The 111066-nt window shown below is 34.8% G+C and overlaps 2 protein-coding genes across 9 annotated transcripts; one reads left to right on the forward strand and one right to left on the reverse strand.

Annotated features, from left to right (window-relative positions):
• Positions 1-15421: 15421 nt before the first annotated feature.
• On the reverse strand, positions 15422-89833 carry LOC128227720 (amyloid beta precursor protein binding family B member 2-like). Of its 6 annotated transcripts, none has more exons than XM_052938502.1 (18): positions 89793-89833; positions 86359-86424; positions 69280-69311; positions 38516-39014; positions 38005-38194; positions 34433-34487; positions 32147-32265; positions 30974-31101; positions 30414-30612; positions 28337-28464; positions 27768-28012; positions 27137-27223; positions 26216-26331; positions 23695-23768; positions 22745-22853; positions 22258-22326; positions 21603-21924; positions 15422-20092 (listed from the first exon to the last, which is right to left on the reverse strand). In XM_052938502.1, exons 4-17 carry the CDS (start codon positions 39010-39012, stop codon positions 21652-21654), a joined length of 2289 nt encoding a protein of 762 aa, XP_052794462.1. In that variant the 5' UTR covers positions 39013-39014; positions 69280-69311; positions 86359-86424; positions 89793-89833; the 3' UTR covers positions 15422-20092; positions 21603-21651. The 6 variants fall into 6 exon arrangements, with proteins under 6 accessions (XP_052794462.1, XP_052794461.1, XP_052794457.1 ...); XM_052938501.1 differs by lacking the exon at positions 89793-89833 and adding an exon at positions 89569-89610; XM_052938497.1 differs by lacking the exon at positions 69280-69311.
• Positions 89834-95192: 5359 nt separating this feature from the next.
• LOC128229357 (germ cell nuclear acidic protein-like) lies at positions 95193-109816 on the forward strand. 3 transcript variants are annotated; one of them, XM_052941232.1, is made up of 13 exons: positions 95193-95257; positions 95964-96090; positions 98266-98356; positions 98607-100524; positions 101022-101074; positions 101877-101952; positions 102295-102536; positions 102961-103385; positions 103440-103687; positions 106803-106887; positions 107423-107655; positions 107817-107924; positions 109393-109816. In XM_052941232.1, exons 2-13 carry the CDS (start codon positions 95983-95985, stop codon positions 109658-109660), a joined length of 3855 nt encoding a protein of 1284 aa, XP_052797192.1. In that variant the 5' UTR covers positions 95193-95257; positions 95964-95982; the 3' UTR covers positions 109661-109816. The 3 variants fall into 3 exon arrangements, with proteins under 3 accessions (XP_052797192.1, XP_052797190.1, XP_052797191.1); XM_052941230.1 differs by having other exon boundaries at positions 102961-103687; XM_052941231.1 differs by having other exon boundaries at positions 95202-95223; positions 102961-103687.
• Positions 109817-111066: the final 1250 nt, after the last annotated feature.

Genomic DNA, 111066 nt, shown 5'->3' on the forward strand with positions numbered 1-111066 from the left:
TTTACAAATGAACAAGAAAATACTGTACTCAAAACATAAACCCAAGGTTCCTAAGTCTATAGGGGTCATAATTTGTATTTGGTATGAACTGGAGGTATGTAACCTAATCGTGTGATGGTTCTGAAGAACGCTGTTAAGTATTAACTCTGACAACAATGCTTAATCGATAATTAAATCCTTCCTTTATTCTTCGAAAGATAAAGCTAGAAACAATACAATCATTTTGCAAGACCGAATTGACAACCAATAACACTAGTATCCCCTGTACAGTGATTGTAAGCATTGTTTTATCAATATTACAATTGACCATGTATTACCGAATCATTGTTATATCATTTATTTCAAACTCAAGTTTTATACACATTGCTCACCTGCTCCTATCCAAGTATCATACGTGATATGTCATCCAAAGCTTAAAGCATGGGGCATCGATTCCAAACCGGATGGAGGGACAAACGCTGAAACATTGAACGAACGCAGTCACATATGTTAAAAAAAACACTTAAATATAATATAATTAAATCAAGTTTCATCATCCAATAAACAAATGTTAACCATATGAATTACAAAGCTTATAAAGAAATATCATTCAAATTCAATAAAACTATGCTCATTTATAAGTTTATTCATAATCATTTGTCTTAATATTTTTTAAATTGCTTTTCACTACCATTTCATGACCATTTCTTACCAGTCTATAATAAACCACAAACAAACTAATTTAAACTAAGCCCATCCAATGTGCAATATAACATTAATATATAAAAACACGAGCATATGAAATAGGCATTTTCTGCTACCCGAGTTGGGTTTAAGAAATCTTGGGAAATGATGCTGGCACCTTTAAGCATTTTCACTGTAAGATTTCTAAAACCAACAGAAAATATCTTTTCAATGTTCATTTATTTGGAAAAAAAGAATCAATAATTCGAAGAATCGTTGATATGTTTTATAAAATAATTGAATTAATAACAACCTTTAAAAATGTAATCCATGTATTTTAATTAATTCACAATAAGGCTATAAAATATAAAGTGACCTACTTAGTCAAAATATTCTTTTAAGATGAATTGTTTAAAAAAGACAATGCTGAGCCAAATAGTGCAAACATAAACGTTTTAAAAAAAAGTGAGCAAAATAATACATATCTTTGTTGATTAAGTTGTCCACATAACATTATCCAAACCTGACTGCCCCTGTTGCCGCATTACGCCTCTTCACCAACTCCACTGCAAATGTCATCTCTTCCGCTTGGCCACTTCAGGTACCGTGGACGCTGTAACATTGATATTTATATGAAAAACCGATGCAGTAACTTATTTCAATAAGTAGTTTATATATAAAATTACCAAGAATCATAATTAAATAAACAATTGTTAAACACGTAAATTAAACTAGTTATAAACAAATATCATTCGAAATCAATTAAATTATGTTCATTAAACAAATATATTCATATGAATTAAATCAGTTTTATATTGTTTTACACTCTCATTTCACGAGCATTTCCTACCAGTTTATTATAAACCACGTTTAGACTTATACACATGAAGCCCCTCCAATATGATACATTTTATTTAAAAATATAATATTTTGACATACACGAAAATGAAATAAGCATTTTCTGCTACTTGGGTTCGGTTAAAGAAATCTTGGGAAAGGATGCTGGCACCTTTTAGCATTTTCACTGTAAGATTTCTAAAACCAACAGAAAATGCCTTTTCAATTTTCGTGTATTTGGAAAAAAAGAATCATTAATTCAAAGAGTAATTGATAAGTTTAATGAAATAATTGATTTAATAAGAACCTCTAAAAATGTAACCCATATATTTTAATCAATCCATCATAAGGCTATAAAATATAAAGTGACCAATTTAGTGAAAGAAATCTTTTAAGATGAATTGTTTAAAAAAACAATGTTGAGCCAAATAGCGCAAACAAAAAATTATACAAAAAGTGAGCAAAATAATACATATCTTTGTTGATGAAATTGTCCATATAACCTTACGCAAACCTGACTGCCCCTGTTGCCGCATAACGCCTCTTCGCCAATTCCACTGCAAAGTGCATCTCTTCCTGTTGGCCACTTCAGATACCGTGGACGCTGTAACATTGATACTTTTATGAGAAACTGATACAGTAACTTATTTCAATAAGTAGTTTATATATAAAAAATCAAGTATATAATTAAATAAACAATTGTTAAACATGTGAATTTAAGTAGTTACAAACAAATATCATTCGAAATTGATTGAATTAAACAAATATATTCATGTGAATTAAATCAGTTTTATATTGTTTTGCACTCTCATTTCATGAGCCCTTCCAATCAGTTATTTTAAACCACGTTTAGACTTATACAAATGAAGCCCCTCCAATGTAAAACCTTTTATTTAAAAAAAATATATATATATTGACATACACGAAAATGAAATAAACATTTTCTGCTACTTGGGTTCGGTTTAAGAAATCTTGGGAAAGGATGCTGGCACCTTTTAGCATTTTCACTGTAAGATTTCTAAAAGCAACAGAAAATGCCTTTTCAATTTTCGTGTATTTGGAAAAAAAGAATCAGTAAATCAAAGACTCATTGATAAGTTCAATGAAATAATTGATTTAATAAGAACCTTTAAAAATGTAACCCATATATTTTAATAAATCCATCATAAGGCTATTAAATATAAAGTGACCTACTTAGTGAAAATAATCTTCTAAGATGAATTGTTTAAAATAAAATGCTGAGCCAAATAGTGCAAACAAAAACTTATACAAAAAAGTGAGCAAAATAATACATATCTTTGTTGATGAAGTTGTCCACATAACCTTACGCAAACCTGACTGCTCCTGTTGCCGCATTACGCCTCTTCGCCAACTCCACTGCAAAGGACATCTCTTCCGGTTGGCCACTTTAGGTACCGTGGACGCTGTAACATTGATACTTTTATGAGAAACTGATACAGTAACTTATTTCAATAAGTAGTTTATATATAAAAAATTAAGTATATAATTAAATAAACAATTGTTAAACATGTGAATTTAAGTAGTTATAAACAAATATCATTCGAAATGGATTGCATTAAACAAATATATTCATGTGAATTAAATCAGTTTTATATTGTTTTGCACTCTCATTTCATGAGCCTTTCCAATCAGTTATTTTAAACCACGTTTAGACTTATACAAATGAAGCCCCTCCAATGTAAAACCTTTTATTTAAAAACTATATATATATTGACATACACGAAAATGAAATAAACATTTTCTGCTACTTGGGTTCGGTTTAAGAAATCTTGGGAAAGGATGCTGGCACCTTTTAGCATTTTCACTGTAAGATTTCTAAAAGCAACAGAAAATGCCTTTTCAATTTTCGTGTATTTGGAAAAAAAGTATCAGTAAATCAAAGACTCATTGATAAGTTCAATGAAATAATTGATTTAATAAGAACCTTTAAAAATGTAACCCATATATTTTAATAAATCCATCATAAGGCTATTAAATATAAAGTGACCTACTTAGTGAAAATAATCTTCTAAGATGAATTGTTTAAAATAAAATGCTGAGCCAAATAGTGCAAACAAAAACTTGTACAAAAAAGTGAGCAAAATAATACATATCTTTGTTGATGAAGTTGTCCACATAACCTTACGCAAACCTGACTGCTCCTGTTGCCGCATTACGCCTCTTCGCCAACTCCACTGCAAAGGACATCTCTTCCGGTTGGCCACTTCAGGTACCGTGGACGCTGTAACATTGATACTTTTATGAGAAACTGATACAGTAACTTATTTCAATAAGTAGTTTATATATAAAAAATTAAGTATATAATTAAATAAACAATTGTTAAACATGTGAATTTAAGTAGTTATAAACAAATATCATTCGAAATTGATTGCATTAAACAAATATATTCATGTGAATTAAATCAGTTTTATATTGTTTTGCACTCTCATTTCATGAGCCTTTCCAATCAGTTATTTTAAACCACGTTTAGACTTATACAAATGAAGCCCCTCCAATGTAAAACCTTTTATTTAAAAACTATATATATATATTGACATACACGAAAATGAAATAAACATTTTCTGCTACTTGGGTTCGGTTTAAGAAATCTTGGGAAAGGATGCTGGCACCTTTTAGCATTTTCACTGTAAGATTTCTAAAACCAACAGAAAATGCCTTTTCAATTTTCGTGTATTTGGAAAAAAAGAATCAGTAAATCAAAGACTCATTGATAAGTTCAATGAAATAATTGATTTAATAAGAACCTTTAAAAATGTAACCCATATATTTTAATAAATCCATCATAAGGCTATTAAATATAAAGTGACCTACTTAGTGAAAATAATCTTCTAAGATGAATTGTTTAAAATAAAATGCTGAGCCAAATAGTGCAAACAAAAACTTATACAAAAAAGTGAGCAAAATAATACATATCTTTGTTGATGAAGTTGTCCACATAACCTTACGCAAACCTGACTGCTCCTGTTGCCGCATTACGCCTCTTCGCCAACTCCACTGCAAAGGACATCTCTTCCGGTTGGCCACTTCAGGTACCGTGGACGCTGTAACATTGATACTTTTATGAGAAACTGATACAGTAACCTATTTCAATAAGTAGTTTATATATAAAAAATCAAGTATATAATTAAATAAACAATTGTTAAACATGTGAATTTAAGTAGTTATAAACAAATATCATTCGAAATTGATTGCATTAAACAAATATATTCATGTGAATTAAATCAGTTTTATATTGTTTTGCACTCTCATTTCATGAGCCTTTCCAATCAGTTATTTTAAACCACGTTTAGACTTATACAAATGAAGCCCCTCCAATGTAAAACCTTTTATTTAAAAAAAATATATATATATTGACATACACGAAAATGAAATAAACATTTTCTGCTACTTGGGTTCGGTTTAAGAAATCTTGGGAAAGGATGCTGGCACCTTTTAGCATTTTCACTGTAAGATTTCTAAAAGCAACAGAAAATGCCTTTTCAATTTTCGTGTATTTGGAAAAAAAGAATCAGTAAATCAAAGACTCATTGATAAGTTCAATGAAATAATTGATTTAATAAGAACCTTTAAAAATGTAACCCATATATTTTAATAAATCCATCATAAGGCTATTAAATATAAAGTGACCTACTTAGTGAAAATAATCTTCTAAGATGAATTGTTTAAAATAAAATGCTGAGCCAAATAGTGCAAACAAAAACTTATACAAAAAAGTGAGCAAAATAATACATATCTTTGTTGATGAAGTTGTCCACATAACCTTACGCAAACCTGACTGCTCCTGTTGCCGCATTACGCCTCTTCGCCAACTCCACTGCAAAGGACATCTCTTCCGGTTGGCCACTTCAGGTACCGTGGAAGCTGTAACATTGATATTGATATGAACAACCGATGCAGTAACTTATTTCAATAAGTAGTTTATATATAAAATAAGCAAGAATCATAATTAAATAAACAACTGTTAAACATGTAAATTAAACTAATTATAAACAAATATCATTCGAAATCAATTGAATTATGTTCATTAAACACATATATTCATATGAATTAAATCAGTTTTATATTGTTTTGCACTCTCATTTCATGAGCCTTTCCTACCAGTTTATTATAAACCACGTTTAGCATATACAAATGAAGCCCCTTCAATGTGAAACATTTTATTTTAGAATATTATATGTTGATATACACGAAAATGAAATAAACATTTTCTGCTACTCGTGTTTGGTTAAAGAAATCTTGGGAAAGGATGCTGGCACCATTTAGCATTTTCACTGTAAGATTTCTAAAACCAACAGAAAATGCCTTTTCAATTTTCGTGTATTTGGAAAAAAAAAGAATCATTAATTCAAAGAGTAATTGATAAGTTTAATGAAGTAATTGATTTAATAAGAACCTTTAAAAATGTAACCCATATATTTTAATCAATCCATCATAAGGCTATAAAATATAAAGTGACCTATTTAGTGAAAGTAATCTTTTAAGATGAATTGTTTAAAAAAAAACAATGTTGAGCCAAATAACGCAAACAAAAAATTATACAAAAAGTGAGCAAAATAATACATATCTTTGTTGATGAAGTTGTCCATATTACCTTACGCAAACCTGACTGCTCCTGTTGCCGCATAACGCCTCTTCACCAACTCCACTGCAAAGGGCATCTCTTCCGCTTGGCCACTTCAGATACCGTGGACGCTGTAACATTGATACTTTTATGAGAAACTGATGCAGTAATTTATTTCAATAAGTAGTTTATATTGAAAAAAGCGAGTATATAATTAAATAAACAATTGTTAAACATGTGAATTAAAGTAGTTATAAACAAATATCATTCGAAATCAATTAAATTAAACAAATATATTCATATAAATTAAATCAGTTTTATATTGTTTTGCACTCTCATTTCATGAGCCTTTCCTATCAGTTATTATAAACCACGTTTAGACTTAAACAAATGAAGCCCCTCCAATGTAAAACCTTTTATTTAAAAAAAAATATATTGACATACACGAAAATGAAATAAACATTTTCTGCTACTTGGGTTCGGTTTAAGAAATCTTGGGAAAGGATGCTGGCACCTTTTAGCATTTTCACTGTAAGATTTCTAAAACCAACAGAAAATGCCTTTTCAATTTTCGTGTTTTGGGAAAAAAAGAATCAATAAATCAATGACTCATTGATAAGTTTAATGAAATAATTGATTTAATAACAACCTTTAAAAATGTAACACAAATATTTTAATAAATCCATCATAAGGCTATAAAATATAAAGTGACCTACTTAGTGAAAATAATCTTTTAAGATGAATTGTTTAAAAAAATAAAATGCTGAGCCAAATAGCGCAAACAAAAACTTATACAAAAAAGTGAGCAAAATAATACATATCTTTGTTGATGAAGTTGTCCACATAACCTTACGCAAACCTGACTGCTCCTGTTGCCGCATTACGCCTCTTCGCCAACTCCACTGCAAAGGGCATTTCTTCCGGTTGGCCACTTCAGGTACCGTGGACGCTGTAACATTGATATTGATATGAAAAACCGATGCAGTAACTTATTTCAATAAGTAGTTTATATATAAAATAAGCAAGAATCATAATTAAATAAACAATTGTTAAACACGTAAATTAAACTAGTTACAAACAAATATCTTTCGAAATCAATTGAATTATGTTCATTAAACAAATATATTCATATGAATTAAATCAGTTTTATACTGTTTTGCACTCTCATTTCACGAGCCTTTCCTACCAGTTTATTATAAACCACGTTTAAACATATACAAATGAAGCCCCTCCAATGTGAAACATTTTATTTTAGAATATTATATTTTGATATACACGAAAATGAAATAAACATTTTCTGCTACTCGTGTTTGGTTAAAGAAATCTTGGGAAAGGATGCTGGCACCTTTATGCATTTTCACTGTAAGGTTTCTAAAACCAACAGAAAGTGCCCTTTCAATTTTCGTGTATTTGGAAAAATATTTTTCGAAGACTCATTGATATGTTTAATACAATAATTGATTTAATAAGAACCCTAAAAAATGTTGTGCATATATTTTAATTAACTCCTCATAAGGCTATAAAATATGAAATTTCAAATATCCAAACATAAGAAGGTTCTTAGTGAAAACATTCTTTCAAGATGAATTGTTTAAATTAACAAAAACAATGCTGAGCCAAATAGCGCAAACGAAAACTAATACATGTACAAAAAAGTGAGCAAAATAATACATATCTTTGTTGATGAAGTTGTCCACATAACCTTACGCAAACCTGACTGCAACTGTAGCCGCATTACGCCTCTTCGCCAACCCCACTTCAAGGGGCATCTCCTCCAGTTGGATGGTTGGTCACTTCAGGTACCGTGGACGCTGTAACATTGATATTTATATTAAAAAAACGATGCAGTAACTTATTTTAACAAATATAATTTACAATCAAATAAATGAGTCTTTCTAATCATGTGAACATTGTCACTGATGACACGCGCACAAAGTTGTACGGTAATTAAGATAATGCTAACGTTATTGGGAAAGTGTTTATATGTCCTAAGAATTAATACATGTAGTGCAACGCAAAGACATCTGAACAAGTCATAAGTGCGTTTGTGGATTGATTAAATACATCTAGAACGTTAGTAAGTTCTTTTTCCAGAATGCTGTTTTACAAACCGCGGAAATTAAGGCTCCTATATTCAACCAAAGAAATAAAATCAACACATCCAAATTACAAGTGCATTTCTTAAAACAACAATGGAAATGTACAGACGATCATGAATGGTTAAGATACAAAAAAGTATAAAACAATATGCAAATTCTATGTGGATATTTTAAACGATTGTTAAACCTCAGTGAGTTGTCGCCCATAGCCATCTGGTCCACATAGCCAACTCCACTGCAAGGGCATCACTTCCGGCCGGTTGATTGGACAAATTCGGTACCATAGACGCTGAAAGTGCTGAACCATTGAACTAATGCAGTCACTTATTCAATAAAAAGTTTACTAAAACAAATAGTATAATGAAAAAAATCTTAATGTTTTTCTTAAACCAACAGAAAAGCCTGTTTGCAATTCTTCTAATTCTGGAATTCTATATTTTTATTAATTAATAATACAAACACTATTTTTTTCTCTGAATCAATTATTGATTTCATAATGAACATGAGAGTACTGAATTCACTTTTATCTTCATTTTATTGTAGTAAATAATAAGCTTTAGAAATATAAAGTTACCTTTTTAGAAAAAAACAACAACAGTTTAAGCTTGATATTTCATGAAAAATGATCCTAATAGTCCATAACTAAACTGTAAAAGAGATGTTTGGGGTTTAAACTCATTCTTATACACAAGAAAAAGAGCAAAATTAAACTTACCCTTCGTTGATGTTTCCATGGCAGCTGCATGGGGCGAAGGTAAATATGTCGTGGGTGTGCGTCAATGAATCGTTGAGAGACGTCAGCGACTATTTGAACTGTATAAAACTGATTTTTAATACTTCCGGAGAGAGCATGCATATATAAAATCATTCGACAGAATAAGGTAGATAAAGTTGACACTCTTGTAAATATTTCGCTATTTAACTGTTTAGCTGGTACCTTTTGAATGATCAGTCAATGTCCTGAACGATGTTTCACAACCAGCAAATGAAAGAAAAGCTAAAACTCAATGGAAACAGTTCGGCATAATCCAACACAATCTAAGCACAACCCAAAAGAAATACCTGGAAACAGACAAGAATTTCCTCACGGCAGCCACTATAAGCATTTCTTTTTTGTTTGCTTTCCCGCTTCAACTGGCCAAGGGATAGCTAAAACAGGTATATGCAAGGTTGACCACATATGACTCCGTTCACTCAAACCTAATTGTACACATGTCCAGGGGCTAGAATACTTGTTTGAATACAATATAATCCTTCCACCATCTATTTTGTTTGGATATTTAAAATTTAGAGTAGTTGCTATCCTAACACTGATTAGACCACGCTCACTCTAATCCAACCAATTGACATTCAATTGCTCCATTTCCCATATAATAAGATACAATGTATTTCATTGTATGATTGGTCAGTCCGTTATGACGTTATGGTATTGTATTGTTGACCACCCATGCTATTGTTTACGACTGTTTTTACGTAAATACGAATCACCTACAGATTAATATAAAAAAACATGTTTCTGTCAATATTTTTAACTTAATAACAAATAATAACACATATTGCAACTTTTATAACGACGCGTAACATACCTGTCTGATGGGTGTGCCGGCACGAATCATTCCGACGGCTTTAGCGCGTTCTCCAATGCTCATTCTCGCCATTTTTATTGTTTTTCATAACAGACAATCCCCGAAGAATTTATTCCCACCATATTCGACAACTACCATGCCGTGCACGAGAAACTCGAGCACACAGTCTTCTTTGCACCTACCGTTTCGCATGGACGATTTTGTACATGAATACGTGTTTTCTTTAAGTAAATCGATAGATTGGTGTGTACAATACAAGCATAACCAAAAATTAGATTTATTGATTTAAAATGTCGCATAGCATCATATTTTATATAGTGGTCAATTAGACAATCGTCGAAGTGTATATACAACTCCTAAAACACGATTTCCTCGAGGCAAAATGGATCACATTTGATGTACAGTTAAGAATGAAACTGTATTCAAAGGCCAATAAAAATGATCTGTAATTTGTCAGGCACCTCTTTTTAAAACCTTTTTAATGGTGTAATAATAATTATGGAATATACTTTAAAAGCATGTTAGTATTAGCATGATTTACATTATAGTTCGTACATGCCACATTCCTTAATTGCATTAATAATTAATTTATTTATTTTTATGCTGATAATTAAAACTTTAGACAGTTATCAAGTTTTATGGTTTGACCGTTCATCAATAGGCATCTGTTTCGTCTCAATGGAACCTTAATACTGTAAACAGCGGCTGTGTAAGATAAAGAACAACGAAAAACGATCCAACGCCTGTTGCAAATTGATTATAATGATCGTGGTGAATTCAGTCTAAATGTGTAAAATAAAAAAAAGTATTATGACACAAGTATAGTTATCTGAACCCTTACTCCAGTCGTTCACGACAAAACTATTATTTAAGAGTACGTAATGCACCTATAGAAGTTTTGCCTCACCTGATGATTGTGTAAAAATGTCTAGGCATACAGAAAGTCCAAGGATGGCGTTTTCAGCTCCGGCTGTGGTGTATCGTTCGATGAATATATATCGGGTCAACTTTGTCTCCCATACACACCCCTCCCACTGCACCAACCACTGTGCAGTATTTACGAAAAACACTGACTTTTGCATGATGCAGTTCAATTTAGATTGGGTAACTTGTTCAATGGCGATAATTATACATACAAACAACAGTTAATGATACTGAAAAAACATTACATCTTTTTCCACATGTTACAAATCAAACTTAGAGTGCATTTATTCATTATGCATTTATGCATGCAAATCACTTTTTCGGTAAGCTTTGTTCCAACACCTAAAAAAAAAATAAAAGCGTTAATAAGATAAAAACATTAACCCTTTTTATGTAAAAAAACTACAGGTGCTTTTTCATGTCGAACTCAATTTCAATTATATAAATGCATAAAGTAATGTTTAATCTAGTTTTTCGACCACCCGTTTCAAAACAATGCCGTCCTTGGGTTCTTAACGATTCCGATATGGCAATTCCAGGTTAAAATCCTTGCCTTGGAATCATTCGGAACACCTCGGCCATTTTTATCGAAAACAACGGATGTATGCCGGTACATCAGTTGAAGTAGTTCGTAAATTTTTGAATTATATCATTTATGAAATGTAGTGTTTTAGAATTGTATTTATTGATCTAAGTTTAAATTGATTGCCACTGAAGTATATTATTGCAAACATAATTAAGATTTCTAAGAGTAAAGTCATAAAGTTTAAGTGCTAAATAAAATCACTACGCGATCTTGTTTTCGATAAAAATGGCCGAGGAGCTCCGAATGCCTTGGAATGTGTTTACGGTAAACATTAATTCTTAAACCATAGAAAATTCGTGATTGAGTCAAACCAAAATAGGCATGGATCTTATGAGTCTTTAGATTGAAGAACAAAAACCAAACCTTCTCGCCTTAGTTCACGTGGACTAAGTCGGATAAACACCTCGTGGACGTATCTATGACAACTATACCCGAGCGCAGTTATCATTTTATATCCCTAATATACACAAGAATAATGCTAAAAAGAAAAAGAATCATCTGTCATGATAAAATGTCTGATTTAAAAAAAATACGATTCATGTTACGTTTTACGGTACGGGTTTCTTAGGCTACCTTTATGAATACACTACGATACTGAAGATTGCAGCAAGATGTACCACACGCATACAATTTAGAAACCACGAGAATCCATCCTTGCTTATTTTTATAGCAAAGTTTCGGACATCGACGTAGGTGGCAACGGCGTTTACAAACGTCATTTAGCGCTTGTAGAAACGTAATGGTAAGCTTTAAAGGCAGAGCCATAATTCGTCGAGATGGTCATTGTCCCCATGTCATGATTTTCGGGACGAACTTTAACGAAATCGTGAGAGTAAGAGCTATGCTAAACGAAGAACACTTTTTATTGACTGATTACTGATTTAAGTATTAGCATTACGAATGATGCCATTCTCAGTTGTTTAAGTCAGTTTTATGGTTTCTATTTGTAAGCTGGTTGAAGGTTGCCTTTGATGGAAGAAATTTGCATCAGTTCACATACGAGTCTAGTAGTAGATTAATAAATAATACTAATAATTAAACACATTTACAGTAATTTCAAAGCGGTGAAAGGTATTGAATTAATAAATGATCGCCGAGTGAACCGTAAACCACATTAAAATACGTCATATTTTTTTGTAAAATTTCCCATGAACGCGTAGACGCGGTTGCGATGCGTTGGCACTACCACGTTTACTGCGTCTGCTCGACGCACGCCTCCAGCACTGGGAGTGCTAGACGGTCATATTGAAGGGTACGTCTTCTGGTGTGGCGATGCGCGTGGACATAATTAAAGGTTCACAGTGTTGCTAGTTTTGGGTCCATTTTTTATCCATTTAATCATACTTTGTCATTTCACTAAATTACTAAAGCAGTTTCGATGTGCATTTTTTTGTATTAAAAAAATTAACGAAGAAATCGCAACTGGCCTCCAATGAATTAGCTAAAAAATAATGATGATTTGGAGAACTAATTCATTCATCATACATGCCATTTCCCCCGGTGGAGGTGGGTCCCCCGGAGTTTAAACCATCCCCCGGTTACCCGGATTGGGATGAATATCCTCCAGAATTAAATATTATGAAAATGGCGATTATGAAAATCCCCTGGTATGGGACTCAAATCCCCTTGAATTCTGAACTAAATCCCCTTGAGAGCCTTTCAAAAATATGGTATGTATGATTCATGATTAGATTTAATGACAAGTTTTTGATACAAAATCAACCTCCAGTCATCATTCGCAATACAACTAACTCTCCTAAAACGCTTTAAAATAAAAATTGGTACTTGGGGTGTGCACCTAATACCGGCATTGGCTGCATCCAAAACTCTTCGTAATATCATGTTCTTCCATCTCCTGTGTATGCTTATCGTTTGAATACCTATGTTTATCTTTAATAAATAAAATGCTGTGTTTATATTTTAAATTACCAAATTTAACCTGTAAAGACTATGTTTATCTTTAAAAACATGTTAATTTTAAGTTAAGACAAAAGTTAATTTTTTGCACAACGGGGATCCACTTTTCAATTCTGTTGGAACATTGTTAACCCAAACAGTGTGAAAAAGGTCATATGATTCTTCATATTGTTAATTAAAACAAATGAATTCAAGAACTACACAAAAATCAAATAAGCAGTATCTAATGGTTTTAGAAATTTAAAAGTGAAAATGTAGAAGGTGCCATCATCTTTCAGTAGATTTTTTTAACCGAACACGGGAAGCAGAACGTATTTAATTCATGTTCGTGTGTATTAAATTATTAATATAAATATTGGTGCACAATGATGCAGACATTTTGGAATAACGGTCGGGGACCTCGTTTGTATGGGATTTATAATGCTATCTAGAATGGGGTTGATAAATGTCTTAACAGTAGAAAAGTTCTCTGAAATGCAGTTTAAAAACTAGGTAAAGCAATACGAAATTTTGATGAATATATTTTAAACACATATTGACAGTGATATCAATTTAGGACCGCTTTTAATTATTGATGAATTTTTTTATAACCTCTGTATTCAATATAATATGCATCAGTTCTCTATTTCAGTGTCCCATTCGGAACTCCTCGGCCATTTTTTCAAAAACAACCTCGGATGTATATGGACGGTTTACATACTTAAAAAGTGGTACGTTTAAGTCCGCTGCAAATAGATCGCGTAGTAATCTTATTTAGTAGTTAAAATTTATGACTTAACTCTTGGGAATCGTAATTATGTTTGCAATAATACACTTCACTGGCAATCAATTTAAACTGAGAGCAATGAATACAACTATTAAACACTACATTTAATCAATGCTTTTATTCAAAAAAATACGGACTACTTCAACAGATGTACCGGCATACATCCGAGGTTGTTTTTGAAAAAATGGCCGAGGAGTTCCGAATGTTCAGTGTCCATGGCACTGAATGTCTCACCATGCCACCGGAAAAGATGCGCTTTGGAATACGAAGCGATGCGCAACCAGTGAGCGGCCTTTGAAGGTTTTGTTAGAAAACGTGTCTCGATAAGATTGAGAATGAAATGTGGTTAAAATATTATTAATTAAAATAACACTCCGTTTTGAATGTCATTAGTTGAGAAAAGACATTTACTATTTCTATTTAATTTTATGATTTAAATTGATGATTAAAGATGTGCTGACGAATATGATGGTACTCAGCGCTGATGTTGATGATACTTCCGTTGTTTTTTTAATGACAATGACGTTACCAACGTCCAATCCCAAGATCACTGTTTTTATCCGTACGACGTGGCCATTCTCTCTCTCTCTCTCTCTCTCTCTCTCTCTCTCTCTCTCTCTCTCTCTCTATATATATATATATATATATATATATATATATATATATATATTCGCAAGCTGTAGTCGACAAAACAACAATGACATATGTATAATATAATCTAAGATAAGGGTTAATGATTGACTTTACAGTCAAACAAGGAAACATATAATGATTCGTCTAAGCAATATAACAAACATGTTTAAGAATGCAGGTTTGATCAGTTTTGAAAGATATTGCTATATTACCCATTTTATTTTATGATGCGAAATAAATAAAACGAATAAATATTTCAGTTCTTTATATTTAATACGAGTTATCAACCCCAGCAGACTTTATATGTCATATAGTAAAAATATCTACAAGTATTTTTTTTAGCTTAAATGCTGGGCAAAAATATAAAAAGAACATGTGGTATTGCAAAACCTGTTCACTCTATAAATTCAGGTTTCATGAGACAATTATTATAACCATCGGTGATCATACATCTGATGGACCAAAGGCAAAAGCAATCACCATTCAGAAGATTAAATCTTTATAGCTGCTGCAACATCCATCAACCTTTAACATAAGATTAAAGATAAAACTATAAAACGTATATACCATAGTTCAGATTATTAACCTAAGCCCCGCAGTGAGCACTTGTCGATTTTTTTTAACATTACCTCGAAATTTATTTAATTATTACAGGCATGTGCTTATTATCTCAGGCAACATATGCATCAAATGTATCGAGTTTGACTGAATAAACAGTATTTGAAATTTTAAAAAGGTTGAAATCTTTGCCAAACAACAACGACGTCTTCTTTGATAAACCGATGAGCTAAAAACACGGAATTACTTACGAAAAAGGACACATTTTACTTCATGAATTTATTGTTCAAATAACACCAAGTGTTGTAAATATATATTACAAAATCAAATAATTGTAATAGCTTGATTCAAATCTAAGTTTTGCATACAACAGTACAACAATACAATTAGAAGAAAATCAGGCAAGTAAGTGTCTTGATAGTTTTGGTAATGTTTGTAGAAACGCTTTAAATGAATATTGCTCTGGGTTTTTTATGTAAAATGAAGCCAGCAAAACCACAAGGGGTGCCTCTAAATGGTCATGAAGGTTCGTCCAGTCACCCCACTTCAGAGAAATTTTGGGGAACATTCTTGAATGTGGGAAAATATATTGCTTTGCAGGCTGATGACATATAATGCAAAGTGAATGGCAGCAAAATCTAGAAAAATCAACTGACCATAACCATCTAAATCATGCGAATATAAACATTTTTTGTGGTTTTCCTTTATCTTTTCTAATGAAAAATAGGTTTCATCAAATGTTGTTTAGAAAAGCAAGATACAATTTGGATATTTGAAGATTAGCAATAACACCAAGTATCCACGATTACATTGAACTTAAGTTTGGTTAAACCAACTTTCCAAGAATCTGGATTAACCACTGAAATTATGAAACTATTTTATGGGTTGAATTCTACAGACACCATATTGAAGGAAGCAGTAAAAAGCAACATGATGGGGCAGAAGCCAACAGGTTGTAAAATCTCATTTGGAAACAATATTTGTTGGACAATACTCAATAGGATTAATGTCACCGAAACAGTGAAAGGTGAAACTAAACAATCAGGTACTACTGTTTGCAATGAATTAAGCATTTCAAGTCTTTAATGCATTGAAAGATTGTGGCCTTAAGTCTGTGAATCGACAAGTGAATTTCAATGTCAAAGGTAATGCAGTCATCAGTGATTCAGCATATACTTCGACTTATTACCATGAACTCACTACTAAAGAGATGTGATCATATCCTTGCAAAGCATCAGTTTGGTTTGGTTTTACATCAACCGACTTATTAAATCCTATCTTTAAATTACGTGCACAAGGACGGCACGGTAACAAATGAATCTCTTTGAAGTGCTAATACTTTGAGGGTGGTAAAATAGAAAAAAATCCACTTCATTGCAAAATAGTGAACATGATTTCATTAACTGATTGAGGAGTTGCCTTCAGTTGTACAACATAATGTATCAATCGTAATTACACTTCTATATTGTATGTATGCACCTTCTCCGTCTAAATGTTTCTATCAAGACTTCATACCAAACAATATCTGGAAATCTTTCCTGTTCTAAAAGTTGTACAAAAGACCTGTTTTTAACAATATAACTATGCATTTGTGTCCCTTTGAACTTGAGAAAATATAAATTAATTTAATAATAATGACATTTTTATCCTCAAGTAAATAAATCTACATTGTAAGAGAATAGATTGACTAGCATTCTATTATACAGTAGTAGTTTGTCATATCTCTTTTTTCACCCTAAATTCTACCATTACTTTTAAGAATATGTACACAGAAAGAAAACATTGAATAGAAAATCTGATTTCTAAAATACATGTAGGCATACTTAGAACAAGTAAAAATGGCATTTATCAAAACCTATTTGGCACAAAAACAGAACAAAATACACAGAATAAAACAGGTAAACAACTAAACATGTTATTAGTAATGAATGATTATTAATCATAGGCAATAAACTAAACAATGTTTTCAAAACTATGGAACAAAATATCTTCTATCAAATAAAATGCCCTTTGGTAAAATATTTTATCGTTTCTGAACTAGTCTAAGAACACATAACCATAATTTAACATGTTGATTTAAAATGTACAAATTTTCAGGAATAATATTTTATCGAACTGTAAAGATTCAAAATATACTTTTTTTTTAGTTTCTTTTTTAATAAGATATTTTAGCTTTATTTTAGAAATCGATCAGCAACCAATTTTTGTGATGGCAAGAGAACCGGTGACTGGTGGGGCTTGAACTCTTGACCTCATGGGTGAAAGGCCAACAGCTATAAGCTATACCACTATAATCTTCTAAATTGATCATGTAATTGACAATTGACCTAACAGATCCCTGTTTATAGTATTCATTTTATTGCCATGAATCTTGGTTTGCAACAAGATTACTCTTATCGAACTGAAATAAAAATAAGTCACCATATAATTATGTTAATTTTATGAGGTTATTATCTTTCATCCCACACGCCCTTTCATGCTGTTTCAAACAAAGTCACGAATAGCCACTGGTCAATAAATTGGAGTAAATAACTACTTATTTTGAAGGCAAATAAAATTGGTTAACTCAAATATGCTGAACAACTTATGTTATAGTTTTAAGGTGAAAGGGACAAAACTCCTACTTGATTCGTTTAGAAAACTACGTGAATGAATTAAAAAAAAATATAGTGATACATACACTTTTATATCATAAGAAAGGAGATTCTTTTTTCAGATCTATGGTAAGTGGTTTTACCAAAAAATAAAATAAAACACATTGGCAGAAAAAATTACCTCAGTAAAATGACCATCCTTCACTTGGTAAAATGACCATACTTTACTTGGTAAAATGACATCCTTCACTTGGTAAAATGACCATACTTTTCTTGGTAAAATAACCATACCTCACTTGGTAAAATGACCAAACTTAACTTTGTACCTCTCTTGGTAAAATGACCATACTTCACATGTCAAAATGACCATGACTCACTTGATGAAATGAACATACTTAAGTTGTCAAAATGACCATATTGCTAAAAATGACCAAACCTCATTTGGTATAATGACCATACCTCATTTGGTATAATGACCAAACCTCATTTGATATAATGACCAAACCTCATTTGGTATAATGACCATACCTCATTTGGTATAATGACCAAACCTCATTTGGTATAATGACCATACTGGCACTGATAAATATGTAAAGCTAAATTCACTAACAAATCAATATATTGCACTTATTGTAAGTACCATTTAGTAAAATTTGAGGGTTAGTTTAAAATACATGTTTCGATTAAATTACAAAAATGCAACCAAAAATTTGCATAATTGATATCAACTAAGACACAAGTATAGAAGTATGTATCTATAAAATATAAGTTAAACAATCTACTTTGTACTTGTAAATACCATTTTTAAGTTCATATTTTTTTAAATGGTTAGATCCATATAAGATATTAAGGTATCCTTTGTACATTAAGATTGTTAATTTGGTGGTAGTTTTAAAATTTGATACCTGCTGACCCAATATAACTTCATCAATCATTTAAAGGGTATTGCTTACTTAAACACAATTATATGACCAAAATACACAACAGTTAAAATCAAGGCATTTTGCATTTCTGTTTTCTATTTGAACTGAAATCAGATGTGGAATTACCTATTTTGCAATCTTTAAAGGCCATAAATGTGTGTTGGTAATAATTGTTTCGGTATACTTTTTACACAATAATTCTCCATGTGTCAAACCCTTCACATTATTGTACATTGAATACCTTCAACTCATATCTTTTTTGGTGTAGTTCTACAATATCTCGTAAAAAGATAAATAAAAAATACTCAAAAGAGCCCTAATATATGGAATAACTCTTTACATGTCACTAAAATAATATAACTGGCATATCAGTAGATTAAAAATAGATGCATGATAATATTTTAGAATAAAAATATTCATAGTTATGATGGAAATATACTGTACAGAATTTTTGAATCTAAATTATCATTAACATTTCAAAAACAAAAATGAAAAACAAAATAACAACCTTGTTTCACACAGACATTCAAACATTTCTAGATTTATAGAAAATCACAACATTTGAGTACATAATCTATCTAATACACAATAATTTATCACATCACAGTGAATGCATGTTTTACTAGGTAAAATAACTGATGCAGAAAAAGATAAAAACATAACTAATATTTCAAGTTGAAATTTCTCAAATGCTAGTTCCAAAGTGATTTAAAGCCAAAGCCCCAAAATGACAAAGCCTGAAACATATGTATAATGAAAATCAAACAACCTTAAAAATATGTCTTAAGCTTTTCAGTAATGTACATGTATCTTTAAACAACATGTATACGCAATGATATTACAACATTAAATCATTGCAACATTAATTGCGTTGAGAATGTTTTGGCTGTCAACAAGCACACACATCACGTCATTACCACTATTTCAACTTTCAAACATCTGCCAATTTGACTAATTTGCCAATCAAGGATAACATTAAAGCTTAACAATAAAAGACAAGAACACATAATCATAGACATTTAACAATGTTCACAAAGAATGTACTTGAAAGAATGTTCATAATCTCAAACTTTATCAATGTTTCACTCAAAAAATCTAAAATTTCAATTATCATCACTGGAGCAAAACAGGAAAAAAAGTCAGTCAATAACTCAAAGCAGTCTAAAAAGACTGAAACCAGTCAACATGTGACTTGAAACCAGTCCACCAGATACTGAAACTAGTACAACAGTAATTGAAACCAGTCCAAAAAGACTGAAACCAGTCAGAAATGAGAAACCAGTCAGCAAGAGACTGGTAACATCTAGTTGCCATGTAAATTACTATTTATCGTCACCGGTACACACACGGTCAGTAAATATTTTCTGGATGATGGTCGGAGATTTCAGCGTTGACATCACACACTTCAGACCTGCCTTGACACCCTGAAGTTTAAATACAAAATGTAAATTATTATAAAGCAAAATGATATAAAATAATTAGGGATGCAAACGAATGGCAAAATAGATATTCGAATATTTGGTAATTCTTTCGAACGAATATTCGATTACCAAAATACATCTTTTTAAAGTTGTAGTAAACTTTTATAATATTCTCTAAAGTAATAGCCGGGGCATTTTAGCTCTACTTTGTTGTAACAACTACGCGTGGCGGACCCTGAATTTCACCAAATGAGCCTCTGAAATTCTTCATTTCAGAAAGACAAAAGTAATACTTTATGAACAAAGAAAAATAAACAAAAACTTTTAATTATTATTCCTCTGCCTTCATATTTGTAAACAACATGAACCTAGATGGATTTCTGGTTAATTGGCGTTATGCGCCAATGGAGAGTCTCCGTAGGACGAGCAGCCTCGTTCTGGGATTAACCTCTACTATATAAACCACGGAAAAACTAAACCAACTTGGAAACTAGTTTATTTCAGTAATTCTTAATTGGTAGAAGTAATTTACCTAAAATAATTGGATTTTTTCTGTCACTTGTCATTTTCTGTCACTCCCCGTGTTTTTACAATAAGCAAGTTATTGTAAAAACACGGGGACTTTTTAAGAGTACCCGACGATATGTCCCTAAATGACACATGACGCGTGTTTAGCGTATTGTCATCACATTCACACCTCTGGCATTATGGGCCAGTCGTTGTTAAAACAAGATAAACGAATCTTAAACACAATAACATAGTTGTTATAATTATTATTATAATTATTCAACAAAAAAACGCATCGAATATTCGAATACCGATTTTGACATTCGAATACAAACGTTTGATCGAATATTCGAATATTCGTTTGCATCCCTAAAAATAATACTTATGTTGCAAATAGTTAACACAATATTTGTTAAGCCATAATAGTTTTTCAGTTCATGAACTTATAGGCTTGAAATTGAATGTACATGTACACCCTTAACCTTTTTTAACCATAATTTTGATTAACAACAACACCCCAAAACTTGTCTACTTTTCTCAGTTAATTACAGGGCATAACTAAGTGAATTTTATGCCAATGCGATTAGTATTGCTACATAATCATAATATTATGCATATTGTTGCTGTACAAATGTGTACTAAGCTTTATGGGAATAGCTATGATGGATTCAGATATATGGTAGACATTAGAGTTTTCACAAAACACCAATGACTACAATGAAGGCAAGAACGGTCAATGACAATGCCCTGATTATTCTCCCTTCCAAAAACAGACAAGTTTATAAATCTGTTTATTTGTACTTGTCCAAAACCTAATAAATTCTGCATTCCAATGTATTCATTCTAAAATGACACGAGTTTCAAGTAGTGACCCCTAACGGATCTGTTTGCTATAAGAAATATTCATTTTTTACTTTGGTGTGGTAAAGTCACAATACAGATGAGATAAAGATTGTTGCAAAAAAATGTTACGGCAAAATATCCAAACAAAAAAACAACAAAATACCTATCACAACATTGAAAACTAAAGACTGTCTCCTAGGATGAAACCAGTGTTAGGATGGTTCAATATTCTCTTCATCGTTAGACTGGTCCACCGCTTTCCTGCTTCTGAATGCACTCCACATGCTCGAGACTGTTTGAACCCCAGATTTCACACTCGCAACTCCGGTTTTCAGCCCTGTGCTCACTGAGTGGACCCCAGTTTTGACCCCTGATTGTACATGTTGCAGGACAGGCTTGACTTTTGTCCCCACAACATCAACCCCGTGTTTGACCTCTTCTTTTAGGGTTCTGTTCTCAGTTGGTGTGCTGTCAGAGTCCTCGTCCTATTTGCAGGGGTTTACAACAAGTTTTTACAACAGTTATGAATGTAAGAACAACAAATTACAGTACTTCATATTGGATTTTTGGATCACTCATGTGTACATATATTAATTAAAACAAGGAAATAAGAAACATAAAGAAATTCATAGAAGGAACAACCACTTGAGTATGTGCATAAAACATAAACCAAAGAGATTGAATACAAAAACACTCCTTGAATAAAGTTACAACATCTTCCAATGCTTTACTGCACAATAAATAACAATATATATTCCAAATAAATCATCCCTAAGTAAACTAAAGATACAACTCCTGATTTCACTGTTATACTAGACCTTGGTTCTCCTCTCCCGTGTCTTGCCCAGGTATCGGTGCTGAGCATCCAAACACTTCTGGTAGCGTAACTGTATAGAGAATCACACAACTCATGTTTTGAAATGTTAACATTGTGTTCAAATAATGAACAACTGCCAAATTTCAATGAAATTACCCATATTTGTGTATGCACAGAATTACATCAATTTTTTTCCATCAGCTCTTTTCATACAGAAGTATTACATTGGCACAAAACACACACAAGAGTACATCAGGCAGAGGCTGACACCCTTCTATTTCATTCACACATATCATCAGTAATATGACTGTGCTTCATGCTTTATGTTCATATTTTGAACAGTTATTAAGTCTACCAAATGTTAAGGTATTTGTACATCAATCGTCGATGAAAGTGCCACAAAAGTCATGATAACAATTAAATTTTTGTTTTTAATAAGCACCCAGCTAATCTTCTAAACATGAACACTAGAGTAAAGGGTTACCTACCTTGCATGCTGCCTCTATAGTTTTACACAGTGGTCCAGCGTTTGGGTCATTGTGGAAAACATGGGCCTGGAATTTGTCCTCCGCCTTGTGGACAATAAATGCACACAATCTGAAACAAGGATGTGTTCTTGATACAAAGGTGTATATAATATGATGCTTAAAGCAAATAAAAAAATATTTTCTCTTTCCATCAAAATTCACAAATTTAAATCAATTCTAAATATAATTTATTTAATAAAAAAGAAATAATTAGTAGGAACTTTGAAATAACATTATAATCATTTATCAAACTACATACTGGCACCATCTTATCAACGTATGACTAAATATTGTGACATCAAGAATTTAAGCTAAAGAATTAAATGCGTTGTTTTCAAATTAAATCAAGCTGTGTCTTGCGAGACCAATGACTAAATTTGTTTGGAAATTAATAATATATTGTATTACTACTTTAAGAAATATCCCTGAATGCTGCCCTCATAGGAAATGGCAGTGAAATATTAAAAAATGGCATCTAAAATTGACAATGCTGTGAGTACAGTTATAGTCCTAGTACACTGCACTCCCTTTCATTGTGCTTTACCACTGAATGAAGTTTAACTGAATTCCAACAAGTAGATTTCAAGTTATGCTCCAGACTTGGAAATTTGAAATGGACAGACAGACCGACAACAACAGGGCGACTCCAGCATATCCCGCAAACTTTGTATGTGAGGCTATTATAACCAATTCCATAAAGTGACTGTAACATTTGATCATTGATATGAGGGTCACATGTCTCATAAATATTGAAATCTCATTAGATAATGACACCGTATAAATCTCAACCATTGAAAGTGTCGGCTAACCAGACAGCATTTATTTTGCATATGATGGAAGATTTTCAATAATTGGTTATGAATGCAGACTATCGGTTATGAATGCAGAATTTCAAATGAAAGTTAACTTACTTGACATTGCTGATGCTGATTCCCATGAAAGATAGATAGCGCACTCTGCATTCATCAATTTTGTTGTCCGGGTTCTGAAATATAACAAGCACTCGTTACTCATTTAGTAATAAGATGAAACGGGCTGTGCATTTTTAAATGAAAATGGCCAAAATTGATTCCATACCGCATAAGAGGACAGAAAGACGGATTTTGGCCATATTTGGCTGTAATTTTCAGAGTTTTCACAATGCAGAGAGGAAAACAAGGCAAGGTATGAATAGATGTAACCATATTCCTTAATGCAAAAAATAAAAGATTTCTCACAGTGCAATTGCACATTAAAAACTTCTAAAGCACAAAAAACAAAAGCTGCCTCAGGACAGCATAATCGACTATATGACGCTTAAATAAAAAATAATTGTATTTATGATGCTATATGTGCCTATCAGAACAAGAGCCGTCGTTAGACAGCGCGCTCGACTACGCCGCTTTAACTTAGAATACAATAAGGATGTAATAATACCAAGTTTGGTCTCTTTATGTCAAACCTAACTAAAATTATTCGATACATAAGGTGACTTTGATGCTGCTCTCCCACCAGCCCGCCCAAACAATTATGCAAGTCATTCAAATAACTTGATTTCCCATTATGAAAATGTGGTTTAGAATATACAAATATGCCTTTCAAAGGAAAAAAAAAAAAAAAAAAAAAAAAAAATTCAAGGGCCATAATTTGCATTTAGGCTTAAAACAGAGTTATGTTTCTTGTTGTAAGTTGGTCGCAAATAATTTTGAATGTAATTAAGTGCATTTAATGAATGGTATAGAAGTTTTTTTTATTAAAATCCCAACTTGCCCTTAACTTTTACTAGCCTAAACCTTTAACCTAAGTCAATCAGGGGCCATAACTTGTATTAAAGATATGGAGTTATGTAACCTTATTGGGTGATGGTCCTGAACAATTGTGTGAAGTATTAAGTCAATTGAATGAAGGGTATAGAAGTTATTAAACAATATCCCAACCTGCCCTAAAACTTTAACCTAAGTTCCATAGTCAATCAGGGGCCATAATTTGTATAAAAGATAATATGGAGTTATCTAACCTCATTATGTGATGGCTCTGAACATCTGTGTGAAGTATTAAGTCAATTGAATGAATGGTATTGGAGTTTTAAGTGAAAATCCCAACTTGCCCTAAAACTTTAACCTGCCCTAAAACTTTAACTTAAGTCAATCAGGGGCCATAACTTGTATTTAGGATAATATGGAGTTATGTAACCTCATTGTGTGATGGTCCTGAACAACTGTGTGAAGTATTAAGTCAATTGAACAAAGGATATAGAAGTTATTAATAAATATTCCAACTTGCCCTAAAACTTTAACCTTAGTTCCATAGTCAATCAGTGGGCCATAATCTGTGTAAAGAATAATATGGAGTTATCTAACCTCATCATGTGATGGCCCTGAACAACTGTGTGAAGTATTAAGTCAATTGAATGTAGGGTATTGGACTTATAAGTGAAAATCCCAACTTGCCCTAAAACTTTAACCAGACGGCGACGCCGACGCTGACGCTGGGGCGAGTAGTATAGCCCACCTATTCTTCGAATAGTCGAGCTAAAAATAAAATCAAATCAATGTAAATAAAAAAGTCAATCAAGGGCATCAGATGAACGGTAGTTGAGATCTGAGTTAAAACCCAAAGTTGCCTTAAAACTTGAGCCAAACTTTCTATGTCTATCAAGGGCCATAATTTGCATATAAGATAATATGGAGTTATGAAACCTAATTGTGCGATGGTTGTAAACAACTGTGTGAAGTATGAAATCTGTTGAATGAACAGTATTTTAGATCTGAATCAAAACCCAAAGTTGCCCTAAAACTCTTGGCAAACTTTTAAGTCGGTCAACAGCCATAATATGTATTTTAGGATTCCATGTAGTCTAATTGTATGATGGCCATCAACAATTGTGTGAAGTATGAAGTCAACTGAATAAAAGGTACCGGTATAAAGTTTTTTGTGAAAATCCTAAAACTTCGACAAGACACGATGTGCCCTAAAACTTGAACCTTAGTTCCGAAGTCAATCAAGGGCCATAATTTGTATGAGGATAATATGGCGTTATATTACCTATTTGTTTGATGCTCCTGAGCAACTATGTGAAGTATGAAGTGAATTGAATTAAGGGGTTTGAGTTATAAGTGAAAATGCCATATAGTCCTTAAACTTGAACCGGGTGCCAACAGCGGGGCAAGTAGGATAGCTCTCCTTATTCTTCTATTAGGCGAGTCAAAACCAGTTTTGCATAGTCAGCCTTGCCAGTATCATTCATTACATTTAAAATGGTATTTAAATCTTTATATGGAACTGTGCAATGCTTAGAAATCAGAACAATTTACTTTGACAGATTCTCTACATATCGATTGATGCAATTGACACAAACATTTCCATTCCTCAACTTGTAAAGGCTGTTACAATTGTTATGTCATGTAAAGGCTGTTACAATTGTTATGTCAATGTCATACTCATAACACCCACCCCATGTTCAGTAATAGTAATCGTTGAGGGGGCAACAGCCACACCCACATACTGCCACTTCTCCGGCGGGACAGTCTCTAACATCTTGTCTATAGTAGAGTTCAACACCTCCATACCTATAAGATAACATAAAGGTATCATAATGTATAGACACCACCCCATGCCATCTGAAAATATGAACCAACAATTCTAGAGTTATGTCTATAGCAGAGTTTAGCATATCAATACCTGTAATAGGATTGGAGTTTTAGCTTAAGAGTTATGGAAGGGTGCTGCACCCTGTCCTCTTGGTAGACTATTGTACCCTCATGGAGACCAGCATGGGCACTCTTCTGGCTTTATAGAATAAATTCCTTCTTATAATGAAATATTTGTTTTGTTTTGATTAAAACGTATAATGTGTTTATTAATGCATAAAGGCTTTCCATATCTTGCAGTTGAAGCCTAATATCACTTCATCTAAACACAATCTTCACAATTTCCAGTCAAATTCCTAATGTTCAAGTTTTTCACAGCCCGATTCAATGTGTGCTTTTCTCCCTTAGCACCCTGTTCCTTTTCTGCAGGACCCTGACCTTCATAAAACTAGCTAAACCCCTAAAGATGATTAATGAATAGTTCAAGATCAGCATTTGTCTTTTGAAAGGCATGATAATAAATCATTTGCGGTATGGTAGATGATTTAAACTGCAAATGAACACACATTTAAGAATTTATTGAACAAGTTTGAATTCCTTATTGTAATAAATCATACAGCAGTAAAGCAGGCACCAATCTGACCAACTGCCTTAACAAACTTCAATCTCTAATGCTTCATGTTTTACATGTAAAGAATTTAAACAGTATATCTCCTTCGACTTTGAATTATCTTTTCAAATCAGGCTATTTAAATGCTAATCTTTTCGCATCTTATGTACCTACCAGTAGGTTTGTTGACCAACGTGGAGCCCAGGTAGTGACATCGCAGGACCTTCTTGGGCTCTTCCATGGGGGTCGGGAATGATGCATCTGACAGAGAATACAAACATTATTTCTATACCTATTTGTTGCTTCATGTTCTGTTTGTCAATACTTTGGTATTTAAATGACATGACAATAAGTACAATGTTGGTCTGTAGTGGTTATTGATGGTCACACATTTTTCAGTTTCAAAAATCGGCAAAAGTCATACTTTCAAGTGTGAATGAGCTGTGAATATTCAACTTCTCTAAAATTTCAGACTTATCACAGAAAATAATACTTAAGTATAAAACTTGGCATAAAGTAAGCAACAAGAGCATGCAAGCAGATGCCAACACTCGTCTGTGATGGTGTTTTTTCGGTTAAGTAAGAAAGGGGCATAACTCATCAATAACTTAAGCTGGAGTTATTGGCCTTGCAAAATATTGGCGTCATATCACTTGTAACATGTGTACTAAGTTTTATGTGAATATGTTGAACAGCTTTTTGACTCATATCCAAAGTTTGCATGTTCACTCTTGCGACACCAAGGCAAATCACATTCGTCTGACTGTTTTTTTGCTTAAAAACAATACTCAAATGAAACCCTTACTTGAGTACAGTGACTTGAATGTCATTTTCTCTCCAGGAGATGGGGTCGTTACGGGCTCTAGATTAGGTAGATCATTCGGGCGTGCGAGTCGACTAAGGGCCTTCTGCTGTAAGGTGCGTTCCATCATGATCTTCTTGCAGATATCGCGTAGCGTGTTTGCGATGTGGCGGGCTGGCGTGTCGCAACGGAATACGTGACACATGTAGTTTTGGGAAAGGTTTTCTCTCGCCACATATGCAAAATCCCTAAAATTGTTTAAAGAAAACTATGTTTACTAATAAGCTTTTTACTTTCCTTATCTGTGATCTTAAAGAAACAAAAACAACCAAAATTGAATAACATCTAATCAACCTTTTAAACTATATTAAACAGAAACTCTGTTTCTTCTTTCAGCAACAACAGAACATACTAATTTTGATTGAAGGCAAAATTATATTCCTTCTTATACATGTGAGAGTATGTAGTTGAGAACAGTCAGTTCTTGGATATCAATGAGTTGCAGACTATAGAAAAATGTCCATGTACAACAGCAATGCCTTAGAGGATGGGGAAACTAAGCACTATCATACCTATTGTTTTCCCGCCCGACCCCCCAAACACGGATAGTATGTATGGGTTGGAAGTTGAGAACCGTCAGGTCATGGGTGTCTATCAGCCGAAGACTCTCTATGTCAACGTCCATGTACAACTCCTTACCCTGACAAGGTAAGAAAACATTTTTAGCAAGAATCAAGACTTAGGTAAAGGTAGACTACAAGAATAACTGCTCTCACAACCAGAGCACTGCAATGGGACCTTCTCATCTATTTAACCTCAGTCAATCAAGGGGATAACTATAATATCTTAGCCAGGGTTATGGATCTTGATACACAAATATGTATTTTCCCATTGCAACATGAGTACCAAGTTCATAATACAACCTTGAATGGATTCTTTAATATGGCCAGCATGAACATTTTGCCTGATGCCAACATTAATCATTGAATATCCTTAAAATAAATATCATCTCATACTTGATACATATTTGATAAAAAATTTAATCTAAAAACGATTTAAAGAAAAGGAAATGTCATAAACTCCAATGACCTACAAACAACAAAATATCGTAAGATAAAGCAGCAATGTTAACACCCCAAACTACCATTAACTTAAAAATATCCAACAATCAAGTGTATCTGCTTACAGCAGAACTGCCATAAACTGCCATAAACTTCAAAAATATTTAAATATCAAGCAGATCTGCTTTCCACCAATTTAAACTTAAATTTGTTATGCAAGGCAAGCAGATTTCATATTGGGATTAAGGTGACATTTTCAGTGCCCTTTTATGTTACAATTCTATGGAAAGTATAGTTATATTATGATTTTTGTAAGGATAAATGTCACAAACTATATACACCAGTGAATAATAACTGCCATTTTTGTTAAATATTAAATGAAATCCGAATATTGCTTTATTTTGATGTAAGAATACAAGAATGATCAGAAACAGATGATAATTTCTAGGCTATGAACTATACAGAGAATATCGATACTGTAACAATAATTGGGGTAGCATATATATATATCGATATCAGCATGGCATATGAAGAAACATGGATATATTGTTGCTGTGGTGCGATATGTTATGTCTGTCATAACAGGGGTTTTCTTAAGCGGACGCCCGCTTGGCCGCGCCGGGTTTAAATCGCCGCGGGCAAGAGATTTTTCAAAGCAGGTAGCCCGCTGGGCAAGTGAGCTTTCGTAGTGAACGCTTTCCGGTAGTTTTATTTTATTTTTCTTTGGGTTAAAATATTTGCTAATAAGCATAAGTTAAACCAATTTTGATTGGTTATTGGATTTTAAAACGCCAATCAAATGAATCGTAACGTATAGCGTTCGTCAGCCTTGGCAAGATGGAGGACGGAGACGAACTGGGCGAAACTGAACACTTTTTTCTCAATTTTCTCTAAAAGTAAACCAAAACCTAAGCCGAAAACTACCCATAATGAAAGAAAAAGTAAATATGAAAAAGATATCTTAATCTTCCTGGTTAAACAAATTTAAATGGTTAGAATACGAAAATCATCTCATGAAATGTAAAGTTTGTACGAAATATGATGATGTTGGTTCTTTTGTTACGGGTTCAAACTTCTTTCGAAAAGACTCTTTAAAGGCTCATGAAGAATCGCAAGGTCATTGTAAAAATGAAAAGATAGAAAATGCAAAAAAACAGAAGTGACAGTGAGGCCATGGCTGGATGATGCTCGTTTGAAAACAAAATGTAGCAGTTAAGATCTGTTAAAAGTTATTCTTTGTGTTTATTAATAGATATCATTGCCTTTAATACAGATTGATTAAAATTGTATACATATAAACATTTGCAAAGATCGGGCAACCAAATTTTGCAGGGGGCAAGTAGATGTTCAAATTGACTTGCCCCTGGGGCAAGTGAAAGTCAAATCGTTAGGAAAACCCCTGCATAACATTTTTTTATGTATGCAAGTATTGATATGTTCTTATGATGACATTTGTTATCTACCTACATGTATTAATTTCATTTTACAAACATAGCTGTTCATTTAAAAAACAGTTGGTGTCAAAACTATATACCTGGCATAAAGTTCAAATATACTGAATCTCTTATAATTACAAATAAACCCTTACATCTCCCCATCTACCGACAGCGTCGTTGACATCGTTCCTCCCCAGAGTTAGATCCAGGATGCACTTGTTCACCGCCTTGTTACTGCGTTCTGGCGTTAAGTCCTCCTCTGCGATGGGGACCCAGCCAAGGGAGCTAACTGCATAACGGACTGGCTTCTCTGAAGACTCACTCAGCTTGGAGTTGCGCTGCATACTGGATCTGGGTTGTGATATAGTAAGGAAAGTTGCTTGTGATTTCACTTACACATGATGGTTTGTATAACCTCTTTCGATGAAAAGCCAACGGTCATCCATTCATAGAAGGAGATTTTGATTCTAATAGAGCTTTCAACAATTATTTTAATAGTAACAATATTTCAAGAAAATCAGGTTACCTGAGCAATGTGTGTTAAGTTGTTAACCAAATGTACACTAAATGATTTCAATTTCTTGTAAAATGAACAAGATATAAAATAATTCTGTTTCAATTTCAACAATTTGTAAGACACTGAAAACAATATTATAAACCCACCATAGATCCACATAATGAATTATATACAAAAAACCACAACAGAACTTACAAGTTTTTGAGAGACTTGACAGCATACTGCAAGGCATGGTCCTCAAACTCATGCAGATGGTCCTCGGTGCTCGCGACACTGGACGGAGTCGACGCTGTAGACCCTTGTGAATCTCCCGACACTGTGCTCTGTAAAAATAATACAAAGATCAATATATCAGGTTTCTAAGTGTATTTACAGCCTATTGCTGGGCTTGAGTCTCAAACATGCACAGCTGATTCTTCATGCTCATGTAGAGCAGAGGGACGTGATATCAGGAGCTTCTTGGCAATTGAAAGCATAAATACCATAACCTGATAGGGGAATAAATAACCATGCAATCAAAGGTCTCCCTTAGTGTTAACACTGAAAGGGAATAGAGATTGCAAACAAATTTTAAAGTCATCGAAACATGATTTTACATGAGTAGCTTATACAGGCTTCGTTATACATTACACCTGAACTCAATCAAACATCATTTGAATATTTATACGAGCAGTTTTGCCTTAAAAAATATGGATTTGGCATAGAAGCTTCAAAATCTTTCATTCAATGTTCCGTTATTATATCTTATCAACCACAAGAAAATTTAGTTGAATGCCATCTTACCAAGTTACAATTGATGGATATAGACATGAATGTCTTATGGATATCAGGAGGGACTGGTAATGGGGGCTCATGCTGAACGGTTCCACTCTGTGCCAGTAGTATACTTTATCATAATCTGTAGAGGGCTATAAATATTCCTTCTATACATGGATACTTACTGAGTCACTATTGATGGGTATTGACCTCAAAGTGTCCTGGATATCAGGAAGGGTGGGGGATGGGGGCTCTAGTTGAATAATTCCACTCATAATGTGCCAGTAGAAGGCTCTTTCCTTATCTATAGAGGATCTTTTAGTATATCTACTTACCAACTCACTATTGATAGATATAGACATCTGGGTTTCCTGGATATCAGGAGGTGCGGGAGATGGTGGCTCATGCTGAATGGTTCCAGTCTTAACGTGCAAGGGCAAAGGTGAGGGTTACATATTAAGTATATCTACTTACCCAGTCACTATTGATGGATATGGACCTCAGGGTTTCCTGGATATCAGGAGGTGCGGGGATGGTGGCTCATGCTGAATGGTTCCACTCTTAATGTGCAAGGGCAAAGGTGAGGGTTACATATTAAGTATATCTACTTACCGAGTCACTATTGATGGATATGGACCTCAGGGTTTCCCGGATATCAGGAGGTGCGGGGGATGGTGGCTCACGCTGAATGGTTCCACTCTTAATGTGCCAGAAGTAGGCTCCATCCTCATCTATACAGATCAAAAAGACATATTTCCAGTAAAAGGTTGCTCAGGACCCTACGGCATTTATACAGACTGTATCATGCATGAAACTTGATTTTGAATGCTTATACAACCTTTTAGAACTGAAGTAAATACTACACTTAGCTATTTCAGTGGTTGAAATTAACACAAGACTGCCAGGCCTGCGCTGGTAAAATGTCTTCAGGGCTTGCTTAATTCTGAATTTTATATGCAGGGCTAGTTCAAAAATTTGATAAGAAGCAATAGTGTTAAAGTTCGGCCTTGTTCATCCAAAAGTTTAATTTCGATGACTGCTATTTGTGAAATATAACTACACATGCTTGGTGAAATAAAACTCAATCTTAATCTAAAAACCATTTATTTTTATAAATTAGTTTTCCGTTCATTGACTAGCACTTTTAGCAAGTATATTTCAAATTACATGCATCTGAGATGCATTTATATCTTCTCAAATTTAATATTTTGCAGACATGTTTTTGCCCATATAAATCCCTATCAAAGCCTGGATAATCAGAACTGAAAAACTGTGTAAACGTCCTTAAATTATGCTGTGGCAAATTTGTGAATATTTCAAACATTTTAGAAGAAATAAAGTAGTCCCATTAACTAAGTAAATTTAGACTGGTAAGAAACACCCATAATGAAATAAACAATACATTTGAGACAGAAACATTACTTTACAAGAGTTTTAATTGAAAATTTGTATTCACTTTGCAAAGAAATTGTCTAGTTAAAGGAATTAAGTGAACGTTGAAGAATTCCAAAACACAATTAATTATTCATAAGAAATTGTGAACAAAGTGATTTCAGCGCAGATTGTCACAAAAAAGCCATCATGTTTTTCATTAGATAAATCATTTGCTGTAAATGTAGTTGCTAATGATGTTCTGCTCCTTCTGAGGTATTAAAGCTATCCTTTTATGGGGGAGAATCCAGGTACATATCTTCTCTCAAGTCTCATACTGTCACAGACCTGCCTTAAAAACTGGACCCTAGGTGAGAATAATTCTACAATGCTACCCACTACACCAAATCAGCCTAATTCAATTGATTAATTAAGTTTCAAGCCAGTGTGCAAATCTACAAGTATCCTTCAATGACTGCCATTAGGTCTGCTAAAATTTGTATTCAAATAGAATAATCTCATTTTTCTCTGGCCGTTCCTTGTTCTTGGATGTGTCATAGTCACACTGTTTTGCTAGCTTAAACATCCTGAAATCAATGTTTATTGCGACCCTTAACTTCAGTTCCCCTGATAGAAATCTCTATTATATCTGGAAAAAAAGTTCTGTTCACCTACCAAGCCTTTTAATCTCGTTTGTTTTCTGATTTCCATATAAAACGGATTCCGTCCATTTTAATGTCCTTTTATAGACAGCGTGCAAGTTTTATTGCAGAATTATGCCCTGTTGCTCACAAAATCTTGAAAATCGGGATTTAAAATTTTACTCTGATAATTACTGAGAACAATTCATTCCTGATTTACACTTCCCAGTGCTCTAGTTTCACATGTTAAACGAATCAGAATAATAAAAATTGCAAACATTAAACAACGGTTCCAAACATTAAACGAGCATTTTCAATACTGATTACAAATGAATGAAAAACATGCAGATTCAATTTGGTAACTATGAAGTGTTTATTCAATGAAATGAATAATGAATTTATTAAACATTACTACTTTCTCGGACATCACAAGATAAAAGAACTTTACAAGCCAAGTATAAAAATAATCGACAAAATCTACAAAGCCTGTGATACACATAAATTCCTTACATCAAGATTTTGAATTGCTATAAAAAAAATAAGTTTGTCCATATAAAGCCAGGGTTTTGAGTGTTGATATGATGATACTTCACGGCTTGCAACTGTGAGTACATTGGGTCTGATTTAATCCAGGGTTTTAGATGTAACCCTTATATTCCCAAGTCAGTAGGTTCTTCATTAATGGCAACACGTTTTTGTTTTATTTCTGTAACACTGTTAATAACTTATCTAATTAGCTGAGTTTATATAAAACTGAAATAAAAAAGGAATTAAAGATAAATTAGCTGAGATAATTTCAATTTCAGAGTAAAGTCTTAACTAAAACTAAACCCCAATTCCCCTAGTATACCAATGTGTTCTAACTACCGAGTACCACAGTACCAACCTTCACACCTCTCCCAGCCAGGTGGTAGGACCTCTGTGTGCTGGTTCTCGTCCCCCTGAAACATAACAGGGATGCTCATATGAAAAATATCTGGAAGAATGATCTTTCAAAAACTCAAAATGCATCTCAAATAAGAAACTTTCTGCATAGTTTTTTTTATAGAGAATGTTTATTGACCCTAGAAATGCTAATTGCAAATATGTCAAATATTGATATTTAAGAGATGCTTAAATCATATTCAGACAACTAACGTTAAATTTCACTATGTTTTTAATGATTCAGTGACATTGATTTTCATTTTTTATAAGTAGAAGAAAAATGCCCAACAATGACTTAAGTGCATGCATATCTTTGGAACAATATTCTTACAGAAATTTGATATCAGATGTTTTGCAGCTATTTCCCTAAACAAATCCTTACATCTGTGAAATAGATTCCTCAAAATAATATTTCTCCAGGAAAACTAAAATTGCATGTTCAGTCACCATAAATAATTTTAACCTGAAGTCCCTTTTATCTATAAACCAAATTGTTCAATTATTTCAAAAATATATAATGAGTCATTTGGTCTATTTTTTCCCTGTAGCTTAATATTTGATGTTGAGTACCATTAGGCCAGAGTTTTTATATCTTTAGATTTACGGGAGCGCCGTACCTAAATATTGCAAAACCCAAATAAAAATAAAATTCATTTTCGTAGTTTTATTTTTATTTTTTCCGACGAACGTTGCTCCAAAGTTAAGAAAAAAAATAAAATTAGTGTTCTATAACCCATATCTCAGAACCAACTGGTGTACCAATTGTCATTCATTATCGGTCTTTTTACTGCACAAACCACGTAAACCAGTCGGAAATACGCGGGGAAACAGAACAGGTACCCGTTACCATAACAACGTCCTGTCAGAAGTGAAAGTACTTTTTGTCATACCCCTTATTTCTCACAATTTCTGCAGCTATATAGAAATGTTTTACTACAAAAACGTTCCGATGTTTATGTTTCATTATTTAAATCAAACCGTGGTGAACTTAGAGCGTGTTTATTGTGATTTCTTTGTAGATTCAGTATGTTGTTCGCGTTTCGTGGAATGATTGCGAAACTTCCGGTCAAAATATGGAGACAGAAATTCGTGGGTTGTATTGTCTATTAAAAGTCGTTGGCGCACGTCGTATATTAACAAGGATGAATTGGATTACAGCCCAAAAATGTATAGCTTCTGACAAACACAAACTTCAAAATGATATCGTGTTCATCATAGTCAAAATGTAGTCCAAATAATTGTACGTTGACGGATTTTTTTTAGATTTTTGATATGGCAAATCCTTCACGTACAAATTGTTTAGTATCAAAAGTGGGTAGTTGTTCCGATCAGGATTCCGGGTTAAAGCATATAGCGTCTATAAAATATCATAAAAACAAGAAATATTACCAGATAATGTTATTGTATATTAGTTTCGTACACAAAAAAATAAATATCCAACTTATAATTATGAGTTTGACGGCTTTTTTTCATTTCATTCTGTTAAAACATAACGATATATACATGAAGGGCACCTGCAAGGCTTTAGGGCACAGTTTTAAATCGCTCGGAACATTTCGGCCATGGCCGAGTTGTTACGATTGTATAACGAGGTCTATCTCAAAGCTTTGTCGGAGGAGGCCGAGCTGTTACGATTGTATCGAGTTGTTCCCCTTCGCATAATTGTTTTCTGTGTCAGTCAACTTTCGTTTTATTTGGAAAGGTAAACAACTTGTTTTAATGCACTAAATGCTTGTTTAGTGCAAAATAACATTTCACTTACATGGTAAAATATGAATATAACTCTTTATGATCAATTTCAACCATAAAATACTTCACTCAAACAATTTCAATATTTTTAAAACACCCCCGTTTTTTGCACATTCCCGTTTAGACGTTAGGGATTGGAAGAATCCCGTATAACACGTCTATTATTTTAGACTAAGTCAAAATGGATATTTTTGTCTGAATTTGACTCTGGGGAGCATTGAACACACTGCTTCATGATCACATTTTTGAAGAGAAAAACACAAGGTATCGTGATAATCGTAATTGTTAATTAGTTTAATAATGATTTAGAATTTAAATCGTTATAGAATACTGAAAATGATGTAATAATAACATAGTATGTGTTTCCGATAAAACAGAAAAAAATCTGAACATAAGATATCTGGCAGTCAGTGCAAAAAGTCAAACTTATCCGTTGCTTATTGCCAACGGGCATAGCTGGAATTAGAAGGATATTTTTCAGGACTGATTCTAAAATCAGTTCTTAGACCTGCTTTTTTGAAACATAAAACACTTGTAAAATTTATCTTAATGCTCCCGAATTTTCTCTGGTGAAGTACATAAATGTAGATTTTGACTGTCTGTGTATCCGTAAGCCCTGTCAAACTTTGAAGTGAAGAGGAATTTCCATCAGGGCTTATACTTTTTTTGGTTATATTTTCTATATAAAAACCACATCACGGTAAATTGTCACGGTGCAATTTCGTTAAAGACAGAAAAACACATTTGACCTCCTTATTATACCGTGTCTGAAACTGTGTTCAATGTTTGATTACTTCACAATGGAAATGATATGCTTATATTGTGGGCAAAAGGTTAGAATTGGCCATTTAAACTTCTTTATTACACTGACATGTCTCATAAAATCCATGGGTTGATAATATATGCACCTCATATGCATAGATGCATTCGAACAAATATATACAATTAATTTCAATGAGCGCTTGAACTCACAGTGTCGAGGTCAATATTTTCAGTCATTAAAAGGATCTTTTAATTATGCTTTTGAAACTTTATGGTGATCTATCACCCTTTTTTCAGCCTATGAAATAGCTGACACAAGTAAGGTGTGTTTTGTCTTCATGATATAAGAAGATTTAAAAAATAAAAAAAATCGGAGAAAAATCCGTTTTATTTTTATTTATTTCTCCTTTGGGACATTTTATGTATTTTATTTTTATTTTTATTTCCTCCTCCTTACCCAAATTTTTGAAAAATCTCCCGTAAATCTAAAGATAAAAAAACTCTGGCCTTACAGAAGAAAATAAAAAGTTTAATTAAATTTAGAAATGAAAACAGTTACCGGTACCTCATTAAAAAGGTCAAGAATTTTGTAAAGTTATATGCCTGCCTGTTCTGAAGAAGTTTCGTTTTTTGTAAATTGATATGCCTGCCTGTTCTAAAGTAGTTCCTTATATGCTGAGAAAAGATACCAGACATTCTTAAAATTGAAATACCATCCTGCAGTAGACAACCATAAATGTGTTTTTTATTCAAGTAAACCCATGAAGAAAAAATGTTATTTTCATAACCCAGTAAACAAAATGAAGTAAGACTTATCAGAGAAATAATAAAAAAATATTCTTTCAAATTGAAAATTCATTCAAAAGTATGACTGTGGAAGCAGTTCCCTCCGCAAACCTTTTGCAATGGACCAACGACCAAGCGAGCGAGTGACCCAACAACCAACCAACCAATCTTATGACTCCAATATATCCCTTGTGGGTATAAAAAAGTCATTTTCACTAAAATGAAGTATGCCCTTACTTGTGTGGGTGTGACTTCCGAATCATCTCCGCTGTCGGTGCGAGGCAGGTACGACTTGTTTGTGATAGCATACAGGTCCTCACTGATGGAGCTGCTCTGGGTATGGGTTCCGTCATCCGACCTAGCATCTGACTGGATACCGCTGTCATTGGAGTCCGGGGAGTTAATGTCAAAGCCCGCATTTGCAAACCTGTGTTGAGATATAAGAGGATTGCAATACATGGTTTAATAATCTATTACATAATCATAATGCTAGCCAAAACATTTTGATGAACTAGGTTTGAGTGGAACATGTTTCTTATAGTTTGAACTGGCACATTTGTTAAACCTGTTTATTGCACAGTAGCCTTGAATACATAATACAACTAATTAATAAGCTGTTCATCATTTCAGTGACCTATTGTCCCTTAAGTTATAATTATTGCTGTCACTAACTTTTGACTAAAGATCAAACCTACAACCATAAACAGATATTGTTCAATGATTGCATTCATTTCACTCAAACAGTTACCTCTTCAGTTTGATATTCTCTGCGACAGAGGCAGGTGTAGTGTCACCACTTTCTCCCTCCTCCAACTCCCCTCCATCCCCTATCTCCCGACGTTTCCGCTCGCTTCTCTCCCGCGCACTCTGCTCTAGCATCGTTATATATGCCAGAATCCCTTTCCCCTTCTCTCCGTATGCCATATTTATACATTCCGTGTTATTAAGTTTCTCATCTGTATCCTGCTCAGCAAGAAGCTTGGTACTTGCTTCAACAAAGTCATTTTCCTCATCCGACAAAACCTCTTCACTCTTCATAGATAAATTGTCCTCCTCTTCGGAAGTATGAGACTGGATATCTTCCCTGTTAAGAAGTTTGGATTGTTCCTCTTTCTCATTGGCTAAAGACATGATGTTGATGTCGACTGGTTCACTATTGTTGTTTTCTGATATCTGACTGGCTTTGGTAGGTTTACAGCTAGGTTGGTAGTTTGGATTAGAAAAGCTCAGAAATGGTGTTTCCATATCTGAAAATAGATAAGAACATGATATAAATGAAAATTAAAAGAAAAAACCTCGTTCATAAAAGATAAGAATCAAAGCAGGCAACCAGGGTACTTTCTTCCATTACACTCCATGGTAAATATCATTAGGATATTGACTGGCAAAATCTCATTTAATTTAATGTGTGATGAGGTAGGGGAGACAACTCTTCTTCGAATGAAATTGCAAGTTACAATTAAATACTCTTCAATAACCCTTTATTGTCAGTTGTCTCCATAGGTGAGTGGTCTACGTAGTGATCTTGCAGACTAAGTTCAATTTGAGCTATTGCCAGAATATTTTTTCAGTGTCTGAGCATATTTCTGCATTGATTCCTTGCAAAACAAGTGAAACTGCCTCATTAATTATTCCTGATTACAAGATTTTCCTAGCCAAATTGCCAACGGTTCACATTTAACCCCCAAATCAAAACAATTAAGTATGAGTTAGTTTAAACATGATATATTTTAAGACAATTGTCAAGAAAGTTATGAGAACTTATACTAAGTCACTCTCATTGGCACGATGTTGAAATGTGGTCTTGTGTTGTGGGGGAAAACAAAGCACATGTAGAAAACCCACTTGTCTGGCATAGTGACCACTAATAAACTCAGTTTGATGCAAATCTAAAATGGTTATTGAATATGGTCTATGATTTCCTTCCCCAGAAGCAGACTCATGAGTGATTCAGCTGTCTTCTTTATCAAGCTAAATAAAACGTGTATGAAATAAATATTTCCAGTAGTTTTTGTTTCACTTTGCCTCGGAAAAAAAATGTACACTTCCATAACATTATACTAAAACACATTTAAAAACCTATAAAAACAATCAATATCAAACAGAATAAACGTAATTGCATCATTCAAATATCAATTCTAATAATAGCTCCAATGAGAAATGTTGATGCCAAAAGCAATAACTTTAGCAGTGGACAAGTGTCAAACAAGAAGCAGACACAGTTATTGCAATCTTGGGACCAGTAATGGATATAGTGTGACAAAATACGGATCCAGTTAAACACAGTATCACCTCTCTGTTTATTGTTCATGCTTTCTCTCACAATAGAAAATGATCATCACTCATCAGGTTACCTAATGTTAATTTTGTGTTTAATTGATATCACATCAATTGACAAAGAAATGGTATTGATTCCTTATATACAAGAGATGTTTGTAAGACATCTATGCCCCACTAATGGCAGGGAATTAGTCATTACACATTAAATATCTGTTGGGTAATTGAATATTATGGCCAACATTTGTTAGGAGGAAAATAGTTAAAGTTAATGACCATGCAGTTCTAAATGTTCTTGTTAGAGTAGACGAGTTATAGTTTCCAGTAAAACACTTATTCTTCCAGTGAATTACTTCAGTGGATAACATAAAGTTATGAATATGAGCCATGCAAGTAACACAAAAAGGTGTATATTGAAGTGGAAATCAATATGTTTACAATTATAAGACATTATGGTCAATTTCTTGCAACTTTAAAGCAAACTATTTCATTTATTAATTTCTGTATTTTGTTTTTAGAAATACCTGTTTTGAAAGATGACCATGACTGTGGGTAATTAATCTGGTAACCGTTGATCTTTGATCTTACAATCAATAGGGGTCTACCATGTGGGGTCTACAGGTCATGACCAACCTAGCCACCAAGTTTGAGGACAGTTGGTCCTAGCATTCTCTTTATGTTGATCGGACAAGGTCTTTGTGTTAAAGGCCACAGTGGCATAAAAACAGAGATACATAAAAATATTTTAATAAGAAATCCAATTTGCAAGAGACCTTAAAATCTTTCCAGAATCAATGATCACTGTTTACCTAAGTTGTTTAAGGACAGTCCAATAGTTCCGTCAGTATGTTTAAGAACATGCAAAAAACCATTCACAATATAATCAATATTATAACAGAAGAAAACTATTTGCATCCATCAAATACCAAGTCCTATGGACAAGAATGAGATATGTCTATGGCAAACACAATAACTTCAGCAGTCAACAAGTGTCAAACAAGAAACAGACACAGTTATTGCCATCTTGGGACCAGTAATGGAGGATGTTTTACAAAATACTGATCCAGTCAAACAAAATATTGCCTCTCAGTTTATTGTTCATGTTTCTGTTACAAAAGAAGATGATTATCTGGTTACTAAACGTCCATATCAAGCTTAATTGATATTGCTGGTATTCAAAAAAGGAACTGGATAAATTCCACAGTAACAAAATTGAGATATTCTAGTTGAGAAATTTAACCAGCATGAAACATAATGTACGACAATGATCATCAGTTGTTGTTGTTGTTTTAAGCATAACAGGGGCATTATAAACTCAACAATGTTATTGGCATTGATTTTAAAGTTCTATTTGTCTCTGGCAACATGTGTATCAAGTTTCATTTGAATATCTTGATGATGAACTTATTAAGTTATGGCCAAGGTTAAAAACAATTGCACTACAACAATCATGCCAAAGTTGTGGACACCGACACCAAGGCTATGTATGACAATACCTGGAGATTTTTTTTCTTCAAAGAACAGATGAGCTAAAAATACATCAGCAATATAGTAAACGAAACTATAGACGCCACATACAAACGCCAGCATAATTATAGTCATACTGATTATAAAAAGAGCTCAAAAAGTTTTTTGAACAGAGGGAAACGTTTGGCAAAGGCAATTCAATAGTATAAAAAACCTTAGAGAACCACTGAATGACAGCAACATTGGCAACTGTTTTTCTCTAAAAATGGACAAGATATATATGAAAACATTGATCTGTCTCACTAACATTTCATTTGCATGGCAAGTAACAGCAGAATATTATACTAATACCTGACCACAATGTTCGCCCATGATTTCTAATCAGAGCATATCTCAGACCAGCACATTCAATATCAATACTGAAAATTCTTTTTCCGTAACAAGTCAACAACAATCAAAACTGAAGTAATAGTTGCAGACAATCAAATCATGGCATTGCAATCAAGAAATGCATAACCAATTCTGATAACAACATTTTTTATATACAATTTCATCACAAAATAAATTCAGCAACACAAGCTTTATGTAATGAATTTGGATATTGTGTCTAATCAAGCTAGACCAACGGTCTCTAGCAGACAGAGGAAGACCATCATGTAATTTAACTTGCAAATTGGTCCAACCTCTGTTGAATGCTTGATTTGCGACTTCAGACATCCTCTCAATCTTTCTGGAGAACTTCGTTAAGCTTTTTAAATCAACTCATTTTAGCTAGAATTTAACGCAGTAAAATTCTTTCTCATTTTCTCCACAAGGCCTGATTTATGCTTAAAGTTAAAGATCGTAAGCTTCTTTACTCATTTAGAGCCGACTTCATGTTACTGAAAAAAAAATCTGTAAAGAAATGCTTTTAAACATTCAACATTAAAAAGATTGGGAGACACTATGTGGATTTGACCTGTTATGCATAGCTGCATGTATGTGTAAAAATTCCAATTGGTTTTAAAAGATGTTTGCGAAATTTTACTTTAAGCTTTTACTTTGCAAGCTTTTACAGTTGAAAAATTGAGGAGCCTAAAAATATTAGGAAAAAGGTGGAGCCTAACTAAAAAGTAGGAAACAGGAGGAGCCTTACAAAATAGTACTGCTGGAAACAGGAGGAGCCTTACAATATAGTAGGAAACAGGAGGAGCCTTACAAAATAGTAGGAAAAAGGAGGAGCCTTACAATATAGTAGGAAACAGGAGGAGCCTTACAAAATAGTAGGAAACAGGAGGAGCCTTACAAATTAGTAGGAAAAAGGAGGAGCTTTACAAAATAGTAGGAAAAAAGGAGGAGGTTTACAAAATAGTAGGAAAAAGGAGGAGCCTTACAAAAAAGTTGGAAACAGGAGGAGCCTTACAAAATAGTAGAAAAAAGGAGGAGCCTTACAAAATGGTAGGAAAAAGGAGGAGCCTAACAAAATTGTAGGAAAAGGAGGAGCCTTACAATATAGTAGGAAAAAGGAGGAGCCTTACAATATAGTAGGAAAAGGAGGAGCCTAAAAAATAGTAGGAAAAAAGGCGGAGCCTTACAAAATAGTAGGAAAAGGAGGAGCCAAACAAAATAGTAGGAAAAAGGAGGAGCCTTACAAATTAGTAAGAAAAGGGAGGAGCTTTACAAAATAATAAGAAAAGGAGGAGCTTTACAAAATAGTAGGAAAAAGGAGGAGCCTTACAAAATAGTAGGAAAAAGGAGGAGCCTTACAAAATATTAGGAAAAGGAGGAGCCTTACAAAATAGTAGAAAAAAGGAGGAGCCTTACAAAATAGTGGAAAAAGGAGGAGCCTTACAAAATATTAGGAAAAGGAGGAGCCTTACAAAATAGTAGAAAAAAGGAGGAGCCTTACAAAATAGTAGAAAAAAGGAGGAGCCTAACAAAATAGTAGGCAAAAGGTGGAGCCTTACAAATTAGCAGGAAAAAGGAGGAGCTTTACAAGATAGTAGGAAAAGGAGGAGCTTTACAAAATAGTAGGAAAAAGGAGGAGCCTTACAAAATAGTAGGAAAAAGGAGGAGCCTTACAAAATAGTAGGAAAAGGAGGAGCCTTACAAAATAGTAGAAAAAAAGGAGGAGCCTAACAAAATAGAAAGAAAAAGGAGGAGCCTAACAAAATAGTGGTAAAAAGTATAAGTCTAACAAAATCGTAGGAAAGGTAGGCTCCTTAAATAAAAGGAAAAAGAAGGAGCCTACAAAATTTATGAAAAAGTTGGAAAAGTAGGGCCCACTTGAAAGGCTGTATCCTAGGGTGACATAGTTCACACAAAGTAGTCTACACAGTTCTTTACAAGTATCATTTCACATATCTCTATTGAAAAACAATTGTTGTCCTAAAGAAATTACTCTTACAAACCTTATCTTTCACAAAAACAGAGAATTTTACCACAAGACCACAATCTTTTTCATGTATGGATGGATCATAATGATCAATAGACTGATTTCAAGAAAAATATAACCCTGGCCTGTTATTTTACTACATAAAGGCTCCATTTTCTCGGGAAAGGACTGCCTCAATTTGTCTGTATTCATACAGTAACAAGATTTGCCGAAATAATCAACCTATCTATCAAAGCAATTCTGTCCTCCGAATTTACAGTGCAACGCTTAATAATTGAGTTGTTCCTTGTATATGGTGTTTCCAATTACCGGACAAAAATCTATTGAATATTTTGACAAATTTGGATGAAAACGGTATTCACACACGATGAAATTCTTTGAAAATCTTTGAACAAGATTTTAAATTCTACAGAAGAACAAAAACCTCCATAATTCACCCATGTTCCAATAAATGTGCGGCAATTGATAAAATTGCTTGAGAGTCACATGGGTAATTTAATATACCACCTTTTCACACCTCCTTTTCAGGAGAGTTCCAAGGGGAGCCAAGTCTTAATAGAAGCAATTTACCATCTGAAAATGGGCATAATGGTCTGGAACAGGCGCGACCAACAAACCTCAGAATCGCAGAATCTTCTGTCTGAATGTTAATATGGTGACTTATCTCTGTAGATTTCTGGATGGATTTCTGGGTGGAAAAGAACAGAAAACTTTTGCTAAAGAATTCTAGGGGGACCAGAGTTTAAGACAAATATCTCGAAAATCAGAAACAGAACACTCCTTATGTAAAAAGTTGATTTTTTTCTTAGATTTTTAAACAAAGGCAATCAGACTGCATGGAATTTTGGCTTCTGATTTTGAGGAATCAATTTCAATAGGGAAATGAATCCTTTTGAAAATTTCTAATATAATTTCAGTATTTCAAGAATTGAAACCTTATCATAGCATTGTCGGAACAGTTCTACATGTTACACTTAAAAACATGTTCACTAAACTGTAGGGAATAGGCCCGCTCGTGTAATGAATACTACTATATATAATTCACATCCATATATCCTGCTTAACATATTTCAAGAATATGTAAATTTACGCACTGAATACTATGTTCTATGGGTACCTTGTTCGTGTGTGTGTGGGGGGGGGGGGGAGGAGGGGGGGGGATTAATTCAGCAAAGAATGCTTTACAACATTGCCCTGCAAGTATTTTGATCTTCTATAACTTCAATTTGTTTCCTGTTGCTTTGCGATTCTAAATGCAAATGTTTTATGGATATTTTAAGTCTTTATTTGGAAAGATAATAAAACCAGGGTATCATTTGGAAAACCTTTCGCCGAGAAATAAATCATTCCAGGATATGCTTGAGCCATGTGCTGAATTTCATTGGTTTCAATTTTCTTAAATTTTTTTTATTGCATTTTTTATTGTGATTGCTGAAGTCAACAATGGCAGGCTTTATGAAACATCATCTGATATGGCTAAACTTTAATCTACTGAAGTGTACCTTAATTTTTTGTCTTATCTAAAGAATGCATGACCTTATATGAATGATAGATTATTATAGCAACATTGTTTCATTTAGGTAGCGTGTAAATAATTAGTTAGACTTTTAATGTCTGTATTACTGGTTAAGTGCTATCGGATCATTTTATCAGGAATCCTTGAACAGTTTTCAGACGTAAATGGCTGCATGGTCTGTGTGGTTTAGTGGTATTAGACAGTTGATTGTCAACGTAGGGGTTGCAGGTTCGGTCATCTGCCTCACCACTTAAAACAAACACTAACCGTTCTCAAAAAGGGATGTTAAACAAGGGTCCCATGTAACAGTGAGCACATTATTGCTTGTTAAAGAACCAGGGTAGCTGTGACCAGGGTTACATCTTGTCTATGCACTTTGCCCCACAAACAAGACTCACTCGGGGGGCTGCTGTATGCAACGATCATCGAAATGGTCAAAATAACCCCAGTCATGGACATTAAATCCCTCATTTTACAAACAAATACTTATATAATTGTGCAATACATCAAGTGATATTTCAATGTTTTTTCTCTTTGAACCAACAGAAATGGTAATCCCAAACAATAGCTCCTATGTGAAGGAGAACATTATTGACAGCATGGTAAGAATCCATCTTAGAATAAAGATAAATATTCAAATTGTTTTCATGGCAAACAGCACTGTCAGGCATTGATTCTAAAATACTAAGAAAGGGGAGTATGAGTGAATCCCACAGAGGGCAGTAGCTTGGAAATAAGAACAAAGATAATACTTATGGGATACAATATTAAAATGGGCCGCCTTTGTCTTAACCAATGCTTAAAGTTTGATATGTACTAAATACAGTATAATGTTTCTTTGTTCCTAGCTGGTACACAAGTAATCTAGTTTTAAGGACAAAACTAGTTCTGGAAAATTTCATAGGTAAGGATGGGAAATAATGGGGAATACAATCCTCAATATATATTTGAAATATATTTAACAGTCATCACAGAAAACCGCCTGCCACCTTCAGTGATTTGGCCCATTCTTTTATGTTATAGGCTTAAGAGTCAGACTTACAGCCTTCATGTCATCCATACAAGTACAGTTCAGTAGCTTTAAATTACTCAACCAAGATCAACATAGTGACAAACGAAACTCTTTGAAGAGTGGTACAAAATTAATTCACAGTCTCTCTGTGTATAATAGCATTGTTAGTGTGCGTTATCTAACTGATTGATGAGCATGTTTTACTTAAGTTTATTTGCAGACAAGAGTAAACAATCATGAGCAAAACACTATCAACACCTCTAGCATTGGATTTCTAGCATATTGAATGATCCAATTATAAAGATAATAAATAAATACATTTTGGACAAGATATGTGTTACATTTTATAGTTATAAAAAACACATTTATTTCAACAGACCATTTCCCCTGCCAAATTAAGAACAGTATAAACTTTGCCTGACGATAAAAATCAAAATTAAAAGGGCAATAACTAAAATATACTTCAGCTAGAGTTATGGTTCCTACGCACTGTACTTCACCTCAATGAGATATCTGTATATGAAGTTTCAAGTCAATACTTTTCAAGATATGCTCTGGTTTGAAATTTAACAAAGGGCGATTACTCAAAAATTACTTCAGCTAGAGTTAAGGTTCCTGAGCACTGCACTTTTCCCTTTTCATAAAGATTTATCTGTATATGAAGTTTGAAGTGAATACATGAAAGACTTTTTAAATTATGCTCCAAAAAATATTGCCCGGACACACAATCGACAGTACCTAAATACTATATCCCCTTAAACTTTCTGTAGAGGGTATACAACAAACAAGAGCCGTCGTAAGACAGCGCGCTCTATTACGCCGCTTTGACTTAGAAGTGAATACAATAACAATGTAATATTACCAGGTTTGGTCTCTTTATGTCAAACCTAACTAAAATACCTATACTCTATATCCTTATATACATAAGGTGACTTTGATTCTGCCCTCCCACCAGCCCACCGGAACAATGATGCAAGTCATTCAAATAACTTGATTTCCCATTATGAAAATGTGATTAAGAATATACAAATATGCCTTTCAAAAGAAATAAAAACAAGAGCTGTCACAGTATGTGACGAATGCCCCCGAATGTGACATTGACCTACGAACAAGGTCAGTACATAAAAAGTTGATCTTGCCTTTACGTGTCAAATACATATGGCAAGTTATTTTAAATTGCCTCTGAACATAAAAAATACCACCCATACTTGACAACCTACACTGTTATGTCCTTATATTCAGAATTCCCTTGTGAATAAACACTTAGTGTATCTTTCACCTTAGAGGTAGGGACATGGGTCTTGCACGCGACACGTCGTCTTGGTATGTGGAACACATGTGGTAAGTTATTTTAAAATCTGTCCATACAAGGGAAAGTTACAGCCCGGACACGACAACCTATACTCTATATCCTTATATGCAGCACTCCATTGTGAATAAACACTAAGTGTGACCTTGACCTTTGAGGTAGGGACACGGGTCTTGCACGCGACACGTCGTCTTGGTATGTGGAACACATGTGGCAAGTTATTTTAAAATCTGTCCATACAAGGGAAAGTTACAGCCCGGACACGACAACCTATACTCTATGTCCTTATATGCAGCACTCCATTGTGAATAAACACTAAGTGTGACCTTGACCTTTGAGGTAGGGACACGAGTCTTGCATGCGACACGTCGTCTTGGTATGTGGAACACATGTGGCAAGTTATTTTAAAACCTGTCCATATAAGAGAAAGTTACAGCCCGGACACGACAACCTATACTCTATGTCCTTATATGCAGCACTCCATTGTGAATAAACACTAAGTGTGACCTTGACCTTTGAGGTAGGGACACAGGTTTTGCACGCGACACATTGTCTTGGTATGTGGAACACATTTGGCAAGTTAAAATCTGTCCATACAAGGGAAAGTTACAGCCCGGCCACGACAACCTACACTTTATGTCCTTATATGCAGCACTCCATTGTGAATAAACACTAAGTGTGACCTTGACCTTTGAGGTAGGGACACAGGTTTTGCACGCGACACGTTGTCTTGGTATGTGGAACACATTTGGCAAGTTATTTTAAAATCTATCCATACAAGGGAAAGTTACAGCCCGGACACGACAACCTATACTCTATGTCCTTATATGCAGCACTCCATTGTGAATAAACACTAAGTGTGACCTTGACCTTTGAGGTAGGGACACGGGTCTTGCACGCGACACGTCATCTTGGTATGTGGAACACATGTGGCAAGTTATTTTAAGATCTGTCCATACAAGAGAAAGTTACAACCCGGACACGACAACCTATACTCTATATCCTTATATGCAGCACTCCATTGTGAATAAACACTAAGTGTGACCTTGACCTTTGTGGTAGGGACACGGGTTTTGCAAGCGACACGTTGTCTTGGTATGTGGAACACATTTGGCAAGTTATTTTAAAATCTGTCCATACAAGGGAAAGTTACAGCCCGGACACGACAACCTATACTCTATGTCCTTATATGCAGCACTCCATTGTGAATAAACACTAAGTGTGACCTAGACCTTTGAGGTAGGGACACGGGTCTTGCACGCGACACGTCGTCTTGGTATGTGGTACACATGTGGCAAGTTATTTTAAAATCTGTCCATACAAGAGAAAGTTACAGCCTGGACACAACAACCTATACTCTATGTCCTTATATGCAGCACTCCATTGTGAATAAACACTAAGTGTGACCTTGACCTTTGAGGTAGGGACACGGGTCTTGCACGCGACACGTCGTCTTGGTATGTGGAACACATGTGGTAAGTTATTTTAAAATCTGTCCATACAAGGGAAAGTTACAGCCCGGACACGACAACCTATACTCTATATCCTTATATGCAGCACTCCATTGTGAATAAACACTAAGTGTGACCTTGACCTTTGAGGTAGGGACACGGGTCTTGCACGCGACACGTCGTCTTGGTATGTGGAACACATGTGGCAAGTTATTTTAAAATCTGTCCATACAAGGGAAAGTTACAGCCCGGACACGACAACCTATACTCTATGTCCTTATATGCAGCACTCCATTGTGAATAAACACTAAGTGTGACCTTGACCTTTGAGGTAGGGACACGAGTCTTGCATGCGACACGTCGTCTTGGTATGTGGAACACATGTGGCAAGTTATTTTAAAACCTGTCCATATAAGAGAAAGTTACAGCCCGGACACGACAACCTATACTCTATGTCCTTATATGCAGCACTCCATTGTGAATAAACACTAAGTGTGACCTTGACCTTTGAGGTAGGGACACAGGTTTTGCACGCGACACATTGTCTTGGTATGTGGAACACATTTGGCAAGTTATTTTAAAATCTGTCCATACAAGGGAAAGTTACAGCCCGGCCACGACAACCTACACTTTATGTCCTTATATGCAGCACTCCATTGTGAATAAACACTAAGTGTGACCTTGACCTTTGAGGTAGGGACACAGGTTTTGAACGCGACACGTTGTCTTGGTATGTGGAACACATTTGGCAAGTTATTTTAAAATCTATCCATACAAGGGAAAGTTACAGCCCGGACACGACAACCTATACTCTATGTCCTTATATGCAGCACTCCATTGTGAATAAACACTAAGTGTGACCTTGACCTTTGAGGTAGGGACACGGGTCTTGCACGCGACACGTCATCTTGGTATGTGGAACACATGTGGCAAGTTATTTTAAGATCTGTCCATACAAGAGAAAGTTACAACCCGGACACGACAACCTATACTCTATATCCTTATATGCAGCACTCCATTGTGAATAAACACTAAGTGTGACCTTGACCTTTGTGGTAGGGACACGGGTTTTGCAAGCGACACGTTGTCTTGGTATGTGGAACACATTTGGCAAGTTATTTTAAAATCTGTCCATACAAGGGAAAGTTACAGCCCGGACACGACAACCTATACTCTATGTCCTTATATGCAGCACTCCATTGTGAATAAACACTAAGTGTGACCTAGACCTTTGAGGTAGGGACACGGGTCTTGCACGCGACACGTCGTCTTGGTATGTGGTACACATGTGGCAAGTTATTTTAAAATCTGTCCATACAAGAGAAAGTTACAGCCTGGACACAACAACCTATACTCTATGTCCTTATATGCAGCACTCCATTGTGAATAAACACTAAGTGTGACCTTGACCTTTGAGGTAGGGACACGAGTCTTGCACGCGACACGTCGTCTTGGTATGTGGAACACATGTGGCAAGTTATTTTAAAATCTGCCCATACAAGGGAAAGTTACAGAGCCGGACGGACGGACGGATGTTGCGATTTTAATATGCCCACCTTCGGGGGCATAAAAATAATAATAATAATTCAAGGGCCATAATTTGTATTTAGGGTTAAAATGGAGTTATGTTTCTTGTTGTAAGATGGTCATAAATAATTTTGAATTTTATTAAGTGCATTGAATGAATGGTATAGAAGGTTTTTTTATTAAAATCCCAACTTGCCCATAACTTTTACTTGCCTAAAACTTTGACCTAAGTCAATCAGGGGCCATAACTTGTATTAAGGATAATATGGAGTTATGTAACCTCATTATGTGATGGGCCTGAACAATTGTGTGAAGTATTAAGTCAATTGAATGAAGGGTATAGAAGTTATTAATAAATATCCCAACCTGCCCTAAAACTTTAACCTAAGTTCCATAGTCAATCAGGGGCCATAATCTGTGTAAAGAATAATATGGAGTTATCTAACCTCATCATGTGATGGCCCTGAACAACTGTGTGAAGTATTAAGTCAATTGAATGAAGGGTATTGGACTTATAAGTGAAAATCCCAACTTGCCCTAAAACTTGAACCAGACGCCGACGCCGGGGCGAGTAGTATAGCCCACCTTTTCTTCGAATAGTCGAGCTAAAAACCTGTTGAATATATATATATATATTCAGCACTGATATCAGAGGAACCTGTTGACATGAGCACTCTCTAATCTGACAGCAAGGAATACTAATCCAAAATGAAACTCTGGTTTATGGGTCTAGATTTTCTAATTAATAACATAAAAACATCACTTTTAGAAACATGGCGGCATTCCACATTAACTTTGCCTTCCAATGGTTATAAATCTCAACACTAGAGGACAGTTTTATAACAGCTACCATATACAGACAAATCAGAATTATTGACAGGGGCACGAAAATCCCCACCAGTGAAACCCTGCTTTAATGTTCATATTAACACGAGTGTCAACATGAAATTCAGATTATTGTGGATTTATTAGTCCCATTGGACCAGTAAACCATTCAAAGAGAAGCCACATGATAATTACAAACAGATTCCCTAATCAACAAGCAATACCCAGCATCAACTTCAATTTCAGTTTAATGTGTATGTCACAGATAAACTAATAATTACTTGTAGAGAGAGATTCCATCCCGTTACAAACATGTTAAAGTAACATAATCTTCCATATTTTAGAAGGTTTTGGTTCTAGGTTCCATGATTAAAATGTTCTGAAGAGAGCAAAAAGCATGTTCCTCAGTCCAAGTAGGCCCATAACTTGGCAATCATTAGAGTCAGAGCTATGTGCCTTACTACTCAAAATTGTGCATATTGTCACAAGTAACATATATATATACTAAGTTTCATGGGAATATCTTGTTCCAGGTTTCCGCACACCAGTACATTGACACAGAAGATGCTGCTGAAACCAGGCTATGACAATTATACCTCAACATGGTGAAAAAGAAAGCTTTTTTATTTGTTTTTTATCTTCAACATGCGACAGCCGTAATGGATCTTCGGTGGCTGCAAGGGTGGCTGCCCTTTAGCACCCTGTCCCTTTTCTGAAGCATCCTATTCTCTTTAAAAACCCATTACATGTTTGTATATTTACAATATCTAAATAATGTGCATTATAAAACAATAAAATATGATTACAACACAGTACTAGCTTGTCACTCAGGCACTTGAAAGTGTCAGCCACATTTTCATCATGCATTGCTCCTACAACAGTTACTGTCAATACTTGTTTTCTCTTTTGTAATTGTAAAGCCAAGTTGTTCAATATACCTCATTACTTCCAATATCATTAACTTTCATTTTAAAAAAGACTCCTAGCTAGTGCAGAACTTAATTTTAATGCAAAAATTATAGTAGTTAAGACAGATTTTCAGACTGCAATGATGGCAATCATTTAATCAAGCAATCAGACTATGGCGTCCAATGCTATATGGAAGGTCCTCAATGCTTGGTGCTCATTATTCCATGGGGACTTAATTTTAACTTGTCACTGGAAAGAAGTCAGATTATATACAAATGAAGCGGTAATTCCTGATTGCAAATGTCGGAGAAAATACCTATCACGATAGATTGGACTGAATAACAATCCGCCACAACTAGAGACTGGTTTTACGCCATTTAAGTACAATGTTTTTACCGGCTGATTCCCTATAATTCCCTTTGATTGTCATTAAAACACTTGATTAGAAGAATGAAGCCTTTTTTGAAATGACAGTGTCTGATCGATGTTGTATTCTGTTTGCAAATTAAAATTTCTTTAGGCTACTTTTTTAACAGAAAATCACACGGAAGAATGTCAAATTCAGAAAATGAGCCAACTACAAAACAGATAATGAGATGTCCTTGATATCTTTTTTAATTCCTTGATGACAAACATGCTTTACACAATAAAATGGGCATGCTATCTAACATGAAAAAGGGACTGCAGCAAACAAACAAGGAGCTGGGAAGCAAACGCCAACTCCGATCTGATTTGTTTTTTCTTCAAAGTTCTAGGGCTTGCTATACATATGCATATTAACTCTGGCAACATGTCTTCATTTGGATATCTTTTATAGTTAAGGCCAAGGTTTGATTTTTGCACTTTGCTGACAAGGACAGCTATATATGACAATATTTGGAGGTTTAAAGGTCTCTGATATAATGCGTCTTGCAATAACAAAGAAGATTGTTAATGAAAACAACTTCCATATGTCTTTCGCAGAGATCTCATAAGCTCATATTTCTCTTAATTATTAAATGGACTGTTTATGTTTTATAGAGTCAGACATTGAAATATTTATTTTCTGAGAAATGTGAACAATAGGCTTGTTTTAGAGATAAAACATCAAAAGTTCAAATTAGAACTGTATATAAAAATATGAAATAAAATGTTATATTTTGCCGAAAAGCGTTATGGTAGCGCTATATAAGATTGAATGATTTTAAGCTAAGATTTAAAACATTCTGACCAAATAAGTATCTTCCAGTAACTGATTGGTGTTTGTTTATATGAGTTAGGTATTTAAGTTATATACTTAATTTCAACAAAGAATGATGCGGACATAAAATCAGTAAACCAGTCCATTCTAAGTTAATCACTGAATTTAGGTGACTGGTTCAGAGTGAGTGAGTTTTTTACAATACTAAGATATAAACTCAATATTTTCCAGAAAGTTTCTTAACAAAGTTCTTTATCAAATTGCCAGACAGTGTTAAAACATGGCTCACAAAACATCCTGTAAGACACTCAAAATAACACGACTATCTCTGAAAAAACGCCAAGGAGTGTCATTTGTATGCGCCTAGCACGCTTCTTGAACATTTACATTGTGTGATATTTCACCTGGTAATTGCGGCACCTAATCTGGTATGGTAAAACACGGTGCAATTTGTCAGTGTGAATATGTGTGTGGCATTCGGATCACTGGATGACAGCCTAATCAAATTCAGCAGTTTTGTGGGATTCATCTAATTCACTTAGGAAAAGGCTTCAAGAAAAATACACTATTTCACTAATAAAATATCAACAAGAATGAAATAGGTCGTGAACACGCAATGTTCCTGATGGGATTGAAGTATGAAATTATCAGTTTTTGAGAAAAAGTCGGGATATTGTGGCAGTGTCAGCTTGATTGTAGTGTATTTTTGTTCACCTATGCCATAAAACCATTCAAGAAATTCAAATTAAGCTGTGCACATGTTCCCAGAGACAATCTCAAAATTAAGTAGCAATGCCCACTACTCTAGTGTAACGGTCCGCTGTAGGCGGAATATGTGCATTCATAGTATAACATTCCGTTATAGACAGAAATACATTCATATTACGTATATGTTTACTTGGTTGGTAATATGCAAATTAGCAAAGCTCCGGCTCCATTTGGACTGAGAATTTACTGTATATAAAGACCAGTGGACCCTTTCAGGGTCGAGCATGCTTTTCTCACAAGGGATCTGTTGCGTCTTTGAGGTAGCACTAGCTTCAATAATAATTGAGATTTTTCTCCGGAAAAGAACCACTCCTATTTATTTATCTAGTTAGTGCATAGCTTAATAAATGAGCTGTTCTTTGAATAATTATGATGTTTCCAACTACATGAAGAAAAGTATTTTGAGAAATTGGTTGAAAACAATGAAGCTCTTCAATCAAGATATTATAGTTTAATAATCATAATAATGAAAAAGTCTATAATTCACCAATGTTCCAATCAATGTCCGGTGTCACATGGGTAATCCAAAATCTTCCACCTTTTCACACTTCCTTTTCAGGAGAGTTCCAAGGGGGACAAGTCTTAATAATAGAAGCAATTTACCATCTGAAAATGGACATAATGGTCTGGAACAGCCACAACCATCAAACCTCATACACCGTGAGCCTCTATACTGTCTGAATGTTAATATGATGACTTATAATCTCCTAAGATTTGGACAGATTTCTGGGTGGAATAGAACAGAAAACTAAAGCTGAAGAATTCTAGGGAGACCAGTGTTTAAGACAGAAATCTTCAAACTTGAAAACAGAACAGTCCCTATATGGAAAGTTGATTTCTTTTGTTACATTTTTAAACAAAGGCAATCAGACTGCAAGGAAACTATGTTCTAATAATAAGGATTCAATTTCTGTGAATAAATGAAACCCTTTGTAAAAGCTATTCAAATGATGTCAGTGTTTCACAAGTTGAAACCTTAGCATCAATTTCTTGAAACAAGCCTAGATGTAACAAGTAACAAGAGGGTCATGATGGCCCTAAATCGCTCACCTGAGTAAAAGAGTTTAACCTTTGTAATCAATATGGCTTGATATTTGTTCTCAAAGAATATTGAAAAACATACTGGTCAAACATGTTGCCTGGATAATCACTGACAGGACTTGTCACAATTGCCTGCACACTGACAGGACTTGTCACAGTTTCCTGCACACTGACATGACCTGGTGATTGACTTCACACTGACAGGATTTTGTTCAGTTGCCTGCACTCTGACAGGACTTTTTTCAGTTGCCTGCACACTGACAGGACTTTGTTCAATTGCCTGCACACACACAGGACTTCGTGCACCATCCAATAAAATCAAGAAACTCCCTTAAGCTCTAAAAATCAAATATCAGAACACATTCAGCACCTTCCACTAATATCATTGGTTCTTCCATCTAGGTCAACATCACCTTCCTTCACATGTTCAAAATAATTTTTTCTTTAAATACTTCAGGGCTTATTCACTATCCACACAGAAGATAAGATTGTAGCTTAGAATAATCTACATGAAGTTTACAATAATCTACATGAAGTTCAATGGAAAAACTGATTATTTAATTTATCATTAAGTAAAAATGAAATTTCTTCTAAAGAAAAAGAACAATAATTACTATGAAGTGACTATGTTGAAGACTAAATAAAATTTAAAATCTATTCCCTTGTTACTAAAAGTAAAAAGTAGTGGAATCTTCAACAAAAAGGGAGACCATATAGCAAGACTTGCTGCCCTTGCTTCAAGAGTAAGCTTTACATAACTATCAGATTTTAACATTTTGGCCATTTTGTTGTTGTTGTTGATCAATCATGACCCCTTGTTGTATTTTTGTAGAGGGTCACCCAAGGAAGATTTCTGTACAGTTTAATTGAATTTGGACTGGTAGTTTAAGAGGAGATGTTTTTTAAAGCAAAATAGGAAGTTGGCCATTTTGTTGTTGTTGCTGTTGTTGTTGTTGTTGATCAATCGTGACCTCTTGTTGTAATTTTGTAGAGGGTCACCCAAGGAAGCTTCCTATAAAGTTTCATTGAATTTGGAGCGGTAGTTTCAGAGGAGATGATGTTTTTTAAACCAAAACAGGAAGTCAGTCATTTTGTTATTGTTGCTGTTGTTGTGCTTGTTGATCAATCGTGACTTCATGTTGTATTTTTGTAGAGGGTCACCCAAGGAAGCTTCCTATAAAGTTTCATTGAATTTGGAGCGGTAGTTTCAGAGGAGATGTTTTTTAAAGCAAAACAGGAAGTCAGTCATTTTGTTATTGTTGCTGTTATTGTGCTTGTTGATCAATCGTGACTTCATGTTGTATTTTTGTAGATGGTCACCCAAGGAAGCTTCCTGTAAAGTTTCATGGACTGACTGACTGACTGACTGACGGATGGATGGACTGACGGACGGACGCCGGACAAAGACCGATCACAATAGCTCACCATGAATACTCATTTAATTATATACATATCCTGTGAAATATAGATTTTCACAAATATATTTGCATACAAAAAATGTTCCACGCATACCTGGTACCACCCCTTTGCATAGCAAGTACCTATCAAAGTCCCTATGAATACCACATGTCAGAAAGGGAGAGGGGGGGAGGGGGGGGATCAGCTAAGAATGCATCACAATGTTGCCCTGCAAGTATTTTGATCATCCATAACTTCAATTCGTTTCCTGTTGCTTTGCAATTTTAAATGCAAATGTTTTATGTATATTTTAAGTCTTTATTATTTTGCTAACATAATAAACCAGGGTATAATTTGGGAAACCTTATGCCCACACATAAATCGTTCCAGGATATGCCTGATCCCTTATAACTGAATTTCATTGGTTGCAATTTTCTTAGAATTGTATTTTACTGTAAATTTTATTGTGATTACTCAAGTCAACAATAGCAGGTTTTATGAAAAACCTCTGATATGGCTACATGCGCATGCACAGTAATAGCAATTTACTAGTAACAATTTTTCACAAATAAGAAACAAAACATTTGAAAAGTCTAGCACCCTTGATTGGCTGAAAATGTATGGCATGTTATTCAAGTTTTGTGCAAGAAGAAATAATCAAATTTTAAGAAATGACCAAAGTTTCCAACATCCAGCCCCCAATTTTATAAACATTAACTCACAAAATATTGTGCAATACATCAAGTGATGTTTCAATGTTTTTTTCCACTTTGGACCAGCAAAAATGGTAATCCCAAATGATACACTCGCATGTGAGCAGGAACAATATTGACAGCATGGTAATAATCCATCTGAGAATAAAGATAAATATTCAAATTGTTTTCATGGCAAACAGCATTGTCAGACATTGATTCTGAAATACTAAGAAAAGCAGGAGTGTAAGTGTATCCCATTGTGGGCATTTTGCTTGGAAACAGAAGCTAGAGCTATCAATGGATGTGATTACTACCCCCACCACATCACCTTCTTGTAATAAGAAGTATCACTGGGAATGAGTTATGCTCATTAAAAGCCCTACATCAGTGAGATTAGGCATCAATTAAGGTAATGGTTCTACTATATAGAAATAAGGCACCATATAACATCAGGGAAATAAGACATGAAATTTTATTTTAAGTTTTTAAAAACAAAGTATTAAATTGAGTTGACCAAACACAATATTATGTTTCTTTTCTACACCTGAAGTCGATTAAAAACATAAAAAATTAAGGAAGGAAAAAAAAACAAGTACAGTATAAAAATTGGCAGCCACAAATTACAATATCAGTAATAGGAGTTATGGTTCATGTGCACTGCTTCTCCTAAATGAGACCTATATGTAAATGAAGTTTGAAGTAAATAGCTCAAAGATGAAAAAAAAAACAATAACTCAAAAAAGCACTGCAGCAAGAGTTATGATTCCTTTCTTCTAAACTTCTCCTAAATGAGACTGCTTAATAAGTTTGAAGTAAATACCTCAAAGACTTTTCAAGTTACTCTCTGGACAAAAATAAGTATGAAAATTAACAAACAACAATGACTATAAAATAAGGCAGCCAGTTATGGTTCCTGTGCCCTGGACTTCTCCTCAATGAGATCTATCTGTATATGAAGTTTGATTTCAATACCTGAAAAACATATAGAGTAATGGTGAAAAATTACACATGAATACTTGTCCCGATGTCCCAGGACAGCCATACGGATGAAGGGACAGGACAAGGTGATTCCTATAACAAAGATAATTATTATGGGATACAAACTAAAATAAGATGTCTTTTTTTGGCATTGTTTTCAAGTTAGGACGGGGATCGGGCATTCAACCCCCTTACTGAACATCTGTTTGCGAAAAACAAGTGTTTGCAGGTTTTGAAGCATTGAAAAGAGGTTGTAATAACTCTGCCCAAACACAGAAAAGAGGTGCACAAAAAACCTTATACAAAGCATGTTTAGATGTGATTGGGCAAAGGTGGATTTAGCAATGGTGGAGTATGTCTTGATGTGATCAAGCTATGATGTCTTGGTGTGATTGGGCAATGGTGAAAGCATGTCTTGATGTGATTGAGCAATGGTGGAGTATGTCTTGATGTGATTGAGCAATGGTGGAGTATGTCTTGATGTGATTGAGCAATGGTGGAAGAATGTCTTGATGTGATTGAGCAATGGTGGAGTATGTCTTGATGTGATTGAGCAATGGTGAAAGCATGTCTTGATGTGATTGAGCAATGGTGGAAGTATGTCTTGATGTGAGCGAGCAATGGTAAAAGTATGTCTTGATGTGAGCGAGCAATGGTGGAAGTATGTCTTGATGTGATTGAGCAATGGTGGAGTATGTCTTGATGTGAGCGAGCAATGGTAAAAGTATGTCTTGATGTGAGCGAGCAATGGTGGAAGTATGTCTTGATGTGAGCGAGCAATGGTGGAAGTATGTCTTGATGTTAGCGAGCAATGGTGGAAGTATGTCTTGATGTGAGCGAGCAATGGTAAAAGTATGTCTTGATGTGAGCGAGCAATGGTGAAAGTATGTCTTGATGTGATTGAGCAATGGTGAAAGCATGTCTTGATGTGATTGAGCAATGGTGGAGTATGTCTTGATGTGAGCGAGCAATGGTAAAAGTATGTCTTGATGTGAGCGAGCAATGGTGAATGGTGAAAGTATGTCTTGATGTGAGCGAGCAATGGTGAAAGTATGTCTTGATGTTAGCGAGCAATGGTGGAAGTATGTCTTGATGTGAGCGAGCAATGGTGGAAGTATGTCTTGATGTGAGCGAGCAATGGTGAATGGTGAAAGTATGTCTTGATGTGAGCGAGCAATGGTGAAAGTATGTCTTGATGTGAGCGAGCAATGGTGGAAGTATGTCTTGATGTTAGCGAGCAATGGTGGATTGAGCAATGGTGGTGGTATGTTGTGATGTGATTGCGCAATGGTGGAAGTATGTCTAGATGTGAGCGAGCAATGGTGGAGTATGTCTTGATGTGATCAAGGTATGATGGAAATATGTCTAGATGTGATTAAGCAATGGTTGAAGTATGTCTTGATGTTAGTGTGCAATGGTGGAAGTATGTCTTGATGTTAGCGAGCAATTGTGGAGTATGTTTTGATGTGATTGAGCAATGGTGGAAGTATGTCTTGATGTGATTGAGCAATGGTGGAAGTATGTCTTGATGTGATAGAGCAATGGTGGAAGTATGTCTTGATGTGAGTAAGCAAGGGTGGAAATATGTCTTGATGTGATTGAGCAATGGTGGATGTATGTTTTGATGTGATTGGGCAATGGTGGATTGAGCAATGGTGGAAGTATGTCTTGATGTGATTGAGCAATGGTGGAAGTATGTCTTGATGTTAGTGAGCAATGGTGGATTGAGCAATGGTGGAAGTATGTTGTGATGTGATTGCACAATGGTGGAAGTATGTCTTGATGTTAGCAAGCAATGGTGGAAGTATGTCTTGATGTGAGCGAGCAATGGTGGAGTATGTCTTGATGTGATCAAGGTATGATGGAAATAAGTCTAGATGTGATTAAGCAATGGTGAAAGTATGTCTTGATGTTAGCGTGCAATGGTGGAAGTATGTCTTGATGTTAGCGAGCAATTGTGGAGTATGTTTTGATGTGATTGAGCAATGGTGGAAGTATGTCTTGATGTGATTGAGCAATGGTGGAAGTATGTCTTGATGTTATAGAGCAATGGTGGAAGTATGTCTTGATGTGATTGAGCAATGGTGGAAGTATGTCTTGATGTGATTGAGCAATGGTGGATGTATGTTTTGATGTGATTGGGCAATGGTGGAAGAATGTCTTGATGTGATAGAGCAATGGTGGAGTATGTCTTGATGTGATTGAGCAATGGTGGAAGTATGTCTTGATGTGATTGAGCAATGGTGGAAGTATGTATTGATGTGAGCAAGCAATGGTGGAGTATGTCTTGATGTGATCAAGGTATGATGGAAATATGTCTAGATGTGATTAAGCAATGGTGGAAGTATGTTTTGATGTGATTGGACAATGATGGAAGTATGTTTTGATGTGATTGAGCAATGGTGGAAGTATGTTTTGAAGTGATTGGGCAATGGTGGATTGAGCAATGGTGGAACTATGTCTTGATGTGATTGGACAATGGTGGATGTCTTGTTTTGGTTATGGTTGTCCGGTTAGCGCAGTGGTTAGCGCACTCGCTTCTCACCTAGGCGACCCGGGTTCGATTCCCGGCCTGGGCGCATGTGAGTTTGGTTTGTGGTCACCAAGCCGGACAAGTGGGTTTCCTCCGGGTTCTCCGGTTTCCCCCACAACACAAGACCACACTCTCGCGTAAAATCGTGCCAACGAGAGTGATTAATATAATGTTGTAATAACTTGTTTCACAATCGTTGTAAAATAAATATGTTTAAACTAGACAATGGTGGATTGAGCAATGGTGGGAGTATGTTGTGATGTGATTGAGCAATGGTGGAAGTATGTATTGATGTGATTGAGCAATGGTTCAAGTATGTCTTGATGTGATTGAGCAATGGTGGAAGTATGTTTTAATGTGATTGGGCAATGGTGGATTGAGCAATGGTGGAAGTATGTCTTGATGTGATTGAGTAATGGTGGAAGTATGTTTTAATGTGATTGGGCAATGGTGGATTGAGCAATGGTGGAAGTATGTCTTGATGTGAGCAAGCTATGGTGGAGTATATCTTGATGTGAGCGAGCAATGGTGAAAGTATGTTTTGATGTGATTGAGCAATGGTGGAAGTATGTCTTGATGTGATTGAGGTATGGTAGAAGTATGTCTTGATGTGATTGGGCAATGGTGGATTGAGCAATGGTGAAAGTATGTCTTGGTGTGATTGGGCAATGGTGGAAGTATGTCTTGATGAGATTGAGCAATGGTGGATTGAGCAATGGTGGATTGAGCAATGGTGAAAATATGTCTTGGTGTGATTGGGCAATGGTGGATTGAGCAATGGTGAAAGTATGTCTTGGTGTGATTGGGCAATGGTGGAAGTATGTCTTGATGAGATTGAGCAATGGTGAAAGTATGTCTTGGTGTGATTGGGCAATGGTGGATTGAGCAATGGTGGATTGGGCAATGGTGGAAGTATGTTTTGATGAGATTGAGCATAGGTGGAAGTATGTCTTGATGAGATTGAGCAATGGTGGATTGAGCAATGGTGGATTGAGCAATGGTGAAAGTATGTCTTGATGTGATTGGGAAATGGTGGATTGAGCAATGGTGAAAGTATGTCTTGGTGTGATTGGGCAATGGTGGAAGTATGTCTTGATGAGATTGAGCAATGGTGAAAGTATGTCTTGGTGTGATTGGGCAATGGTGGAAGTATGTCTTGATGAGATTGAGCAAAGGTGGAAGTATGTCTTGATGTGATTGAGCAATGGTGGAATATGTCTTGATGTGAGCAAGGTATGGTGGAAGTATGTCTCGATGTGATTGAGGTATGGTGGAAGTATATCTCGATGTGATTAAGGTATTGTGGAAGTATGTATTGATGTGAGCGAGCTATGGTGGAAGTATGTCTTGATGTGAGCGAGGTATGGTGGAAATATGTCTTGAAGTGAGCGAGCAATGGTGAAAGTATGTCTTTATGTGATTGAGCAATGGTGGATTGAGCAATGGTGGAAGTATGTCTTGATGTGAGCGAGCAATGGTGGAAGTATGTCTTGATGTGATTAAGGTATGGTGGATTGAGCAATGGTGAAAGTATGTCTTGATGTGATAGAGCAATGGTGGAATAATGTCTTGATGTGATTGAGCAATGGTGGATTGAGCAATGGTGGAAGTATGTCTTGATGTGATTGAGCAATGGTGGAAGTATGTCTTGATGTAAGCGAGGTATGGTGGAAGTATGTCTTGATGTGAGAGAGGTATGGTGAAAGTATGTCTTGATGTGATTGAGGTATGGTGGAAGTATGTCTTGATGTGATTGAGGTATGGTGAAAGTATGTCTTGATGTGAGTGAGCAATGGTGGAGTAATAAGTCATGGTGTGAGTGAGCAATTGTGGAGTATGTCTTGGTGTGATTAAGCTATGGTGGAATTATTTCTTGATCTGATTGAGCAACGGTGAAAGTCTGTCTTCATGTGATCTAGCAATGGTGAAATTATGTCTTGATGTGATAGAGCAATGGTGGAAGTATGTTTTGATGTGATTGGGCAATGGTGGATTGAGCAATAGTGAAAGTATGTCTTGATGTGATCGAACAATGGTGGAAGTATGTTTTGATGTGATTGGGCAATGGTGGATTGAGCAATGGTGAAAGTATGTCTTGATGTGATCGAACAATGGTGGAAGTATGTTTTGATGTGATCGAGCAATGGTGGAAGTATGTTTTGATGTGATTGGGCAATGGTGGAAGTATGTCTTGATGTGATTGGGCAATGGTGGATTGAGCAATGGTGAAAGTATGTCTTGATGTGATCAAGCAATGGTGGAAGTATGTTTTGATGTGATTGAGCAATGGTGGAAGTATATCTTGATGTGATTGGGCAATGGTGGATTGAGCAATGGTGAAAGTATGTTGTGATGTAATTGGGCAATGGTGGAAGCATGTCTTGATGTGATTGGGCAATGGTTGATTGAGCAATGGTGAAAGTATGTTTTGATATGATCGAGCAATGGTGAAAGTATGTCTTGATTTGATTGAGCAATGGTGGAAGTATGTCTTGATGTGATCGAGTAATGGAGATGAAAGTATGTCTTGATGTGATTAAGCAATGGTGGAGTATGTCTTGATGTAATCAAGCAATGGAGGTGGAGTATGCCTAGAAGTGGTTTAGCAACGGAAGAGTATGTCTTATCTTTATTGAGGATTTATGAAGATTGTCTAGGTGTGAAAGAGCAGTGGTTGAGTATGTCTCGATGTGATTTAGCAACAGTTTTATATGTCTCATTGTACTGGAGCAACAGTGTAATATGTCTTGGTGTGATTGAGCAATGGTGGAATATATCTCGGAGTGATTGAGCAACAGTGGAATATGTCTTGGTTTGTTTTAGCAGTGATAGAATATGTGTCCGTGTGATTGGGCAATGCTGGCATATGTCTTGGTGTGATTGAGCAATGGTGGCATATGTCTTGGTGTGATTGAGCAATGGTAGAGTTTGTCTCTGAGTAATTTAGCAGTGGTAGGAACAGCAATGACAACACACTAGAACTTCATTATGGCATACCAAGAAGCTTCGAAGTTACAATATGAAAACATTGACTGCCAACTGAAACCCGTTGCATACTAAACACTAAAATTACAGGAACCTGTTGACATGATTACTGTCTAATTTGAATACGAATCCCAAATAAAATTTTAATTTCTAATTAATATCATAAAACATCACTTTTAGAAATTATGGTGGCATTTCACATTAACTGCACCTTCCAATGGTTATAAATCTCACCTGTAGTGGACAATTAAATACCAGCTACCATATATAGACAAATCAGAGTTATTGACAGGGGCACGAAAATGTGACCAAGGTCCATAACTTGGCAGTTAAATAAGAGTTATGTGCCTTGCTTCAGATTGTTGTCTCATGGAATAACAATTAAATTTCTACTTCCTGACAAGTCTCGTTTAATTTTTAAATCATTTCACTTTAAGTGTTCATAATACTAAGTTTCATGTGAATATCTTGTGCCAGGTTTCTGCACACCTACATTGACACCGAAGATGATGTTGAAATCAAGGCTATGACAAAACATCAACCTTTTGTGTTTGAAAACAGGCAAGATGAAAATAAAAGCTTTTTATTTGGTTTTTAACTTCAATCCTTGGTTACCGTAGTAAGCAATAGTAATAGCATAGTAAGCATAGTTACCATAGTAACTGAGGCATTTAAGCACAGTAAGCAGAGAGGGCTGTTTTCTAATGCTGTTTATAACTTGTGGCCCTACCCAATTTGTATATCACTGTATGTTGGAATGTTGACCATCTCCTGCATATACAATGGAATATGATTTAACTTAATTTCCCCAGTACTCAGTTAGTACATTTCAAAGTGCCAACAACAATGTGTAATCTTGCATTACTCTAACTTATGTTCATACTTTTTATTCCTACTGTATAACCTTACAAGAGACCAAGTTGCTCAATGTATCTCATTACTGAGGAAAAACACTTTCCAATATCATTTACTTTCATTTTGAAAGCCTACTAACTAGTGCAGAACTTGATTTAAATGTAGAAATTATAGCCGTTAAGAGAATTTTTCAGACTGCAATGATGGCCTATTCAATCAAGCAATCAGACTACAGCATTCAATGTTATACTGAGGGTCCTCAATGCTCGGTGCTCAGTATTCCATTGGGACTTAATTTTAACTTGTCACTGGAAAGAAGTCAGATGATATACAAATGAAGCGGTAATTCCTGATTGCGAATGTCGGAGAAAATACCTATCATGATAGATTGGGCGAAAAAACAATCCAAACCGACTAGAGACTGGTTTTACGCCATTTAAGTACAATGTTTTTACCGGCTGATTCCCCATAATTCCCTTTGATTGTCATTAAAACACTTGATTAAAAGAATGAAGCCTTCTTTGAAATGACAGTGTCTGATAGATGTTGTATTCTGTTTGCAAATTTTAACATTTCTTTAGGCTAGTTTTATAGCAGAAAATTACACAGAAGAATGTCAGGAATTGAGCATTACAAAACAGATAATGAAGTTGTCTTTGATATTTTTTCAATCATTTGATGATAAACAGTCTTAACACGATGAAAAACGCTGCTATCAATCATAGAATAAAAGGGAGTGCAGCCAAAAACATTTTAGGCACAACAAAGTAAATACCAACTTGGATGTGTTTATTCAGTCAAAAATGTAGCATAACACAACACAGAGCTTCAAAAAGTTTGGAACCTTTATCAGTGCAGACCTGTCGTCATCGACCCCCATTTCCTAAAAAATGATGTAAACCGCGCTTTGCAGCTTTCAGACTCTGTAGTTAATCAAGCATGTCGATGTTGATATTAGAGCACGACAAGGTTAATTCATTTGGAACTTTAATGCTCTCGCGGATTAGCAATGACAATTTCATTAATAATATAATGATAATGGATTTTTGTAGCTAAAGTGTGACAATTCTTTCCATGAGAAAAAGACAGCAAATCTGACATATGATGTACTGAAAACAGCGAAGTCAATTAACACAGACAATAATCGCCCTCAAGGATGTCCCTTAGCTACAATAGGATGTCCCCTGGTAGTTAAGGATGTGGTAAAACAAACACTGTTAAAACAAGAGGCCCAAAAGGGCCTATGCTCTACTGGTATGGCTTTTGTGGTCATATCAATCGAGAGCATGTATGTATGAGTAAAAGGCAACAGACATATAGTTTATGTTTTGTGTTTGGGTTACCTAAAAACGTAGCACGTTCATTGTGAGCAGATTCAGATTAGCTGCGCATGAACTATTTTAATATGTGCAAAGTAAAAGTCATCCGACAAAAAAAAATGCTTTCAAAACTGTACTCATAGTAAAAATTTCTGTTGTTTTAAAAGTTAAAAAAAGTTGGTCAAAAGGTCAAAGTCAAGGGCATCCTAGGACAACATTGATCAATTTGAACAAACATTCACAATCAATTGTGCTGAGATGGATGCACGAACACACAAAAAGATTTTCAAACCTTTCCAGATTTATGTTTACCAAACCTGTGAACTCTGGGTGTGGCCAGTTCTGACATCAGGTGCATAACTTAAACATTCACAACCAATTTTGTTAAGATGAATGCGCAAACTACAGAACTTAATGCTAAAAAATGGCCTTTGGGCTTTCAACAAGAACAAGGCAGAGTAATTCACAAAATCAACTGCAGAAGCAAAAAGCAAATTGTCTCTCAAAATCCTAGGCTTGCAAATTGTCTCCCTTTACTCTAGACTTGAATTTACATGTACATGTAAACTTGGCTAAAAATAGAATTCACTCATGCAGACCTGGCTAAAAATAGAAAACATTTCTTTAAAACTTTCATGGCCCATAATCAAGGCATTCATGGGCGGATCTTGCTGGTTTTCGAAAGGAACCGATCTCTAATGGATATCTAGATACTGTACAAGTTTCATTGAGAAACAATCAAAACTGAAGACTGTATCGTGTTCACAAGCAATTGTTTACAGACGCACAAATGCACGACCGCACAGATGCACATACTACGTACACATTACCATCGTATAAGCTTTTCTGGCCTTTGGCCAGTAGAGCTAAAAATTACAATTTCTATTTTTTTACTGACTTAGCCATTTTGGACCGATTGAAAACAACAGCAACAATTTTCAGACCAATCTTTCAGTCCTGCATATGCAATCGCTCCAGCAAAGTCAAAATCGGTCCAGACCGGCAAATTGCCGGTTTTTAAAAGCCCTTATTCGACATTAAGTAAGAGTTAAGGGCCATGCCATACATGTGCATATCTTCTCTGGCAACAGGACTGTACAAAGTTTCATTTGAATTAATATCTTAGACCTAAAAAAAAAAATATGTCCGTTTCGGGTAACTCGACCCTACCTATAAAAATGCGCTGACCCTAACTATTTTTTCCCGTTTCTGAACAAAAAAAATATTCCTTAGCGAATAGAGAGTTACGAAGGGCGGATAAATGCAGATTTTAATCAGAATTATTGTTAATATGATAAAACAAAGTCAGGCAATGACAGTAATGTAGGAAAGACTACCATGTGCAAGAAAACACTCTGAACTTACGACAGATTTTGAAAAAAAAATAAAAAAATATCCCTACCTACCCTACCTAGAAATTTGGGAAAGGTTACTCTAAACAAACAATTTTTTTTTTTTGGCCTTATATTTTTTGAGTTATGGCCAAGGTTGAAGTCATTGCACAATGGCGACAATGCAGAACACACCAAGACTATGACAATTCCTCAACTTTCTTTTCTTCGACATCCAGATGAGCTAAAAAAGCCTCTGACCTTATGAGTTTGGCAATAAAAAAAGTTGTTACTTCTCTTCAGTTTTAAAACTCATCACTAAAAGGTAACTGTTCCAATTCTAGATATATAAGATAGAAACTCAATATTTTCCTATTGTGTAAAATAATATTGTTGATTCCCATACATGATAACTAGAAAGTTTCTTAACAAAGTTCTTTATCAAATTGCCAGACAGTGTAAAAACATAATAAACTTGGCTCACAAAACTTCCTGTAAGACACCCAGAATAACACGACTATCTCTGAAAATTCTGCCAATGAGTGTCATTTGTATGCGCCTAGCACGCTTCTTGAACATTACATTGTGTGATATTTCGCCTGGTAATTGCCGCACCTAATCTGGTATGGTAAAACACGGTGCAATTTGTCAATGTAAATATGAGTGTGGCATTCAGATCAGAGGAGCACAGCCTAATCAAATTGAGCAGTTTTTTTGGGAATCATCTAATTCACTTAAGAAAAGGCTTCAAGAAAAATACACTATTTCACTAATAAAATATCAATAAGAAAATAACAAGTCGTAAACAAGAAATGTTTGTGATGGGATTGCAGTAAAAAACTATCTAAATGTTAAGCTCATCTGTTTATTGTTTAGAGAAAATGTTGTGGTTACAGGTGGTGACCTTGGTGTTCTTGGCATTATCGGAATCACCATCATGGAAGTGCAGTATTTTTTTAACCTATGCCATAATGCAAAATTGTTCATGATATTCAAATGAAATTGTCCACATGCTGCTAGAGACAATACCCACATGTTCTGCAAGGCCCATAACTCTGGCTTGTATAATTACCTAGTTTGACTGAAAAATATAAAGACGAGTGTTGGTCAAGTGTTGGTGTTTGCTCTGCCACGCTCTTGTTATTTATTATAATAGTCTCATTTAGATAGTGTTCTGGGAAAATTATTGGCCAATAATTAATCATAGTTATTTTTTAATGTTCAAGCAAAATACCTTTAAATGCAAGCATATACTGAGATACTGACAACTATACCACCAGACCACTCTAACCCTGGTGCCGATGAAACCCATCATCTGTTGGGTGAGCTGAGGACAACGTATACCACCAGACCACTCTAACCCTGGTGCCGATGAAACCATCACCTCTTGGGTGAGCTGAGGACAACGTATACCACCAGACCAATCTCACCCTGGTGCCGATGAAACCATCATCTCTTGGGTGAGCTGAGGACAACGTATACCACTAGACCAATCTCACCCTGATCCCTCCACCTCATGAGAGAGGCAGACAACTAGTCAAACCCCATGGCCTTGAACTTGATTGGCTAAATTTTCTCGTTGGCTAGAGCATTCCTGCTTGGTTCAAATTCCCCATGGCTCAAGGTTATTTTTGTTGGTCAATAGGAGTTCAAGCCTATGGGTTTGACTGTATAGCAATACATGCACCACTCTTGTGAATCAGTTTAAGGGTTAGTGTAACACGCTGTGGTTATTAGTTTGGTTATTAGTTAGAAGACTTACGCTTATCATCCAATCATATTTCCTTGTGAAACCTGAAAAATATCCAAAATAACACAAAAATGATGAGTTTCAAATGTCAACTTCAAGAACTAATCTTGCTGTACATCATTTCCCATGTGTCAGAACTTGAGATGCAAATAAATTGCACATATATATATAACTTAAGCTGGATTAAACAAACCGAACATCTGATACGGGCAATGACTAAGAGGCTGTTAATCAAACCAAATGTAGATAAGACACCAATCGCAAATACAAACTTTGTTTTTTTGTTATGATCCCAACCCTGGATAAGAAAGCCACTTTTAAATAAATTGATAGCAGGTGTGGTAATTTTCATTTTAAGGCTCTCATAACCTCCTCTTATGCTACACACTATTCAAGTGGCATCTTATAAGGAGTATACTCAGGACTATCAGTGATATGTCAGGTACCAAAAAACTCGAAATGAGACCTTGTTTGGTACACAGCCTTTTATATAAAATTAGTTTATATGCAGGATTCATTTAAAAATAAGTACAGAAAGAGTTTTGGAGTCTTTTTGTTGTGAAATTTCACAGCTGAAAGTAATAGTACTAAAACGAATGCCACACAATCTCTTGTATGCCGTTACAAAGTTCAAGTTCCATATTAATACCATGAATAGCTTCGATGTTAAGCAAAACATTAAAATTTTACACAACAACAACAACAATGCCACCACAACCATCAACAACACCCACGCTTTATGACAAAACATTCACATTTTTTTCTTTGTAAACGAGATGACATAAACATTACAAAACACAAATCCAGGTCTAGAATTAAAAAGTCTTGGCTGAAAGTCCCAAGACATTAGTACCAGACAAACGGGCTACAACCATTCAACCATATTTTATCCATAAACATTAAAATGTCACAATGCCATCAAAGACAGCTATTTACTGGGCAAACTACATAAACTATTTGTCTTACCATGGTAAAACATTTTCTTTTAGGCTTCGGTCTAAACCTCAGGACATATATTTACATAGGCTTTCTGCTCAACCTCCTCAGGACATTTACATAGATGAAACGAGCCATACCAAGTAATTGCCCACAAATCATGCTTGTTAAGTATTCAGGCACCTCCTTTTAAATTACCTGTCTTAAAGAATAAGCTCATCTTAATGTAAAAGGAAATGGCTAGAAGTGAGCCAAGATGACTGGCATCGAAGAGTAATGGAAATTAAAATAAAACATAACCTGGAAAGCCTAGCTTGTAGGATATTTTTTTTAAATACTAAGGTCAAAAATAATTATTAGGGATGCAAATGAATTGCAAAGTTGATATTCAAATATTCTGGTATTCTGTCAATCAAAATTTCTGAATATTTGATTACCAAAAAGAATCTTTTGAAAGTTGTAAAAAAACTTTTATTATTCGCCTTTTAATCCTTCTTTGTTGTAGCTGGTATCAGCAAAGGACTTTCCCCAAAAATAGCCTCTGAAATTTCCCCATTTTCAGAAAATATCCCAACAAAATGCAATACATTTGAACAAACAAAAAGCAAATTATTTCAATTCAACTGCTGTCGATATTTGTAAACAATGAGAAATAAGATCAACAATATCATAAAACACAGTTAAATGATGTTATGCGCCAACAGAGGGTCATTTAGTAGGATTAACACTCTGCCTTGTTGTTTCCTAAATATAATTATGAAAAAACAAACCCAACTTGGGAACTATATAGTGAAATCAGTCAGCTATTGTAATATTACACAGACTATTAGTACTAAAATTACATCCAAAGTATCATAGAAACTTTTCACAGATATCAACGAGTGGTGCGACACTGTCCATGTCCTCTAACAGCTTAAAGATGTGCACATAAAGTTCATATGAGAAACCAGTACCAGTGTTAACAAGAGCTCTGCAGAACAAACACCAACGCTCATCTGTTGTTTTCCCTTGAATAAAGGGCAGAGTTATGGGCCTTGCTACACACGTGCATAAATCATTGTCTCTTGCAACATGGGTAACAAGTTTCATTTGAGTATCTTGTCTGTCAGGTGTTTTTGTTTTCTTTTTTTTTTTGGGGGGGGGGGGGATGGATAAAAGTTTTACATTATGACACAGATGAGGAGGCAGATGGCAATGATACCACGGCTATGAAAATACCTCAACGCTTTTCACAGTCGATAGATGAGCTAAAATAAAAAAGTCAGTGTGTGACTGTTGGATCAATCCAGTTTTCTTCTTTTGAGAGGCCGAAACCTAGCCATACCCCTTATCATCAATTATGAGCATCAACTTTGATATACCATTCCAAAGGAGCATCAAGGAGTTTCGTTAGAGGGGGCCAAACTTCCCCACAAAACATAAAATATATAGACTTTAAATGTGTTTTGGGGGCCTGACTCCGGGAATAGATTTTTGGCTGGTTTTAGTCTTCATGATACAAAATCTGGTGTTGAATCTGCTCAGTTCCTTTTCAACCATATTGAAAATGAAACCTTATTTGACAATGTTTGGCGGGTGGGGTATATGGGTGGTCACTCAAAAAATGCACAAAACAAAAGTCAGTTCAAGACATTGAGATCAAATATTTTCTTTTGCTTTTAAACGTGAAGCATTATTATGCCAAACAGCTAGAAATACCAAATAACAATAATACAACCTTAAACGTTAAAGTTTGAGCATCTCAGCATTTTCTTTTCCAGTCTCCTGTCTCTAGATATTTTTACCATATAACCAGACTGGGGCAAGTTAAACATCTGTTATGGCGAGCAAGCATCTTCGGAATTTTGGAAAACGTTTTGATCTCAAAGAAAGATATCTTTACATTTATGGCAGTCAGGAGTTTAGGACTGTTATTTCATGTATTGATTGTGCTTGTAAAAAGAACATCCATCCAAATTCAGTTCCTTGCTGTCAATAAAATGCAAATACACACCAAAACAATATTCAGATTTCTCTGACAGCTATATCTGTTATCAAACCTGCGTATAGCGAAATTCTAGGCCTTGACATTTTGCATGCATTTTTGTTTAAAATTCTGATTTTATATTTTAGTCACAACAGAAAACCAGCAGTGATTTATAACTGTTTTCCGTTAAAATGACATTTAAAATGAATCATTAAATCCAGTTATAAATTTCTGCTCAGATATTTAGATATTTTACTGGGATTGGAAGAATTTATTTCCATGCATTATTGTATGAAACATTACGGTCAATTTATGATGAACATTGTATTAAGAAAAGAATTATAATTTAGTTTTTGTACTTCCTAAAATTTTGATGCAAGTTCAACAAAATTATTAATGTTGCAAATTACAAATTTGTTTGCCTTGATTGTTAAAAACCACAGGGACCCTCTTAAAATCCAACAACAGAAGGATGTCGAAAAGAAGGTCCTGCCATTAAAAAGGTTGTGTCTAATAAACAAAACTACAGAGTGATCTTTTTTTAACTTTTTTTTCAACAAAAGCTTTATTTTGGATCTAATATTTCCTACTAAGGCATATTTTTTACCTTTAAATTGTTCCCTAAAAAGCATATTTTTAACCTGCATTCCCATACAAAAACATAATTTTGGACCTTTTCCCTTATCATAGCATATGTTTAGACCTTTTCACTAAAAACCCATTTTTGGACCTTTTTTTCCTCCAACAATTTTATTTTTTATTTTTGCAACTTTATCCCTAAAACAATCCAAACAAATAAAAATCTGTTTTACTTTTAATAAACAAATATTTATAATATTCTACAATATAATATAACAGTCTTATACAGGTGTTCCATAAAATTCTTTGAAATTTGTGGATAAAGCAGGATTGAAAGATGAATTATATTTATACAGTAAAATATTAATAATATGGTGCCATTGAAATCTGATATGGAGTTGAAATTGTGATTGCATGAAATATTAATATTTTGTCAACAAATATGAACAGACATAAGTTAACATCAGATTTATTAACCTGTTTTTAATTTAAACATTTTTTTATGAATTCAAGGAGCCATCAACTATCTTGATATTAACAAATATATTCATTTCTTACTCACAGTTATATCATAACTTTAGTTTGCACAATTCTTCATTTTCAAACTTTTGACCGGACAGTAGCTCGATTATTTTTGTAATAAACCAGAGTTAAAAATACAAAATCATGCATTTATTTAAAATATTTAGCATTGGAGAGTTGACTAAAATAAGCCCATAACCCCCAAAACCTGGAAAGAACTATTTATATCATATTAAACACATTAATTTTCATTAAGTTAGCAATACATTGGAATACTTTTACAAATCAAATCTTTAACGTATGAGAATGGTTTACAAGCGTCCACCTCACACGCTAGATGTTGCAGGTGCAATTCCTTCAAGGGGAACTTTCTCATGGCCTCTTAAAATGGAAATAGTACTGGTTTCTACCAAAGAACTGAGATTGAGCAAAATTCTTTGAGTATAAATTAGCTTTTGTCTCAATCAAGATAAAAGAAAAAAGTATAAGCTAAATCACATCCCGTAAACTATAATACCTTCTAGAGGGTTATGATACAGTGTCCAGTAGTGGTGAAACTTGTTTTCGTTTCTGTACAAGTTTCGGTACCAGATCATGTTAAGGTTGAATTTTCGGGAGCGGGATCTTCGAGGACATAGTCGGTTGTAATTGTAGGCGGAGTTTAACATTAAGCCGGCTTTAGAGTTCTCGTAAAAACTCTGAAAATTTTCCATTCTGCTCGAAACAAACTGCTCTGCGTCCCATAAGCACATGGGAAAAGTGGCTGAGGCATGTTAAAGACTAAATGACACTTTGTCCATTGAGAATAGCAACTCTTGGAATTTCATGAGTTTCCGCATACTACATCCAAACCACTGTCATTCATGTTCTTGAAAACACAGATTCCAATTGTCACATGGCGCTTTCAATTTTAACACATGTCTTTTACAGATGCAATACAATAGATTCAGTTTAATTTTGTCACATATTTTTCAAAGCTTTGAAAAAGAATACAAAAAACAGCAACAGAATGCTTGATTAAGAACTCATTTTCACTTTATTAATTATCATATTATAGCTTTGATTCTCTTTCATCCAATTTTAATTGTAAAATCAAAATGTCTTTCACAATTTTGTCTAAAAATAAATTATTTGAAACCTTGATTCAAAATTCATCAAAGTACTTCATGTTTCAAAGTAATGTCTGAAAAAGACGACCAACTATTAGCATTTTTAACTAATTTTATCACAATAATAAATCGTATTTAAAATAAAAAAACTAAATCGCATTTATCAATTTTCTATTTCATTTCTTCTTAAAATAAATCTGTACAACTGTTGAAATTATTACATATGTGATTTAAATTACCCGAACACAGGTATCGGTTTGCTGTAAAACCAAATTAATCACAGACTCCAAGGACCTAGCTTAAAATAGGTACAAGTACAGTTAAGGTATCCAATTTCCCGTGCAGCGCATTATCCAATAAAACAACATCAACTAACACCAAGCATAACATTTATCCATTAAGATACTGATTTGTTAGTGGTAAACCATGATCATTCCGACAAAATATAGCGGCCTGATCTGAGAAGCTATTGATCACGGTCGCAGAGATGCTTGTTGGGAAAAGGTCTCTCGGAGGCTTGTTGAAGGCAAACTTTTAATTTTGTTATCCTTGTTGTAAAACATAAGAAAGCTACAGGCGATGTCCTCTGCAATGAAATTAGTACCACAGTCGTCACTACACAACATCTTCAGAAAATGATTTTAGATGGAATGGAATGGGAAAAGTACTGCCAGGCGATCATCTTTATTATACACAACAACCATCAAAAGAGGCCTTTTTCTAGTCAATTTGGGTCTTTGGGAACAATTAAGTATTAGCAACTATATTGGGGGAAATTGTATCTATAATTATGTAATTGGGATTAAATGCTCTTGTATTAAACATGTAAAATTTTGGAACTCAGCAAAATTTTATAGATTCCTAGAAAAAGGCATAAAAACAGCAGACTGCTGCAGAGGCCCTATGTTATATATGTTGCTTTTATAAAAAAAAAAACCACTTGTTAAGAACACTGTAAGAACTGCAAAACACCAATCACCTTTTGTAAATTGATCAAGGGACATAGTTCAACCATTGCTAAAGCTAGAATTATGTGTGTTATTGTCAAGCATATAATATAATTATAGCACTGCAGTTATTGGTCTGTGGAGTCCAATGAATACTAGCTTGATGGCATGACACAATGGATGAGTGGTTCTTAATCATGAACACATGCAGCTCTATTTTTCCTCAATCTGCCATTACCCACACATAATTGATGTAATTTCCATACACAATCGCTCTACAGGCCATTAAAATCATCCATTTACAAAGGACAGGGATCTAACATTTTATATCAATGTCCAACTTAAATCAAACTGGAACCTGTTGCTTTGAGTGGGGAAGGAATCAAATGCCAAAGCTCATTTGGGATTTTTTTCTCCTAACAAGGGGCATAACTCAACAGTTATTTCAACCATAATGCTCAGTAATTTATGCGTAAAACTGTCTTGAGCAACAAGTGTACAAAGTTTCAATTGAATATCTTGAATGGTTTAAAGTATGATTAAAGTTAAAAATGAAGTAACTATCAATGCCACGGACAATGTCACAAGGCTATGATAATTAAGCTTGACCTTTTTTATTCCAAAAACAGAGAAGATAAAAATGACTTGAGGTTTTTTAGAAATCGGTCTCAAAAGTGGGAAAACATACAGAGGATCCATCATTGCGTTTCCAAAATACTATTGTATTTTAATCCCTGTAGACAAATTTCTCTTTTCCATTTTTATAGGAAATCATGATCTGATGTTTTTTTATATAAAATGATACAATTGTGTAGCATGAATTATTTTTATTTAATTTCTTTCTCTTAAAAATTGCGGACACTTATATATAAGGGCCAATGTCAATAACGGATGTATTATACGTTCTATTTATCAATTGTTTATTCTTGGTCTAGTTATGAGATATCTTTTGAAAGAAATAGTTACACTGAAAATGTTATATTACATTTATTTTAATAATCAAGTTAAAATGTTAATTTGATGTCAGACACTCACTTACTATTCAACTGAATTTCCTGATTTTGCGATATGTTGTCATACACTCATCCATAAGATGGCCTGAATGAACTCATTCTTGTTGGATTCTCCGAGGACTACAAATTTTAAAGATGAAAATCCCAGCGACAGTCATTTATTTCCTTGGAGTCTAGAGAGTGAAAATCACGCCAATATGTGATATATCAACACTGGCACCTGCTTTGTCATTATGCAAATTCTTGTCTTGTTTTAACTTTTTCATGTTTGGTCTCTGTGAATATAAGGTTAGAAGTATGCAAAAAGCAAAGAACATGAATTATTGTGTATAAATATCTTGGAAAAAATATACCAATGAAACTACCGGTACACAAATCTTTGCATTATTTACTTAATGTTAATATTACTGACACCAAACATACAATCTTATTTATTATGTCTTTGTACAATTATATTTGAACAATGAGGCATGGACAAAAGATTTTGTTTACAAATCAATATTTTTCCATAATATACCAAGCCTGATCATTACCAAAAAATTGTTCTTGTAAAACTTGCATAACATTCAGGGCGCCGACCGCTTCAAACCAACAGATTCCAATATCTCATTCAGGGGCAAGAACTGAAACATTAAGTAATCAAATACAAGAAGTTCGCAATTCAAATGTTTCCCTCTATGTATAAAAACTAAATAAATCTTCCAAACAATTTCATTTCATTGAAATTTCAGGCGTCAAATGAAGTTTTCACATGTCCCAGCAAAAAGGCAAATCTAATATAAAATGATAGAGTGCAGAAAGCATTCTCAGCTTGTTAGAACATTCTATGGACCTTTTTTCTCTTGTTAAACCAGCCCAGCGTCCGAATTAGCACGTTAGGCTCCGCAGCACGCCACTGTTTGACAAGTGGTAATTTACTTTTTCCTCATTCATGTTGACGACAAGCCAATCAAAAAGGGCAATTGAATGCCAGATTCAACGCTAAATGAAACAAAATCAATCATCTATGCGTATAATAACCAAGAAAATGAAAAACAGATATATCAAGGAATATATGCGCACAAATAACATGAAAGCATTGGCTTTATGTCCTGAGGGGAGAATGAATCAAACATGGGGATTATTTTTATTTGCATGTTACCAAGATGAGTAAATTCTTTAATGGGCTTTAGTTTCCAACGCTCTCATCTATTTTTTGTCTACCATTTGGCTGTTGTCAGATATGGAAATTACATTTTAAATTTATTGCAACCATCTGTTAAGCCTTAAGACATTTCTGTTTTTTTCCTTGAATACATATTTGTAATTTTCTCGAGCCATTAGAAAGTTTTCCTTTTCATGGTAGTACATGAGGAAATCAGAATTTTCCATAATAAATGAGATAGCTGAAAAAAGAATAAACAAAGAGAATCAACACAGGCAACAAAAGGGGAAGGCCTTGTGAGGCATTGTGGGTCTATAGGGACAGCTTTCCATGCACTGATATGACGTTACTTATTATAACAGTTATCCAGAAGCAAGAATTATGCTGCCTTATAAAGAGTGCTTTTCGGTTTAAAATGAACATTTAAAACTGCCAAGAATTTCTAGAGGGTGGTTTAACCTTTCTTGCTTTTATTCTATTGGCTAACATACTATATTTTAACTAAAAGCGCATTTGAAAAGCAGGCCATTGCTTTAGGTCAGTAGGGCTCTTCTGCGGACCATCAGCTATACATTTTATAGTTTGACTTTATATCAGAATCAAATTATACTGTTAAGCTATATTTGATGCCACTTAAGTTGATGTATAAACTTATGAAATATTTAAAGTACCTCATCATGTTACTTATCTTTTATTGTAACGTAAAAGAAATCATTTCACAATGGACAGATTTTCAACCTTCAACACAGTAAGTCTCATTTCTAATATTTTTGCCTTAAAAATCAAGCAGCGTTACTACCAAAACTCATCTAGCTTCTGAAATCCTCGAATGTCATCCAGTATATATTGACCATTACACAAAGAGTGTAAAAATCTGTTATAAATCTTTAATGTTGTCAAGTATATATTGAGCAGTCCCCAAGCATGGTAAGAAATCCGTCCAGAAACAATAAACCCTGGACAGTGTGGAAACAAGGATCGTCCTCGGTAACAAATTACACTGCTTTATTGCCAATTTACAGCTAAAAGACACATAAACTTGGAGCCAAGTCCTGTAAAGAAATGCTGATCATGTTTTTGTTACGAAAGTTAATATAGGGCGCCAAGTCATAACATGTCTGCCAAAGTCACGAGACCGCGTTGATTGTATTGAGCAAACATGATATATGAACCTCAGTAATTATGCCATCATCAAGGGCATTATGATCGTACAGTATATTGCCATCCTCAAGGGCATAATGATCGTACCGTATATTGCCATCAATCAAGGGCATTATGATCATACAGTATATTGCCATTAACAAGGGCATCATGATGGTACAGTATATTGCCATCATCAAGGGCATTGTGATCATACAGTATATTGCCATCATCAAGGGCATTGTGATCATACAGTATATTGCCATCATCAAGGGCATTATGATCGTACCATATATTGCCATCATCAAGGGTATTATGATCGTATTGTATATTGCCATCATCAAGGGCATTATGATCATAAGGCCAAATAAAAAAATAGGTGCGTTTCAGGTAACACTGCCAAAAAAAATAGGGTAGGTAGGTCGGAATTTTTTTTTTTGATATATTGATTTCAGTAACTGTTGACTCAGAAAGTAACAAAAATAAAAGTCATCAATTTTCAGGTTTATTGGTAGTTTTTAAACATGTTCCATGCTTCAAAGGAAACATTCTTTATTTGTCTGGTTAAATACTTTGACAATGATGGTTGGATTTCAACTAAGTTATGGTACACCACTCTGCTATTATTTAAGACTTTCCAGGAACGGTTTTACTTTTCTTTATGCACACTTTTGCTTTCAATCACCCTCTGTAGAATGCTAACCTCCCTGTAACATGATTACATGAAGAGTGGGACAGCAAATTTACCATATAAGCCATCAGCCAAGGAAACCTCAATGCTGTCAAGAGGACCTGGGGGTTCAGGTTTGAAGAACAAGTAACATGCAGGTTTTATTGCCAAAATTGCACACTTAAGTCTGACATATCAATCCGAAAGTCAGTATCTGACACATTTGTATCTGACAAGAAAATATAGTTCAAGAATTGAAATATACCTGCCACACAAGCACAAACTACCCGTAATTTACCTTTGAGTTCGGACAATCTAAAAATTCGGACATCCGTTATTATTTTCAAAAATAATTAATTTTAGGTACCTAATTTTCGGACACCCAAAGGACATCGATTGTAACTTACAGTTACTAAGTCTCACAGACAAATATTATTGATCTTTATCGTTACAATGCCTGGCTAGATTACCTAACCGTATACATCACTGTGATAAGTTAGTTAGTTACTACCTACTAAACGATTTATTGCCTGTTGAAAAGGATGTGTGATATATATTTAATGGAGGATTAAAGAAAAAACAAGGGCAATCAGGAGATTAAGAAAACACAGACATGACATGTTTGTAAAACGATCCCCCATCAACTTGAAACTTGTACCACACTATTAATATAGACTTTATGAAGCAATAATCGTACAGTAATACTCATTGTGACATCAATAGAACAATAAAAATCAACACATTCAATGATACAGGTAACTATTTAATGTGATGAATTAAAGTTAGAAATGCAATACTTAAGTTACAATCGAAAACACCACTCAGAAACATTAATCCTGCATAGCAATATCCATGCTCTCCATGAGATCCTCGTGGGTATAACTGAGAGTTATGTGACGTCACACAGTGTGACTGTTTGATCTGAAGTGGATAAAAGGTGTTTATTCATTTCAATGCATGTATAAAATGGTGTTGAATGGGATTTTAATCAACTTGATGAAGGAGTTACACTTATAGGCGTAATAACCATTGATAACTACAGATAAATTAATAAGTGGTAAAATGCAGACATGAAGAAAAAAGGCAGGTTTACCATACATGTAGATAAAATGTAAAAATGGTTATTTACTATGAATTCGCAGAGCGAAAAATAATTATTTCAAGGTGTCCGGAACTCTAAGTTGAAGTACGGTAAATACATTCAGAAATCCAACTCCAATATTGTCAACTTTACGTACATACATTTCGTAACAAATGCTTTTCGTACCCAAATCACATTTTTTTCAGGGTAAAATAGGTTAGGGTCGGTGGGGAAAAATAGGGTCGGTCGGGTAACCGGAAACAGACCTATTTTTTTATTTGGCCTAAGGTATATTGCCATCATCAAGGGCATTATGATCATACAGTATATTGCCATCATCAAAGGCATCATGATCGTACAGGTATACTGCCAACATCTAGGGCGTTATGATCATACAGAATATTGCCATCATCAAGGGCATTTTCATTGGACACTTTATTGTTATTATGCCCAACATAAAGGGATGTTAAATAAATAATTCCGAAAAAAAATCCTTTAAATAATAATAATAATAATATTATTGAACTGTTGGTTTCTTTCCAACAAGTAACACATGTATCAATCCTAAATTCAAATAAGGTTTATCAATTTTGTCAATGATAACCAACAGATATTCAGTGAAATCTAAATATAAAACATCTATTAATATTTCTGGCATTACTCTTCAGACAGGAAATCTTGATCGTACCCAATGGATCACATGCCAGACTGTAATGTCTTATGTTTTAAGCAACCTCAAAGACGATACGTCTAATCTGTGAGTCAACCTTACCATCTACGGGACCAAATTACAGCAATTTCTATTGAACCAAGATTGATCAGAATGGACCATTTCCAACTTCACAATGAAGAGTACTTTACAAGAGCGAGAAAAAACCCATGATCAGATGAGCCGGCTGATTACCTGTCACACAAAATAGGAGCTCGGAGTTGATCGGATGACAACTTAAATACCTGAATTGCCGCTTTGAAACTTGAACTCAGAAAAATAGAAACATCCCATGTTTACTAATGGACCTTTTAAAGACGGAACATTACAATTTGATTTGACAATGGTTTTACGTCATTTACTCATGCAAAACATCGTGGCATCTTAATTGTTTAAAAGGTTTCAATGAAGGATAATGCTATAATGACACAATATCGGATGGAATGGCCAGACATTAATTACAATATGGTTTACCAATGATGATTGGAAAATAACTGAAGTGCAAGAACTGCTGATATGTTTTTATTTGCAAGTTACAAACATAAACATTTAGTAATACTATTCTCATATAAACATATAAACAATTAACTTGTTTCAATGGTAAAAGTAATCTTGTGATAACACGCCCCCTGCCCCCCCCCCCCCCCCCCCCCCCCCCCCCCCCAACCAGAGAGGTCATGGTTTTAAGCCCCAATTAAACAGACCAGGGGGCATTCCTTGGCCTCTCTTAAAAAACACATGGTAATTGCTGACTGTGCTTTTTCTAGAGTGATTCATATCAGCTCATAGCTGCCTTAACAATTGAGCTGAAATAAGTTCATATAAAGTAAATAAAACATATGCTAGGACATTAAGACATGCCTATGAACTCACATTGTCTCAATACCATACAACCAAATGTCATTATAAATGCTTTTCCATTTTATTGTACAATCAGTCTGTACAATGTAGATTGTAGAAATTTCGCAAGGGTTTAACAGTCGCATTTTAGGTGGAGCGATCAGGTCTGAAATCTAAAAGCTAGCATAACTTTAATACACCAATGATTGCCTTAGACATTATGGTGCTAGTCTTAGGTCTTAAAACTAGCCATATGTCACATTCAGACTCGTACAGGTCAGAGCATGTATCTGGTTGTTTAGCTCAGTTGATAGAGCACCTGACTTGACAGCAGGGGGTTCCAGGTTAGTTCCCCCGCCTGGCCACATACTTTTCTGAGACATTTGACGTCCATTGAGGGATTGTGACTAGCTTCTGGTGTGCATGCGTTGAACTGAGAATTGTGGTGTGTTGAGAGACCCATGATGGATTTCTGGTCTAGTTTTGGAATTTTGGTACAAATTCCAGCATAGAGGAATGTCACAGTATTGACTTCCACAGGTTAGCGATAATGTGAGTTATCCCAGCCAGTCATCTCAGTTGGTAGAGCACATTATCTTCTAAGCACTGCAGTGGGTAGTGGGTTTGATCCCTGGACTGGCTTAGCCTATGACATGTATAATTTGACACCATTATTATTTTTTCATACCAAAATTAGGAGATCTTTTTCTTATACTCAAAACACTGGAATTCTATGCCCTAATCAGCAGAAGACAGTTATAATTAATGTTGTAAATTTTCTTTCATTATTCAACATCAGAGACAAGTGGATTTCTGATGCTATAATTGTAAGGCAACAAATCACATATCCAGACAAATTACATGATTTGCCAATAAGACTGCTACGGTGCCAATTTATTGCAGAACCAAAAACATGGTCTGGCTCGACTAGAATACTTGTTGGTCGATCTTGTTAATCTGTCCGCTGGTGATTGAAGACTCATAAATCAGTGAAAATCTCATTTATTGTAATGGGATTTACGCAATCAAATTTCGTAAAACAAGAACAAAACTCAGATTACTCTCGGAACAAAGATTACCACATGATGTGAAGTATTTTTTGTCTTTCGTGAAATTCTAGCGGCTAATAAACCGACGAACATATCATAGACTGTCAAAAACTTCTCATATCGCTGGCACAGGCTACCACAAGCCACCAAACACAAATCAATGCCGTTTGATTATCTGTCCAATAACATTATTAGTTCTGGTTCCATAGAAGCACCATCTAAAGACCTTTTTTCAACCGATTCCCATGGCAACAAATTTGGAAGAGAAAATCCTGGCAATGTAGCGCGAAGTTTTACGCAACATTGGATCACAGAAATTTGTGTAAAATGTCATCTTCACTCCAACAAATATGCTCAGAGACTGCTGTATGGCAACAATAGTGTGTATGAATTGCCAAAACTGCTTGAGGTCTTTTACCACCCACACAACCACCCACATGATGTGGGCTTAATTTTGATCCTCATTGTTATGATAATAAATGGCTATTGAATTAATTATATTCCCCAAATTTAAAAAAAAAAATATTTCTTCAAAATGTTTTATCATGTTAACTAAATTTATCTGGAAATTAGTAAAAATAGCACATAAAAAGAGGGTTTTTTCCAGTAATTAAATTGCTGCTTATTCAGTTATGTGAATTTTGATCAAATTGAATGTTACAGTACATCTCTGTGGTTTTCCTATCTTTAACAAAAATTAAATTATATCCTCTGATTCCCTTATGACAGTAACTTCATTTTAGTCAGCCTCAGACCTTTTCTCCATTAGCTGCGAGACAACTGTAGATCTAATTTTAATTTTGAAGCATGACATCATGGATATTAAACCGTTTTCTAAATATTTCTACATTAAGAAATTGATCAATGTCAATATCCACAATTTATTTGTTGTAATTGATTTTCTGCTTCCGATGGTTTTATATATTTTTTTCATTCATATCCATGATCAGACAATTCACAGGCAAGTTGTTGAAACCAAAATGTTAAACAAGCCAGTGTCAAGTCTTATTGCGGACAAATACAAACATAAACATGTCAAAAGAGTCGATGTAAACAACTAAATGTTCCCCATGACAAGTCAAGCTGAATGCAAACCCTCCTGAAATCCCCCTGTCAATGTCCATTCTTTCCCGTAAATGGTCCATAAAAGCGCAATTAGTCAGAGAACAAGACAATACTAATCAATGACTATTAAGTCTAAGATAACGTTTTTGCATCTATAATATCAAATCGAACATTCTTATCGAAAGATCTGGATTCAGAAGGCTTTGTTACTTCTTTGCGAGCCTAATAAGATTAGACTATCAAATCCCTCGGCACGGAATAATTGACCATGTGACTCATTACTCCAAAATTATACATGTACACAACTTTGTTTTTCTCGATACTATGAGTATGCAAACTCATGTACTCATTATTGTTAACCATGTGTTGTGATTTGTTATGGTTGCATAAGGGTGACTTGAGTGAAGGCCACGCCACATAATACAAAGTCTTGGGAACAATGTACAATATAAATTCACACATGTGAAATAAGTGAAATAGTAAATGTTCATGTTTATTGCTTGGGTGTTATTATCCTGGCAGCTGAAGGGCTGAAACCATTTTGTTGATGGGCTTGGAGAGGCACTTTACGGTTCAACGGGGGAGACACTAAAACTGACTTTAAGGATACATTTGAGGGATCTCCTGGCTTCAAATTAAAAGCAAACTGTATTGTCAATACTAACAACAAATAAAATAAAAAACAAAAGCAATGCTATACAAAACAATGGAGGGGGGGGGGGGGGGGGCATAAAATGAGTGTCTATTGTTTTATTGATATTAAAAGTTACACTACCATATAATTACAAATTTACTTGTATATATTAGTTTCTATAGTGTAAAAGCATGAAAGTTTAACTTTATGAAATAGAAAGAAAAAAAGTAAAGGTGATCCTAGGACCCCTATTAGATGAGGTCTTTGCCTCTGGATCATTAAGGCATTTACATGTATATACAACAATGGTCAATTGTTCTGAACTAGGTAAAGGCTGTAACTGTCTTAATAAAGTATATGAACCCATCAAAACATAGTTCGCATTTAAAAGTTAACAATGATAAAGCTGTGAAGTTTACATTTTTAAATTTCACAAAGCTGTACAATAAGCCGAATGCTGTGTAACACAATAAACACAAATTCATGATTATATCAAAATTTGTCAACATTGCAGCAAAATCATAACCAAACATAAACATATATGTTTATGTTTTGCAGGTTAGCATACCTTTGACGAAAGATATCTTTTTTCAAAATCAGACAGAGGGTTTACAAGAAGCGTTTAAGAGGCCTATAGGCATGCATCTTTAAGCATATATATAAACAAATATACCAACCAGTGCCGAGAGACTGGCTTTAGGACTTAACATCTCCACTACAAAGTCTCCTGGGATATCTGAACCCACCTTTATTTAGCTATGAATACGCATGTCGCTGTTTACTTTTCCATGTTTGTCGGCAGAATTATTGATGACACAGTCTAGCTGCTCATTCTTCTGGGATGGAATATTGCAATCATATTTCCATTTCAAGGGATGGAAGCGAACACGTTCTACATGACATTACCTAATAAAGCATATGGAACCTTTTCGCTCAAGCTCCTTGATAAATTCGTGGGAACTGTAGAATTGTAAACTGCTACTCTTCTAGTGCATGATATGGTATTTCGAAGACAGATTGCACCAGTCAACTTACTATCATACACTGCAGAGGGGAGTGAGTAATACAGATGCATTATGCTTCAATATTTATGAGTTGTATGACAATAGAATGTTAGAATGTTGAAAGTGCATCTCTTTTTTTAATTATACCACTGAGGGGAAGGGTCTCCCAACAATTAATTATCTTATATGTCCACATATTGTGTGACAATACCCTTCCTATAGAATCTGAAAACTGAATTCACAGAAATTGAAATCTGCAAAAATACACTATTTTATGAGCCCTTATCTGGTTTATCAATATCTGAGCCATTGTGACTGCAGTGTACCATATAATGGTGTTGCATCGTGTAAAATACAATGTTAGACAGTTTCACAGGAAAAAGCCAGTACATCAATATTGCTAAATTTTATGGATATAAATGTAAAACTGAAAAATAAAATCTAATCTTCAAAGTCCAAATTGTTATTGACAGTCTATAAAAAAGCAATTCATGCCAACGTTTTCTCTCTAAGTTTGAAAAGTGAGAGCCCTTTACTGTTAGACAGCCCAGCAATAAAAACAAGTAGATAAATATTACTCAATACCCAAAAGTGTTTAAAAAATATCTGTAGAACTGTGTCAATCTAACTTTTACCATAACATATACCATCATTGAATAAATATGCTAAATGTATTAACTTACCATGTGACATTCTAAAACAGATGAATCACATCTCCTCAGAAACACAGCATCATCTTTTTCAATAGCCTGAAAATATAAAACTGGGTCATTTGAAATCCATTTGTATGCCGGCAAGAACGTACCAAACTGACGGATGCTCATCTTAGATGCTTTTTACATGTGTTAAAACTTCCGATGACTGTAGAGTCCCAAAACATTTGTGTAATCTTGCTTTAAATAAATTAGTTCAATTGAGAAATACCATTAAATATACATTCATTTCCATTTGCTTCATAAAGTGGTTGACCCTTTATTAAAGAAGCATTATAAAGGAATATTAGTTTGAAGGGAACTAAAATAGGCTGTCATGACAGTCACCAGGTAACTAGCTACTATAGGTGACAGTTGGATCAGAGTTTCAACTGTATCATATGGTGATTTACAAACTTAAGATTTGTAACCATTTTTTAGGGTTTACTTAAAAGCCATTTGCAGATGAAAAATAGAATGAGGTTGTAGTGAGTTTGTAATTAAACATTATGTTAATCTTGTAATAAGGATTTCTTGAGCTGGTAGAAAAACTATCTTGACCATCATTCTATGAAAAGTTGGTTCAACTGTCAAATTAAAATTTCGGCATGGTCCAATTCGGCTACTTCTAAAAAGAAGCTTGCCTGTGGAATGCTGATGTTAGTATTATGTTGTTCACACCTTATATATAGATTATTTAGCGCCGTGTAAGGGTTCAAAGTAAGCACCGGAACACCACAGGTAATTGAAGAAGGCTGGGGATATCATCCGTTGAAGGCTACATGGAGGATTATGAAAAAGGTCAGCTAAATAATCACAGTGTAAACATATCAATTAAAAGCTTTCTTTATGGTTGTACGCAAATCAGATTTTATGAAAAGAAGGATTAAGGAAATATGTATTTTTATGTATGTTTCATATTATTATAAATATCTTAATAATTAATGATTTCAAATTAAGCTGCATGGCAAGCGGCGAAAGACGTTTTTCCAGAGGTTGAGGTGAAGGGCTGCCGTTCAAACGGAGCCAGGCAGTGTGGCACCATGTCCAAGCTGTGGGGCTTGCAGAAGCCTACAAAAGGTGACTTTGCCACTGGCCCTCCAGTTCCACCCTGTGGCCAATATTGCTCAAGCTGTGAATGCACTATGCACCAAGGTGACATCTGCATTGATCAAGCAACTAGTAGATTATATCATGCAGCAGTGGCTGAACAGCAGCGCGTTCACAACATAGGACTGGTTTATGTTCAAGCAGTCTATCAGAACAAACAATGACATTGAAGGTATTACACAATTTCATAATAAATTTTATATCATGACATTCTTTGTAATGAAAAATACGTCTTTGCTGAACATTTAATTGTGTCGCTCCTTAGACAAGAGGCAGGGTTAGCGAAGTTGGCTGTTGATGGCAGTGACTTTGAACGAGGACCATCCAAGTGATCGACACAGCTGGACAAAACCATTACAGTGGTATGTCAACTTGAGGAACCAGGCACGTGTGGTCTAGCTGTACAGCCGGGAAAACTGTCGATGTTATCATTGTATACTGTGCTCTAATCCATTGTACATTTTCTTTTTGTAGGCATGATTACAACAAGTCAAAGCTTTTGTAAATACTTGTTCCAATATTGTACCTATTTCAAACTATATGCTTTTATTTCCAGATCACCAGCACATTCTTATGTTTTAATATGCCATGTTATTGATGTATGTTTGTTACTTATGTCGGAAAACAGCTCTTTGAGCTTATGTTTCTTGTTATCATAATACCCAACTTCAAATAAAGAATCTTGTATCTTGTACTACCATATGTTGGGAACATAACATGGAAGGAACCATGAAGACATCAGTGTTCCTCCAAATGGTTGGAGCAATTTATGGCGTATAGAATGTAATGAACATTTTGCTGATGTAATTTTGTAAACTTGAAATAAGATGTCCGTTCAAATTCTATACAGCATCTATACAGCATCAATGTCATAGAGGATCAATTGCGACATTAAGATAACATATTGCTGTAAATTTTTTGTTGTTTTGTTTTTTAAATAATAATAATAACAGTAAAGCAAGTCAATTTGGGTAGGCATTCATTTAACTTTAGCTGTTCAACCTAAACATTGAAAAGGCATGTACAACAACAACTCCGAAAGGTCATGAACAATTATGCAGTGTAAAAATTCAGCCCATCTTTAAAGAATGCATGTACTGAAAAGTATGTTTCTGGAATGTTTATATACATGGGATTTTTGTATCTTACAAGTTTCCAACAACCTGTAGTAAAAATATAATAGTGTAATTTAAGTAATCACTATTTGATATACAAATACACAATTTAACTTTGTGCATGCATGGCCAGAAAAGTCCAGAAGCCTGGGTCAGTTTTAGTCTAAAATAATAGACGTGTTATACGTGATTATTCCAATCCCTAACGTCTAAACGGGAATGTGCAAAAAACGGGGGTGTTTTAAAAATATTGAAATTGTTTAAAGTGAAGTATTTTATGGTTGAAAATGATCATAAAGAGTTATATTCATATTTTACCATGTAAGTGAAATGTTATTTTGCACTAAACAAGCATTTAATGCAATAAAACAAGTTGTTTACCTTTCCAATAAAACGAAAGTTGACTGACACAGACAACAATTATGCGAAGGGGAACAACTCGATACAATCGTAATAACTCGGCCTCCTCTGACAAAGCTTCGAGATAGACCTCGTTATACAATCGTAACAACTCGGCCATGGCCGAAATGTTCCGAGCGATTTAAAACTGTGCCCTAAAGCCTTGCAGGTGCCCTTCATGTATATATCGGTTGTTTTGACAGGATGAAATGAAGAAAAGCCGTCAAACTCATAATTATAGGTTGGATATTTATTTTTTGTATACGGAACTAATATAAAATAACATTATCTGGTAATATTTCTTGTTTTTATGATATTTTATAGACGCTATATGCTTTAACCCAGAATCATGATCGGAACAACTACCCACTTTTGATACTAAACAATTTGTATGTGAAGGATTTGCCATATCAAAAATCTAAAAAAAATCCGTCAACGTACAATTATTTGGACTCGGGTCAGTTTATAAAATATACCCTAGTGAAACTAAAATGCTTAACAGAGAGCATAAATGAGGTCAAGAATTACGAAATATCAATTATTTGTCTAATCAATCATTTAACTTAAAAATGCTAACCTTCATGTTATACAGTCATTAATTGATATGAGTATAACCATTTCACTGTTCTAATGAGATTGAGTACGAAAAGAAAACTAAAATTATCTTCGGGTTTTCGAACAAAATCATGCAATTCGCTTCTTGATAATGTTCAAAATTGTATATACAATGCTTAATATATAAAGAAATTTTGATATTTTGTTTAAAATGCTATAAATTTGCCGAAAGAGCACCCAAAATACCTGTTAAGTGAATAATTAATTGACAGCTTCTCAGCTTCCGGTGCAGCCTAATTATTTAGTCAAAACGGTATATGATCAAACGGTGACAGTCTTCGTTTTTACATGTCGAACTCCCTAGTGAGCACCTAGACATTGCAATAACGAAAGAGGTTAAAACTTAAGGGAATTCCAAGAGCAAATTTGCATGTAAGGTTAAACACATCACCATTCTGACCTCAGTCAAACAGACAGTACATTGTATCATAAAGACTAGACTTTTCATCTGTACTAAAAATCGCGGTGAAGTACGTATAACTTTGTTCACAAGATGTTAAGGCAAATGGGATTAGTGCTGTCCCATGAACAACTGGTTTCCAAGGTTTTGGTCATGTTGACAGTTTTATGCATAATTTGGTATGTTCGGGTTGTCATTAAACCTTACTTTGAATATATTATATGCTCTTGTCTTTCTTAAATTTAATCAGTGCCTTGTTGAGTTTAAGGGACATTTCATTTGACAATAAATTGACAGTCTTAATTTTGATGCATAGGTTTCTATGGGCTTTTCTTAACTTTTTGGGTCGTGCGGTTTCTCAAATTTATCTGCTTGCCGAAGAAAGGATCCTTTTCAGAGACCTCTTTTGAAATTGTTGAAATTTGGATTTTGGAGTTTTGCATCAAGTCACAAGTTTCGCAGGATTCAGTTCATTCAACCAATGTGCATGCATTTGAATGCATTCGGATTTCTTTGCGTTGAATATTTATTCTAAACAGCATGCTGATATCTTCGAAAGTGAAAACTGATGCAGAGTGTCAATTCAATTCTTTTGCTATTTCTTCGTCATTTTATTCCGTTGGGTTTTAGAGGGTTACAAACTTATATGCGTGTTTTGTCTTGCAAATTTCCAGAACATTTTGGAATTTTCTTTGGCATTTTTGGAATGCCTTCTATGATCATATTTGGTTCTTCTTACTTTCGTATATCATTCTGTTTCTGTTTTCCTTGTAATCAATAGATGTTTTTGCATTTCGCAGTATGTGTATTTTATTCAGGCTGCTCTTCGAGAAAATTCTCTTGATAGCATCTCTGGATTGCTCATCAACGAAGCAGTTTTGTAATTAACGGGGTTGACCTTAGTCTTTTTTCAACTGAAAGAGTTAGTTTACTGCTAAATATTTCACATACCTTTTCAAGATTAGCTTGTAATAATCATCCCATTTTACTATGTCGAAAGCTTGTCTCATTCCTTCGTAGTTTCCTATATGATATTGTCGTTTTCTCATTTGATCTTTTTATTGACAGTTGCATTCAATATTAAGTACAAAGCCGTCACTCTTGCCAATGCTTGGCACTTGCCAATGCTTGGCAAGTATTCTATTTTGACCACCATTTTTTCTTTATCGGTGTAGACCACGTCCATGATCGACGGTACCTGATTTTCCATGTATCTTGTCGAATATTAAATATGCTGAAACAGGAACAAGTCTTTAACAAATTCGGTATTTGTACTGGTTTCAACTATTGTAGAACATTAATCATCCCAATATAACCCTGGCAAAAACTTGTCCTCATTCAGATATCCTGTATTTGATGTATCGCACGACGGGCTTCTATTTACACACCCGAATAGTATTTACTTCGCATCAGATTAATTCTTTGAAGTAAGTCGGGTTAACCTCAGTGGTTGCATTTAAATTTCATTGAATGAAAATTGCTATATATTGCTGTCGAATATATGTTTTGAAAATACTTCTGTAACCATAACTATTTGTGGATCTTTTTCTTGGACCATATTGACTACTTCAAGTTTCTTTAATTTGTCAAGCGTAACAGCGTTAGTAAACAGTTCATTTAGCTTCATATCTTGATCATGTAAATTCGGTTCATATTGAAAGGTTAAGGGGCATAACATTCCACCAATAACTGTCTGATCTAGTATTGATTCGGAAGAAATCTCTTGACTCAAGAGAATATTGGGATTTCCTGTGATTGTGGATAGCTTTTGGCAATGTTCTGCAACGTTTCAGCTATAAACGAGGTGGCTATTATATGTTTAAACGTGTTTCTAAGTATTTCCTTTTGACCACGCATATACATGGCTGTCTCTTCACTTTATGTGTTTGTTCTTTTATTATGTCTGTTGTCTTTTCTTTCTAGTCTTTGTGTTTCTGTCTGTTCTTTAACTACAATAACTTCTTTTTCATTTTCTCACCTGGTGATTTGTTTTTGCATTGTTAAGTAGCTGTGTTCTTAAGTGTTCGTTTTTATGACAATTTGTAGTGGTTTAGGAAAATTGTTTATGTTTTTACCTATTTGACAACTCTGTAAATTAGTTTATTTTAAGTTACAGCTTTGACTGCGTCCTAGTCGTGTTGTATGTTTTCTTGTCCATGTGAAATATTAAAATAATAAGACCCCCGATTCTTTGACTTCAAACTCATTAATTTAAGTTTTAACTAATTTAGACACATCGGGTTTCATGTTGTTAAGTAATTCTTCTTGGGTGATTTCTATTTTAGTTTTGAATTGTAGCTGGGTGTTGATTTCCAATTGTTCATCCATGTTTCCATGTACGTATTGGAGACGTTTTTCTTGCTTCTCATTTAGTGGATCTATTTTGAAGCTTGTGCAATGCCAGTTGTAATCTTGTATGTCCCTACATTCAATTAGAGCCATGTCGTGCGAGTTTTTCTCTTTGCAAGCATTTCAAAATTTAAGTTTGCCTCCATTTCACAACGTCCATTACATCTCAATATTTCTTTTCGCAACTTGTGCAGGTGTTGTCTTCTTCCGCACTTCATGGCATTATTCTGTTGAACAGCGGAGTTCTGGTTTTGTAACCGTGTAATGCTGCAATTGGAACTGGATTGTCCTAGTATTTAGTCGATAAAGCTGTCCTTACAACAACAAATAATGTTAATTGACTTGATTGTTTAGTGTTCAATGTTGGTAGGGCAGTCCCTACAACACCAGAATTTAAATTCTATGTATACCTGTCTATGGCGTGTTATAGCCGGCAGGAAAGTACCCGCAACAGCATAAACCTTCGATTTAACCCGTAATAGTTTTAGGCGAATAACTGGAATGGACGAAGATATTGTCAATTATCAGTCAAACTATAAATCATCATCATCATCATTATCATCATAATAACCATCATCCTCATCATCATCTCCAGTGATTGCATCACTCCGCATGAGTATACTTGCAATTGGTTAAAACGTACACACGCACCAGGCAGGACTGACTGGATGTTTTTAAACAAAAGTTCCACTATTTACAATTTCTTTTAAAAGAATAAAAATATTTCCAAGTAAGTAATATTTTATATGTTGGGTGACCAAAGCTGATTGGAAAGCATTCATGCTGGTCTGGTCAACAATGCCTAATGGCAACTTGTTCCAAAGCATGATGAGTGCGGGCTCGGATTTGGCGGAAGCGTTGATTGTGCCCTTTGGTAGACTTAGCGATGAGGTGTGGACGATCTGGTGTAGTATCCACAACGTAATGAATTATCTTGAAAAACGTGGTTTTTCTCGTGTTGTTGCGCCGGTGTTGGGGGTGTTTCATTTGAGGTCGATAAGCTTGTTGGTGACGCTGCTTGTTCGGGTGTAGTCATGTTTCACGAATCTTGCAGTGTGGTGTTTGGGCCATTTTTAGTTGGTTGATGTGACAGAGTAAGACAGATGACGCGTATTCAAAAGAAGGTCGAAGGTACGTCTTGAACGCATTAGATTTGGCGCTTGGAGGAATAGATAGTTTTGTTCGCCTGAGGCCTGAGGAAGGACATGGTGGAAATGGCTTTTTTGGTGGAGTTATCAGTGTGTTTTGTCCAAGAGAAAAAATGGTAAAACCATTGTTGGCCAGGAAGAGAAGAGGGCCGTGGACGCTACTCTGAGGGACGTCAGAGGTGGCAGGTAGCTGAGAAGGAGCCCTCAAGGACAACCTGTTGTGTGGGCGACGAGAGAAAGTCTTCAGTCCAGGAGTGGGTTGTGCCTCTTTTTCCATAATGGTCCTTTTTCTGAAGTAGACGAGAGTGTGGAACTTTATCAAATGCTTTGGAAAAGTCGAGCAGAACAGCGTTTTTTATGGTTGTTATCCTTTAGTTAAATCAATGATGATCATCTTCAGTCAATCGGTCAAGCTATATATCGATTGGTTAATATTTATCCGAAAAAATAACCGTAACCAATGAAATCATTTAAATGTAAAAACTAGCCTAAAGATAACCTGCGGACAACGTATTCAAGTTTTATAAAATGGGCTGCAGGTGCTGAGTGTCGCAGGAGCGTTTTTTTTAACCGTTGTTGGTAGTCAGAGAGGATGTGCGAGTCAAAGTGAGACATGATATTACTAAAAATGATGTGTTCCAACACCTTACATGAGACTGATGTTAAAGAGATGGGTCTGTAGTTGGATGGTGAGGAAAGATTCCCCTTTTTGAAGACAGGTGAGACAAGGGCGGTTTTCAAATCAAGGGGGATCTGACTTAAGTCCAGAGACAGTTGAAATGTTTTGCTAGGCATGGAGACAATTCTGCTGGGGCAGGAGTAGTCTAGTAGGTATCTTGTCCGGTCCTGGAACTTTGTGTGGTTTGAGGCTCGACAGAAGCTGCTAGGTGCCCTTAATTGTGATATATATATATATAGGGTTTAGAGCTGGTATGCGGCCTGGTGGAAGAGTAGGACGTTGATCCATGTCTTCTTTGGTGAAGACATAGGTGAACTGGTCTTTCAGAAGTTCAGCATTCTGTTTACCGTCCCCGTATGCCAACCAGTCCTTTTTGAGTGAGGACACACCTAAGTTGTCTTTTTTCTTGAATTTGATATAGTTCCAGAAGAATTTGGGTCTGGTTGTCTGGCTGAAGCATGTCTGATATGTGGGCATCGTGGATGGACCTGCCTAGTTGCTGAGCTTGCCTTTTAATATCTTTGTATTTGAACCAGTCAGATGGGGGGGGGGGATTCTTGGCACGCCGGAACCATCTTCTTTTCAGTTTGTTGATTTGCCTTGTATCCCTTTTCTTTAATGGTATTTATGTTGGCCTTTCCCCACATGTGCATGGTACGCTTTGCAGGTTTAAGACGTGTGACCCACATGTTGGTGTCAACAAATATGGCATGCTGGTCGCTCAAATCCCTCGGGTTGCTGTGCAGCGTTATGGTCGTTTTTTTTAGGAAAAGGTCCAGTATATTGTGTGTGAGTCCTAGTTCAGGCACATGAGATGGCTTGGAATAGATGTTTTGAATATTCTTCGTCATTATTAGTTTGTCTGTAATCTGACGTGTATCCATTATATCTGTTATAATACACTTCATCCACTGGAGGATTCTCCTTTCTATCCTGACCCAATTGTCATAATCTGTTTACCGACTCTTTATTGCCGCTTTGTCTAATACATAATAACCTTTGGATGCAGGCTTTTGCACCGGAAGCGGGAAATTCGAGAGTGTAAACAAATAAATTTTGTATTTTTGACGACAAGGTAGACATAAATCACCCTGACACGAGTCATAAATTTTTAATTTATTATTAACATGATAATTCCTATTAGATTATCATCTTTGAATTACTGATATTTTAAGACTAGTGTGAAATGTTGAAAAACAATATGTTTTCGCGAATTATTTTTAATGTTATTCAAGTTATTGATAATTGACATACAAATCGTGGACCATAAACATCGAGATATGTACATAAACATTAAACCTCATTTGTACCAATTGACAAACATTTTCAAATACACATTTTTTGGTATTAAAAGTTTGTGAACTTCACAAACAACAACTCTATGTTATACTGTCAGACTAAGTCATTCTAAAATGGCGTTCAGGCTTTTTTTTAATGATGGTTAGTCCAGGCTAACCATTATTAAAACAAAAATATGCCTGCAGGGTTCTCAATAAGTTTTGGTTGAACCGTCTCAAATAGTAAACGACCAGCTTTTACTTATTCTACTAAAAATTCATTTAGTTTTCCAAATTTGAACAAGCCCTATTGCCATTTGAACCGTCCATTTTGGCCGGCAGCCGGTTCTTATTGAGAACACTGTGCCTGGACGGCACTTTAGAATGACTACTGCCAGACTATGGTGTCAGTTACTCGTCTATAATGACTTACTATTACAGATATTCTGAGATAAATAATAACATTTAATCAACTCTTATCAACTTGTGATTGATATTTTGCAGTATTTAGCACTCCTTAATCATGGCAGCCAAGGGCCCATCAGGTGTCGATGCACAGGAGATGTTTGAGCGAATGGGAAAGAAGCTTGGCTGGTTCCAGCATGGAAGTCTTGAAAAGGCAATGCATTCGGTAATTTGGTTTACAAGTACTTACAAAGTGCTTAAAGTCACTTTATATATGAGGTTACTTTATATTTGCATTTCATATTATTTCAAATAAGTGTAAAATAGCTCATAGACTCAGTGTTTGAAATTCGCGGTAAGTCCGATAGCCCGAGGCTACCTTATTACAGCTCGGGCTACCGAATTTCCGTAAAAACTAGCCCGACTGGGCTACCGTTTTTTCCAAATGAAATTTAATAAAAAAAACATGCCAATTAAATGCGTACAGCATCGTGTTTTATATGCTTATTATTTAAAAATGCGTCCAACCAGGTAACACAAGCGAGTAAGACCAAGTCGCCTTGACAACGGCGAAAGATCAATGCGAAGTCAGAATCGCTGAATTTTACGATGATCAAAAAGCTTATTGCTCTGTGGTTCAGGGCCATGAGCAGAATGTTTGTTTATTCAATTAGTATATACATACAATGTGTCAAGAGTAATTAAAGCCCGAAGTGACAAGTGACTATCGATCTGTTTGTAACCAGTAACTGTGTCTATTAGTAACAATCAAACTCAATGACATCAATAACTCCGCCCATTATGAAATTAACAATAACCTTGGCAGCTTTCCCTAAATACGATGGCAGTGAAAAACAGCTACGCTAAATATCAATATCAAAATTGATACATTATTTATTTTGTTTAAATAAATTTTATTATTTTCGAAAATAAAAAGATAGATTTTAAGGTTTAAATGCGTAAAAGAAAATAAACATTTTACAAACAATGTCTTAATTGTGTGGGAAACAGGTGCTTATTTACTTCCTGACAAATTTAATCAAAAGTAAGGAGAACTGTTGGCATAGTTAAACCGTTGTTAATGTACAGCACTGTAAGGTTCTATTATATACATATAATTTGCTTTGCCATTTATTTTAAAGAATATTAATAGGTCAATTGGCAATAAAAACATCGTTTTTTTTTTTTTTTTACTTCCGGAACTTGAAAGTGAAACTGAAAGTAGAAAGAAATCGTCATTGCACAATCGCTGGTGCATATCGGATTTGACTAGGATGCATTGGATCAAAGGGGTACATCAGATAAAGGTTTTGGGTTGTCTGTATATAACCCCCAGACCACTCACAACTTTTATGTGATGCACCCCTTTGCATTGGATAAGAGAACTAATTTTACATTCATAATTCTTATCATCTTTTAATAAATGATATGTTCAACTGAGTCAGATTTTTTATCTACCTATATTTTTTCCATGGGGTGGGGCGCGCGATTTTTTTAGTCTGCGAGAAGTTCACTTTGTTTAATAATTGTTGATGCATTGACTTGTCTAGATTAAGGAACATTTATTGCATTATTGAAACTGAATGAGCGTGCTCGAATGTATTCAAACTTCCATAAATTCTTCCTAAAGAATGATGATTTATGGTGTTTATGTTTGGGCAAGTTAAATTGGTTTTGGGCTAGTAAAATTTCCCATCAGGTCGCCCAAATGGGCTAGTGGATAAAAAATCTGAATCTCGTACACTGTAGACTTCTTGTATAACTGATGACTCTTAAGAACTGACCATTTTGCTTCAGCACCCATATAAGTTAGAATACTTGTACTCCTAATTTAAGACAATCAGTTCTAAATCTCTTAAAGTATTTGGTGTTTGCACTTATTTGTCAGCCAGTGACAATCAAGGATTTACCCCATTTACTGTAGCTCCATATCATGTAGAGAAGCTCTAAAAGTGAATACAACATTTATTTTCATAGGTCTCTGTGACTTAGTAATGTTGTCTTTTTTTATAGATCGCTATGTCCTCTGTGTTTTCAAAATAACAATTATCTGGATTATTGGTCCAGTACTTTGTCGTTTCACTGGATTTAAATGAGTATGTCTGGCACATGAATTTGTTCTTAAAATAAGTATAAATCTATGAAACTGAATTTTAGATCAGGAGCTTAACTTTTTCACTGTGAAATTTCATTTGAAAATATTCAGTATTTCTCGAGTTTTTCAAGAAATACATTCTTTTTCAGACCAAAATAGGTCCCTTACCTCTATGACTTTTTAGGTTTTGTCTTTGGCTTTGTAAATACCTGCTATATGAAAAAGTTTACTTTCATTACAGAATGTATTTTGCATGAAAGATTGAGTTTTGTTCAAACAATTAATTACTCTATGTTTCTTTCCTAGTTGTCAGAAAGTGCTAAAAAGAAAAGGCCAACTGTAAAATCCAAATTACAAAGTGGAACAAAAGAAGGCATTGTAAAAACAGGCCATATAGGTTAGTGTAATTTATTATAGTTCTCAACGTAATTGATTGTGATCGTGAGATATGGTTTCCATTTTTAACATATATTATAAGACTTCCTTAATAAGTTAGTTAACAATGAATATGAGTTCTTATAAACAATTTTGAACTTCCGTAAGTATTACAGTTTCTTTAAGCTTATAAGTCATATAATTTAATACAACATTTATAAGCTTCACATTATTACATGAATCCATGCTTATGCTTTTATTGTATTTCTCAGATTCAAACAGTGACAAGAAGAAATTGAAGCCAAAGCAGCTGACCTCAAACACCAACCACCATTGTCCAGTGACAAAACCAAACCTAAAGAATAAAGTGTTTGTTTCTGCAGCCAATAGTTTCAATGATATTCTATCATCTGACAGTGATGAATTAGTATCTGATGAAGAGAAAGAAAATGTGCTTAAACCTTTACCAAAATTTTCTAAAATCAAGCTTACAGGCAAACAACTCAAGCCAAAGCCTGCAAAGGCTGGTAAATCAGTTTTGAAGCTGTGTAGTGATTCTGAAGAAGAGGAAGTAGAAAAGAAAACAGACAAGAGTCCTGAAAAGTATGAGGTTGAGATTCTGGAGGAAACAGATATTCCAGAGTCTCCAGAAAACAATGGCAGATCAAGAACAAGTGATTTGTATGACTATACCATTATCAAAAATAGAGAGTCAATTGCCTCAATGACGTTTAATTTTGATAATCTTGGTGAACCTTTGGTGGAGTCGACTAGGATTCATAGACGAAGTAGTCCTGGTTTTAAGGAATTAGTGGACAATCTGAGTAGTTCGACAAATAGTTCTAATAATGACTCTAATTTGACATTGTCTGATTGTGGTGTGAAGGCAAATGTTCCAGATGCTATTAATGTCAGTGTAGAACTATGTGAGACTTTCAATGATATTAAATTAAAGAGAAAAGACTATAATCTTGATAGTTCAAATGAAGATTGTATTGAAGACACTAGATACATGACAGCAGTTGAAATTTTGGATGCAGGTGATTCACATCTTAGACAAACAGAAACTAACAAATATTGTGCAGAGGAAGAAAAGGTGAATGTCTTGAGTTATGAAAAAACAAACAGTCTGGGAAAAGGGTGTGATACAAATATTTTGGATAAAGTTGCTCCTGTTAAATTGAACATCATTCTGGACAGTAGTGACAGTGAAGAAGAGATGGTGGAAATTGTTGATGTTGCTGTGCAGACAGAAGATGATTGTCAGATGGGTGAGAAAGAATGCGAGTCTGATGATATTATACCAGAAGATGTAAATGATAATGATGACCTTACTTGCTGGAGCAAAACTGTCAATGTTTATGGTGAAAAGACAATTGATAGTAGTCCTGTTGGTGAAGTAATTGCTGTAGAGGCTGATGTATATGATCAAGAGACTCAGATTCATGATGTTGAGAAGCTAAAGCACATTGAGTCAGAGGAAAAGGTTTATCAGAGCAATACATTGCAAGACGCAAATGATGTTGAAAGCTGTGTAACGGTAGTGGATGGAGATTTTGAAAAAGGAAGGAAATATCTTGATGATACTAAAGAATCTATGTATTATGATGTGGAAAATGATGTCTATGAAAATCCTACAAAATGTGATATGACTTCTGGAACTGACTCTGACTTATATGAGCCGGAAACTATTGAGAAAGACACAGAGGTTGAAGCTGACAATACAGATGATGCTCTTTGTAGTGATGAAGAAGAAGAGAGGGCAGAGACTGTTGATGACTCAGATGGTGATGAGGGAAATGCCATTGATAGATCATATGATACAGAGTCTTCAGAGAAAAGTGAAGTTGAAGTTATTGATGTTGCTACACAGACTCCTCAAAGTTTTACAAGAACTGGAAATACAAAGAAAAGTTCAGAAAATGGGGAAGACTCGAGTGAAAATTCTGTTGCCATGGAGGCAGCCAATATTTCAGACAATGAAAGTTCAACAAACACTGATACTGATAGGACTGGTAATCACTCTATAGATATTAAGCAAGACAATACTGACGGCAACAAGCGAATGCATGGGGTAAACGATTTAAAGGGTCAAGGAACAGAGTACAGCTTTGCTAGTATTGCAAAAGAAAAAACGAACAGTGAAGCTTTTATGCCTGAAGAGATGGACACTACAAAACCAAGCTTCAGGTATATGTGTTTCTTATTGCAGCCTGTTTGTGTGATTGAGATTCCATAATATCTGATATTTTAGTGTTTTTCCTTGGCTCTCATGGCCCAATTCCCCTATTTTTCTCCTTTTTGCCAAAACGATGCAATTTTTCCCCTATCAAAGGGGCCCCGCCACCATTTCCTTAAAAGTGGAAAAAACCCACTGTATTTGTTTTGTTGGAAATAGATATGCTAAAGACTGACTAAATATAATGATTTGAAAGGGAGAATATATATGATAAATTTACACTTTTTTCATCTAAGACTTTAGACTCCTATTATATAAGCAAACATATTGAGGATTAAAAGGATTGCTTTAAAAAGATAATGTAGATGTATTTTAATTGAACTAATTATACCAATATGATAATGTCCTAATGAGGGCTGAATAAATGAATGGAATTGTACATACAATTTCAATACATGTTAGCATGCTAAAGTCAAATGATGTTTGAATACCTGTTTTTTAACTGTAGATCTCGGAGGAAGTTGAGCAGTGATTCCAGTGGTGAGGATGACCTTGAAGCATGTATGTATATTGCTGGAATTTTAAGTTTGCCATTTTTGATTTAGCAATGTTTATTATTGCACCTTATGATGACTCTAGATTGAGAGATGTACACACATAATGGAACTCATTTGCAATTATACAGTCAGACATCTAGATTCATTAATTTGTTTTGAATATTGTGAACAAAATGCTTGTTAAATGATAAAACATTGTGAAAAGTTTAAATAAGAGCTCTATCGTTTATAATTGTTTATAAATGCGACAGAAAAATCTCATTTTGCCAGGGAACGGAAGTAATACTACTACTAACACTTTTGAAATTTGACTATTATTTTAGACTTAAATTCATGAAAATCTGTTCAAATGATTATCTGTCAGTTTTTAATGCATCTTCATGTTTTAATTTCATTGAAATGATTAAAACAAACAAGAATTTGATTTAGGAAGATAAAAATATAAACCATTATAATTTTTTTTAATTAATGGCTACTTGACCACAAATTTCCCAGTTAAAAAAACGCCAAAATAGCAATAATATTTTATTTATCTCTAACAAATCATATGCCTTTTTTTTCTTAATCATTAAAGTCAAATGATTAAACATAGTGCATTAAAATTAAAAAAAAAGATTTTTTGCATCAACCTATACTGTGTTGCTTTAAATATTTATTTTTTGATAATCTATGCACGTGTAGGAATATTAGATTTTGATAGAAAATATATTGGTTTTGGTCTATAAATGCTGCTTTTAGGTACAATACATGTACTAGTAACTGGTATTCTATTTTAAGGAGACTGCATTTAAGTCTTGCAACTTTAGTTTTTCAGAAATTAAAGAAACCAGACAATCCAGGGAAATATGAGAATGAAGAGGAGTCTGAGGCCAGCTCCATGAGGTATGATTAGTGTTGGGAATCAGACCAAATATGACTATATCAAGTAGCAGATATTTGAAAATTGATCGATTATTTTCATGCTACATACAAACATTTTAAATACTCTTTGCATTTTGTACAACTTGGTGAAATCATTTTTCGGCCAATGGTTCACTATTCAACCAGAAGTTTTATCAAACAAGATGTTTGACCAAAAGTTAAGCCTCAATTTGATTTAAAAAAATCAATAAATAAAGCTATAATCACATTTCAAAATCTTAATAACTCATTTTTCCTCAATTTAAGTCTTTGGGCTAAAAATGTCTGTGATGTGACTTATGTTTTCTTCTCCCTCAATTTTAGCATGGATGAGTTCATCGTTGAAGATGACGAAGAGATCAGCTGTGAGAGTGACGCTGACGAAGATGATGCCTTTTACCTTAGAGAGACTCAACGAAAAGAGCAACAGGAGCTGCGTAAAATAGAGAGTCGATACAGGGGGCAGCATATGCAGGATGATGGGGGGTCAGATGATGATGAAGATGACGATGATGTATACTCTCCTGGAGAAGAAAGCGATGATAGTGACAGCGACTTCTCTTCTAGTATGTTTAATTTGTTTGGGTTTAATTGAAAAGCATCACCCACCAGTGAACATTTCAACATTGATGATAAAGTTATTCTGTGAAAAACAACTTTGTTATCACTGTTACAATACAGAGTATTAAGAATTGTGAATTGCTAATGCATCAACCTTTTTCAAGACTTGTTTGGTTAATGTTAATGTTTGATAAAAAGAATAAAGCTCTTTTTTGTCTAACATAAATAGAGTACATATTAGCTGATTTCCAATGTACAAGTAGAGTAACTTAATAGCTCATACAACATGTACACTTAATGCATCTGTTTATTTACTATGAGTGTGTTTGTCTCTCCAGATAGCTGTATGTGTTTGACAATTCTGAAATTGTCTTTGCCTTGAATTGAAATTGATCATTCTGATTCATTATATGTTCATATCCTTTGCAGAGGTGTACCCTCCAAGTGTGACCAAGCAAAAGAAGCAGAAATACAAAGTGAAGGCCAAGGTTGATCCTGTCTCTTTCTGTATCAGCTCAGACAGTGAAAGCGATGATCTACCTGACATTCTAGAAACAAGGCATCATACTGGCAGTGGCACTCAACACAAAAGCGAGGGTGGCACGCAACGCAAGAAGAAATCTGACATAAGCAAAGAAAGCAGTGTCACCGGAATATCAGACAGTAGTAGAAATTTGGTAAACGACAACGATGACAGCAGTCTCTTCAAAACCCCTAATGTTATAAAAAAGAAGGGTAATAGTAAGTCTGGAACAACTCCTAAGACTAGTGATAAAGGGAAACCTGGAAAGGTTTCTTTCAATGAGTTTATTTCCTTGTCCAGTGGCAGCGATTCCGATGACTATATGGTTGAGGTGAGCACTGGTAGCGTGTCCAGTGGCAGCGATTCCGATGACTATATGGTTGAGGTGAGCACTGGTAGCGTGGGAGCTTCCTCAGATAATTCTGTGTTCAAAACACCAAAGTTGCCTGGCAAAGGGACAAAATCAAAGACCACTACTCCCAGATTAGGTTTACCAGAATCAAGAACTTCTGGATTGTCAACGGATTCTGAAGCAGGGAGATTTACTCCATCCCACTCAAGGAAGACTTATACCTTCTTGGAATCCCTCTCTAATACTGTGCCTGATGATTGTAGACATCCTGAGGCCAAAAGGTAAACATGGTGGTTAGGAAATCATTGTTGTCAAAAATATTCTTAAAATCGATAGACATACATGTAGTTATACTTATTATTTACTTGGAAGAGTGAATATGAACCGAATTTCATAGCAAATATTAATGTTGTCTGCCATAATTTCATAATTTAGATTATAAAAATGTTTTAGATTGTTTTGGTATTTTTATTAACACAAGGCCACTACTTTTATATAAATTGGTTTACAAAACCGGCGGGTCTAATTTTCCGAAAAGTACAAAAAAAATAAAAAATGAATTTCACTAATTTTTCAAAATTATTTTCACGACCGTATTGACTTTGGTGCGAAACGAAAGAAAAACGCACAGATAAGAATACGAATGCAGTAGATCTCGACTGGTTTGTTGTTCCGTGGCCGTATTTGCCAATTTATAGTGATAGCATGTGAGCCAGTCAACTGTTATGGCAGCGCCGATTGCAATGGCGGAATTGACGATAGCAGTCATTATTTGTATGAAATAATTAATTAAAATATGCAGGAGTTGTTAAAATAACAATAGCAATAAACATTGGCAAATTTAACAGCCGACACAAACAATAACTGTCACGTGATTGTTGTTATTCCCCGCCAATTTAGGTCATGAAAATATTGTTGTTTATAGATAAAAATAAAATTGTCAGCGGCTGCCATCGAATTAGTAGACACAAATATCTGTAAATTATGTTTGAGAAAAACATTTTATAAATTTTATGGTTAAATATCAAATAACAGTGCACTAAGTGTGAGTGGTGAAATCGAAAGTAAAATTTCTAAGTTGATACCGGTGACCTAATTTCACAAGTTCGGTCGATGGTGTTTATGGATTTAAAATCACAAAATGGTTTGAAAATACTTGTAATTGAGTCAATGTAAAGCTTGTGTTTATTCTAGATTACATGTTTATTCATGTTTGGGTCAATAGTAGAGTAAAAACAATGAAAGAGTTGAACACATGTCTCAATGACATTTTAATACTAATGCCAGGAGCTGTGTGCAAAACATTTAGATAAAACAACACGGAAAACTATTTTGAATAAGTCCATTTCAATTTGTAATGAACTTGATATTTCACTATAAATGAGATTTGTTGTTGTAACCAAGGAATACTCTTTAAAATGAAAAATAAACAAGCATGAAGTATAGATGCCCTGTGAACTCGTGTATAGACAAAATGGCGGAGTTGGGAGAAGATGAAAATATCCGATACATAATTATGGATTTCTCTGTTACTATCATTGGTACATAAAGTTAAGTCACATGCTAGATTTATTATTTTGTTATGTGATTTTTATGTACTGATGTGGTAATTTGCTGCAAGATTTGAATTTGAAATGGATTTGGTGAACATCCCATGGTAAATATCCCGGTCCGAAAATATCCGAACTTAGCATGAATCGGGTTACACATAACTAGGTTCACCATGGTAAAGGTTATTAAAACTCAAATCTAGGTCTAGTTTGGTTTTTAGTTTTTCAGGAATTGCTTTCACAATGTTAAAGCTCAAATGTCTTCATAAAATGTTACTTTCTTATTTACAAAATTGGTAATTATTTCACGTTATTGGCATTTTCCAATATTGAAATAACTGAAACAATGTTTAGAAAATATTATGTATTGTTTTAATACAGTGCAATTTTTTGTATTTTAATGCGTAAAATTGCCTTCTCTTTTTTCAATTTAATATTGTTCAGTTTAGTGTTCTGCATTCACTTTTGCTTTAGCATACCCTTGAAGCTTAACAAATGTCTTGCTGAGTGATATTCAATGTATCTTTGATAAAAAGTGTAGTTTATACATGTAAACATGTTTTATAGTCAATTTCATTGATGTTTTATATGCACAGTATGTAAGATTTAAATTGTGTGTTTAATTAGAACTTTGAAACTTTGAGTGTATTAAAACATGCATTAATAGCAGTTTAAAAATTTAAAATGTCATGTAAATGATATAAATTTTCAATGTTTTTATGTTGTTCTCTGATTTTTACCCTTTAAGAGTATGTTTTGTGACTTTTTTCCTTTTTTTTTTTTTTTTTTTTTTTCGACCGCCTGGTGGACATTTTCCCCAAAAATTCTTGTAAACCAAAAAATAAAAAAGGAGTGGCCCAAGAGGCTGAAAAATTCATGATTGCATTTCATGTTGTCTGTCATCAGTGTGTGTATACCACGTGATAAATTATGTCATATATGCTACATCGGAAGGTAACATTTTGCATAAAATGAAGACTTAAATCAAAGATAACTTTTCTTTTACTACACCATTTTAAATGAAACAAAGGGCAGTCTTTGTCACTTAAAGAGCCCCGCCTTTGTTTTATTACCGAAGTTTGATTAGGTGATTAGTTTCATCAAACACTTCAACAAACCTGTTTCCATAATAATGTTTTGACAGTGCTCCGTCAGACGGCCGAATTGCGAAAAGGTTTTTCAAAGTGTTTGCAGAAACTAAACTCTCAATCAAACTCTGGTAAAAGACTGAAGGCGCGGCTTCATAAGAGGCGTAGACTGCGCTATGTTTCATCTAAAATGGTGAAAAAATAATGAAGTTATCTTCTTTTTTTTTAAGTCTTCCGACGTAGCATTTATGACGCAATTTATCACGTGGTATACACACACTGGTCATAATCTCAATTCTAAAAATGTATCAGATAAATTTTTGTTTTTGTATTTTTACAAAGGCAGGAAGCTAAAATTTTAAAATGAGTCTATACTCAAGGAATATATACAGTTCATGTACATGTATATTTCGCTTAAAAATATTGATGCAGGAATAATCTTTCGAGGTCTGTATTTTTTGTTGTGTAACATGCAAATGCGTCTTGTAATAATTCATATTATTTTAATTGAGGAATTATTTGATAATTTGAAAAAAGTGTGTATTTGTCATGCAACATTAGTTAGATTCATCATCTAAACTAAAACATATTTTTTCGTTAAAACTTCTCTACCACAGAAAAATTCTATCCAATGTGTTTTGTTAAAATGGACATCAGTATTTGTTTCTATCCAGAAAACAGACTTGAGCGTGATTCAATAGCCTTTCAGCTACAAGAAATAAGTATAAACTTAATATATCTGTCTTATACCATTTCAGGTATGTGTCTGGCTTCAAGAAGCTGAAGGAAGAGCTGACCAAGCATCTATACAGCATGTTTAACTGCACAGTGTTTGAGGGAAAGGTGAGGGTGTGTTAGGGAACTGCACTTTAATGGGAATAATAAGAATGTTTAGATAAATATGTGTGTTATGTATTCACGTTTATTTAATATGTTTATGTGAGTATGACATTCAACAACCCTTTCTTAATATAGTAATGGTATTTATTGCATGCTTAGGCATATGTGAAAGTCCAACTTTGAACATTTTTCAGAGTAACAAACTGTAAAGAAAATTTTGAAAAAGATTAAGTCACCTTGACAATAAAAATTGTTTTATGCTGCAGTTCTTTGCTATGCAATGGGTTAAGCTTAAATATGGCATGGTACTGTTAGCTATACAGGTTTTGAGAAGGTGGGTTAGCAGCCTGGTACTCAGTCGGTACAACACTCACCTTGCTAGCTTGGGGTCTTAGGTTTGAGTCATGGTCTGGATGCACATTCTTCTCACCCTGTGACACTTGTCCAAATATATAAGTTAGAATGTAAGTACATGTACCTAATAACGTTCTTATACTGAAATAATCATTATTTTCTGTGTTTATATCCAATTTCCTAGTTGCCAGCAGACATGAGAGTAGAATGGAACAAACGCCTTCTCAAAACAGCTGGCTTTTGTGCGTACAAGAAAATCAGGAAAACTGAGGAGCGGACAGCTCGTATAGAACTCTCGGACAAAGTGTGTGACACAGCAGACAGGCTGAGAGATACGCTCATACATGAGATGTGCCATGCAGGATGTTGGCTGATCAACGGCGTGAATGGAGGTCATGGGCCCTTTTGGAAATACTGGTACGGCTATGTTGTAGTTATACTTGTAAGGTGCGAGAAAATTATGTAAATGATAAACAAAATTCATCATCATCATCATCTTCATCATCATCATCATCACATTGAAAGCCCTTTGAAAACAGAGGAAAAACATCAAAGTCAGTTTGCTATCTATTTTTCAGGGCCCGCCAGTCAACCAAGATTTACCCAGAACTTCCAGCTGTCACTCGGTGCCATAGTTATGCCATCAACACAAAATACACTTACAGATGTAAAACATGCCAATATAGGTTCGTATACATAATGAACATATTTTTCATTTAGTATGTTTTATAACTTGTCTTTCTTTAAACAAGATTTCTTTGACATTCACTGACTTTCACTTGAAAGAAACCTTTCCAGGTTTGATAAATTTGATAAGACAATTGTCTTAAAGTATAGTGAATATGTTCTCAAAACATGAACTGTTGTTTTTTATGGTCTACATGGTTTAAAGCTATTTTATTTTCAAAGAACATTCAAATACAATAGTACACACAATATTAAATGTTAGGATTGGGCTGGAAGAAGATGAACAACTTTTGAGAGCCCATTCCAACAGTTGATAAATTGCAAAATTTAGGCATATCTTGGCTTTTTAGATTATACAAATTTGCTTAAGCAGTCTGTCCATCTGTCTGTCTGGGCTAAGCTAAGGGTGTTTAGAGGGTGTATCTTTTAGGATTTCAAGATAATGCGGTCATGTTTTTCATTGAAAAACCATGTAAATATACATGTTTTAGTGTAATGAAGGGAAAAACACATGAACAAGAAATGCTGGAATGCCCTGCCAACATACCAATTTTAGGGGCTGTGTCCATTAGGTTTTATTGTTCGTATCCGCTATTAAATTGCTTAAAAGATTTTGAAATAACAAATGTTCACCTTACTGATATAATGTGCAGAGCGCATGATACAACCAGAGTTGTTCAAGGTCAATGGCTCCATATCTCTTGAAATGCTTGATTTAACGTCAATGTTGAACTTTGAAATAACTGGCCGTATTGAGATGAGGTGCAGAGTGCATGTTACAACTAGCTTGGGTCAAGTTCACACTTAGAGGTCAAAGGTCATATGACTATATTTCGTGATTTTGAAACAACTGGCCACAAATGTTTACCATATTGAGGCAATGTGTAGAGTGCATTGCCAATTAGCCTGATTCAAGGTCAATGTCACACTTAGAGGTCAAAGGTCATATGACTACATTTCATGTCTGCTCCGTATCTCTTGAACTGCTTGAAAGATTTTGATAAAACTTGCCAGAAATGGTCACCATATTAAGACAATGCACAAAGTGCATTTTACAACTGTTGACTGTAGAACTATTTTATTACTATATTTCGTGTCTGATGTTCACCATATTGCTTAGGTCAAGGTCACAACTAGATGTCAAAGGTCATATCACTTCATTTTGTGTAGGCTCCAGATCTCTTGAACCACTTGAAGAATCTTACAACCAGTTAGGTTCACGTTTATGGGTAAGTGGTAGTATGACGACATTTCGTGTCAGCTCCATATCTCCCGAAGGCTTTGAAATAACATGCCACAAATGATCAGCATATTGAGACAACATGCAGAGGGGGCAACATAAGTTTTTGATAACATATACAACCTTCTTGTTCTTTCTGATTTTAATGATCTTGAATGAAATAAAATCACATCTTTTACCAGAAACCTTTACAACCCTTTCACCAGCATGTGTTCCCTTCTTAACAGCATAGGACGTCATTCAAAGTCTATGGATCTGAAGAAGTGGATGTGTGGTAAATGTAAAGGCCAGTTTGAGCTGCTTGTCAACCTCAAGCCCACGACGCCAGGCTCCGCACAAACTGCTGTCCCTACCACGCCTCGAACACCCAACAGATTCGCTTTGTTTGTGAAAGACAATTATAAGGTCGTGAAGCAACGAAACCAGGACTTGAAACATGGTGATGTTATGAAGGAACTTAGTAAAATGTTTGCTGAGAGCAAGATATCTTCTTGAAGCGTGTTGAAAGTTTGTACAGAAACCATCATAATTGTGAATGACATGTATCTTTTCTCACTATGTTTAGTTTCCATGGAATTTTATTAATACATTGTACAATGATTAGTGCACTAATTTTCTTCAGAATGCAATAAAAGACAAAAAAAACTTTTATTTAATTTCTTCTGTAGCTGTGTTCATTGTACAACCTTCTGTCTGCCTGCTTCATATTTTAGTCACTGACAGTAAACTGCTGGTAGACTGTTTTTTCACTGTCTTGTCAGTGTACTCAGTCATCAAATTATTCTTTTGGATGAACAAGCCCTTATTCATATACTACTGCTTTGCATTGCATTTTTGAACAATTCCTGCTGTATAAAACCAAGAATTTGATCAAGCCCGAAAGCGTTTTACCAGTTCAGGGCTTGTGCTAATTTTGACCACTATACTCAAATATATATTTCTCATTAAGAATGTAACAGCCATAGCCAAAGACTCCTAGCTTTAACCAGATTCTAAAACTTCTGTTCTAAAACTTTACCAGACTGATCTGGCGGGTCAGCAGTCATCAAAGTTACAGTTTGGGATTAAAAAGTTTGAATTATTCACTAGTTCTTGGCATCAACATTTTTAACAAGCCCTTTGATATAAAATCTTAAATTTGATTAACCACGGAAAGCATTTTACCAGTGTAGGGCTTGTTGGCTAGTGCTTTTTATCACTGGAATGTTTTTTATGGACTGTTAAATGGCTGTTACAATATGAAAAAACCTATTCACATGTAATTTTGCTTCAAGGTGCAAATCTGTGCCAAGGCATTTTATTAGAAATCGTATCAGATATTTGAGCTCAACCTACAGTTTTTTGTATACAAATGGCAAATTGATTTCACATTGCAATGATTAATAAGGTCTGAAAAGCTTTCATGGCAGCAAATGGATGAAAACCAGTACTAATCAACAAATCTCCAAGTAGGGTTGGAACCTAGGACCCACTGAACAAGAAACTGAAGGGCTGATCATTTGGCAGGACCCACTGAACCAGAGTCCAATGTGCTGACCACTCAGCAGGACCCACTTAACCAGAGACCAACGTGCTGACCAATCAGCAGGACCCACTTAACCAGAGACCAACGTGCTGACCAATCAGCAGGACCCACTGAAACAGAGTCCAATGTGTTGTGCACTAGGCAGGACCCACTGAACCAGAGCCTGATGTGCTGACCACTCAACAGGACCCACTGAACCAGAGTCCAACATGCTGAACACTCAGCAAGACCCACTGAACCAGAGTCCAATGTGCTATGCACTCGGCTAGACCCACTGAACCAGAGTCCAACATGCTGACCACTCGGCAAGACCCACTGAACCAGAGTCCAACGTGCTGACCACTCGGCAGGACCCACTGCACCAGAGTCCAACATG

This window comes from Mya arenaria, chromosome 3 (assembly GCF_026914265.1).
Source record: "Mya arenaria isolate MELC-2E11 chromosome 3, ASM2691426v1".
NCBI classification, from domain to species: Eukaryota; Metazoa; Mollusca; class Bivalvia; order Myida; family Myidae; genus Mya; species Mya arenaria.

What these genes read in the sequence shown, in the direction of transcription:
- LOC128229357 (XM_052941230.1), top strand. Translation starts at nt 95,983, where the DNA reads ATGGCAGCCAAGGGCCCATCAGGTGTCGATGCACAGGAGATGTTTGAG. An exon ending in TGAGGATGACCTTGAAGCAT is followed by an intron (nt 101,075 to 101,876) that starts GTATGTATATTG and finishes TTGCAACTTTAG; the next exon opens with TTTTTCAGAAATTAAAGAAA. An exon ending in TCTGAGGCCAGCTCCATGAG is followed by an intron (nt 101,953 to 102,294) that starts GTATGATTAGTG and finishes CCTCAATTTTAG; the next exon opens with CATGGATGAGTTCATCGTTG.
- LOC128227720 (XM_052938496.1), bottom strand. Translation starts at nt 74,022, where the DNA reads ATGTGCTTATGGGACGCAGAGCAGTTTGTTTCGAGCAGAATGGAAAAT. An exon ending in TATCCATCAATAGTGACTCG is followed by an intron (nt 31,102 to 32,146) that starts GTAAGTAGATAT and finishes TTATTTTTACAG; the next exon opens with AGCACAGTGTCGGGAGATTC. An exon ending in GTCAAGTCTCTCAAAAACTT is followed by an intron (nt 30,613 to 30,973) that starts GTAAGTTCTGTT and finishes ATCACAACCCAG; the next exon opens with ATCCAGTATGCAGCGCAACT.